The sequence below is a fragment of the Rhinopithecus roxellana genome, chromosome 16, assembly GCF_007565055.1.
Source record: "Rhinopithecus roxellana isolate Shanxi Qingling chromosome 16, ASM756505v1, whole genome shotgun sequence".
Lineage (NCBI taxonomy): Eukaryota > Metazoa > Chordata > Mammalia > Primates > Cercopithecidae > Rhinopithecus > Rhinopithecus roxellana.
The window spans coordinates 33,058,720-33,202,898 of record NC_044564.1 but is presented as its reverse complement, the minus strand read 5'-3'; the positions used below and the strand labels follow the sequence as shown (position 1 = coordinate 33,202,898).

The window sequence follows — 144,179 nt, the reverse complement described above, 5'->3', positions numbered from 1 at the left end:
GAAGGGAGGGAGGAAGGGAGGAAGGGAGGGAGGAAGGGAGAAAGAGAAGAAAGAGTAAAAGAAAAAGTTTGGCTGGGCACCTCAGCTCACGCCTATAATCCCAGCACCTTGGGAGGCCGAGGTGAGCACATCACTTGAAGTCAGGAGTTCGAGGCCAGCCTGGCCAACATGGTAAAACCCCATCTCTACTAAAAGTACAAAAATTAGCCAGGAATGGTGGTGGGTGCTATAGTCCCAGCTACTCATGAGGCTGAGGCAGGATAATCACTTGAACTTGGGAGGTGGAGGTTGCAGTGAACCACTGCACTCCAGCCTGGGTGACAGAGCGAGACTCTGTCTCAAATTAAAAAAAAAAAAAAAATTAATATATAATATCCTAGATAAGCGTCTTTAACACTTATCTAGGATATTATATAGGGACCACTGCAATGGGGTCTTGCAGCGGAGGAAAGAGACTGGGCTTGAAACCTGGCCATAACAAGGACAGGTGGGGATTTATAGCCAAAATACAAGTGGATGAAAAGTTAGTACCAAGAAACATCAAGGAAAGGGGATTTCTGGCTAAACTGTCTTCATAGGATTATTGCTGAAGGCAGTCCAGGGTGATAAGATATGGAGGGTAAGGGATAAGGACAGATACCAAGGGCAGGAGATTGTTGCTTAATTCACTTAGCAGGTTCTTGCTCAAACTGGATTCTACAAAGACAGAAAGGGAAGCTTGAAGTCGGCCTAGTCAGAAAGGACTCAAAAGGCTAAACAAAGTGTTGGTCAAAGGAGAGTCTTTGTCACCTCTCCTCAGGTTCTACCAGCCACACCTTTCTCCCAGGTTTGACCCACTGGCCCCACGTCCTGGGATTTTTGCTTAAATTGCCTATGGATAGTTGAAACCCTTAAGTGCCAGCTTTTACTAATCAGAGTCTGCGTCACATGGGTTAGGAAAGCAAATGGAAAAGACGAAACAGAATGCTTCAGAAGGAGCCCCCTCTCTGTCACCAGAGCCAAGGCTTCCCTGGGAAACTGGGAGCTAGAAGTGCTGAGTCCTCTCACCAAGGTCTGAATGGGCCCAGCACATCTACGACCCCACCCAAAGCAGGGAGCAGGTCCCCGCTGCCTGCAGACTTTCGTCATAAGTGGATGGACGGTTAGGAGGTGAGAAAAGGGAAGAAAAGTGTCCCACAGAGTATGAGCACACAGCACGGGGGAGCGGAAGTCCGCCACAGCCCCACTGCCCGGAAGGAAGCAACTTCTCTTCTGCTCCAAAGAGAGCTCGACTCCAAAGCCGCAGGAGCCAGGGCTGCAGCTGACCTTTCGAAATGTGTCTATCCAAAGGGACGCTGTCTCCCAAATGCACACGTGAAAGCCAGCAGGGCGCTGGCTCCCTGGTGCCCCGCCCGCCCCGACCCCCGCAGCCTCCCCGTGGGCGCCCCTGCGCTCCCTGCGCTCCCTGCGTCTCTGCCCCCTGCAGACCTTGCGGAGGTGGGGCCGCTCCTGCCCTTCTCGCAGGCACAGAACCAGGCGCAGGGAAGTGCCAAACAGTGACCTCAAAGCCCTGACCCTGGGAGGTGTCCCACAGCACACGGAGCCCCCACCCCTACCCCGGTTGACCACGAGGGCATCGCCGGTTTCTGAGAGGTGAGCCCCTTCCCAGGGCTTAAAGACCCGGAACTGGCCGTGCGCGGTGTCTCACTCCTGTAATCCCAGTACTTTGGGAGGCTAAGGTGTGCAGATCACAAGGTCAGGAGTTTGAGACCAACCCAGTCAACATGGTAAAACCCAGTCTCTACTAAAAATACAAAAATTGGCTGGGCGTGGTGGTGCATGCCTGTAATCCCAGCTACTTGGGTGACTGAGGCGGGAAAATAGCTTGAACCCGGGAGGCGGAGGTTGCAGTGAGCTGAGATTGTGCCATTGCACTCCAACCTGGGCAACAGAGCGAGACTCCATCTCAAAAAATAATAATAAATAAAATAAAATAAAAACTAAAAACCAGGAACGGACACGTCGCTAGGCTGCAAAGGCAGTTGGTGGCCTCAGTGGGACCTGAACTCCAGTACTCCACCTCCATACCTGCCTTTCCTGGTGCAATGTGATGCTCCAATGAGGGCTGTGAAATCTGCTTTGCAGGTAACAGGACGTAGGCTGAAAACGGGAGTGAGGCGCAGGTTTCTGCCTCCCTCCCCGTTCCCACCCCATCTGCAGGTTATGTTGGTCCTACCTTCCCACTAGTCCACCTCTTCCTGTTCTTTTGCTACCTCCACCACCACCAGGGTCCAAGCTACCAACATCTCTTGCTTGAAAGGACGTAGCGTCCTCTTCAGAAGCAAACATATATATAAACCAATACACGTGCTCTTTACCTCTCAGAGTCATTGTGAAGTTACATGAAATAGGTATGTGTGAAAATACCTATCCCAGTACCTGGCACATTGCAGGTGCTCAACAAACGTCCTTTTGCTATAAAAGAAAGATAATGCCAAGGATTCATTAAGTTGTGATATTAATGAAGGCAATACAAATAAAAGAAAAGGCTTGGCGAAGTGGTGCATGTCTGTAAACCCAGCACTTGGGGAGGCCAAGGCAGCAGGATTGCTTGAGGCCAAGAGTTCAAGACTAGCCTGGGCGTCACAGTGAGACTCCCGTATCTACAAATAAATTAATTAAATAAATAAAGAGGAAAGAGGCCGGGCGTGGCGGCTCACCCCTGTAATCCGAGCACTTTGGGAGGCTGAGGTGGGTGGATCACCTGAGGTCAGGAGTTCGAGACCAGCCTGGCCAACATGGTGAAACCCCATCTTTACTAAAAATACAAAAATTAGCTAGGCATAGTGGTGGATACCTGTAATCCCAGCTATTCAGGAAGCTGAGGCATGAGAATCACTTGAACCTGGGAGGCGTAGGTTGCAATGAGCCAAGATCGTGCCATTGCACTCTGGCCTGGGCGAAAGAGTGAAACTCCATCTCCAATATTTGTTTAAAAAAAGAATATTCTCCATTTGGAAGGGTGATCATCATTTGAAGTCCCCTAATTAAGAATCCACACTCCAGGGGTGTTTGCTCAGCAATAATCAGAAGAATGGCCATCATAAATCCATATTTCTCTTAAAGAAATCCTGTGCACCAGGCTTGAGGAAGTTAGACTGGTGATCTCCCCTTGTTCTGTGGTATGCTGGAGCACCCCGGAGAAGCCCCCCTACCCTCATGGGGCTCCCCCAAAGGCTGTCACTAACAATTCAGGAGAAAATTGCCAGTAGTAGTTTTTAGCCCTATAAGGTTAGAAGTTAACCTGCAGAAACTGACACATTGTTTTGACTTTGTGACATGGTAGAAAAGCAAACCTCAAAGCCATGGTGGCTTCCCTGCACCTTAGCAAGTTAAAGTCGTACATCTAACCTGACAATCAGATGGAACACGGAACACCTATTTCCCACGGACTACACAAATCCCTCTTCTTCCAATGCTCTCTGAACCAGTGCTTTGTTTCCCTGCTGGTTCCCTCATTAAAGAATTAAATCAAACCTTGATGCCTGGTTACTGTCTGTCTGTGGGAGAACTACGTTTCCAACACTCCTGAGGGAGCCCTGTCAAGAACTTCAAATGCTAGTAACTAAATGTGCACCAGGAGGTTCGAATTTTAAAACCGCCTTTGCAAATTTCTGACTGAGACAGTGAAAGAGATCTTAGTCAGCTCCATCTTGCTTCTAGCCTCCAAGCTGTCCTTGTTCATTCCTGGGCGTAGGCTGAAATGACTTTGGGAGAAACTTAGTTTACAGTTTATAGTTTAAAACAAAGATGATAACAGTCTTTTCCAAAGCAGACCTCCCTCTTGCCCAGGGACTAGATTGTCTTTGTAGGACTAAGATTAGATACAAGATTAGAAATTATGGTTTATGACCGGGCTCAATGGTTCATGCCTGTAATCCCAGCACTTTGGAAGACCAAGGCAGGCAGATGACCTGAGGTCAGGAGTTCGAGATGAGCCTAGCCAACATGGTGAAACCCTGTCTCTACTAAAAAAAAAAAAAAAAAAAAAAAAAAAAAAAAAAAAAATTGCCAGGCATGGTGCCATGTACCTGTAATCCCAGTTATTGGGCAGGCTGAGGCAGGAGAATCACTTGAACCCGGGAGGCAGAGGTTGCAGTGAGCCAAGATAACACCACTGCCCTCCAGCCTGGGCAACAAGAATGAAAACTCCTTCTAAAAAAAAAAAAAAAGTAAAGAAAAGAAAAGAAATTATGGTTTAGGAGTCATGCATCTGAGGCTACAAGATTCTGACCCTCCCTAAACTGCTCCTAAGATCAGTGCTTGAGATATTTTGCAGACCCTGCACTTGATGGATCAGCTGGCACCACCCATATTGATAAACTGGCTCATCTGATCTTATGGCCCCCACCCAGGAACTGACTCAATGCAAGAAGACAGCTCTGACTCCCTGTGATTTCATCCCTGACTAATCAGCACTCCTGGCTCACTGGCTTCCTCCCACCCACCAAATTGTTCTTAAAAATTCTGCTCCCCGAATGCTCAGGGAGACTGATTTGAGTAATAACACAACTCCATTCTCCCACACAGCCAGCTCTGTGTGAATTACTCCTTCCCTATTGCAATGCCCCTGTCTTGATGAATTGGCTCTGTCTAAGCAGCAGGCAAGGTCAACCCCTTGCGGGGTTACAGTTTCACATAGGAGATGTTTGAAATCATGTGTCCATGGATGAAAAAGTGCTGCCCAAGAAATGTGATTGGCAGCGTTTTTCAACCATTTTTAGCATTATTGCACCCTTTAAAGAGCCCTTTTAGACATTTCTTCCCCAACCACCCTCCTTCCCCTGAAATTTTAATACAACAGATGTACTATCATAACCAACCATCTCCTGTGGCCCCTTGCAGGGCTATGGCCCCATTGTCATAGCTAATACTTTTTCACACCTCATTCAAGATGCATGTGTTCTCCAAGGTCCAAGAGGGGATTTTAACTTCTACTCTACTACCCATTTGACTTTAGGGAAGTTACTTTTTTTCTCATAAGGCTGTTGTGGGATGCAAAAAGGGGGAGGAGTGTGTTTAGGTGTGAAGCTCACTCTTTCTTATACAGTACAGTTGTCCCTCAATATCTGTGGAGGATTGGTTCCAGGATCCCCTCAAAACCAAAATCTAAGAATGCTCAGGTCCCTGATATAAAATGGCCTAGTATTTGCATATAACTTAAGAACATCCTCCTGTATACTTTAAATCATCTCTACATTATTTATGACACCTGATATCATGTAAATGCTGTATAAAGAGTTGTTATACTGTATTATTTATTTGTATTATCTTTATTGTTGCATTAGAATTTTTGTTTTTAAAATAGTTTTGGTCTGAGGTTGGTTAGACCCATGGATGCGGAACCCACTAATACTGAGGGCTGACAGTAATTAGACTGTAACCCCACCCACATCCCACTCATCCTGACTTAGATTTTCTCTCTCTCTTTTTTTTTTTTTTTTTTTTTTGGCTTTTCAGGTCAGAATACCTTGACAATCTTTTCTAAATAATGCATTTTGCTAACTATAAATTGTTCATTTCAATGTAATGCTATGCACCTTACTGCCATTTAAAAGACCACCAGGATGGCTAAATAGTGGTAGGAGAGCTTTATTGGCGATGCCAGTTTGAAAACTGGGAAGAGGATGTCTCCAGCATGGACAAGGTTGCTCTCTCTTCAAAGAGGGGAAGCACAGCTTGCGTTTTATGCCTCACAGGGTCCATGTCACACAATAGAGTCATACATATTCAGCAGGTTTGCGGGGAAAGCTATACATATTTATGAGGGAGGCTGAGCACAAGCACAATGGGTTAACATATATGTAACATACATCCCATATTCACTTTGGGCTAGGGCTTTAGCTTTACAATGAGGTGGGGTTTGGCTCTTTATATCAAAAGAACTGTAGGACACAAACACAATTTGTGCCTGGCCTCTAGACGCTGGCTGAAACTGGCTTAAAGTCTGCAGTAGCTTATCAGAAAATAATGTTTGTAAGGCCTGTTCTTCGTCCAATCAGAACTGTAGTGGTCTGGATCGTCAATCAGAGTTAGGAGGGATCTGAAAGCTCCTATTGTTAGGGAGTTTAGAGCTATAGGAATTTAGAAATTTGCCATGCCAGCCAGGCCCCGTGCCCTTGAGCAATAGGTAACTTTGTTTCCATAAGCTCAGGGTCCATCTTAGTTGATAAAGGGGCATCTATCCTCTCCAAGTGCTAGCTTCTATATATGCACTCCCTTGGACTCTCTCTGTAAGTGACAACTTCTCTATGGAGATAATTCCTGTTCCACAATAAAACATACTGTAGAGGCTGGGTGCAGCGGCTCACACCTGTAATCCCAGCACTCTGGGGGGCCAAGGCTGGAGAAGTGTTTGAGGTCAGGAGTTCCAGACCAGTCTGGGCAACATAGCGAGACTCTGTCTCTACAAAAATTTTAAAAATTAGCTGGGCATGGTAGTACATGTCTGTAGCTCCAGCATCTCCTGAGGCTGAGGCAGGAGGATCACTTGGGCTCAGGAGGTTACAGTGAGCTATAATCTCACCATTACACTCCAACTTGAGCACAGAGTGAGAACTTGTCTCTCAATATAAATAAAATAAAATAACCCTCTGTAGAAAACAAGAAAATCTCCTACTAAGATAATCTACCAAATAATTCTACTAAAATAATAGTGGCCTTGTAGTGATTAAGTCAACCTCTTGAAAGATTTAGAAGGAGCAAGATTATACGGAAAAAAAAAAAAAAAAAAAAAACCAGCTTGAAAGATAAACCTCAGCTGGGCATTAATCTCAGCATTTGGGAGGCTGCATCAGGCTGATTGCTCAAGCCCAGGAGTTCAAGACTAGCTAGGTAACGTGGCAAAACCACATTTCTACTAAAAATACAAAAATAATTAGCCAGATGTGGTGGTGCACACCAGTAGTCCCAGCTACTCAGGAGGCTGAAGCAGGAGGATTGTTTGAGCCTCAGATGTGGAGGCCACAGTAAGCTGAGATCACACCACTGCACTTCAGCCTGCACAACAGTGAGACCTTGTCTCAAAACATAATAATAATAATAATAATAATAATAATAATAATAAAACTTAGGCCAGTCACAGTGGCTCATGCCACTTTGACTTTGGAGGCCAAGTTGGGCAGATCATTTGAGGTCAGGAGTTCAAGACCAGCCTGGAAAACATGCAAAACCCCATCTCTTTTAAAAATACAAAAATTAGCCAGGTGTGGTGGTGCATGCCTGTAATCCCAGCTTCTTTGGAGGCTGAGGCAGGAGAATTGCTTGAACTCAGGAGACAGAGGTTGCAGTAAGCCAAGATCGCACCACTGCACTCCAGCCTGGGTGACAGAGTAAGAATCCGTCTTGGAAAAAAAAAAAAACATAGTCAAAGTTACTTAAAAGTTTTGTGATTTTGTCCTGGAAATGTAAAATGTTTTCTAATTCCAGATTTACAGAGCCTTAAATTTACAGATTTACCCTTATTAGGGACAAGACTTAAAGGTGTGTCAAAGGACAAAATTACAACCAATTTACTTTAAAGATCTCAATTGGCTTGTTATTTATTTATTTATTTAAATAAATTTATGTATTTATCCTCCTGCCTCAGCTCCCCCAGTAGCTGGGGCTACCAGTGTGAGCCACCAAGCCTGGCTAATGGCTTTATTGTGATCGTAGAATCAGGCAAAACTTCATTCCACAAAATAGAAAAAGTGTTCAAATGAACTGAGTGAAAGAGATTTGCTTTAAAGACAGAGAAGGGCTGAAAAAAGCAGAAGTAAAAAAGCAGAGAGTGTATTCATTGTTTCAAAGCTACTTTTCTTATAAGGCAGAAGAGAGAAACAGAACAATAGAAAAATGACTAATTAGCTTACATCAGGTCACGCTAAACAACCTTTCCCATGTAAGGGTTAGGCAGAGGGAGCTTCATGATTATGCAACTGAAATTTTAAACTGGCCTATTTGGGAAATTGACTGTTATCTGTACTGATTTTATGGAAGCTCAGATAAATTAATTTAGGTTGGGTGATGTGCAACTTTAGCATGAATTACTCTGTTTTTATTTTTATTTTTTATTTTTTAAATTTTTTTAAGAGATGGGGTCTTTGCTATGTTGCCCAGACTGATCTTGAACTCCTGGGCTCCAGCAATCCTCCCACCTCAGCCTCCCAAAGTGCTGGGATTACAGGCATGAGCCACCATGCCTCATCCATTTTTATTTTTAATCTGGTCGTCTGGGGCCTAGTGCAGGAACTTAGCCCAAAACAATGGCCTCCTGTGATTTTTATCTAACAGATGATACCATTGCATATGAGGTGAAAACCTCCCCTTCGACCTCTGGTAGTTCACCAAAAAAATCAACTGACAGCAGATTAATAAGAGAAAAAGGCATACAAATGTATAAATGTGCACAGGAATATTACAAAATTTAAAAACTCAGAGAAATAGGTGGTTGATGCTTTTATTTATTTATTTATTTATCTATCCATCTATTTATTTATTTATTTATTTATTTATTTATTTATTTATTTATTTTGAGACCAAGTCTCCCTTTGTCACCCAGGCTGGAGTGCAATGGTGCGATCTCAGCTGGCCACAGCCTCTATCTCCTGGGTTCAAGTGATTCTCCTACCTCAGCCTCCCGAGTAGCTGGGGTTACAGGCACTGGCTACCACGCCCAGCTAATTTTTGTATTTTTAGTAGAGACAGAGTTTCACCATGTTGGCCAGGCTGGTATCAAACTCCTGACCTCAGGTGATCTGCCCACCTTGGCCTCCCAAAGTGCTGGGATTACAGGTGTGAGCCACAGTGCCCGGCCACTTTTATACCATCTTGAGCTCACAGAAAGAATGGGGGCTTGGTGCTTGGCAGAAGAGATTGTGGTGCCGAAAGAGATTAAGACAGGGGGAAAAGAAGAGGCCTGGTTACCGAAGGGGGTCTTACTATACAGATGAAACCTCCCAGGTAGCAGCCCTCAGAGAGAATAGATGGTAAATATTCCATTCAGACATTTAAAGGTGTCAAACTCTCAGCTGATCTTTCCTAGATCTGGACAAGGGGAAAAGGCCTAGATCTGGCCTCAGAGAAAGCCTGGCTGCCTCCATGTAGATTTTCTCTGCGGATGCAGATGAGCCTGTGGTGGTGTCTGCGGTAGGAAGAAAAGGATGCAGGAAAGTCTCTTCTTATCCTTCCTCATTCCCCTGGTTATCAAAGAGATGTTCTTTCCCTTACTAGAGATTAAACCTCAAAAGCTGGGTTTAAAAAAAAAAAAATCAAGGCAAAATTTCAAACACTCTGTGAATCAATGAATTATTCAAACAAAAAGTCATGAGAATGTGACCAGTCCCGTTACCTGAACGGTTTAAATGATCTGAAAGCACTTGGGGCAAGTATGCTTTCTTGAAGTTACAAATTAAACCAAGGAATAAAAGAAAAAAGAAGTCAATCCAGTCCTGGCTTTCTCAGAACAGACCTGTTTGGTTTTCTTCTCATGTCTTCAGTCCTGTACACTCAGGTGTCTCCCAAAAGGCTTTGTAATTCATTTGTGTCTTCTACAGGGTTTGGTCTAACTCAGATCACTTTAGGCCAGGCGTGGTGGCTCACACCTGTGATCCTAGAACTTTGGGAGGCCAAGGCAGGTGGATCACTTGAGGTCAGGAGTTCGAGACCAGCCTGGCCAACATGGCAAAACCCTGTCTCTACCAAAAATACAAAAAAAAAAAAAAAAAAAATAGCCAGACATGGTGGCATCCACCTGTAGTCCCAGTTACTCAAGAGGCTGAGGCCTGAGGCAGGAGAATTGCTTGAACCCACGAGGTGGAGGTTGCAGTCAGCCAAGATCATGCCACTGCACTCCAGCCTGGGCATCAAAGCGAGACTCCATCTCTAAAAAATAAAAATAAATAAATAAGATCACTTTAATATGGGGGATCTTCTTGAGTGGCTACTAAGCCCACCAGTAATCTACATGCATTTTCAGGACAAAGTGGATATTGAAATCGGATTTTCTGCAATCAGGAGAATGTCCCTTTTAAGGACAAGCAAAGGGAAATATGTAATGAGTGAAAAAGTACAGCTACTATCTGGAACCAATGATTATCTAATGTCCCTGGTGCCAAAGCTGAGAAAGTCTGGTTTCTCCTAAAAGTGCAGTTCACATGGATAGCTTGATTTTCCAAGGCTTTGGCATCCAGGAACGAAGGAGTAAATGTGGGACCTGCTTTCAAACATAGTTCAGGTCAGATGTATGGATTCCTGGCAACTCTAAACGTATGTGATCTGTAGCATTTTTGGCTACTTGAATCTACCACAAAGCTTAATCCTGCCCTAAACCATTGTTCCAATATCCTGATTTTTTTCCTAAAGTAAGATTTCAATTAAGTTTTTTGTTGTTGCTGTTTTGTTTGTTTTGAGTCGGAGTATCGCTCTGTTGCCCAGGCTAGAGTGCAGTGGCTCAGTCTCAGCTCACTACATTCTCTGCCTGCTGGGTTCAAGCGATTCTCCTGCCACAGCCTCCTGAGTAGCTGGGATTGCAGCCGCGGGCCACCACGCCTGGATAATTTTTGTACTTTTAGTACAGACGGGGTTTCGCCATGATGGCCAGGCTGGTCTCGTACTCTGGGCCTCAAGCAATCCGTGCGCCTCAGCCTCCCAAAGTGCTGGGATTACAGGCATGAGCCACCACGCCCAGCCCTAAGTTATTTTTGAAACTTAACTATAACCAATTATAACTGTAACTAAAACCTAGGAAAAATAATTGTGTATTTGGTTAAGTTACAGTCCTTCAACCTCAGTGGAAATAATCGAATGAGGTTACTTTCTCCTGATAAAGAATTAGCAGCTGTTAGGGTTGGGAATGTGAGTAACAAGAGGAGCTTTAATCTGTAAGTGACAGATTCTCACTCCTTAAAGAGCCACTATTGCACTTGTTATTTCTGGCACAACGTATCACCTAATGATGCTTTTAAAGTCCAAAACTCCTTCAGCTGATTGCCTTTTGTCTGCACCCTAATACTGCTACTTCTCGGAACATAATCAAAACCAGGACGTGCTCGAAAATTATTTCCCGGACTGTTTTTGACCAGTTTACAGTGAACACAGTCCCTTCACGCTCTGCACCAAATGAAAATAATAAGGCATGATTTGCTCTCAGACATCACCGACTGCTTCAATAAGGTGCTTAAGCCCTTCAGAGGGAGAGATTTGACCCCAGAGTTGTATAAAATACAATGCTTTCAGATGAGCTCTTCAGCTCCAGTCTGAGTGAACCCCATGTAATTAGAAGAGAGAGGGCCCAGTGTATCCCTGCACATTGTCGAATTCCATCGCCTTCCCTGGAGGGTATTACAACAGACACCTGCCGGAAGGCGCCACCAGGATTCCGCACTGCCCGCCCCTCTCACGCAAGGGCCTGCAGATAGCAGTCCCAGTATCGCAACTTTGAATCACCAGTTGGATTGTTTCCATTTTGCTTTGAGCATCTCATCAGCAGCAGCTGCAAAGGTTATTCCCTCCCATCTTACAGATAAGGAAGACCGAGCTAAAAATAGGTGAAGTGCCTTGTCCCAGCAGTCATGTGATTAGTGAATGTGCCCACTAGAAAAGTCTCCTTTCTCCTAGCTGGCTAGGGAGATCCTCTCACAGACTTCCAAGAAAGAATTGTACTTCCTAAGAAACATTTTGGTAATATCTACCTGAAATGTTCCTGCTAAAATGCATTTCCTTACCCTGTCTTCGGCAATATCCACCTAAATAACAAGTAGAGAAATACTCTCTTTTTTTTTTTTTTTTTTTGAGACAGAGTCTTGCTCTGTCGCCCAGGCTGGAGTGCAGTGGCCGGATCTCAGCTCACTGCAAGCTCCGCCTCCCGGGTTTACGCCATTCTCCTGCCTCAGCCTCCCAAGTAGCTGGGACTACAGGCGCCCGCCACCTCGCCCGGCTAGTTTTTTTTGTATTTTTTAGTAGAGACAGGGTTTCACCGTGTTAGCCAGGATGGTCTCGAACTCCTGACCTCGTGATCCGCCCGTCTCGGCCTCCCAAAGTGCTGGGATTACAGGCTTGAGCCACCGCGCCCGGCCAGAGAAACACTCTCTAAAAGAAAAGATGTTTACTTGCAACAGAGCGTTGCAATGGAGATACACTTGTCATACCAAATTGTGTGCATATTTAGGGAGGTAAGAAAAGACAAAGGGTTTTAAAGAAAAAAGGTGAGAAGGATTACATAATCGGCTTGAAATAATTATCCTTGGCTATAAAGATCAATAACAAGGGTGGCACCAGTCGGAGGTTGGACAGGCAGTTACCGCGCAGATGTCCTTGCAGAAGTACTTTTTGTGTAAAGTTGAGATGGCCTTTGTGCAATGTTTTGGTTTTTCAAAACCTTTTGTGATCATTGTTTCTATCAGGTATACAAGCATTGGAGCTCTGTTTTGGCCTTCCCCAGCTGTCTGTCAGGGTGTTTGTTTGTTTGTTTTTTGTTTGTTTGACAACTTCCACAGTAATAAAGTAGGCAAAGAATTGCCTTTACAGGTTACTGAATTTCTAATCCTAAAATTTGCTAAGCCTTACGCATAATCATAAGGCTAAAACTATAATACCCATTTTGTAAATGAGAAAACTGAGGTCTAGAGAAGGGACCTGGACATGTCATTTAGCTGTGGATTCAGGCCCAGACGTGCCTGAGTCCAGAGCCCAGGCAATCTGTACACTCTACTACCTCCCTCTATTATTTTTGTAATTGAGACATAACATCCACGTAGTATACAAATTTTTACACATCACTATCACCCAAATCCAGGGACAGAACATTTCCGTAGCCCTAGAAGCCCCCTGTGGGCTTCCTTCCAGGACAGCCACCCTCCTGCCTCCTGACGCTATTGTGTTCTTTCTCGTCCTTCAGCAGACTGCAAGGTGCTCGAGCAGGCACCAGTTAAAATGGGCTTTAAAACCACATGCTCAGCTGGGTACGGTGGCTCACGCCTGTAATCCCAGCACTTTGGGAGGCCAAGGCAGGTGGATCGCTTGAGGCCAAGAGTTCAAGACCAGCCCAGCCAACATGGTGAAACCCTGTCTCTCCTAAAAATACAAAAATCAGCCAGGCATGTTGGCATGTGCCTGTAGTCCCAGGTACTCGGGAAGCTGAGGCACGAGAATCTCTTGATCCCAGGATGCAGAGGTTGCAGTGAGCCAAGATTGTGCCACTGCACTCCAGCCTGGGCTCAGAGTGAGACTGTCTCACAAAACACACACACACACACACACACACACACTCAAGGAACCTCTGCAGGGATGCCTCGGCCTGGCCTCTTGGCAATAGTTAATAGTTGTGCCTGGCTGTGGTCAAAATAACACACACTTATTTATCAATGCCAGACACTGCGTTAGGTGCCAGGTAAGCAGTGATGACAAAGAAGTGGGTCCCTGTTCTAAAGTCACTGGGAGTTCAAAGATGAGCTGATATTAAACAGCCACACCAAAGTATATGTGCACAACACTGGTGAGCAGGGTGGCAGAGCACAGGCTGCTCTGAGATAAATTTGTGGAGGAGGTCAGGAATGGCCTTGCTGAGGCTGGAAAGGCCCATGGTTGACATTGACCAGGAGCAGGACGGGCGTCCCTTGGCCAGAAGAAGTGGAATGTGCAAAGGTCCTGAGGGGAGGAGGCATGAGCCAAATCACACGGGCCCTAAAAGGAGCTCATGAGGGCCTGAGAGTCCCTAAAAGCAAGGGAAAGTCATAGAAGATCCGTCACAAGAGGATGGGATTGGTGACACATCCCTGGGAAGTCACAGAAATGTCAAGAGGGGAGGCTGGAAGACCTGAAACAGCAAGTAGGAACAAGGTCAGCAAAACGTCACTGGGCAAAATGTCACCTGTGCCCTGGTGTGAGGTGGCCTGAATAGATGCAGGTTACATATGTGACCCACAGTCTCAGGTCTTATTTATAGAAAGACACTGTTCTGGAAACAAAGATCAAAGAAAGAGTTTACTCTCCAGGATTGTTTATTGGGAAGAATTTCTTATAACCACATCCAAGAAAGTGTCATGCATCTTGATGCTGGCATTTGCCACCATATTGTTTTTCCTATAAAACTAATGCTGCTAGGCCAGGCATGGTGGCTTATGCCTGTAATCCCAGCACTTTAGAAGGGTGAGGCAGATGGATCACCTGAGGTCAGGAGTTCGAGACCAGCCTGGCCAACATGGCGAAACCCCATGTCTACTAAAAGTACAAAATTAGCTGAGCATGGTGGTGCATGCCTGTAGTCCCAGCTACTCCAGAGGCTGAGTCAGGAGAATCGCCTGAACCCAGGAGGCAGAGGTTGCAGTGAGCCAAGATCATGCCATTGCACTCCAGCCTGGGTGACAAGAGCAAAACTCCGTCTCAGCAACAACAAAAACTAGTGCCGGTAAATGTTTAACAACTGATTCTCCCAAAATAAGTCCCTATGTGTATGCACACATAAACATATGTATATACCTAGGATTATTATAAACTCACTAATATGAAAGATATGTGGCACACAATTTACATAAAACAATAAAATATACATAATATTTATTTTTTAATTTTCTTCTTAAAATATGCATACTCTTTTTTTGTTTGTTTGTTTTTGAGATGGAGTCTCGCTCAGTCACCCAGGCTGGAGTGCAATGGCATGATCTCGGCTCGCTGCAACCTCTGCCTCCTGGGTTCAAGGGTTCAAGCAGTTCTCCTGCCTCAGAACTCCCAAGTAGCTGGGATTACAGGTGCCTGCCACAACACCAGACTGATTTTTGTATTTTTAGTAGAGACAGGCTTTCACTGTGTTGCCCAGGCTGGTCTCGAACTCCTGACCTCAGGTAATCCACCAGACCTGGCCTCAAAAAGTGCTGGGATTACAGGCGTGAGCCACTGCACCCAGGCATTAAAATATACATACTCTTTATTGCAATTGCTATATAGTCAATTGATTCTCACAAAAGGCTTTCATTTATTTTTGCCAAACTCCTCTCCATAGGCAACCTGTGGCTGTCAAATGACTCTGATTTGGCAAATGGCAGCTTAACAATCAGTTCATGAGATTCCTAAAAATTTACCAATCTGTTTGAAAGAATCTAGAAGCTACAACTAGCAGCTCCCCCAAGCCCTCAGTACTGGCTTCCAAATGTTCTTTTGGTGACAAAGACAGCAGAAAAGCAGGAAGAGTTGGAATGGGTTCAGGAATTCAGTAATGGTCAGAGGAAAACTCCTGATCCATAGTTCTTGTCAGTTTCCCGGATGAACAGGTCCTCAGAATCACCTGAATTACATGTCAAAAATACAGAAAAGAAAAAAGAAAGGAAGAAGGAAGGAAAGAGAGAGAAGGAGGGAAAGAAAGAGAGAGAAAAAGAAAGGAAAGAGAGATGGAGAGAAAGAAAGAGAATGAAAAATAGAGACAGAGAGAAAGAAAAGAATGGGAGAAAGAAGAAAAGAGGAGAGAAATATGCTTGTAAGTTGCCACTCCACCCCAGCTAGTAAAAAGCTGAACAAACTGAAATTAACAACTCTTCTTAGACCCTTAAGAGAAATGAGGTCACAAGGCAAATGTCTACCCCCAAAATTAAAGAGACAGGTGAATACAGAGGATCACAACTTACTAGAGCGGAAAAGAAATCTCCAGGTCCTGGGTCAGGATACCTAAACTGAAACTGACGAATTGCTAGAAGATCAGTGTGGACAAGTCCGAGAGATAAAAACTCCAGGGAGACCCAGTCTGGGGAAGTGGGGAACTTTTGTGAGTTTCACGTCCTGGAGCTCTACCAGGCTGTCTTAGTGAATACAGAAGAAAAATTCCCTGGTGCTTCCAGCAAAGCAAAGAAAAAAGAAAACATTTTGAAATACGCCAGAGCATTCTCTTCTTAACAAGAATACCTTGCTAAACTATCTTACCAGTGCCTAACCTGCTGGGGTTTTATCAGAGCCTAACCTACCTAGGGGAAGGGAAATACCCAACCTAGCCACCCTGTCCACCTAAGGGGATGGGGGGCTAGAGGGCACTGAGAAACACACATGAGGTTCACAGTCCAGAGACACAGACTCATTGAAAGACTACACGGGCCATATGCAGAAGGGCAAATGAGCACAAAAGACACAGAGAGAAAATTGGGCCATAATCGTCTTTTTTTCAGGAGCCCCATTCCCAAGATAACTAACCTACTTTCACAATAATGGCATTAACTTACTCATTATCTAATTACCTCTAAAAAGCCCCACCTCTTAATCCTATTACAATGTAGATTAAGTTTCCAACACATAAAATTTGGGGAATACATTCAAACCATAGCACTCACAAATTTGGTAACCTAGATGAAATGAACCAATTTCTTGAAAGACACAATCTGTCAACACTCACACAAGAAGAAATAGACTACCTGAATAGGCCTATATCTGTCAAAGAAATTTACTCAATAATTAATAACCTTCCAAAACAGAAAGTACCCGGCCCTAATGGGTTCACTGGTGAATTCTACCAAACACTTAAGGAAGAAAGTATACCAATTCTCGATAATCTCTTTCAGAATTAGAAGCAGAGAGAATGCTTTCTACCTCATTCTGTGAAGCCAGATTTACCCTAATATCAAAACTAAACAAAGACATGACAAAGAACACTACAGAACAACATATTTCTCGTGAACATATTTCTCATGAACATAGACGCAAAAATCTTCAACAAAATACACCACAACCACATGAGATTTATCCCAGGTATGCAAAACTGGTTAAACATGCAAAAATAAATTAATGTAATTAATCACATAAACAAGATAAAAGAGAAAAATCATATGACCATATCAATAGATGCAGAAAAATCATCTCATAAAATTCAATACCTATTCATAATAAAAACTCTCAGTAAACTAACAATAGAAAGGAACTTCCTCAACTTGATGAAGAATATCTATAAAAAACCCACTTAGTGGTGACAAACTTGAAGCTTTCCCACTAAAATTAAAAATAAGGCAAGGATTTCCCTTCTCACCACTGCTTTTCAGCACTGTATTGTAAGTCCTACCTAATGCAATAAGACAAGAAAAGGAAATAAAAGCTATGCAGATTTGGTAAGGAAGAAATCCATCTTTCTTTGTTCGTAGATGATTGTCTACATAGAAAATATGAAAGGATCAACCAAAAAACTCCTAGAACTAATAAGCAATCATAGCAAAGTTATAGGATACAAGGCTAATATACAAAAGTTAATCACTTTTCTATATATCAGTGATACAGTTTGGATGTTTTTCCCCTTCCAACTCTCATGTTCAGCCAGGTATGGGGGCTCATTCCTATAATCCCAGCACTTTGGGAGGCTGAGGCAGGAGGATCGCTTGAGCCCAGCAATTGAGCTCCTTCATATTTACCCAGAAGAGCTAAAAATGTATATCTACACAAAAAGCTGCACACAGATGTTTATAGCAGCTCTATTAATAATTGCCCAAACTTAGAAGCAACCAAGATGTCTTTCTGTAGGTGAATGAATAAAATGTGGTACATTCAGACAATGAAATATTACTTAGCACTAAGAAGAAATGAGCTATCAAGCCATGAAAAGACATTAACCTTCTTAATGTGCATTTTGGCTTCTTAAATGCACATTACTAAGTGAAAGAAACCAATCTGAAAAGCCTACACACTATTTGATTCCAATTATATGACACTCTGGACAAGGCAACACTGTGGAGATAGTACAGTCCATAGATTGTAACAAATGTACCACCCTGATGGGGGATGTTGATAATGAGCATGTGTTGGGGCAGAAAGCATATGGGTAGTCTCTACTTTCCACTCAATTTTCCTGAGAACCTAAAACTGCCTTAAAAAAACAAAGTCAGGCTCGGCATGGTGGGTCATGCCTATAATCTCAACATTTTGGGAGGCCAAGGTGGGTGTACATTTGAGCTCAGGAGTTTGAAACCAGCCTGGGCAGCATGGTGAAACTTCATCTCTCCAAAAAACAGAAAAATTAGTGAGGCGTAGTGTCGCACTCCTGTAGTTCCAGCTACTCGGGAGGCTGAGGTGGGAGGATTGCTTGAGCCCAGGAGTTGGAGGTTGCAATGAGCTGAGCTGGCGCTACTGTACTACAGCCTGGGTGACAGAGTGAGACTCTGACTCAAAAAATAAATAAGTAAAGTCAAGAAATTTAAAAAAAGAAAGAAGGGAGGGAGGGAGGGAAGGAGGGAGAGAGAGAATTAACTCAGGTCCCTCCCCAGGATATTCAGATATCATTGCCCTGGGGGGCCTTCTCGCCCCCAAGAAGGACCCTCTTGCACCCATGTTTGGGAACCACTGGCTTATGTGAACAGACCCCTAACATTTAATATCTCTGTGACCCTATGATGTTGGGAAAGTTCCTTCACTCTGGCCTCAGTTGTATTACCCATAAAACAAGGGTAATTGCTTCTTCATGGGATTCTAGGAGGGATTAAATGCGGATTTAAGGTATGTAAAGTACTTAACATTGTAATTCCTTTTCCTATCCCTGAGGAATAGGGTTTTGGTCCAAGGGCATTTAGGGACTCACCTAAGAATTTTACTGAAGAAAATGATGTGACTTGCTTTATCTAGAAAAATCATTGATTAGAAAAGTAATTTCATCAGCTATATGGAGATGGATGAAGGACCAGAGGGCCAGCTTGAGGCCCTGGGAAAAGTTCGCTGACAGCTTCTTGCAGTAGTCAAATGAGAGACAGTAAGACTTGAGGTAATGGAATGCAAAAAAGAAAGGACACATACATTTGAGAAAAACTTAAGAGGTAGATGGGACAAGTTTTGGGGACTCAGAGTCAGCCTTGATTCTTGTCTCTCCTTCACAGTCCACATCTGCTCTGATAGCAGGTCTTATCTCCCCTACCACAACACAACCAGCTCTGCACTGCTCAGCCCCAGGCTCTCAGACTGTTATGGTTGGCTTCTAATGTTCTTCTTGCTTTCAATCCTAATCCGTTCTCTACAGAGCAGCCAGAATGTTATTTAGAAATGTAAATAAAATAACATCTACTCTTAAAATCCTCACATTGAAAAAAATCAAATTCTTTAACCTGACTTTCAGAACTTAACTCTGATTTCCTCTCCCACCTCATTGCCAATGTTCCCCCACTTCTGTGCTCCAGCCTTTCTGTTTTTCACCAGCTAAGCTCAGGCCTGCCCAAGAATGCCTGCAACTACCACTTTTCTATGCCTAGAATTCTTTCCCTGCCCTCCCATCTACCAAGACCCTCCCTGGCCTCATTCCTTCCCCATGTCCCAAATACAGTGCTCCCTCCCTAATTGCCAGCAACCACGGTTCAACATCAGTGCAAAATAGTTGTGTGCTATCTTGAGAAATTGAACACTCATGTCAATATCAGGCTTAATTGTATACCCCAAGAATCATTGCACATGTGCACAAAAAACATATTCAAGAATGTTCTTAGCATTGTTCATGATAAAAAGAACTGGAACAGTTCAAGTATTCATCAATGGAAGATTGGATAAGTAAATGGCAGTATTGATACAATGGAATAATATACAGCAATAAAAATAAGTAAACCAGCAGGGCACAGTGGCTCACACCTGCAATCCCAGCACTTTGGGAGGCTGAGGCAGCGGGATCACCTGAGGTCAGAAGTTTGAGACCAGCCTGGTCAACATGGTGAAACCCTATCTCTACTAAAAATACAAAAATTAGCTGGGCATGGTGACACACACCTGTAATCCCAGCTATTCTGGAGGCTGAGGCAGGAGAATCACTTGAACCCGGGAGGCGGAGGTTGCAGTGAGCCAAGATCATGCCACTGCACTCCAGCCTGGGTAACAAGAGCGAAACTCCATCTCAGAAAAAAATAAAAAAAATAAAAATAAGTGAACCATAGCTACAAGCTTCAACATGGATGAACTGAATCTTAGGAAATAATGTGGAGGAAAAAAGTGAGTTAACAAGTTTCAGAACACACATAGTATGATACTATTTTTTTATAAAGTTCAAAAATAAGCAAAAAAAAAATATATTTTCTAAGCATACATATATAGGTGTCAAATCTATAAAGGAAAGCAGAGATAACTTTCTGACAAGTTTAGGAGGTCACCTTAAGGAATGGTACCCCAAGCACCCTAAGTTGATTACTTACAACTGTTCCTAAATGCATCATGCAAATGCCACTTGGATTGCCCCAGCCTTCTCCTAATTCTCAACGATCAGAAAGTCCTTCCTAGATTGGGTTTCAATAATGCCCGGCCCAGCGCGATACTGGATTAACAAAGTATTATCATCTCCAGGCAACCAATTTGCTGCAACTTGCCAGCATTAGCAGCATTTTAATCTATAAACAGAGATTTAGATCTCAACTGCATGGGAACAAGACTTTACAAGCAAAGAACTCTGCTTTGAATCAGACGTTAGAGAACCCCTTCCTGAGGTTCCTCCCCTACAGAACCATTTTCTTCTTCCCTTGCCATGTGACTTTCAGAACCAGTCTCAAAAAGGGGTTTTTCTTGGCAATGTTTTCTTTCTGTTCATTTCTCCCCCAAAGCTTATTAAAATATCCTTCTTTACTGGGAGACGGGAGATGTGAATAAGCTTGAAAATTCAAAGTACTAGTGTTAGGCATCTGAGTGCAATTCATTCACTCATCACAGTGTTATCGCCCCCCTACAATGTGTAAGGAGCTGTGTGGGGAACTATGGAGAACACAAAGACAAACGTGACATTGTCCAATTTTTCAAAGAGTTTTTAAGGAACAGACATGTAAATATTAATAAATTGCAATAGTATAAGGCATAATATAACCATTCACACAGGGGCTAGGAGTCTGGCTCATAGTCATTCTGTGTAAACTTGGCACATGACCTAATGTTTCTGGGCTTCTCCTCTTTTTAGAGCTGGAGTCTCACTTTGTTGCCCAGGCTGGAGTGTAATGGTGCAATCTCGGCTCACTGCAACCTCTGCCTCCCTGGTTCAAGCAATTCTCCTGCCTCAGCCTCCCAAGTAGCTGAGACTACAGGCACCCGTCACCACGCCTGGCTAATTTTTGTATTTTTAGTAGAGACAGGGTTTCACCAAGTTGGCCAGGCTGTTCTCAAACTCCTGACCTCAAGTGATCCACCAGCCTCAGCCTCCCAAAGAACTGGGATTACAGGCGTGAGCCACCACATCCAGCCTGGGCTTCACTTTTCTTTTTTTTTTTTTTTTTTTTGAGACGGAGTCTCGCTCTATCACCCAGGCTGGAGCACAGTGGCCTGATCTCAGCTCACTGCAAGCTCCGCCTCCCGGGTTCACGCCATTCTCCTGCCTCAGCCTCCCGGGTAGCTGGGACTACAGGCGCCCGCCACCTCGCCCGGCTAGTTTTTTGTAGTTTTTAGCAGAGACGGGGTTTCACCATGTTAGCCAGGATGGTCTCGATCTCATGACCTCTGATCCACCTGTCTCAGCCTCCCAAAGTGCTGGGATTACAGGCTTGAGCCACCGCGCCCGGCCTACTTTTCTTATCTAGAAAATGAAATAGGCCAAGTGCCGTAGCTCACACCTATAATCCCAGCACTTTGGGAAGCCTAGAAGGGTGGATGGTGGACCACCTAAGCCCAAGTTCAAGACCAGCCTGGGCAACACGGTGAAACTCCATCTCAACAAAAAATTTAAAAACTTAGCTGGGCATGGTGGCATGTACCTGTAGTCCCAGCTACTCCTGAGGCTGAGGTGGGAGGATCATCTGGGATGTTGAAGCTGCAATGAGCCAAAATTGTTTCTCTGCACTCCAGCCTGGGCAATGGAGAAAGACCCTGTCAAAAAGAAAAGAGAGAAAGAAAGAGAGAGAGAGGGAAAGAGAGAGAAAGGGAGAAAGAGAGGGAGAGAGAGAGGGAGAAAGGGAGAGAGAGAGAGAAAGAAAAAGAGGGAGGAAGGAAGAAGGAAGGAAGGAAGGAAGGAAGGAAGGAAGGAAGGAAGGAAGGAAGGAAGGAAGGAAGGAAGGAAGGAAGGGAGGGAGGGAAGGAAGGAGGGAAGGAAGGAAGGAAGTCTCATACCATTACTGAGAGGAATGAATGAAACATACATATAAGGAGTATACTACAGGATCTTACCACTCAGTGATGGACCATTTCTGTCACTACAAATACCCTGGAAATACACTGAAGGGGCCAATTCAGAACATCTTGTGCCTTTGAGGACAAAAGGTTTTACAACACTGGAGACTCGGGTAAAGGCAACCATTTGGAGACAGTACAAGGTGGGTTAAGAGAATTCTGAAGTGCTAAAGGGTCCACTGCAGCCCATGATCAATCTGTAAAGGCAGTAGAAGACTAGAGAGGACCAAGAAGGCTGTGGGTAGGAATTCAGCCACAATTCCATAGACAAGGCATTAGCTCAGCAAACAGTCTGCTGTGAGTAAATGTGAGCATTCTCTTCTTCTAATGTAATCCCTTCCCTCTGACACCGTATCCCTCGTATTTGAAATAAGAGCAGTCTCCAGGGCTCTGCCGGTCACTACCCCACCTGCTCAGGCCATGATGTTAACCAGGTTCTGATTATTAGACCATTTACCATCTTTACATTTTATTTCAATAAATATCAATATCCTCCTCCAGTCTGACATAAATAAATCACTGCTACCTTGTTCTTCCAGCCACATGAATTCTATTCGCTTTTTTTCTTTTTTTTTTTTTTTTTGAGTGACAGAGGTTAAGAAAATAGAATAAAATTATGCCTTAATTATGCTGTCAAAGTGCAGTTTTTCAACAACATTTATCAGGCCTACAGGGGTGGAAGAGAACCAACATGAGGCAAGGCTATGTTTTCAAAGATTTAAAGATGCATAAAATTCATCTTTCATAAGAAACAGATTACCGTAACTAATTAGAATGAAGAGTTTTCTGAAAACGACAAACCCTAACTATAACCCACCAGCAATGCTAAGTTGAAAGCTGAGAGTGTCATGGGCAAAAATAAAGATAAATTAGGGCTACTATGGGAAACTAAAGATCTGACATCACCTATAACCAGGCCAGACAGGGATTGTATTTAGAACTCATTAGTTTTGCTTAAGCTAATCCAAAGCAGAAGGTGGCCCAAGAAGACATGGGTTCAGTTAGTTTACTCTCAGTACAGCAGCTGAGTGCTGCTTTTAAAATGCAAATTTGGGGGCTGGGAGCAGTGGCTCATACCTGTAATCCCAGCACTTTGGGAGGCCAAGGCAGGCGGATCACTTGAGGTCAGGGATTTGAGACCAGCCTGGCCAATATGGCAAAACCCCGTCTCTACTAAAACTACAAAAATTAGCCAGACGTGATAGAGTGCGACTGTAATTCCAGCTACTTGGAAGACTGAGGCAGGAGAATCTCTGGAACCCAGGGGGCGGAGGTTGCAGTGAGCCGAGATCACAGCCACGTACTCTAGTCCCAGCAACAGAGTGGGACTCCGTCTCAAAAAACAAAAAAAAAAAAGGTAAATTTCATCATGCCATGCCCTACAGTGTCCATCTTCATCTGACTTCATCTTCTACTCCCTCTCCCCAGCTCCTCCACAGTGACCACGCTGCAGTTCTTCTGACACAGCTTCATGCTCCCGCGTTAGGGCATTTTAAATAGCTCTTGCCAGGACTTTGACCACAGATACCTAATTGCACAGCCTCAGTGAGTTCACTCTATGAATACTCAGAAATATGAGCTTTCCTGCCCCCTGGCATTTCAAAACCCCTTCCTCTACCCAGCTTTTTCCTTTTTTCCCATAGCACTTACCACTTTCAGCATAATACAGTGAACCCATTTATTATATTTGCTGTTTCTTTTTCTCTCTTAATAGGAATTTTTATAGTTTCTTTTATAAATTTTAATTTTTAAAAAAATCTATGAAGGAAGCAGAGCAAGATGGCAGAATAAAAGGCTCCACCAATCATCCGCCCCACTGCAAGGACACCAATTTAACAACTATCTACACAGAAAAAAAAAGCTCCTTAAATGGGAAAACATTCCATGCTTATTCATAGGAAGAATCAATATTGCTAAAATGGCCATACTGCTCATTGAATTTATAGATTTAGTGCTATTCCTGTCGAACGACCAATGACATTCTTTACAGAACTAGAAAAAACTATTTTAAAATTCATATGGGCTGGGCGCTCTGGGTCACACCTTTAATCCCAGCGCTTTGGGAGGCCAAGACAGGCGATTATCTGAAGTCAGGAGTTTGAGACCATCCTGGCCAACATAGTGAAATCCCATCTTTATTAAAAATACAAAAATTAGCTGGGAGTGGTGGCCGGCTCCTGTAATCCCAGCTACTCAGGAGGCTGAGGCAGGAGAATCGCTTGAACCCAGGAGGCAGAGGTTGCAGTGAGCCAAGATCACACCATTGTGCTCCAGCCTGGGCTACAAGAGTAAAACTCCATTTACAAAAAAAAAAAAAAAATCAAAGGGAACCAAAAAAAGAGCTCAAATAACCAAGACAATTCTAACCAAAAAGAATAAAGCAATTCTAAGCAAAAAGAATAAAGCTGGAGGCATCACGCTACCCAACTTCAAGCTATACTACTACAAACTATACATCAGTAACCAAATAGCATGGTACTTGTGCAAAGACAGACCAATGGGACAGAATATAGAGTTCAGAAATAAGGCAACACATCTACAACCATCTAATTTTCAACAAAGTCAACAAAAACAAGCATGGGGGAAATGACTCCCTGTTCAATAAATGGTGATAGAATAACTGGCTAGCCATGTGCAAACTATTGAAACTGGACCTCTTCCTTACACCACATACAAAAATTAACTCAAGATGAATTAAAGGCTTAAATGTAAAACTAAGAACTATAAAAACCCTGGAAGACAACCTAGACAATACCATTCTGGACATAGGAGCAGGCACAAATTTCATGATGAAAACGCCCAAAGCAATTGCAACAAAAGCAAAAATTGATAAACGAGATCTAATTAAACTAAAGAGCTTCTCCACAGCAAAATAAACTAGCAACAGAGTAAACAGACAACCTACAGAATGGGAGAAACATTTTGCAAACTATGCATCTGGCAAAAGTCTATTATCCAGCATCTGTAAGGTACTTAATTTTTACAAGAAAACAACCCCATTAAAGATTGGGCAAAGGACATGAACAGACAGACAGTTTTCAAAAGAAACGTATATGTGGCCAACAAGCATGTGAAAAAAAAAGCTCAACATCGCTGACCATTAGAGAAATGCAAATCAAAACCACAATGAGATACCTTCTCACACCAATCAGAATGGCTATTACTAAAACTCAAAAAGTAACAGGTGTTGGTGAAGTTGTAGAGAAAAAGGAATGCTTATACACTATTGGTGTGTATGTAATTAGTTCAGCCATTGTGGAAAACAGTGTGGCAATTCTTCAAAGATCTAAAAACAGAACTACCGTTTGATGCAGCAATCCCATTTCTGGGTATATACCCAAAGGAATATAAAGCTTCTATCATAAAGACACATGCACACATATGTTCATTGCAGCACTGTTAACAACAGCAAAGACATGGACTCAACCTAAATGCCCATGAATAGTAGACTGGATTTTAAAAAATACAATATCTATACCCTGTAGCATACTATGCATCCATAAAAAAGAATGACATCATATCCTTTGCAGGAACATGGATGGAGCTGGAGGTCATTATCGTTAGCAAACTATTGCAGGAACAGAAAACCAAATACTACATGTTCTCACTTATAAGTGGGGACTAAATGATGACAACATATGGACACAAAGAGGGGAACAACAGACACCGGGGCTTACCGGAGGGTGGAGGGTGGAGGGTGGAGGGTGGAGGGTGGAGGGTGGAGGGTGGAGGGTGGAGGCTGGAGGAAGGAGAGGAAGGAGAGGATCAGGAAAAATAACAAATGGATAATAGGCTTAATATTTGGGTGATGAAATAATCTATACAACAAACCGCAGTGACACAAGTTTACCTATATAACATACCTGCACATGTAACCCTGAACTTAAAAGTTAAAAAAAAAAAAAAAAGAACCAAAGAATCACATGAGCTTTCATAGTACCCCCACCCCTCCATTCCACCCTTGACTCCAGCAGCAGCATGGTGCAGAGCACGTCTCTGGGCACCGAGGGAGGGAGTACACAGCAGTTGTAAGGCACTGAACTCAGTGCTGTTCTGTTAGAGCAGAAAGGAAAACTAAACCAAACTCAGCTAACACCCACCTATTGGGGGAGCATTTAAACTAGCCCTAGCCAGAGGGGAATCGCCTATCCCAGCTGTCTGAGCTTGAGTTCCCACAAACCTCACCACTGAGGGCTACAGTGCTCTGGGACTCTAAAAATCCTTGAAACACAGTCTAGGCCATAAGGACTGCAACTCTTAGGCAAAAAAAAAAAAAGTAAATTTGATCATACCATGCCCTACAGAGTCCATCTTCATCTGACTTCATCTTCTTTTTTTTTTTTTTTGATTTGGAGTCTCGCTCTGTCCCCCAGGCTGGAGTGCAGTGGCCGAATCTCAGCTCACTGCAAGCTCCGCCTCCCGGGTTTACGCCATTTTACGCCATTCTCCTGCCTCAGCCTCCCGAGTAGCTGGGACTACAGGCGCCCGCCACCTCACCCGGCTAGTTTTTTGTATTTTTTAGTAGAGACGGGGTTTCACCGGGTTAGCCAGGATGGTCTCCATCTCCTGACCTCGTGATCCACCCGTCTCGGCCTCCCAAAGTGCTGGGATTACAGGCATGAGCCGCCGCGCCCGGCCCATCTTTTTTTTTTAAGATGGAGTTTTGCTCTGTCGCCCAGGCTGGAGTGCAGTGGCAGTGATCTTTGCTCACTACAACCTCCACCCCCCGGGTTCAAACAATTCTCCTTCCTCAGCTTCCCGAGTAGCTGGGATTATAGGCACCCACCACCACGCCCGGCTAATTTTTGTAATTTTAGTAGAGACAGGGTTTCATCATGTTGGACAGGCTGGTCTCAAACTCCTGACCTCAAGTGATCCACCTGCCTTGGCCTCTCAAAGTGCTAGGATTACAGGTGTGAGCCACCACGCCCGGCATGACTTCATCTTCTACCCACTCTCCCCAGCTCCTCAACCCTGATCAGCCTGTAGTTCTTCTGACACAACTTCATGTCCTAGGGCTGAACTGGGCCCAGAGACAGTGGACTTGGTGGGAGAGCATGTGACATACTGAGACACCCGCTGGGGCGTCCCTCCCCTAACTCCAGGCTGCAAAGCCCTTAGCTCCATAAGACACTCCTTCCTTCCTCTTGTGGGGAGGACCTTGTCTTGCATCTTGGATACCAGCTCAGCCACTGCAAGACAGGGCACTGGTCAGAGTTGTGAGGCCCCTATTCCAGGCCCCTATTCCAGGCCCCAGCTCCCAGACAACATTTCTAGATACACCCTGAGTCGGAAGCGAACCTGCCACCTTGAAGGGAAGGACCGTCTGGCCAGCATGCATCATCTGCTAGATGAAGAGTCTTTGGGGCCTGAACAACCAGCAGCGACACCCAGGTACTATATCGCGTGTGGGGGAAAGGAAGAAAGATCAGACTGTTACTGTGTCTATGTAGGTAGAAAAAGGAAGGCATAAGAAACTCCATTTTGATCTGTATTAAGAAGGATTGTTCTGCTTTGAGATGTTGTTAACCTGTAACTTTAGCCCCCACCCTGTGCTCACAGAAACATGTGCTGTACTGAATCAAAGTTTAATGGATTTAGGACTGTGCAGGATGTGCATTGTTAACAATATGTTTGCAGGCAGTATGCCTGGTAAAAGTCATCGCCCTTCTCCATTCTCCATGAACCAGGGGCACAATGCACTGCGGAAAGCTGCAGGGACCTCTGCCCGAGAAAGCCTGGGTATTGTCCAAGGTTTCCCCCCACTGAGATGGCCTGAGATATAACCTCGTGGGAAGGGAAAGATCTTACTGTCCCCCAGCCCAACACCCGTAAAGGGTCTGTGCTGAGGAGGATTAGTAAAAGAGGAAGGCCTCTTTGCGGTTGAGATAAGAGAAAGGCCTCTAGTTTTCCGCTTGATGGAATGTCTCCGTGTAAAGCCAATCATTCATTCTATTCTGAGATAGGAGAAAACCGCCCTATGGCTGGAGGCAAGATATGCTGGCGGCGATACTGCTCTGTTACTCTTTGCTACACTGAGATATTTGGGTAAAGAAACATAAATCTAGCCTACGTGCACATCCAGGCACAGTACCTTCCCTTGAACTTATTTATGACACAGATTACTTTGCTCATATGTTTTCCTGCTGACCTTCTCCCCCCCAACACTCTGTTCTCCTGCCACACTCCGCTTGCCGAGATAGTAAAAATAGTAATCAATAAATACTGAGGGAACTCGGAGACCAGCGCCAGTGCAGGTCCTCGCACGCTGAGTGTGCTGGTCCCCGGGGCCCACTGTTCTTTCTCTGTACTTTGTGTCTTATTTCTTTTCTCAGTCTCTTGTCTCCACCTGACAAGAAATACCCACAGGTGTGGAGGGGCAGGCCCCCTTCAATTGAGGGCTTAGGGTGAGCCTCTGGAACTTGCTAGCCTCAGATACCAGCACAGCCACAAATGAGCAAAGCACCAGGCAGGCTCTTGGGGTCACATATTTCAGGACCTGGCTCGTGGATGACATCTCTGGACCTGCCCTGGGCCAGAAGGGAGCCCATTGTCCTGAAGGGTGAGTCCCAGGCCAGGCAGCATTCACCACCCGCTGACTTCAGAGACTTTGGGCCTTAAGAGAACACTGGCGTTAGTATGGCGGTACTTCCTGTGGAGTACTGCCTGTGGCCTGTGGTGGTGGTGGCTATGAAGTGAGGCTCCTCTGCCTTTGCAAAGGGGAGGGAAACGTGGGAAGAACTGTGTCTTATGGTTTGAGTGCCAGCTCAGCCACAGTGCAATAGAACACCAGGTAAACTTCTAAGGTTTTCAATTCTACTCCCTGATGCCCAGACAGCACCTCTGGACCCACCAAAGGCCTAGGGGAGCTTGCTGACCTGAAGGGAAGGACACAGGCCTGACTGGCCTCGTCACCTGTTGATGGTAGAGCCCCAGGGCCTTGAGAGAACATAGGCAGTAGCCAGGAAGTGGTTACAGCAGGTCTTGGGTGAGAGCCAAGGCTGTGCTGGCTTCAGGTCTGACCCAACACAGTCACAGTGGTGGTGGCCACAGAGGTGCTTGTGTCACTCCACCCCCAGCTTTAGGTGGCTCAGAACAGAGAGACAGATTCTGTTTGTTTGGGAGAAAGTAAGGGAAGAGAACAAGAGTCTCTGCCTGGTAATTCAAAGAATTCTTCTAGATCTTGTCCAAGACCATCAAGGAAGTACCTCTACAAGTCTGCAAGAACCACAGTGTTGCTGAGCTTGGGGTATCCCCCAAAGCAGATAGCTTAGATTACAACACTCGAGACCTTTCAAATATCTGGAAACCCTTCCCGGGAAGGACAGGTACAAACAAGCCTAGACAGTGAAGACTACAATAAACACCTAACTTTTCCATGCCCAAACACCAAAGAACATCTACTAGCATCAACATCATCCAGGAAAACAAGACTTCACCAAACGAACTAAGTAAGCCGACATGGACCAATTCTGGAGAAACAGAGATATGTGACCTTTCAGACAGAGAAATCAAAATAGCTATGTTGAGGAAACTAAGAGAGATTCAGGATAACACAGAAGGAATTCAGAACTCTATCAGACAAATTTAACACAGTGATTGAAATAATTTAAAATAATCAAGCAGAAATTCTGGAGCTGAAAAATGCAATTGGCATATTGAAGAATGCATCAGAATCTTAATAGCAGAATTGATCAAGCAGAAGAAAGAATTAGTGAGCTTGAAGACAAGCTATTTGAAAATACAGTCAGTCACAGCCATACCACTGTGAATGCACCCAATCTTTTTATTGTTTGTTTGTTTTGAGATGGAGTTTCACTCTTATTGCCCAGGCTGGAGTGCAATGGCGTGATGTTGGTTCACCACAACCTCCGCCTCCCGGGTTCAAGCGATTCTCTCGCCTCAGCCTCCCAAGTAGCTGGGATTACAGGCATGTGCCACCATGCCCAGTTAATTTTGTTTTTTTTAGTAGAGACAGGGTTTCTCCATGTTGGTCAGGCTAATCTCGAACTCCCGACCTCAGGTGATCTTCCCACCTCAGCCTCCCAAAGTGCTGGGATTATAGGAGTGAGCCACCATGCCCAGCCTTCGAACACACCCAGTCTTGTCTGAAAATACACAGAGACAATAAAAGAATAAGAAACTGGATATCCATATGCAGAATAATGAAACTAGAACCCTATCTCTCCCCATATACAAAAATAAATCAAAATGGATTAGACTTAAATCCATGAAACTACTACAAGAAAACTTTGGGGAAAATCTCCAGGACATTGGTATGGGCAAAAATTTCTTGAGCAATACCCCACAAGCACAGGGAACCAAAGCAAAAGTGTACAAATGGAGTTATATCAAGTTAAAAAAAACTTCCTCACAGCAAAGGAAAAATATCAACAAAGTGAAGAGACAACCCATAGAATGGGAGAAAATAATTTGCAATCTACTCATTTGACAAAGGATTATAATCAGCATATATAAGGAGCTCAAACAACTCTATAGGAAAAAAGTCTAATAATCCAATTTAAAACTGGGCAAAAGATTTGAATAGACATTTCTCAAAAGATGACAAATGGCAAACAGGCATACGAAAAGGTTCTCAACATCATTGATCATCAGAGAAATGCAAACCAAAACTACAGTGAGATAGCATCTCACCCCAGTTATAATGGGATATATCCAAAGACAGGCAATAACAAATGCTGGTGAGAATGAAGAGAAAAGGGAACCCTCGTACACTGTTGTAGGAATGTAAATTAGTACAGCCACTCTGGAGAATAGTTTGGAGGTTCCTCAAAAAACTAAAAATAGAGCTACCATATGATCCCCCAATCCCACTGCTGGGTATATACCCAAAAGAAAGGAAGTCAGTATATTGAAGAGATATCGGCACTCCCATGTTTGTTGCAGCACTGTTCACAATAGCTAAGATTTGGAAGCAATCTAAGTGTCCATCAACAGATGAATGGATAAAGAAAATGTGGTACATATACACAACAGAATACTATTCAGTCTTAAAAAACAATGAGATTCAGTCATTTGCAACAGCAAAGATGGAACTGGAGATCATTACATTAAGTGAAATAAGCTAGGCACAGAAAGACAAACATCGCATGTTATCACTTATTTGTGGAATCTAAAAATTGAAACAATTGAATTCATGGACATGGAGAGTAGAGTATGGTGACCAGAGGCTGGGGAGGGTAGTGGGGGTCTGCAGGGGAGGTAGAGATGGTTAATGGGTACAAAAAAAAACAGAAAGAATTAATAAAACCTACTATTTGATCACACAACAGATTGACTATAGTCAATAATTACTTAATTGTTGTACCTTTCAAAATAACTAAAAAAGTGTAATTGGCCAGGCACAGTGGCTCACGACTGTAATCCCAACACTTTGGGAGGTGAAAACAGGAGGATCACTTGAGGCCGAGAGTTCAAGACCAGGCTGGGCAACATAGCAAGACCTTGTCTCTACAAAACAAAGGTCAGGCATGGTGGCTTACACGTGTAATCCCAGCACTTTGGGAGGCTGAGGCGAGTGGATCATCTGCCAACGGGGCGAAACCCTATCTCTACTGAAAAAATACAAAAATTAGCCGGCCATCATGGGTTCATGCCTATAATTCCAGCCACTCGGGAGGCTGAGGCAAGAGAATTGCCTGAACCCAGCAGGCAGAGGTTGAAGTGAGCCGAGATCGCACCATTGCACTCCAGCCTTGGTAACAGAGCGAGACTCCATCTCAAAAAAAAAAAAAAAAAAAGTGTAATTGGATTTTTTTTGTAACACAGAGGATAAATCCTTGAGGGGATGAACAGCCTATTCTCCATGATGTGATTATTACATATTGCATACCTGTATCAAAACAATCTCATGTACCCCATAAATATGTACACCTACTATGTACCCACAAAAATTAAAGATAAATTTTTTTAAATCTACAAAAAAAGATAATTTTAAAAATCAAAGACAAACTTTGGTCAGCATGGAAATCAGGCCAGTCTTGGTGGCTTACGCCTATAATCCCATTGCTTTGAGAAGCCAAACCAGGAGGCAACATAGTGAAACCCCATCTCTACAAAAATAAACAAATAAACAAATGTAAATCACCTATGCAATTTATTGGAAACACAGTGGGACATGGGCATCCCAACTTCCCATTCTGACTCAGAATGTCTGGGGTGGGCCACGGCCATCTTTTTTCTTTTCCTTTGTTAGCAAAACGCTTAGATGATTCTGATGATTTCACCTACTGGTGAAAGTAATAATAATATGGATGTGATAGGATTCAATTCTTGAATACTGAGTGCCTAGCACAGAGGAAGTGATCATTATTTCTGTATTCCCAGCCCTAGAACACCTTGCTTGCTATATTGTTTTGGTTGAAAAATAGTAGCTGAATGAACAATGGGAACAATCCAGTAAAGAGGAATCTAAATCATCCGTGTACACAATAAATCCCTGAAGGTCATGAAGAATACAGATCCTTGACTCCTTCCCATAGACATTTTCTTGTCTTGACTTACCGACTTCTCCCCTCTTGGTTCCTCTCCTACCTCACTGCCTGTGCCTTCTCAGTCTCTTTTAAGCTCCTCTACCTTCGTTCAATCTCCTGATATAAGAACATCCCAGATTAGTCCTAGGAACGCTTGTTCTTCTTTATCCACATACTAGTAGATTTCATCGTGTTCTATAGCTTTAAATATCATTTAAGGGATCCATGAAGTTGAATGGGAAAAAATATTCTATCTTCACTAATCTCTATCTGAAAGTTAATATTTCTTTCATTCATAAATAAAGCAGTGGTACTGCCATATCTGGGGCTCTGTCACCAAGCATGAACGTGTTCATGTTGTATTACAGTTCTTCCAGACATCTAAAACTATTTTTATCTTTTTTATACTACTTGCAATTATGTTAGTTATTAGATATATAAATCTGTTATTTAATGTATTAATACATTATATTACTTTATCACAATTTTTTAATACCTACTTATATTTTAATATAGTTTTCCTTTGCAATCTTATGTATTTTATTTTATGCATTTAAAAGCATCATTCTGAGAAGGGGGCTATAGGCTTCACCAGACTGCCAAAGGGGTCCATGGCATTTAAAAAGTTCATCACCTTTGATTTAAATGACAGTCAGTCCTAAATTTATTTATGTATTTATTTATTTTATTTTATTTTATTTTATTTTATGCAGAGTCTCACTCTGTCACCCAGGCTATAAGGGCAGTGGCCCAATCTCGGCTCACTGCACCTCCACCTCCTGAGCTCAAGCAATTCTCCCGCCTCAGCTTCCCAAGTAGCTGGGACTACAGGCATGCACCACCACACTCGGCTAATTTTTGTATTTTTAGCAGAGACAGGGTTTCACCATGTTGGTGAAGACCAACACCACCAGGCTGGTCTTGAACCCCTGACCTCAGGCAACCTGCCCACCTCAACTTCCCAAAGTGCTGGGATTACTGGCGTGAGCCACTGCGCCCGGCAAAGTCCTAAATTTCTATCTTTAGCTCTGACTTTATTCTAGCTGTAGCCTCCTTGGCATCTCCACTTGGGTGTCCAGTAGCATCTCAATATTAACAGATGCAGCCCTGGGGCTCTCCCCCAAACTTGTCCCTTTCCCAGTCTCTGCCTCATATCAGCCTCCCAATTGTTAAAGCTCAAACTCTAGATTCAAGTTACTGCACTCCACTTTCACTCACCTTCAGAACAGCGTCTGAAATTCTCTAGTCGACAAGCTTTAGTAACACAAAAACACTAATAAGTCAAGTTGTCCTGGGAAAAGTCAATTTGGTTCTTTTAATTAAAATAAGGGACACAAAGTACTGGAATCGCTAAGATGCATCTCCTCAGCAAACCTCCAAACCCTTTCCCTTAGTTGTTACTAGAAATTAATTTTATTTATTTATTTATTTATTTATTTATTTATTTATTTATTTATTATTTTTTAGAGACAGACTCTTGCTCTGTCACCCAGGCTGCAGTGCAATCGTGCAATTGCTCACTGCAACCTCAAATTCCTGCTCAAACGATCCTCTTGCCTCAGCTTTCTGAGTAGCTGGGACTACAGATGTCAGCCATTGTGCCCAGCTTCTCATTATTTTTTCCATAGCTGAAAACTCAAAAGTTTGTATTGCCTCTTTTGGGGGGACTCTACCCTAGGGTGGGACAGATCAGGGTGGGATAGGCAGATCCTCTAAGATGGGTTTATCACGCCCAGGCGGAAGGACTCACAAACATCCTCACAGGGGACAGAGCACTCTTGATGGAGAGCTGGACCTGAATCTGTCATCCCGGGAACCTTTCACCTGACAAAGCAGAGCAGAGCCACAAGGGAGCACAGAGATCGCCTATGGCTTCAACGGTAGGTACAGAGAACTGCATTTCTTTTTCTGAAAACAGGAAAGGCATTTTAAGTTGGCAATCCTGTTTGCTGTCTTCTTTGTGTAACTCAATAAGCATGTGATGGCTCATATTCTGAAACAGCCTGTAACCCTATGTAAGCATGTAAGAGGTTACTTACATGCTTAACCTCTTTTTGAGACGGAGTCTGGCTCTGTCACCAGGCCGGGGTGCAATGGCGCGATCTCGGTTCACTGCAACCTCTGCCTCCCGGGTTCAAGCGATTCTCTTGCTTCAGCCTCCTGAGTAGCTGGGACTACAGGCGCCCACCACCACACCCAGCTAATTTTTTGTATTTTAGTAGAGACGGGGTTTCACCATGTTGGCCAGGCTGGTCTCTATCTCCTGACCTCGTGATCCGCCCGCCTCAGCCTCCCAAAGTGCTGGGATTACAGGCCTGAGCCACCGCACCCGGCCTGCATGTTTAACCCTAAAAATCGTTCTGGTTTGGGATTAATTGTTGACAGTCACCTCATTTAGCAAGTGTTTCTTGAGGGGAAGAAAACTAGCATTTATGAAGTACCTACTATATTCCAGGCACTGTGTTGGTTTATTATTATATTTATTTTGAGACAAGGTCTTGCTCTGTCACCAAAGCTGGAGTGCAGTGAGGCCATCACAGCTCACTGCAGCCCTGACCTTCTGGGCTTAAGCGATCCTCCCACCTTAGCCTCTTGATTAACGAGACTACAGGTGCGCACCACCATGCCTGGCTAATTTTTTATTTTTAGTAGACACAAGGTCTCACTATGTTGCCCAGACCGGTCTCAAACTCCTGAGTTCAAGCAATCCTCCTGCCTCAACCTCCCAAAGTGCTGGGATTACAATTGTGAACTACCGCACCCAGCCTGTGTCGGTATTTTAAATGTCTTTTCTCATTAAATCCTTGTAATGAAATGTTGGAGCTCTTATTAATCCTGGACGTTTTTCTCTTATTGAGTCTATATATCTAGCTTCCTGCCAACTCACATTTTTATCTCCTGCTTGGCTTCTAATTCCAATTATCTTCTTAATGCTTGAATGACCCCATGAGAACCTCAAACATCTCCAGGGCTCCCTGTGGACACCCAACAGCCAATCTGTATGGTTGGTTATCTCAGTAAATGACAGCCAGGTTATCTTCAGTGGCTCTGTCTCTCCATCTGTCCCTATCTTCCTTTCCATGTTGCCACAACCCCTGGCCTAGTTATTAAAATCGTTGGTCTGGACTCCTGCAAAAATTCTTCTAACTGGCATCCCAACTTCCAATCTGACCCTTGACCATATCCGTTCTCCCCTGTTCAAAACCTCCCAGTGGCTTCCCACGGCTCCTAGAATGCAAATGCCTTAAGGGTCACCCCGGCACTTTTACTTTATTTTCTGCCGGTCTGTCTGGCCACAAAGCCTTATAGGTTCAAAGTTCCTTCCCACATCAGGGTCTCCTACACACCCACAGAGATTTAACAAGATTAGTCCTAAGATTTTTTTTTTTTTTTTTTTTTTTTTGAGACAGAGTTCCACTCTTGTTGCCCAGGCTGGAGTGTAGTGGCGCCATCTCGGCTCATTGCAAACCTCCACTCTCCTGGCTCAAGCAATTCTCTGGCTTCAGCTCCCAAGTAGCTGGGAATACAGGCACCTGCCACCATGCCCAGCTCATTTTCCTATTTTTTGTAGAAACAGGGTTTCACCACATTGCCCAGGCTGGTCTCGAACTCCTGGACTCAAAGCAACCTGCCAGCCTCAGCCTCCCAAAGTACTGGGATTACAGCCGTGAGCCACCACACAGCCTAGTCGTAAAACTTTCTTGATATTTAATACTTTATCTTTTCTCAGGCTCATACCTGTCTTGTAGCTTTCAGTTTAGTCCCAAAGATGTTTAAATTTCGTAATCCTTCTTTAAACTTTGATTTATATGTATGCGTGCTTTCCCCCTAATATGCCCACAAATGGGATAATAGTATAAATACTGTTCTGTACCTTTTATTGCCTCAATACTTTCCGAAATACTTTTGGGTCAATTCTTACAGATGTGCCTTATTCTGTTACTTATTCCCTCATGGTGTGAATATACCATAATTCAACATTTTCTCTATAAGCTATTCTAATGTTTTTCTTTTATTAATACTATAATGAACACCTTTGTAGCTGTGTGTTTAGGATTTGTGTATTTCTATAAGACAGATTTCTAGAAGTGAAATCTTAGATCGTACAAGTCGTGCATTTTTCTAAGATCATCGGTTTGTCAGGTGCGGTTGCCCTGAACCAAATCCTAGATTTGGGAGAGGTATTAGAGGGCTCATGGCCCAATGTGCTCCATAACAGGAGAGGAAAGCTTGGTGCAACAATGCCTAGATGGCAACCGGAGATCAAAACAGAGCAAGGAGGAGAGGACGGGGCTAGAGATGCTGACTTGGAAACAGAAGTTGCTGTCATTCCAGCACTTTGGGAGGCTGAGGCAGGCGGATCACTTGAAGTCAGGAGTTCGAGACCAACCTGGCCAATGTGACAAAACTCCATCTCTACCAAAAATACAAAAAATTAGCCAGGCGTGGTGGTGCTCACTTGTGGTCCCAGCTACTTGGGAGGCTGAGGTGGGAGGATCACTTGAGTCTGGGAGGCAGAGGTTGCAGTGAGCTGAGATCGCGCCACTGCACTCCAACCTGGGTGAGAGTGAGACCCTGTCTCAAAAATAACAACAAAAATAATTATTAGAAAATGTATTCTTTCTAGTTCAGTATTTCACTGAATCATTCAAAAAATTTATTCTTAACAACAAAAGTTGTTCTCCCTCATCGTGAGGGTGGACTTGTATAGTTTGCTGCATAGTGCTAGGCCCTGAGGAGAAAAATTTGAAGAGTATTTGCTTTCAAGAATTTCATAGACCATCAGAGGAAATTAAGTCTATGGTAAATGCACGGGATAGCAATAGCTTAGACATACCCTTAGAATGACCCTGTATGGCAGATGCACCCAAGTGTGTTCTGAGCTAGGGAATCTCAGAGTGGCCAACCTGAAGATTCATTCCTTGCCTATGAGGAACCACTCAGCCTTCAGCCCACCCCATGGAACACAGGTCATACAGGGGATTGAGGTCCTGAGTTTTGGGTTACATGAAGGCTGCCAGGTGGGGGTCGTTAGGAGGAGGCTGTTAAGTGAAAATACTGTATAAACTGCACGCTGTTTGCAAGCACTTGTGGCTCTCTTGTCCAGCTGCTTCCACTGGACTGTATGTAAGGCTGTGCAGTCCACGGCCACTGGACTCTCTCCCGTTTATGGAAGCCCCTAATAGAACCCCATGCCTCGTTTGCTGGCTCTGAGTCTCCTCTGGCCTCTGAACCTGGTGCCTTCTCTATTGAGGCTAATCAGGGTTCAACAAAACAGAAAGTAGATAATTGCCGTGAAGTGCATTTAGATCCAGGAACAATTCCACCTTGCTATCTGGTTTAATTCTCAAAGCTACAACTATATCTCAGCACGTGATAGTGGAATCGATGAGGGGATGAAAGGGAGTGAGCCCCCATGTGAGTTTTAGGATTCTCTGTACATCTGCCTCATTCCCCTTTAGCTTGGAAAGATTTGGATGCTCAGACCTCTGCATCTAGACCTGCCTTTTGTTCCTTCTGTTAATCTAGTTTTGGTTCTCTATACATCAAGTATACTGCCTTGCATAAGCCATTTCGGGTTTCAAGCCTCACTCCAGCATAAAATGAAAATGCAGCATAGGGCCGGGCGAGGTGGCTTACGCCTGTGATCCCAGCGCTTTGGGAGGCCAAGGCAGATGGATCATGAGGTCAAGAGTTCGAGACCAGCCTGGCTAACACAGTGAAACCCTGTCTCTACTAAGAATACAAAAATTAGCCGGGTGTGGTGGCCCATGCCTGTAATCCCAGCTACTTGGGAAGCTGAGGCAGGAGAATCACTTGAACTAGGGAGGCTGAGGTTGTAGTGAGCCAAGATCGCACCACTGCACTCCAGCCTGAGCAACAGAGCAAGACTCCATCTTAGGGAAAAAAGAAAAAAGAAAACACAGCATAAATGGGGGTGCGAAGGTTGGAGGTGTGTCTCTAGGTGGATGCTCCCAGTAAGTAGGCAGATTCCAACAACCTGGCCTCTGTCACCTGGGGCAACCAGGAAGACCTCAAAGAGGAGGCAGCCTTAGATGGATGAGGGGCTTTGCCTGGTGGGCTGCGTGTGGAGAATGAAGGAGGAGGAGGGAGTCGTGGAGGCAATGCCCCATGCAGAGAAACAGCATGTGCAAACCCTAGCATTATCTAGAGGCCACAAGGAGTTCTGTACACTGACCAAATCATGTTGAAGAATGAAGTAATGAGGTGGGTTTTTCTTCTGTGAGCAATAGGGAGCCGTTAAGCAATGCTGAGCAGGGGAATGGCGTGATCAAATGTCCATCATGTGTGACATACCTTTTGAGCAGTCATGGGAAGAAGAAATGGAAGTATAAGAACAATAGGCAAGAAGTTGGCAAGGAAACTATGACAATGGTTAAGGTGAGAGGAGGTGAGTGCCTGAATTGGGCAGGCACTAAAGGGATGGAGAGGAAGCCAGGGATGAAGAGGTATAAACTGGTGATCGGTTGGGTATAAGAGATGAGGGTAAATTAACAAGTGAGACTCTCCCCAGGGTTCTGACTTGGGAAGCAGAGTGAATGACAATACCACATACAGAAGAAACACAGGGATGGGAAACTGCTTGAAGAGTTTGTTTTCATTGTAGCCACATTGAATCAGAGGTGCCTGTGTGATATCCAGCTGGAGATGTCCAATGGGCAGTTCCCAAATACAGCTGCAGAGCATGTGCATCCTTTCCTCATCTCCTGCCTTCTCTCCACTGGTTCTTACGGGGTCGTGGATACTTAATGATCATGAAAACTCAGGACCCTGTCTCCAGAAAACATGGACAGGAATATGGAATGTTTGCATCATTTTAGGGGATTCCATTCATGGACCTATGTGAGAAACTCTCACAAACCCCTGTTAGAGCAAGAGGACACCCTCAGGGACACTAATACTTCACAGGTGGGCAAAGGAAAGGGAACCATGAGGGCAACTCAGAGGGAGTGGCCAGAGAGAGGAGGAGTGGCAGGAAAGGATGGGTAAGGGTGGGGTCACTGCAACCAAGGCAGAGTCAAGACTCAGGACCAGAATAAGGACTGCCGAGGGCTCATGGATTGGTGTGAAGTCGCTGGTGACTTTAATGGGTGGTGGCTCCACGGAGACATCAGGGTCCAGCAGGTGACTCTGCAAGTGAATCCTGATGAAGTGGATTTAGCAAGTGTCCGATTATAGGTTGGTGCAAAAGCAACTGAGATTTTTGCCGTTGAAAGTAATGGCAATACTTTTTGCACCAACCTAATAGATAGATCTGCAGTCATTATTCACAGCACCCTGCACTGTAACTGCTTCTGCCCATTATAAATAACCAGTCACTAATTTTAGACAGTTAAAGCCCCTTTAAAAGCGAAAATCAGGTTTCAGACTAGAACGTAGATATATACTGATAAACTCATTGTCAGTTGAAAACACTGTATGTTGAAAATGCACAGCTGGGAAAGGAGGCCACCTGTAATCCTGGCATTTTGGGAGGCTAAGGCAGGAGGATCACTTGGACCCAGCTATTTTAGACCAGCCTGAGCAACACAGTGAGATCCCATCTCTACCAAAAAAAAAAAAAAATTTAAGAAAGAAAATTTGCTTAAGACACCTAACCTACCGAACATCATAGCTTAGTCTAGCCTACCTGAAACATGGTCAGAACACTTATATTACCCTACAGTTGGGCAAAATAATAGATATATATATATATTTCCATAGAGACAGGATCTCTCTCTCTGTCTCCCAGGCTGCAGTGCAGTGACACAATTGTAACTCACTGCAGCCTTGAACTCCTGGGCTCAAGTTATCCTCTTGCTTCAGCCTCCTGAGTAGCTAGGACTACAGGTGTGCACCATGCCTAGCCAACAGTTGGGCAAAATCATCTAACACAAAGCCTACTTTCTAACTAAGTGTTGAATATTTCATGTCATTTATTGAATACTGTACTAACAATGAAAAACACAACGGTTGTGTGAATACTCACAGTATGGTTTCTACTGAATGTGTATGACTTTCACACCTTCGTAAAGCTGAAAAATTGTTAAATGGAACCATGGTGTGTCAGGGACTGTCTTGTACTTTGGATAAGGGGTTGAGGAAATCCAGGAAGGGAGTAGAGAAGAAAAACCAAAGGTTTAGATAGAGATGTGAATTACAAAGAGATTACTTCATCTGTGTGGACTCTTGAAATGTTTTCCTTTAACAACTAGAATCTGAGCTATTTGTTTTCCTATGCAAGTGAAATCAGAAATTAATCATCTTGGGGAGGGAAAAAGTCATCTCACTTAGAGGCCATATACAAATAAAGTATTTTCTCTCGGCAAAGATAGCAGAAAGCACGTGGTTTATAAACTAATTAAAGGAGAAAGTAACTGTTGCTCAACTTGAAAGATATGCATACATTTAAATAATCCACATTCACAATATGGCTAATCCATGGCACATGTAAGTAGATGATAAGGGCAGCAAATAAACCTTTCCTAAAAAACAAAATTTTGGGGCCAGGTGTGATGACTCTCGCCTGTAATCCAGCACTTTGGGAGACCAAGGTGGGAGAATCACCTGAGCTCAGGAGTTCAAGACCAGCCTGGCCAACATGGTAAAAACCCGTCTCTACTAAAAATACAAAAATCAGCTGAGTGTGGTGGCACACGCCTGTAATCCCAGCTACTCAGGAGACTGAGGCACGAGAATTGCTTGAATGCAGGAGGCCGAAGTTGCTGTGAGCCAAGATCACGCCATTGCACTCCAGCCTGGGTGACAGAGCAAGACTCCATCTCAAAAAAAAGTTTCTATTGTATGAAAGGGGATAAAAATGGCCTTGTGTCTTGCTTCTTGGAATTTGTGGTTCCTGAATATAAATAATTAATTCTTCCTGGAACCACAAGAAAGTGCCTTTTGTTCTGAGGTGTCCTGGTGAGTGGACTCAGGCAAATATCTTAGGGGTCCACATGGTAGGGCTTCCTCCTCTTCTCATGGTGCCTCCACATACAAGGCATGTTGAGGGAGTCCTGGGGCCTTAGCAGAACTTACGTGATTATACTTGATCTGACTGATCAGATTTCTATGCAGTTATCAAAATCCTCTGAATCTTTCTGTTGATGAATTTGTAACTAATTCCTTTTTTTTTTTTTTTCTTGAGATGGAGTCTCCCTCTGTCGCCCAGGCTGGAGTGCAGTGGCACGATCTCGGCTCACTGCAAGCTCCCACCTCCCAGGTTCACACCATTCTCCTGCCTCAGCCTCCCTAGTAGCTGGGACTACAGGCACCAGCCACTGTGCCTGGCTAATTTTTTTTGTATTTTTAGCAGAGACGGGGTTTCACCATGTTGGCCAGGATGGTCTCAATCTCCTGACCTCGTGATGCACCCTCCTCGGTCACAGCATCACAGGCTTGAGCCGCCTCGCCGGCCTACTGTAGGCCTGTAATCCCAGCACTTTGGGAGGCTGAGGCAGGCGGATCACAAGGTCAGGAGATCGAGACCATCCTGACCAACATGGTGAAACCCCGCCTCTACTAAAAATACAAAAATTGCACGTGCCTGTAATCCCAGCTACTTGGGAGGCTGAGGCAGGAGAATCCCTTGAACCAGGGAGTTGGAGGTTGCAGTGAGCTGAGATTGTGCCACTGCACTCCAGCCTGGGCAACAGAGCAATATACTGTCTCAAAAAAAAAAAAAGAAGGGAAGCAAAACAGTGCACACAGATAAACAACTCTATCAAGTAAGTACCCTTTGGCCACTGCCCCAGCCTTCCTTCAACAGTGAAATTCCATCTCAAAAAATAGTAGTTTTTAATTTTTGTAGGCACATATAAGGTGTATATATTTATGGAGTACATGATTTTTTTTTTTTTTTTTTTTGAAACAGTATCTCTCTCTGTCGCTCAGGTTGGAGTGCAGTGGTGCAATCTCGGCTCACTGCAACCTCCACCTCCCAGGTTCAAGCGATTCTCCTGCCTCAGCCTCCCTAGTAGCTGGGATTATAGGCACCCACCACCATACCAGCTGATTTTTGTATTTTCAGTAGAGACAGGGTTCCACCATGTTGGCCAGGCTAGTCTCAAACTCCTGAGCTCAAGGGATCCACACACCTCGGCCTCCCAAAGTGTTGGGACTACACCTACAGAGTTATGTGTCACATCACTGTTAACTGAATGTGACTCTCACCGACTGGGACAACTCTTTTGAGGAGGCAGTGCTGCCTGGGGCTCACCCCATCTCTTGCCGAGACTGTGCTAAGCATAGTCTCCACTTCCTGCCCACTTCCCCAGTCCACTCCCAAGGATTGAGGCTCTCAGCCTTGGTCGGCTCCTTTGTGATCAGCCATTCCCATTTAGACCAACAAGAGAGGCATGCCTGGGAATCCGCTGTGAGCTGCTGTGCCCGGCCATATGATGTTTTGATACAGGCGTGCAATGCATAATAATCACATCATGGAGAATGGGGCATCCATCCCTTCAAGTGTTTATCCTTTGAGTTACAAACAATCCAATTACACTCTTTTAGCTATTTCAAATTGTACAATTAAGTTACTATTGACTGTAGTCACCAATTGCGCTATCAAATAGTATGTCTGGCTGGGCATGGTGGTCGCACCTTTTATCCCAGCACTTTGGGAGGACAAGGTGGGTGGATAACTTGAGACCAGCCTGTCTCAAAAATAAAATCGAATTAAATTAAAACAAGTTCAGTAAGGTCACATACTGGTGATGAGAATTAATGTTGGTAAAACATCTTTGAAAATATCTATGACTAGCCTTGAAAAAAGAATAGTATGTCTTATTCATTTGAAATCCCATTCCTTGAACCAGGGATAGAGATAAAGATGTAAGGGCTAATAGGAATCTGTCTGGAGAACAGGTGTTAATGCTGAGGCAGGACTGTGTGGAAGAAAATAAGGTGGGCAGAAAAGGCAAAACGTGCTTCTACAAATATTTAAAGAGCAGGACTTCCCCTCTTCTCCTAAAGTTGCCCCATCCATAGATTCCCCATCTCACATGATGGCAGTTCCATCCCGGAGTTCAGGGCAAAACTCCTGGCATGACCTTCGGCTCTTTCTCTCGCATTCCACATCCCATCCATCAGGTCAGAAATCTTTGCTTTGTTCACTTATGACTTCCAGGCGCCTAGAATGGTGCTTGGCTCATAATCAGCTCTCTGTACATATTTGTTTGGGAGCTGGAGATGCCAAAGGCAGACAGGGCAGTGGGAAAAGTCCACATCTTCAAGGCAGAAAGCCCTAGATTGGGTTATCTCACTGCCATAGTTTCTAGCTGTGTGACCTACAGCTCGGTGTTCAACTTCTGAGTCTCATGGGCTATTCTACGCCCTGACAGAGTAGGTGTCACATTGCTGTTCACTGAATGTGACTCTCACTGAGTGGGACAACCCTTTTGAGGAGGCGGTAGTGCCTGGGGCTCACCCCATCTCTTGCTGAGACTGTGCTAAACATAGTCTCCACTTCCTGCCCACTTTCCCAGTACACTCCCAAGGATTGAGGCTCTCAGCTCCTTTGTGATCAGCCATGCTCATTTAGACCAACAAGAGAGGCATGCCTGGGAATCCAGATTCCACCTTACTTCCTGTAATTAACACAAGCAGAAGAATTATGGGAAAAACCCTGACCTTGCTGTGCCAAGTGACACATCACACATTATTACATCAGTCCTCTCACCCAAGCTTTTGACAGCTGTGACACTTCCCTGTCTCAAAACAGTCTTGGAAGGAGAACAATGGTATTCGTTTCACAGGCTGTGTACCTAAACCCCATATTTTTACTTCTTGTGGATCAAGATTGTGAAATCAAGCTTAGAGTAAATTTGCATTCAGTGAACAAATCAAAACCCAAGCTTGATTTTTGAACAATTAAACTGATATCTATCAACCCCCTGCCATGTACCAGGAATGCTATACATGCTTGAGCAGTGTTAAGGAACAAAACAAAGTTCCCGCCCTTCATGAAGCTGACAGTCTATCAGGGGAGACAGGAAACCAGTGGCATAAATGAATGCACTATAGTGTTTTACAGGGGGATATGTGCTATGGAATCTATTCTGGAAGAATTATAATAAAAAATGAAAACATTATATTTATCCTTTATAGGATTCAGTAAACAAACATTTGTTCACTAATTCCAGGAAATAGAATCAGGGCGGGTCTCAGTTTCATTCTGATAAATTTATTTTATTTTATTTTATTTCATTTATTGTTGTAACAGTCTCACTCTGTTGCCCAGGCTGGAGTGCAGTGGCGCAGTCTCGGCTCACTGCAACCTCCACTTCCCAGGTTCAAGCGATTCTCCTGCCTCAGCCTCCCGAGTAGCTGGGATTACAGGTGCACACCACTAGGCTCAGCTAATTTTTTGTATTTTTAGTAGAGACGGGGTTTCACCATATTGACCTGACTGGTCTCGAACTCCTGACCTTGTGATCCGCCCACCTTGGCCTCCCAAAGTGCTGGGATTACAGGCGTAAGCCACCTCGCCCAGCCTCATTTCTGTAAATTTAAGAAAAATAGGATTGGTATATTGTCTACTGAGAGTGGGAACCATCACATTTTATCTTAGCTGGATGGTGCCCCAGGGATTTAGCAGATAGTCACACTGAACAATACCTTCCTGCCCAAGTGTGTATCACTTTTCTCCCCGTAGGCCACAGATTTCAGGCCCTGCCCACTTTTCTTCCAGGTTCATGAGGAAGCCCAGGTTCAGAGCCCTTACCTGACTTCCTCAGGCCTTCAGGATGGGTTAATGATTCAGGCTTCAGGAGAGCCTGAAACTTGGGTCCTGATGCCTTGATGATTCTCAAATTATCCCATGCTGAAAGTCTAGAATCCCATGGGCTGAACTGGGTGGAAGGGGGAGGAGAGCTATATAGCTATCTATGGCTATTACGACAACAGTATGCATTTATTCAAGAAATAATAGGTGCTGGGTGAGGTGGCTCCCACCTATAATCCTAGCACTTTGGGAGGCCGAGGTGGGCAGATTGCTTGAGCCCAGGAGTTTGAGACCAGCTTGGACAATATGGTGAAACCCCATCTCTGCAATTTTTTTTTTAATTAGCTGGGTGTGGTGGGGTGCACCTGTAGTCCCAGCTACTTGGGAGGCTGAGGTGGAAGGATCGCCTGAGACCAGGGAGGTCAAGGCTGCAGTGAGCCATGATTGCACCACTGCAATCCAGCCTGGGTGACAGAGCAAGAACCTTTCTAAAATAAAACAAAATAAGAAAAGGAAGAATAGAGCACTTATAATGATAATAGCTAATGTATTGAGTATTGAGTGTTTTAAGTACCCAGCCCCATTCCAACAACTGCACAAATATTCTCGTTAGATCCTCACAAAATCCTAAGAGGCTCTGAGAGTTTGCATAAACTGCTCAAGATCCCAATCTAGAAATAGGGGAATTAAGATTAGAATCAGGCAGTCTGACTTCAGAGCTCTTACAAAAAAAAAGAAATCAAAATATATATAGACAAAACCAGAAATGACAATATGTACTTTATATTACCCCACATCAGAAGTTCATGATATCTGGTGGACCCATGTGTAGTAAATTGTTGATTTGGATTAGTATTGGCCTGATGTCTTTCCTTCCCCCACAGACATGGTCTCACCCCATCACCCAGGCTGCACTATAGTAGCACGATCATAGCTCATTGTAATCTTGAACTCCTGGGCTCAAGCAGTCCTCCCATCCCAGCCTCCCAGTTAGCTGGGACTACAGGCATGCACCACTGTGCCTGGCTATTTCTTTTTTCAGAGGCAGGGGTATTACCATGTTGCCCAGGCTGATCTCCAACTCCTGACCTCAAGTGATTCTCCTGCCTCAGCCGTGACATCTTTATGATGCTGTTTTCCTGTTTCCCCTGTGGCAATATGTCATCTGCACACTGTGAATTTGGCTCCATATGATGCCCAGCACCCCATAAGCTACCCAACCAGTGATTTAATTCCAACTGATTATCCCTGCTCAAAGGATCACAAAATCATGCTTTTCAAATTCTATCATTTTTATATTTGTTGCTGGCATCGATATATAAGGTATAGCTTCTTCTTAACAACTGGGGCTATTTAGTTACCCTGAATTCAATTCCTCATGAACAATATAAATGCTTATTTTCTCCCTTTTTAGGCTTTTTTCAGAGTTTCCTTTTTTCTTTCTTTTTTTTTTTCTTTTTTTCTCTTTTTGAGACAGGGTCTCAATCTATTGCCCAGGCTGGAGTGCAGTGGCATGATCTAGACTCACTGCAACCCCTACCTCCGGGGCTCAAGCCATCCTCCCACCTCAGCCTCTTGAGTAGCTGGGATTACAGGCACATGCCACCATACCCAGCTAATTTTTGTATTTTTAGTAGAGACGGGGTTTCGTCATGTTGCCCAGGCTGGTCTCGAACTGCTGGGCTCAAGCCATCTGCCTGCCACGACCTCCTAAAGTGCTGGGATTACTGGCATGAGCCGCAGTGTCTGGCCTAGAGATTCTGTTTTTAAGTATCATTATAGACTCATGAATTTTTGAAGGTTTTATGTGTTTCAATCGATTATAAATATTGTTCTTTCCCAGGCCACTCATACATCCTTTGGCTATAACCTTAGGTAAGTTTAAAAACTTCCTTGTTTCTAGCACAAGAAGTCCTAGGTGTAACCTGTGGGGTTCCTTTTAGAGGGGATGGTATTTACCAGCCAGGCTTTCAGAGCTCTTAGATACCTACCCTCTGTATTGCCTCCATGCCCAGCCCTATGCCCTATGCAGGAGAGCCCATGGTTCACAAAACAGTGTCCTCTATGAGGGTTGGCCTGGCAACAGGACAGTGTGGTCTGGGACAGCCTCACTGAGGAGCTAAGATTTGAACAAAGAGAAAGAGCCAGTCCAGGGGCCAGTCCAAATTCAAGTGAAAATGCCCTATGGCCAGAACAGGTCTGGAAGTCTTGGAAGATTTGTAAGCCAAGAAGAAAGAGAACAAGATGAGGTGAGAGCCAGGCATTGAGCCATATCCCTATGCTAACAAAGAACAATGATGCCAATATCTCAGTGTGTACAACCATCATAAGAGGAAGCCAAGAAGTTGGATTTTTTTCTTTCAGTAATTACAATTTATATTTTGAGTGAATGAATAGGATTTACCTGGAATGATTGGTTTTGATAATTTTTCAATCATGCTAATGAATGCTAACAAGGCAAATAAGTAAAACTAAAATTAACAGGAAAGCATATAAACTGAGGTTTTCTTACATAGGTTTACACAGTTTGGTGTATTTGTGATTGTGACTGTTACATTACATATGTAGGACATAGTCCTTTTCTGTTTATAATTTTTTTTTTTTTTGGAGACAGAGTCTTGCTCTGTCACCCAGGCTGGAGTACAGTGGCTCAATCTCAGCTCACTGCAACCTCCACCTCTCGAGTTCAAGCGATTCTCCTGCCTCAGCCTCCCAAGTAGCTGGGACTACAGGCGCTCATCACCACGCCTGGCTAATTTTTGTATTTTTAGCAGAGACAGGGTTTCACCATGTTGGCCAGGCTGGCCTCGAACTCCTGACCTCAAGTGATCAGCCCACCTCGGCCTCCTAAAGTGCTGGGATTACAGGAGTGAGCCACCATGCCCGGCCTAGAAATTGTTTTTAGTGCAGTAGATGGAATAGAATTCAATATCAGTATTTCCCTGTGTTCCCAAGTTACACTTCAACTTACAGATGTTTTACCATGTAGTTTAAGAGCCAAGACACCTCAAGCTTCCACCGGTATATGAAATAATTGAGTAGACATGAATGAGGCTTAAAATATGTAAACTTAAGATGCGATTTAAAACATTTACTTTTAGACTTACAGCAAATGTTAAGGACAACTTAAATTTGAGATACACATTTGGGGTACATACCTAAGTTCTTTTTTTTTTAATAATCTCAGACATTGACAATCTTTAAATTTAAATGTCACTAATAATTATTCAGCATTTTTATAATTCTGACCCAATAACTTGACCTAATAATGACAAATCTCATTGTTGTGTCAATAAATAAGAAACCCCTAAATACTAAAAAATCTTAATCCTAATAATCTTAATCCTCATCAATAGCAGAATTAAATATCTAAACCTTAATCTTCATACTAAAAATCTTAATAAACTAATAATCTTAATAAGCTTTTTTTTTTTTTTTTTGGAGATAGAATCTCACTCTGTCACCCAGGCTGCAGTGCAGTGGTGTGATCTTTTTGGCTCACTGCAACCTCCACTTGCCAGGTTCAAGCAATCATTATACCTAAGCCACCAGGGTAGCTGGGATTGCAGGATACTGCCACCATGTCCCGCTAATATTTTTCTTTCTTATTTTTTTTTCTTTCTTTTTTTTTTTTAGTAGAGACAGGGTTTCACCATGTTGACCAGACTGGTCTCAAACTCCTGGCCTCAAGTGATCTGCCCCCCTCGGCCTCCCAAAGTGCTGGGATTACAGGTGTCAACCACCACATCTGGCCATAATCTTAATAAATTTAATAATCTTAATATACCAAAACTTTTAATCCTTATCAATAGCAGAAGTGTGTGTGTGTGGTTAAATAAATCCACCTCAACTCTGAACTGAAATAGCAACATTTTGGCTGGGTGCAGTGGCTCACGCCGGTAATTCCAGCACTTTGGGAGGCTGAAGCAGGCAGATCATGAGGTCAGGAGTTCAAGACCAGCCTGGCCAACATAGTGAAACTCCGTCTCTACTAAAAATACAAAAATTTAGCCAGGCATGGTGGCAGGTGCCTGTAATCCCAGCTACTCGGGAGGCTGAGGCAGAAGAATCGCTTGAACCAGGAGGCAGAGGTTGCAGTGAGCCAAGATCACGCCATTGCACTCCAGCCTGGGCAATAAGAGTGAAAATAGGTCTCAAAAATAAATAAATAAATAATAACAATAAAGGTATAAAAAATAAATGAAAAACAATAAATAAATAAATAAATAATGGTACACCTCTGTAGGGCACTTACCATGAGTGGCACTTACAGGACTAGAGTCTAGGTGAGTCAGTGAGTTAGTGGTGAGTTAATGTTAAGGCCTAGGGCATTACTGTTCAATAATGTAGACTTTATATAAACATTGTACACTTAGGTTACACCAAATTTATTTAAAAATTTTCTCTATTCAATAATAAATTAATCTTAGCTCACCATAACTTTTTTTTTGAGACAGAGTCTCGCTCTGTCACCTAGGTTGGAGTACAGTTGTGCAATCTCGGTTCACTACAATCTCCACCTCCCGGGTTCAAGTGATTCTCAGGCCTCAGCCTCCCGGGTAGCTGGAACTACAGACGCACACCACCACGTCTGGCTGATTTTTGCATTTTTAGTAGAGGCAGTTTCACCCTCCTGGCCAGGCTGGTATATCCTGACCTCAAGTGATCCACCCACCTCGGCCTCCCAAAGTTGCCAGGATTACAGGCGTGAGCCACCGTGTCGGGTCTACCATATTTTTTCACTATACTTTTTCTATGTTTAGATACATTTAAATACACAAATACTTAACATTTTGTTATAATTGCCTACAGTATTCAGTACAGTAACTTGCTGTACATGTTTGTAGTCTAGGGGCAATGACTATACCATATAACCTAGGTGTGTTGTAGGCTATACCATCTGGATTTGTGTAGATACACTCTGTGATGTTTGCACAATGACAAAATTGCCTAAGGACACATTTCTCAGAATATATCCCCATTGTTAAGTAACACATGACTGTGTTATTAAAAAAGACTCTCATCTCTGGAAATCTTCTAGACTCAAGAATGCACTTCCTGGAAGATTCTTGTTTATCCATAAGTTGTATGTTGCCATTACTATAACCCATATCGATGTTTGTTCTTTGCTCCCTTAGTTAACCTCATTCAACCACATGTAATGGTAACATACTTACCCTACTAAACACTGACAGAGCCCTAGAGGCTCAACTCAAGGTTTTCAACTGACAGGTATCCCACAGACACGTGAGTGTATGGATGCTGTCTTAGTCTGTTTTCTGCCGTCATAACAGAATACTAAAGAGTGGGTAATTTATAAAAAACAAGTAAGCCGGGCATGGTGGCTCACACCTGTAATCCCAACATTTTGGGAGGCCAAGGCAGACAGATCACTTGAAGTCAGAAGTTCAAGATCAGCTTGGCCAATATGGTGAAACCCCATCTCTACCAAAAATACAAAAATTTGCCAGGTGTGGTAGCTGACACCTATAATCCCAGCTACTTAGGAGGCTAAAGCAGGAGGATCCCTTGAACCCAGGAGGCAGAGTTTGCAGTGAGCCGAGATTGTCCCATTGTATTTGAGCCTGGGCAACAAGAGTGAAACTCTGTCTCAAAAAAAAAAAAAAACAAGTTTATTTAGCTCACAGTTCTGGAGACTGGGAAGTCCAAGAGCATGGCACCAGCAACTGGAGAGGGCCTTTGTGCCTCTGAGCTGAGATGCAGTGATCTCAGCTCACTGCATCATAACATGGTGGAAAGGCAAGTGAGCACAGGAGAGAGAGCAAAATTCAGGAGAAACTCATCCTTTTATCAGGAACCCACTCCTCAGACAACCACATTAATCCATTTATGAGGGCAGAGCTGTCATGGCCTAATCACCTCTTAAAGATCCTACCTCTTTATACTGTCACATCAGTGATAAAGATTCTAACATATGGACTTTGGGGGACATATTCAATCCATAGCAGATGCTTACGACATGATGCTAGACACTCTCCTTGTGGCACCTCAGTTTATCCTCCTGGCAGACCCATGAGATAGCTATAAACACAAACCTCATTTTTCAGGCAGCAGTAGATGATTTCAGAGGTTACTGGTAACTAGCCCAAGCTTGCAGCTAGTGAGTGTAGAAGTAAAGCCTGACTTGGAAGCTGATCTGAGTTCAGAGCCTGCACTTTTTTTTTTTTTTTTTTGAGATGGAGTTTTGCTCTGTCGCTCAGGCTGGAGTGCAGTGGTGTGATCTCGGCTCACTGCAAGCTCCACCTCCCGGGTTCAAGTGATTCTCCTGCTTCAGCCTCCCAAGTAGCTGCGACTACAGGTGTGAGCCACCATGCCCGGCCTGAACCTGCACTCTTAACAGCTATGTTATACTCATCTAAAACAAGCCCATAGATTATTCTCGACCAGGCCAGGAGTAGGGTGAGCTAGGCAAGGTGCTTATGATGCAAAATTTAAGGAGGAATTTACTTTCAGGTGCCAATCCTGCACTTGGCCCAGAGAGTGCCCCCTTAAATTTTGCACCCTGGGCTCTTTACTTACCTTCCCCTGGTCCTAGTGTTGGCTCTTGGAGAGAGCTGACCAGTGCAAACTTGTGCTCCCTAGAAACTCATTTTTGAACTCACACATATTTACTGGGACATATGGGAATGTAGGGATTTCAGTTTTCTTCCTTTGTGTACCTTTGGTCAATGAACCTTCAGCCTTGAGCTGACGCTATTCCAAGCACTACACTAAGCAACGGGAGACAGCAGAGACTAACATGGGTAAAAGTCCTGCCCTTCTATAGCTTTCAGTTCTAAGCATTGATTTCCGGTGGAATCAATATGGCAGCCCAACACTAGTGCCTTCTCAGGAGTCCCCTCACCTAAGCACTGGCACACTTTTTGGGGATTTCAAAGTGCACAGATGGATTAAACTCTGTTTTCCTGACAACCCCATATTATTAGGCTTTTACCATTTTATTAGTCTTTTTTGTATATACATTGCTTGTGGTTTGTTTTCCTCACTAATGGAGTGAACATATTGGGGTATTAATTCAGTTGTGCTTCCCCTAGGTTTCATTTCTTTCCAGAACTGGGCTCTTGACAAGACTAGGTTTCAGAGGCACGGACTCAAATTATGGCTTTACCACTTATGAGTTGTGTTGCTAGAAAAGTCACTTTATCTCCCTGAGCTTCATGTGTTTCATCTGTGAAATGGGGATATTAATACCTCATGTGAAGACTTGTTGTGAGGATGAAATGGAAACAATATAAGTACCTTAAAGGTATGTTGCAGCATTCAACAGTCACTAGTTCTCTTCCCTTCTTTAATAGTCTATTTTTTTTTTTTTTTTTTTTTTTTTTTTTTAGACAGAATGTTGCTCTGTCGCCCAGGCTGGAGTGCAGTGGTGTGATCTCAGCTCACGGCAACCTCCACCTCCTGGGTTCAAGACATTCTGCAACCATGCTCCTGGGTTCAAGCTATTCTCTTGCCTCAGCCTCCTGAGTAAATGGGATTACAGGTGCCCACTACCACGTCCGGCTAGTTTTTTGTATTTTTAGTAGAGACAGTGTTTCACCATGTTGGCCAGGCTGGCTTGAACTCCTTACCTCAAGTAATCCACCCACCTCAACCTCCCAAAATGCTGGGATTATAGACATGAACCACTGTGTCCCACCCTTCCCAAGATTCTCACTAAAGTGATACAGACAGCCAAATCATCCTTTAATTGCAGACAGGTATGACCCATGTGGCAGATTCTATGGCCAGTCTTTGGCTGGGTTAAGTGCTCCGGCTGGCCATTCCTAGTACCTGGTATATAGTGTAAATGTCAGGGGAAGAAACCTAACTGCAAGGAGAATTTTCTTGAAAAACAAATCCTGAAGCATTTCCTATGTCAAATACACATTTTCATTGCTTTCCTTTTTCCCCTCTTGGATGATCTGAACAATTACAGTTAATTAGATTAAGCCTTGTAAACCTCCCAGGATTACATTTTTATTATTAACGTTAACATTATTTGATTTATTTAACTACTTCAAGTTGTATAGACAAAGGTTAATCTGCACTACATGAAATGTTCTTCAGGGAGGAAGACAGCAGGAGTCTGTAACACAGAACACATCATGCTCAGAATAGGACAAGCGTTATACACAATTTTAAAAATTTTTCACTTGATTCCTTTTGGAAATACCATCATCAAGAGTGACTTCACTATGGAACTGCATGCATAAGGCAAGAAAAACAATCTATTGCCATGTAATTACTTTTTTTTCCTTTCACATTTTAATAAAAATGGAGGGCTTTTATGTTTTGGTTTTCTTTAATGAGCTTGTGTATAGATAGTCCATCAGTTTACAAATTTTTATAAGCTGAGTTTTAGAGAACAGAATGGCATATAGGAATTATTTGACTGAAAAGTCTAGTGACTTGGTTGCTACACAATGGCTTCAAAGTTTAAAATTGAGTTTGAGTGAGAATGTGATGAAAATAATTCCGAGGAGTTAAGAGACAGATTTTTAGTTCTTGGTACAAGCTATTTCTCACAAATAATGACTCTGCATGACTGGGGAATTGTTTAAAATGTAGTCTTGTAAAACTGAAAAAGCCTTTCACCTCATTTTCTGATCACAATTTCTATTTCCTAATTGGACAAAATGAACCATAGCTTCTACCAAGGTATTACCACTTTAAATGATAGCCCCATAAATCAAACTAATTCTGGTGCTGCAAGGAGTCCGAACTTTTATCGGTTCTGAAACCTCTTTAAAGATAGGCTTCAGAAACATACAATTTTAAATGACAAGTTCTCTGGATATGACCATTGTTTTGGCATTTTAGTATCATGGTTGTATATACCATTTACTCTAATGAGGTGTCAATTTTTCCTGCTGGCAGGTACAGTTGGAGGATGGATGAGGGAGGTCACTGTATCTTTTAATCGTCACTGTATCTTTTAATCAACACTGTCTAGTACTGTGGCTTGCACAATGATATGCTCCCAAACGTTGTTGCATTCTTTTCACATTTTGTCTGTAGCCAAGGAGAAGAAAACACATCGTTGCATTTTTAAAAGTTCCTAAAGCAGTATCTGCAAGACTGTCAGGCACTGGAGTCACGTTTCTGCAATTAGAAGCTTTAAATGATAGGATGAAGATTTCTGTCTTTTGCTCCAGAAAGTAAGGATCGTCCATAACCTTCAACTAGATTGAGTCTTGAGTTGGTGAAGGTTTTAATATCAGGTTGCACCAACTGGTTTCTTCCAACTAACAATTTCTCAAGGAAAGTTTCCCAAATATTTGCTGTCTATTTATCTGTACTCCTCTTGCTCCCTTCCACTTGGATTTTTTTTTTTTTTTTTTTTTTTTTTTTTTGCCTTTGGTAACACAATGACTACTAATTATGGCACACTGCAATGATGGGGAAGAACTAATGAAAATCCTCAAGTCTCATCAATAAGAAGCACTAAAGAGCTAAATCATAAAATTTGGGTGATGCTGAATTATGTGTCAGGCACATAATATTCCCTGCATATATTAACTCATTTTATCATCTCAGCAGTGTTTCTAAATGGGTATGTTGGTGAAAAGAGTTGAACTCTGTTAAATATTTGAAGATATTTATTCTGAGCCAAATATGAGTGACCATGGCCCATGACACAACCCTTGGGAAGCCCTGAAAACACGTGCCCAAGACGGTCAGGGCACAGCCTGGTTTTATACATTTTAAAGAGGCATGAGACATCAAATACATTTAAGAAATACATTGGCTTGGTCCAGAAAGGCAGGACAACTCAAAGCAAGGGGAGGAGGGGGTTGGGCTTCCAGGCTATAGGTGAATTTAAACATTTTCCGGTTGACAATTGGTTGAGTTTGTCTAAAGACCTGGGATTAATAGAAAGGGAAGATTCAAGTTAAGATAAAGATTGTGAAAACCAAAGTTCTTTTGAAGTTTTATAGTGGCTGCCCTTAGAGACAAAGGATGACAATCTTTTCTTTTCAAAATATGGCAAAGAAACATGTTTTAGGGTAAAATATTTTTATTTTCTTCCTTGTCTCATAATGTTCTGCCAGAGTCAGGTTGGAAAGCAAGTCATGATATATACGGTTAAATAAAACCCATCTGGGCTGGATGTGGTGGCTCACGCCTGTAATCCCAGCACTTTGGGAGGCCAAGGCAGGTGGATCACTTGAGATCAGGAGTTCAAGACCAGCCTAGCCAACATGGTGAAACTTTGTTTCTACTAAAAATGTAAAAATTAGCCGGGCATGGTGGCATACGCCTGTAGTCCCAGCTACTTGGGAAGCTGAGACAGGAGAATCGCTTGAACCCGGAAGTCGGAGGTTGCAGTGAGCTGAGATCTGCCACTGCACTCCAGCCTAGGTGACAGAGGAAGACTCTGTCTGAAAAAAAAAAAAAAACAAAAAACAAAAAAAAACCCATCTCATGAGAATTTATGATTTGTAGGGCATGACTCCCCAGACCCCTTAGATAGTAATTTGAGCAAGATAAAAAAAAAAAAAAAATCAGAGCTTAGTCCTCAGGTGCTATTATCTCCATTTTATGGAAGAAGAATCTGAGATACAGAGAACAAAGTTACTTGCCCAAATTGCCATGGCCAGTAAGTCTTCCCACCTCAGCCTCCCAAGTAGCTGGAACTACAGGCACACACCACTACACCTGGCTAATTGTTGTATTTTTTGTAGAGACAGGGTCTCTCTACATTGCCCAGACTGATCTCAAACTCCTGGGCTCAAGCCATTCTCCTGCCTTGGCCTCCCAAAGTGCTGGGATTACAGGCATCAACAAGGTAGTGGATATTTTGTCTTTGAGCCGTGTGGTATTCGTCACATCTACTCAATTCTGGCTTTATGGGATGATAGTAGCCTTAGACAATACATAAATCAATGGCCATGTTTCTGTTCTGACAAAACTTTATTTACAGACACTGAATTTGAATTTCATATAACTTTAATGTGTCATGAAATATTCTTCCTTTTAATTTTTGTCAACCCTTTAAAAATCTGAAACCCATTCTTAGCTCTTGGGCCATATAAAAACACCAGAAGGCTAGGTGTGAGCCTCAAGCTGTGGTTGACTACAGTTATGAGGTAGAGTCCAGGATTTGAACCCAGACCACAGGTTCCTGCAAGCCTTTAATCATTATGTACACACTGTACAGTCTGTATCATGATAACAAGAAAAGAAAAATAACTCCCACAGTCTGAGCTGTGTGAGATACGCAAAATCTATTAGGCCCAGAGAGACTGAGCCTCAGTCACTGATAAAGAGAAAACAAAAATAACTCACACGGTCCCAGCTATGTGAGCAATGCAAAATCTATCAGGCCCAGAGAGACAGAAGGCTGGACTTTAGTCACCACCCAACCCTGTGCCCAGGGGCAATTTTTTTTTTTTTTTTTTTTTTTTTTTTTGAGATGGCATCTCGCTCTGTCACCCAGGCAGGAGTGCAGTGGCGTGATCTCGCCTCACCGCAACCTCTGCCTCCCGGGTTCAAGCATTTCTCCTGCCTCAGCCTCCTGAGTAGCTGGGACTACAGGCATGCGCCACCATGCCTGGCTAATTTTTGTAGTTTTTAGTAGAGACGGGGTTTCACTATGTTGGCCAGGCTGGTCTCAAATTCCTGACCTTGTGATCCGTCCACCTGGGCCTCCCAAAGTGCTGGGATTACATGTGAGAGCCACCACGCCCAGCCAGGGGCAATTGTTTTAAAGGCATTTTGTTTCTGACTGGCTGCCTTTCTGTTCCTAGAATGTGTGATACAAATAACGATGTATAGCCAATCAATAACTTATGTTATTTTAATGTAAATAATTGGTAAACAACTCAGAAACTCCTTCTTTTCCTTTAAAATTCACTTGTGGCCAGGCACAGTGCCTGTAATCCCAGCACTTTTGGAAGCCAAGGCAGGTGGGAAGATTGCTTAAGCCCAGGAGTTCAAGATAAGTCTGGGCAACATAGTGAGACCCCCATCTCTACCAAAAAAAAAAAAAAAATGTAGCCATGGGCGGTGGCACATGTCTGTAGTCCCAGCTACTCGGGAGGCTGTGACAGGAGGATAGCTTCAGCCCAGGAGGTCAAGGCTGTAGTGAGCCATGATTATGCCATTGCACTCCAGCCTGGGCAACAGGACACACACACACGCACACACACATGTACACACACACGCACACAAAAGAATCTACTTGTAACTGCTACTAAGTGTATATTCAGAGCAACTTGAATATGTGCTCCCAAGTTGCAATCTCAAACTCAGCCCAAATAAACTCTATACTTACATTAAGTTTGTCTCAGGTTTTTCCTTTAGGTTAACAATAATAAAAGTAAATCATTCTCTTTATAGAAAACTCAGTAGCATTTAAGGGAGAAACAAAACACCAACTTCCCATAAAATTAACAACCAAGAAATAACCACTCGTAATACTTGGTATTTTCTTACTTTTTCTTTTTCTTTTTTTTTTCTTTTTTTTGACAGGGTCTCACTCTGTCACCCAGATGGGAGTGCAGTGGTGTGTCTTCAGTTCACTGCAATCTGTGTCTCCTGAGTTCAAGCGATTCTCCTGCCTCAGCCTCCCGAGTAGCTGTGACTACAGGTGTGCGTTATCACTCCTGGCTAATGTTTGTATTTTTAGTAAAGATGGAGTTTCGCCATGTTGGCCGGGCTGGTCTCGAACTCCTGGCCTAAAGGGATCCACCCGCCTCGGGCTCCCAAAGTGCTGGGATTGATTACAGGCGTGAGCCACTACACTAGGCCCTTTCCATTCTTTTGTCCACAGTTTTGCGGTATTTTAAATTGTACTGGGGGGAAAATCCCTATTTTAAAAGACTTCTACAGCTAATATTTTTATAAAGCAAAGTGAATTGCTTTATGAAAACAAAGCACTTCTATTGACTTTTGGTAAGTGAATAGTTGGTCACCTTTCATTTACTTGTCACATATCTGCATTTCTGTAAGCTGGATTTTTGAAAGCAGCCCAGTCTGATGCAGGGATGTAATAAAGGTTTCAGAATGAACCAAACTTGAATTTGAATTCTCACTATCCCTTTATTAGCTAAATGACACTAAACAAATTGTTAACTTTTCTGTACTTCAGTATAGAATTTGGAGTTGTTCTGAAGAGCCAAGACCCTTACTTACCTACCTATCTGTCTATGTATCTATCTATCCATCCATCCCTGGTATACAGTAGGTGATCACCGAGGGCGGCATGACCTTATGTCCTGTATTCGCCCACCCTCCACCCCACCACCACTCCTAGTCTTCAACACCACCCACAGGAAAACAGAGGATTTCACTAAAGACTATAGAGAACATGTCCTTTTCTGGCTGGGCACGGTGGCTCATGCCTATAATCCCAGCACTTTAGGAGGTCAAGGCAGGTGGATCACTTGAGGTCAGGAGTTTGAGACCAGCCTGGCCAACATGGTGAAACCCTGTCTCTACTAAAAATACAAAAGTCAGCCAGGTGTGGTGGCATGCACCTGTAATCCCAGCTACTTGGGAGGCTGAGGCAGGAGAATTGCTTGAACCTAGGAGGCAGAGGTTGCAGTGAACCGAGATTGCATCACTGCACTCCAGCCTGGGCAACAGATCAAGACTCCATTTAAAAAAAAAAGAAGAAGAAGAAGAAGGAGAAGAAGAAGAAGCAGAAGCAGAAGCAGAAGCAGAAGCAGAAGCAGGAGGAGGAGGAGGAGGGGAGGAGGAGGGGAGGAGGAGGAGGAGGGGAGGAGGAGGAGGAGGAGGGAGGAGGAAGAGGAGGGGAGGAGGAGGAGGGAGAAGGGAGAAGAAGAAAGAAAGAAAGGAGGGAAGGAGGGAGGGTGGGAGGAAGGGCAAGGGAAGGGAAGGGAAGGGAAGGGGAAGGGTCCTTTTCTGTTTTGTGCACCACAAGAGTTTTCTCCCCAGGAGTGCAAATAGGATGCCAAAAATGGGGATAAAGGATTAATAAAGATTAATAAAGTGGGCGGGCCAGCACTAGATGCCTCCACCCCGCCAACCCGCCCGCCTCTCTGCCCCACCCCAACCAGGTATCAGCCCTAGTCATTCAGGAGGTTATTGCAGAAGTTTCCAAACTGAAGCAAGCAGTGCCAAAGTCCCTATAACAGCAGGTGGCTTTCTGACATCAGCAGAGACTGGTGCTTTTCCCCAGGTACAAAGGACCTCCAGACCAGAGCCAGCCAGAAGCAAAAACAGCATGGAGCTGAGGAGTACGGCAGCCCCCAGAGCTGAGGGCTACAGCAACACAGGTTTCCAGGTGAGCAGCGCTTTCCTCTTATGTTTAAGGCCAAGTCAGTGGAAATGCTGCCCTTTCCTTAGCGCCTTGGCAAGTTTCTTACCTAAGCAGGGAGATTATCAGGACAGTAAGACTTTTAACGGCACACTTTAAGCCCATTATTTTTTCTTCTTGGGCTCTTCTGGGTTGACAAACCTGAAAAGTCTCTTTTAATCGATGTGTTGTGATCCCTATGGTCACTTAGAAACAAGATAGCCTTCTTCTCCTGCCTTTTTTCCCTTCTGCCTCACAGCAAGGGTACATTATTTATCTTCAGGCACCTTTCCAAAGAACTGGTGAGAAGGGAAGAATGGGGGAATTTAGATCCTGGCTGGGGTAGTGCTTCAGGGTTCCTTTTATTCAAGCCAAGTCCCGGAGCCCCTGTCAGATGGCCCAGGTACCTGCCCCAAAGCAGCTGGATTACGCAAATCAGTCTTACTTCATCAACCAAAACTCACTGAGTGATTAATGCTGCTCAGCCCAAGGCTAGGTGCCCGCAGACACCCAGAAGGAGACCTGTCGGAAATACCTGGGATGGGGATTTCAAGGGCTGTTTTTAGGTGTGGTTCCTTTCCTGAGCTGACACTCAGCATGGGCGCTCTGGAGAAGATGGGAAGCCTGCACAAGCAAGTGTGAACAATCCCTCAGGCTTTATGAACTGCTAGATGGGCAAAAGGAAACTTTGAGGTGCTAACCAAGAAAGGAAAGAGGGAGGTAAAAGGACTTGGACAGGAGTCCGGACTCCAGCACCCACAAGTTCCTGTAACTTCCCAGAGCCCCAGGTTGATCGTCTGTCCCGTGGTCACAGTGATGCTCATCTCCATGAGTAGGCATTGGGTTACCACTTACAGGTCACAAGTGTAGGAGAGGAAACAACTTCCTCTACCCTTTTAGGCTGAGTGCCTGAGGCCTGCGAATTAAACCAACATAAAACAGATTAGCAGGAGAAAAGGCACGCAAATTTTATTCATATTTAAAATCTCACATGTGGCCGGCAACAGGGCCTCATGCCTGTAATTCTAGCACTTTGGGAGGCTGAGGCGGGCTGATCATTTGAGGTTAGGAATTTGAGACCAGCCTGGCCAACATAGTGAAACCCCATCTCTACTGAAAATACAAAAATTAGCCAGGTGTGGTGGCACACAGTCGGTAGTCCCAGCTACTCAGGAGGCTGAGGCAGGAGAATGGCTTGAAACTGGGAGGCGGAGGTTGTGGTGAGCCTAGATCATGCCACTGCACTCCAGCCTGGGCAACAGAGGGAGACTCAGTCTCAAAAAAATAAAATAAAATAAAAAATCTCACATGTATGAGAGCCTCACAGAAAAGAAGTGGAAAAACCTAATAGACTCAGGAGCTTATATGCCATTATAACAAAGGGCAGCAAATTGTGAAATGACTAGACAAAGGAAAGGAGGGTTAGGCTTTTAGGGGCAATAAACTGGGGGTGTGGGGTGGAACTAATGGAAGATAAGGGTTATTTTATCGAGATTTGTTTGTGCAGATTCATCTTAGTGGCATCTCTGTCTCTGGCGATAAGGGTCGCTCTCTTCCTTGCATGAGGGAGCGGGACACCTGTGCAAGGGAAATATCAATAAATATGCTGCTTTTAGGAAGATGGGGGATGGGGGAGGGCAGAGAGCTCTTTCTGTGTCTGCTTTCTTTTTCATAGCCTTCAGTTCAAAATATTCTTGTGCCAAAATGGGCATTTGGAGGGTGGCACATCCTGATCTCTTCTCTAAGGGGTAAGTGAGGGGGAAAAGCATAAAGCATGGGGCCCAGTCTGATTCCAGAGAATGGAAGGGATGGAAAGGGACAGAGTCAGAGGAAGTATGGCAGCAAGAAAAGATATCTGCAATAGAGAAGGTCCATGTCACAGCAACTGGCTGCTCCCAGGGAGGAAGGCACACAACAGTGGTGATCCCTCACTGTCTTCTAGCAAAACTGCTGTTTTGTGGGGGAAACATCCCCCTACACCTGCCCCAGTAAAAGGAAGGAAAAATGAAAGGAAGATTCCTCCTAGTCCTGTAAAATGTCCTGTCATCCTTACTCATTGGATTGATTTAAATTTGAATTTCTACATTTCAAAATCAACACAGTGAAGACAATTTGTCTTTCAAGAGAATCGGAGGCTTCATAACTCCTACCAAGTTAATAAGCATGAGTCCAGCCTTGTTTGACATTCAGCTCTCTGGCTACATTATCTTCTTTAAGGAAAATTAATTGATTGTAAAATATGTGCTACTTCACTCACATTATTAAATATGCATTCACATACCACCAGGGCTTCCAAAGAAGTTAGGATACTTACTTATTCATCTTGTCCTAGTCTGTGAATTGTTCTAGAAATTCATTTTTCTTCTTCAGATGTTAAGAGTGCCCTCGGTAGACCAAAGTTCTAATTTTACTAAGTAGAATTACCTTCACAGCTTGAAACGCTGATGTGGGTTCCCAAAAGGCCTGTGCCTGTCAGGCTCGGTGCAGGTACAATGATTACATCTGTCTATGGATTACCTGGACAGGCTCTCATCTGGACTGTTTCTTAGAGAAGTGAGCACCAATTGCTGTTTTCATGGAGCCAGTACTCCGGTGGGAAAGGTTAAACAGGAGCACAAAGTCAGTGATATGGGTTATAAGAGAGAAATGACCTCACATCCAAGAAAGGATTTCACAGCTAGAGCACATTTCGTACATGAGAGAGGATTTTGTAACCAACAGTAGAAAAGAATGTTTGGGGTTTGGTTTTGTTTTGTTTTGTTTCAGATCTCATTTTATTGTACCTCTAAATGTTTTCTACGAATGAGTAACTTATTTCTCATATGGCTGAGGATGGAAATGACTTCATTAAACAGCAGTTGCAAATAAGACATTTGCTATTTATGAAAGAAGTTCGGATGGGCATTTGAAGTATTGCGTGTATGTAGAATATCTAAGGATTTCTTATTTGATTTTGAAATATATTTTAAACCTTAAAACAGTCAACAAACTGGCTCTTGATTTTGTGCAAGATGTTCCCATCAGTCCAGGAAAAATAACTGCCTGAAAGGACAAAATACACACACGTGTGTGCACACACTCACACCCACATATGCACACACACATACACACACACACACAGGCTAGCATCCCCAGGCCTCAAGGTTCTAAGCAGGGCATCTCAAACACAGCAGAGTTTCATACCAACGACACCCACACCTAAAAACAGTGACTGGGTTATTTCTTCAATGCTCGCTTTTCAACAAGAATTTTTGGAGGCATGTATTTATTCAGCAGAATCATCAACTGCCCCCTAGATATGGCCGCCTCTAAGAAAGAATACCAACTTAAGAAAGAATAATATGCTCTTCTTGCCCTCAAGGAGAAGGACAGGCAGAAATAAACATACAATTACAATACAATTGATGTTAAGGAAAATGGTGGAGGTTTGCACCAAGTGCATTGTATTCTTATATTTATTATTTTTTATATTTTGTCTTGCTATCTTACCAGGGCTGGTCTCAAACCCTGGCCTCAAGCAATCCTCCTGCCTTGGACTTCCAAAGTGCTGGGATTACAGTCATGAGCCACAATACCCAGCCAGCACCAAGTGCGTTGTAAATAATATGTAGTTGGAGCTGAGCTAACTGAGGAGTCTGTGACAGCATCACCAAACGAGGGAGGATTTGATGAGGGTTTTAAGGATGATCAGGTCACAGTAGGAGCTGGGGTGGGTAGAGCACTGCAAGCAGAGAGAACTATCTGTACACAGATTCTGAGCCCTAAAGGAGAAGAGCACATGAGCCTGGGATGGAGGAAGGGAACACGGTATAGGGAAAGGGGGCAGGCTGGCTTCAGGTCAGGTGGCCTCTGTGTGTGCTAAGGCATTTTAGAAGGAATCGCTCAGAATTTACACAGTCAAATTGTGACTTTTTTTGAGACAGGGTCTCACTCTGTCACCCATGCTGGAGTGCTGTGGTATGATCTCAGCTCACTGCAGCCTCGACCTTCCAGGCTCAAGCAATCCTCCCACCTCAGTCTCCCGAGTAGCTAGGACTACAGACATGCACCACCACACTTGGCTAGCTTTCGTTTTGTTTTGTTTTGTGTTTTAGAGATGAAGTCTCACCCTGTCGCCCAGGCTGGAGTGTAGTGGCACGATCTTGGCTCACTGCAACCTCTACCTCCTGAGTTCAAGCAGTTCTACTGTCTCAGCCTCCCGAGTAGCTGAGACTACAGGCATGTGCCACCACACCTGGCTAATATTTTGTATTTTTAGTAGAAACAGGGTTTCACAATGTTGGTCGGGCTGGTCTCAAACTCCTGACCTCAAACGATCCACCCGCGTCAGCCTCCCAAAGTGCTGGGATTACAGGCGTGAGCCACGGTGCCTGATCTAATTTTTGTATTTTTTTGTAGAAATGGGGTTTCACCATGTTGCCCAGGCTGGTCTCAAACTCCTGAGCTCAAGTGATCTGCCTGCTTCAGGCTTCCAAAGTTCTGGGATTACAGGTGTGAGCCACCGTGCGAGGCTGATTTTTTCTTTTTTTAAATATTACTTTAGTGGTCCCATTGAAAGTGCTTGGAAATGGAGAAAGATTTGTGTGTGGCTGGGACATCCGTTGGGAGTTACTGTCCTAATGCAAACCAGGCTAAAGGCAGTGGATGCATACACTGGGGTGGAGGTACTAATACTGATGCGGTGGCCCCTCCACAATGAAATTCAGGAGTAAAGATGAGGGTGTAAATGCTGCTCTGGCTCTGAAGATTTCTGTTTTCTCCTCTGTAAAATAGCATAATAATGGTACCTATCTTGGGATTGTTGAAATAATTAAATAAGCTAATGTTATATATGTATAATGGACTTATATATATATATATACACACACACACACACATATGTATATACATACTTGTGAAAACAGTGCCTGGCACATAGCACGAACGTAACAATAGTAGCTTTTGATGCTGAGTAGTTTAAGGATAGTGTGGAGTCAATGCTTCCAGCTTGGGATGTCAACTTGGAAGTGATTCCCTGTATTTATTTATTGCTATTGTTTTAAATAGAGACAGACTTCACTCTGTCACCCACGCTGAAGTGCAGTGGCACAATTATAGCTTATTGCAGCCTCGAACTCCTGAGTTCAGGCAATCCTTCGACCTCAGCCTCCTGAGTAGCTGGAGCTACAGGCACACACCACCACAACTGGCTAAGTTTTTTTATTTTTTTATATTTGTAGAGACAGGGTTTGGCTATGTTGCCCAGGGTGGCCTCAAGTGATCCTCCCACCTCTTCCTGGACTTCCCAAAGTGCTGGGATTACAGGTGTGAGCCACCTCACCCAGCCTGCGCAAGGCTTTATTTAGGTAGAAAATCTTGGAATAAAGTTAGAGCAAAAAAGAGAGTGAGTTCTCTCTGGGGCCTGTTGGTTGAAATTAAGTTGACTCTAAGCATCTCCATGAAGGAGATGAAGTAGGAAGCTTGTAGCATACGTTCAACCTTCAACCGGAGCTCAGAAGAGGACACACATTTGGGAGATGTTAGCAAAGATATGAGCGTGGATAAGACCACTGTGAGGGAAGCCTGAGAAACAGTAGCGCTTAAGGAGTGGGGAAGTTAGAGATGTCAGAGAATGAAGCAGGGGGCTGCAGGGAGAGAAAGAGCAGCAGAACCAGGAGAGGGGCGATCTGGAGAAGTCAAGGAAAAGTAGAACCACAAGTCAACAGAAAAGACTCTGACAGGACAGAGGAGTCTATAGAATGAGGCCACGGGTTCACTTGACTTGCCAGCTACGAGGTTACTGGTGACGCTAGAGTTGGGGAAGGAGGAGAAGTTTTTGTTATGAGTGGGAGTTAAGTCTAGGAAAAATGGGAGCAGAATGAATGCTCTTCTGGTGCAGTGGTGGTGCCAGGGAGGGGCGGGGAAGGGGAGTACCTAGGGCAGGGCAGGCAAAGGCAGTTACAGGGAGGTGTTTTTATATAAAAAGAAAAAAAAATTCATTGTGAAATACAACATACAGAAAAACAAATATACAACTTGTAAGGCAAACTGTCACTCAGGTCAAGAAACAGGACATCGCCATCCCTCAGGGTCCAGTCCTACACATTTCATCACTGCTGCCTCCCTTCCCTGGGGTAAACCCAACCAGGGGTGACCACTGACCCAAATGTGGGGCAATTCCTTCCTTGCTTTTCTTTACACCTTAACTTCTAATTACGAATCCCCAAGCAGTACTTTTGCCTGGTTTTGAACTTTATATAATAGAAACACACAAAATGTATTCTTTGCTTATATTGAAACTTTTTTATTTATTTATTTATTTTTTTTTTTGAGACGGAGTCTCTCTCTGTTGCCCAGGCTGGAGTGGTGCAATCTTGTCTCACTGCAACCTCTGCCTCCCCAGTTCAAGCAATTCTCCTGCCTCAGCCTCCTGAGTAGCTGGGAATACAGGCATGAGCCACCAGGCTCTGCTTGTAGTTTTAGTAGAGACGGGGTTTCACCTTGTTAGCCAGGATGGTCTCAAACTCCTAACCTCACATGATCCACCCACCTTGGCCCCCAAAGTGTTGGGATTACAGGCATGAGCCACCATGCCTGGCCATCAGCTCTCTGAGATTCACATGGTGTTGCGTGTAACTGCAGCTCATCCCATTTCATTAATGCATAGGATTCTGTCATGTAAATATTCCACAACTGATACATTTTGCTGCTAGTGGACATTTGTGTTATTAAATTTGGGGATTTTGGAGCTTCTACAAACATTGCAGCTAGGGACACTGTTATCCATGCCAGGGGAAGTATCTGTCACAAATTTACTCTGGGGTTGTACTTAGGAGCGGAATCGCTAGGCCACTGGAATAAACATATGCTTTCAACTTTACTGATAGTGTCAAATTGGTTTCCTAAGTGATTTTACCAATTTACATGTCCATCAGCAGAGTGAGTATTCCCATTTCTTATCATTATTCAGCTGGCCTTTTAATGTCAACCATTCTGGTGGGTGTGTAGCAGTATGTCATTGAGTTTAATTAAAATTTTCCTCTTATTGGTTGTTAGATGCCAACTTTTTAAATACCTGCTCAACTTTCTTGCCCTTCTCTACTGGATTTTTTTTCCATTTTTATTTGAAAGAGTTCCTTAGATATTCTGGTTACAAGCCTATGAAAGGAAATTAAATTTTGGGACCCCAAACTCATTTAGCCAAAGAGAAAAGTCAAGCTGGGAACTGGGTCATGCAAACCTGTCTCCCCAACCTGTCTCCCCCTTTTGGTTCCTAAATAAGATGGCTACAGGATGAAAAGCTACACACTTCCCCATGTTTTGCCCGCAAGGAAATTCCTGGTGAGTTGTTAAAACTTCACCATGGCAATGTAAATTGATAACTTATCTTTACAGGTGCAGTCACCCCAGATACAAATGCATATCTGATTGCTCCCCTACCCCATTTTATCTGTATTATCTTACATAAAATGCAGATGCTCCACATTTTTCCTTTGCCCTCTTTGTTTACGTGAAAACTGTGTGCTTCTCAATATCCCTCCCTTTCTCCTCTAAATTTGGAGCCCTCAAAATCATCTTTGGAGAAAGGCATAGACCTGTCTCCCAGGCAGTTCCTTAACTTTGGCAAATAAATCTGCTAAAATGATTGAGACTTGTCATTTTCCTCAATTGACGAGCCCTTTGTCAGCTATGATTTGTAAATATCTTCTACCACTGTGAAGCCATCTTTTACTCTAACGGAATATTTTGAGGAACAAAAGTTAATTATATTGGTCCCATTTAGGAAACATTAGGACAAAAGTTAATTACATATGGTCCCATTTAGGAAACATTGCTTCTCTTTCCTGCATCTTGTCTAAAATATCTTTTCCAACCTGCAAAATCATGAAGTCTTTTTTCGAACAAGTGTAACTCTTTATTACGATAAAATTGCTTTTATTAAAGAAATAGATAAAAATGGTCAAGTACAATCAAATGGCTCCAAAAGCCTTACAATGAAAACAACAGTCCTGCCAGTTGTCCTTTCCAGAGGCAAGCACTTTTCATTCTCTTAGTTTTTCCTTCTGGTAGTTACCTTCATGGGTTTTTCCAAATTATTATATTTTTAGTTTTTCAAGTGAATGCATATATTAATACATGACATTTTTAAAAGCCTCTTCAGTTTATAATGCATCCTAACAGTCCCCTGTGCCATCCCTCCTAATCCTCCAGAGCAATGACTTTTAACTCTTTTAACAATGTCTTCTATTTTTTTCCTCACATAACTACTTAGTCATTTCTTGATCGTTTTATACATTATATAGTGACTTCTTGATATGACAGATGAGAATTTAGCTCTTACACCATCACTGTCTTCACTTTTCCTCCCATATTGTCCCAAAGTAGTTACCAGATTTAGGGGCTAAGCAGTCACCACATCATCATGGCAATGTACATATTGCTCATTGTTGAGAAAAACAGTATTATGCTGTAAAATCCCGAAGATATTTTCTAAAAGCTTACTCTTTCATTCACATTAAGGATCTCTATTCCCGCTGAAATTGAGTTTAATGTATAGCGTAAGGTAGGAGTCAAGTTTGCTTTCCACATGAACATCCACTTATTTTGGCATTATTATTATTATTATTTTACTTATTTATTTATTTTTTGAGACGGGGTCTCGCTGTGTTGCCCAGGCTGGAGTGCAGTGGCACGATCTCGGCTCACTGCAAGCTCCACCTCCCGGGTTCACGCCATTCTCCTGCCTCAGCCTCCCGAGTAGCTGGTACTATAGGCGCCCGCCACCACGCCTGGCTAATTTTTTTTTTTAATATATTTTTAGTAGAGACGGGGTTTCACCGTGTTAGTCAGGATGGTCTCGATCTCCTGACCTGACCTCGTGATCCACCCGCCTCGGCCTCCCAAAGTGCTGGGATTACAGGAGTGAGCCACCGCGCCCGGCCGGCATTATTATTTTTTTAATTTACTTTTAACACCACTCAGTGATCAACATTGCTTTAAAAAAATGTATTTCCCCCATTCCACAAATATTTTGCCACGTGTTCATATTTGGGAGAGGTTTTTTGGAACAGGGCAACTGAAAGATTTTTCCAAACTCAGAGGAGATGGGAAGGAATCCAAAGAGATGGAAGTTAACAGCAAGAGAGGTCAAATACAGTTGAGAATTTCTAAGAGGAAAATGCAGGAATTTGTTTTAACACATTTATTAAAGGGCATCTCTTGGAATCCCAGCTCAAGTTTCCTTCTCCCTGTGAAAGAAGCAACCAGCCTTGCCACAGGTGCTCTCAGAGGCACAGAGCTCACGATTGCTCTGAAGTCAGTTGGGTAGAACCCACTTACCAAAGTTCTGAAAGTCCTGGGAGAGGACTAGGCTGGGGAAATGGGCCTCACTCTGCACGAACACACAGGAAAGGCTGAGTTACTCCATGAGGAAGCCAGTTAAGCAGGTTTGGATTCTTTGTTAAATGGAGGTCATAATTTGGGAGATCACGTAAGTGCAAGCCCCATTACGGATCCAAACCTGCTGCAGTATGGGCATAGACTTCTTGTCAAGCAGGTACTTTGAATACAAAAGTTTTGAGGTGGGAAGTAACTATGTTACATAGGGAGGAAGAATATTGTTTCTCCTTAACCCACTAGCCTGGGAGGTCAACATGAATCACGTTGAGTACTTTTTCACATTGCTCAAGAGGTACTTGGCTGGAGCTTCCTAGATTCAATTAAAACACACACACACATACACACACAAATACATGACAATAATTTGCTTTGGGGAAGGAGGTTAAAAAAAAAAAGCATATTCTCTACTCTTTCTTCAAATTTGCATGATCACACCTAGACTTACTTTTAGGGCAAAACAGTGTAGGGGATTATAAACCAAATCACTTCCATGGCATCTCAGAGAGAGGATATAACGATTTATTTTTTCCTCATTCAAACATTCCTGAAGAGGTTCCCCTTAAAACCGAGGAGCCACTTACTCATCAGTGGTTGAGGCATTGGAAAGAAAACAGGAAATAATAAATAATGTAAAGATACATTTTTGCTGAGGGCTAAAGCAGAACTGTCTAATATACAGCACAAGCCAGATAAGTAATTTAAAACTTTTCTGCAAGCCCATTAAAAATCCAAAATAAAGTAGATACAACTCTTCACTATATTTTAACTATATTTTATGGAACCTCATATATTGAAATTAATGAAATAATTTAAATTTGTTTCATTCCAACTCTATGAACATCCAGTGTATATTTTAAACATATAGTACATGTCAACTCTAATGCCATATTTGTATCAGAAATACTTGATCTATTTTTAGATTCCATAAAATGTATAGTTGTAAAAAGTAGACTCATAAACAAGTTGTTCCAAACATGCTTAAGTGTTTTTCAATAAATGAATCTAATGTTCAGTTTTAAATTTAAATTTAAATTGGTTAAAATTAAATTCAGGTCCTTAGTCATATTAGTCCCATTTCAAGTACTCAGTAACTACTTATCGCTGGTGATTATTCTATTGGATCACTCACGTAAGCTGTGTGTTTTTGGTTTTGGAGTTCATACACACACACAAATCTGGTTATCCTTCCTCTTGAAGTACCTGACCACCAGATTTATGCCAAAAAATTAAAGTAACAACTTGACATTTATTTCTGTAATATCGGTAGTAACATCTCCTCTTTCATTCATGATTTTAGTTATTTGTCTTCTCTCTCTTTTTTTTTTTTTTTCTTCATTTCTTTTTTCCTGGATGTTTCCTTGTTGGGAAGTTTGTGGTTAGTAATTCAATTTCTTCACTTGTTATTAGTTTTTTGAGCTTTCTTTTTCCCCCTTTTTAAGTAAGTTAAGAACCAACTTTTGGTTTCATTGATTCTCTCTTTTGTTTTTCTAGTCTTTATTTCATTTGTCTCCACTATAATCTTCATTATTTCTTTCCTTCTGCTAACTTTGGGTTTCGTTTGTTGTTCTTTTCCTAGTTTGTTACAGTAACAGACTGGGTTATTGATTTGAGATCTTACTTCTTGATAATATAAACAATTACAATTATAAAATTCCCTTTAGGCACTACTTTAGCCATATTTATAAATTTTGGTATATTTTCATTTTTGTTATTTATTTATTTATTTGTGATGAGGATCATGCTATTTTGCCTAGGCTGGCCTCAAACTCCTGAGTGCAAGCAATTCACCCACCCCACCCTTCCAAGTAGCTGGGACTACAAGCATGCATCACTGTGCTCAGCTTCATTTTTCTTTCTTCTTCTATTTTTCATGAGACAGAGTCTCACCCTAAGCTTTATTTGTATTAATTTTTTTTTATAAGACAGACTCTCACTCTGTCACCCAGGCTGCATTTTAATTCTTGTCAAACTATTTTCTAACTTCCCTTATGATTTCTTCTTTAATCCATTGGTTATTTAGGAGTGTACTTAATTTCCACATAATTTCTAAGTTTCCCCCAAATTATGGTTGGGGAAGATACATTATCTTTCAATATTTTTAAATTTATAAAGATTTGTTTGGGCCTAACACGTGATCTAGCCTGGAGAATGTTCTATGTGCCCTTGTGAAGAATGTGTATTCTACTTTTGTTGGTGGAGTGTTCTGTATATGTCTATAAAGTCTAGTTGGTTTATATACCACTGTTCAATTCTTCTGTTTTCTTACTGACATCTCTCTAGTTCTATTCATTACTGAAGATTGGATAATGAAATAGCAGCTATTGATGAACTGTCTACTTCTCCCATGAATTCTGTCAGTTTTTGCTTCATGTGTTTTCGAGCTCTTTGATTATGTACATATATGTTAAAATAGCTCTTTGATAAATTTACCTGTTTGCCATTTTAAAATGTCTTTTGTCTCTAATAACAATTGTTGTCTTAAGACCTATTTCAGCTGATATTATTGCCACTCAAGCTCTCTTTGGTTACTATTCGCATGCTGTATCTTTCCCATCCTTTTCTTTCAACCTATTTAGGTCTTTGAATGCAAAGTATGTCTCCTTTAGACAGCATATATTTGGATCATGGGATTTTGTTTTATTTTGGTTGGTTGGTTGGTTGGACATAGGGTCTCGTTCTGTCACCCAGGCTAGAGTGCAGTACGGCAGTCGTGGCTCACTGAACCCTCAACCTCTGGAGCACAAGCAATCCTCTTACCTCAGCCTCCTGATTAGCTGGGACTACAGGCACATGTCACCATGGCTGGCTAATTTTTGTTTTTTTGTTTTTTATTTTTAGACAGAGTCTCGCTCTGTCACCCAGGCTAAAGTACAGTGGTGTGATCTTGGTTCACTGCAACCTCCACCTCCCAGGTTTAAACAATTCTCCTGCTTCAGCCTCACGAGAAGCTGGAATTACAGGTGCCTGCCACCACACCTGGCTAATTTTTGTATTTTTTATGAGGATGGAGTTTCACCATATTGGTCAGGCGAGTCTCAAACTCCTGACCTCAGGTGATTCACCTGCCTCAGCCTCCCAAAGTGCTGGGATTACAGGTGTGAGCTACCGTGCCCTGTCTAACTTTTGTATTTCTTATAGATAGGCTTTTGCTGTGTTGCCCAGGCTGGGATCAAGCAATTTGCCCACCGTGGCCTGGGATTACAGGCATGAGCTACCACACCTAGCCAGATAATGTTTTTTTTTTTTTCTTTTTTCTTTTGTTTTCAGATCATGGGTTTTTAAAATCCATTCTGCCAATCTCTGCCTTTTAATTAAAGGGTATAATCCATTTATAGTTAATGTAATTACTGATAAGATAGGATTTACATTTTTATTTTGAATATATATGTGTGTGTGTGTGTGTGTGTGTGTGTGTGTGTGTAGTCTTTTCTCCTTCTATTACTTTCTTCTTTTGTGTTAAATAGATATTTTCTAGTGTACCAGTTCAGTTCTTAGATTGGCTTGTTGTTTTTCCCAACTGTTACCACCACCTCAGGCAGCTACCTATGTTAAACAATTGCCACCAGAGAAACAGCACTGGGTTAACTCTGAGTCAGATCAACTAAAGACAGGGGATTTTCTTTCTTTTTTTTTTTTTTTTTGAGACAGAGTCTTGCTCTGTTGCCCAGGCTGGGCAGTGGCTGAAGAGTGCAGTGGCATGATCTCAGCTCACTGCAACCTCTGCCTCCCAGGTTCAAGCAATTCTCCTGACTTCCTGACTCAGCTTCCCTAGTAGCTGGGGATTACAGGTGCATGCCACAACACCCAGCTAATTTTTGTATTTTTTTGTACAGAAGGAGTTTCACCAGACTGGTCTCAAACTTCTGACCTCAGGTGATCCACCTGCCTCGGCCTCCCAATGTGCTGGGATTACCGGCATGAGCCACCACACCCAGCCAAGACGCAGAGGATTTTCTAAGGAACTTCAAAATAGATCAGATAATGGCAGTTATCTGAGAGTTGGACTTTGGGTAACTTCAATCTCGTTTTACCCCCTTCAAAATGGCTAGACTGCTAGTTTTCATGATTGCAGGGTTGTTGAGGCTATCATGAGTCTGTGGAGAGGGAAACAGAACTAGGATAATTTAAGACACCACAAAGCAAAGCGTGATGTTCTGAGATTCTGAGTCATTTTATTTGAAAAGCATTCTCTGGAGTGCTGCAAGTCTTTTTTTTTTTTTTTTTTTTTTTTTTTTTTTTTTTTTTTTTTCAGAGTTCTGAAAAAGTAATTTTGACAGTTTTGTCAGTGTGGTGAATAGTACCAGCCACATTTCTAGACTAGAATGCATTGGATGATCAGTCAGGAGTGGAACAAGGGCTGAGGTTTTCAAGATTACAGCCATCTCTACTGCCTTTTACCAAAACTGGGGAAAAACTTGAGGCACCTAATGGTCACAGAAAAAGGAAAGGAGAAAGAGATTGGACTCTATTATTTCTACCATAAGTGTCCCAAGAGAGATGCCTTCCTAATTTTATTTTATCTTATTTTATTTTTGCCCTCTTGATTTGAAGAGAGTTCTTTTGAGGTGCTATGTTTTTGGTGGGGGGGGGGGGGTTGTTTTTGTTTTTTAAGACAGAGTCTTGCTCTGTCACCCAGGCTGGAGTGCAGTGGCACAATCTATCTCGGCTCACTGCAACCTCCGCCTCCTGGGTTCAAGTGATTCTCCTGCCTGAGCTTCCTGAGTAGCTGGGATTACAGGCATGCACCACCATGTCCAGCTAAAATTTTTGGTATTTTTAGTAGAAATGGGGTTTCACCATGTTGGCCAGGCTGGTCTTGAACTCCTGACCTCAACTGATCTGCCCACATTGGCCTCCCAAAGGGCTGGGATTTCAGGTGTGAGCCACCACACCCAGCCTGAGGTGTTACGTTTTGATTGACTAGAGAGTAAGACTTGTTTTTTGTTTTTTGGTTTTTCTTTAATCCATCTGTAGGCCTAGACAGATTGCCACAAGGATGTCATGTCAGGAATGATTGGAAAAATCCCTGATTCAGCCATGAAGCCACAGGCTTTAATTGGCTTACAAGGCAATATGTCCTGCAAGCATATCCCCAACCTTCAGAGTAGGCTGCAGGGAGGTTTCAGAAAAATGCTCTTGCTTCAGTTAGGATAGAACCAAAACTAGTTTCCAAGCTCTAGGTTTTGTTTTTGTTTTTTTCTTTTGATAACCTTGGTACCAATAGGCTCCGGTTTTACTTTTTATTACTGATGATAAAACCTCCACTCCAGTTAATTACTTTAAAACAATGGTGGTGATCCCTGCCGAACCATCTCATTCAGACACTGTTGATGTTGAATGGAGAAGCTGGGCCAGGATACTTCCTGAGCTCTTATTTGTCAAATTAGAAAAAAAAAGTTCAAAGGTGAGGGTCTCTGGAATTTTACATAGAATAGAAATGATTAAGCATGAACTCCAAATCTGTATTATTCCACAGAAGTTTGGAACTTGATTGCAGATACAGGCAGACAAAAACACAACACAATTTCCACTCAAAGCCACAATTCTGGATCTTTGAATAGCTGCTACTTCTACCCCACACAAGGACTAGATATTTAACTGCGCCCAGCCGGAGATAGGGATTTCTTAGCAAAATGCTGAGTCATCTGCCTAAGGAGTCACCGGTCAGTTTTCAGTAATGAAGGGGATGATTACCAGGAATGGGTGAGTCAGGAAGCCAGGAAATGCACCTGAAGACTTCTCAATCTTCCTTCTAATATCCTGGTTCAAAACTTTGTTTTGTTTACATTTTCTCTGAAAGCCAAAACTCTTTGACATAAAGTATGGCAATTATTGATTCAACAAAAAATTTATTGAGCTCTGACCTTGTGCCAGGCATTATGCTAGGAGCTGGAAACAGAAAGCTAGTTTGGTTAAAATTAATTAAACAATGGTAAACCAGCATAGCACAGTCTGTGAAAAGTCCCATTCATGGCAAAAGGTGACCTCACCTACTTTGACAGTCAGGGAGTCACTCCATTTTCCAAATATTCCAAATGAACATTTATTTTGTATGCTTTTATTATTTCATTCATTCATTCAACAAAGTATATTGAGCAACTGCTCTGTGCTAGATGGAAGGAAAATACTAGGTGGGGCACAAAAGATATAATTCCCCAAGCTACCATGTCAAGCACTGTTTTTTTTTTTTTTTTTTCATGTTACATTATGTGGAGAAATCAAGGCCCAGAATGAGAAGGTAGGATTCCAAGTTAGGACTCCATTTAAAAAAAATAAAATAAAAGGTAGGAGAGGCATGAGCTGGGAGATAGAAGAGTAGTGAAGAAAGGCAAAAAGGAATAGACACCAGTTCTCCTGATTTACCTCAGGGATCCTCACTGACTGCAAAATCTTTGGTCCCTCAAATCCAAAAACAATGATAAGTTAAGCTTACAACTAAATCTGTAAATTATGTGGACTCAGCAACATTCCAGAATAAACTAGCCAGCAACCTCATAAGGGGTTGTAACTAAAGTGAATGGTAAACATTCCTCCATAAAACATGGCCCTAAAGCAAGCCATTGATGTGAGGCAAGGTTGCTTTACACCATGGGAGAGGGTCAGCTATCGTCCAAAAGGGGCCAAGACAGGCAAATCTGCTTATTTAATGATCCAGTTGCCTTACTCTCCTGACGCGCTCAACTCTGACAGAATACCAAAGATTCCGAACAGCACAACCTATGAAGTTGCACAGTCATTGAGTGATGGGTCCTAGTCCCCTGTCAGTATCCCTGCCTTTCAATCGCATCACTTTACAGTTTCACTAGCTTTTAAGACTGTTGTTTGTTTGTTTATTTGTTTGTTTGTTTTGAGACAGGGTCTCACTGTGTCACCTAGGCTGGAGATGGAGTGCAGTGGTGTGATCTCAGCTCACTGCAACCTCTGCCTCTGGAGCTCAAGCAATCCTCCCGCCTCAGCCTCCTGAGTCGCTGGGACTACAGGTGCATACCACCATGCCTGGTTAATTTTTGTATTTTTAGTAGAGACGGGGTCTCACCGCGTTACCCAGGCTGGTCTTGAACTCCTAAGTGCAAGCAATCCACCCACCTTGGCCTCCCAAAATGCTGGGATTACAGGTATGAGTCACCGCACTCAGCAAAAAGCTTTTTTATTTTTCTAATTTAATTTACTGAGCCCTGATTTTCACATCTACCAGGCTCCATTAGTTCAGAAACATTTGCAAGGAGGAAGTTGGTTAGAGAGTACTGGCCTAATTTGTGCAGCCAGGGAGGTTTGAAAGAAAAATTGCTTAATCAAGGATCTGACCCATACAGATAAAACAAGTGGCGAGCACAGGTCTATTTACATGATGTACTGGCTCCAGCAAGGAGGGGATAGAGAGACAAAGGTTCTCACAGTGACATGTTTAGGAGCCAGCAAATGTTAGGCTTCCTGTTGGCCCATATCATCACTTCCTTGTTCCCCTGCAATGAGGTCCTTAGGTCAGAGAAGAGGAAGAAAGAAGTAGGGGAGGAAGGATTGAGAAAGCACAGGAGTGGGTAGGAGAGGTAGCTTGTAATGCTTCTAGTACTGACTGTACTGTACATGGCCTACACCTTGGCGAGAGATCAATGGCCTGTCATTAAGGAGGACATGGGAGAGGGAGGAAAGTGATGAGCTTCTAAAAAAAGCCAGATTTGGAGGGGCGGGGGATGTCAGTGGGGAAGGTCAAGGGAGGGTGATAGATGAGGGATGTTAAAAATCAAGCACTGGGGCTGGGCACAGTGGCTCACGCCTGTAATCCCAGCACTTTGAGAGGCCGAAACGGGTGGATCACGAGGTCAGGAGTTCGAGACAAGCCTGGCCAACATGATGAAACCCCATCGCTACTAAAAATACAAAAATTAGCTGGACACAGTGGCACATGCCTGTAATCCCAGCTACTCGGGAGGCTGAGGCAGGAGAATTGCTTGAACCCAGGAGTTGGAGGTTGTGGTAAGCTGAGATCAGGCCACTGCACTCCAGCCTGGGTGACAGAGTAAGACTCTGTCTCAAAAAAAAAAAAAAAAAAAATTCACGTACTAAATCATAAAAATGACAAAACGTAGGTACTTCAGGTGAAGAGATGAGGCTTCAGTCAGTCGGCCTGGATTTTCCAGGTCCACCATTTAGGCAACTCATCTATTTCTCTATACCTGTTTGCTCATCTAAAAATAGGTATACTAATAATCCACATCATATAATTGCTGGGAAATTAAGGTAATATACTGGTGCCTAGCAAATGTTCAAATATCAGCTATTAATCAACTATTTAGTTGCGGATGCTGGTACAGGCCAAACCGTATCTTGAAACCTAGATGTAAAATCTGCCTCTTCCTATAGCAAATACTGCAGTTCATTCATGTGAGGCCCGTGGAAGTTGCCAGCGTGCCGCTCTGAGTTGTCATCATGTCAGTAAAATAAAAAAATAAAAATAAATTTTAAAAACTCAAATCCCTTAGGTCCCTGCCAGCCCAGGAGAGCTTGGCTCTCCTTGGCTTGTCTCATCAAAGGACTTTCTAAAGTTATTTTTGTAGCATCTTGAGTCATTCTGATCTGTTTCCTATTTAGTCAAATGCATTTCTTAAATGTTTTATATACTGTGAACTCATTCGGTTTTTTTCTTTTCTTTTTTTCTTGAGACAGAGTCTTGCTCTGTTGCCCAGGCTGGAGTGCAGTAGACAATCTTGGCTCACTGCAGTGTCCCCTTCCTGGGCCCAAGCAATTCTCATGTCTCCCAAGTAGCTGGGATTACAAGCGTGCACCACCACACTGGGCTAATTTTTGTATTTTTAATAAAAACAGGGTTTCTCCATGTTGGCCAGGCTGGTCTGGAACTCCTGACCTCAAATGATCCTCCCACCTCAGCCTCCCAAAGTGCTGGGATTACAGGCATCAATCAGCCACTGCGCTGGGCCTCATTCTCTGTGTTTCTGATTTGAGTAATTTACATTTATTTACTTAGCACACTTTGGAAAGAAGAGCTTGATGGCCAAGGTGATTTTAGAAATCACCAAAAAGTAACTTTTTTCCAAATGCAGACTTGAGTTCGATTTCATTGAACATGAAGGAAGATCCCAAGTTGTGATATGTGCTGCCTAAACCAATGATAGCAGAAGCAAAACATGTCTTTGAATTAGCTTAGGGACTATTCAAGATGTTCCAAGATGATGGTATCATTAATGAAGTCCAATGTCTCTTGACACTACCTTTATCTCTCCCTCTCTTTTTCTTCTTATTCTATCTTATTCTAACAATAGAATTTAATAAAGAGCTGAAGCCATATTTCCTGCTCTTGAATTTAGAAGTCAATCATTTCATGACCACTCTAACCAAATTGCTTCACAGACAGGTGTTGTTATCCTCTTCATATCTTTTTCTGTGCTGTAAATAATATGTAGTATATAATGTTTCTTTTGTTGTTGTTGTTGTTGTTGTTCAGACAGAGTCTTACTCTGTCTCTCAGGCTGGGGTGCAGTGGCGCAATCTCAACTCACTGCAACTTCCACCTCTTGGGGTCAAGCAATTCTCCTGCCTCAGCCTCCTGAGTAGCTGTGATTATAGGCGCTCACCACCACACCCGGTTAATTTTTGTATTTTTATTAGAAATGGGGTTTCACCATGTTTGCCAGGCTGGTCTCGAACTCCTGAACTCGTGACTCGGCCTCCCAAAGTGCTGGGATTATAGGCATGAGCCACCACGCCCAGAAGTGTATAATGTTTCTTAATCTCACAAATGTTGAGGATCAGGAACCCTAAAGGAAAAAGACTTCCCACTATTGGTCTAGTGTGCCCCTGGTGAAAGCATTTTTATAAACAAAAAACAATCTATAATCACCTTGCAGTCTGAATGTTGATCCCTTCAGACAGACTAGGAGTTTGCCTATTAAAAACAAATCAAAGAAGCAAATGAGAGTAAGAACAATCTTGGTTTCAACTGATAGATTCAACGAGATTATATCCTTGTTCATCTTCTTTCTCATCTACTGGAAGGTGTTGTGCTGGTGAGAAGATTTCCAGTTCACCGTCACTAAACAGGTCACACATCTTTAGAACTTCAAACACAGTGGACTTTGTTCCAATTAATTCCTAGAAGTAGTATCTTGAACTTTTTAGTAGTCTTTTATCACAACTATAATTAAGTAATCAATTGTGTAGCTCATGGTTGAAAGCTTTTCTTTCTTTCTTTCTTTTTTTTTTTTTCTTTTGAGGTGGAGTCTTGCTCTTGTCTCCCAGGCTGAAGTGCAGTGGCACGATATCAGCTCATTGCAACCTCCGCCTCCTGGGTTCAAGCGATTCTCCTTCCTCAGCCTCCCTAGTCGCTGGGATACAGGCATGAGCCAGCACGCCTGGATAATTTTTGTATTTCGAGTAGAGACGGGATTTCGCCATGTTGGCCAGGCTGGTCTCAAACTCCTGACCTCAAGTGTTCCACCCTCCTTGGCCTCCTAAAGTGCTAGGATTACAGGTGTGAGCCCCCGCACCCAGCCGACAGCTTTTCTTCGAAACTCCCTGAGAATAGCGACCATGTATGCAATCCCCCACACCCAAAGCAGTGTCTGTCCCATAGTAAGTGCGCAATAAATATTTGTCGGACAGAGCCCCAGGGAAGCACATGTAACATGCAGAGTTAAGTATAAAAGGCTGATACAGCACAGGAAAGGGAGGAGGAACAGTTTAAGTGGAAGGAGAAAACTAGTAAAGTGTGATATCACGAAAGTCAGGGGCAGATCATTTTAAAGAGGAAGTTGTCTATGGTACATGATGAAAACTGAATTTAGGGACGTGGAAATCATTGTCTTTGGCAAGCGCGATTTCCATGGAGTAGTAAATATGCAGGCCAGACCAGACACGGTGGCTCATGCCTATAATCCCAGCACTTTGGGAGGCCAAGGCAGGTGGATTATTTGAGGCCAGGGGTTCGAGACCAGCCTGACCAATATGGCAGAATCCTGTCTCTACTAAAAATACAAAAAAAAAAAAATGAGCAGGGTGTGGTGGCGTGTGCCTGTAGTCCCAGCTACTCAGGAGACTGAGGCACAAGAATCGCTTGAACCCGGGAGGTTGAGGTTGCAGTGAGCCAAGATCATGCCACTGCACTCCAGCCTGGGCAACAGAGCGAGACTCTGTCTCAAAAAAGTGCAAGCCAGGCTGGAATGAGTTCCAGAGTAAACATAAGTAAAAAGTACAGCTAGAAGATGGAGAAAGGACACTTATCTATGAATTACTGGCTGCAGGGTAATAAAAAACTAATAAAGGTACAAATATTAGCGTTCAAGGGGGTCAGGGGTTAAGTCATGTCGTATGTGGGAAAGCACAGCACCGTGGCTGGCAGAGTTGGGAGTGAAGGCGTGGTCACACTGCTCTCAGGACCAGCTTCTCCACGGGTGACTTTAGACTTCTCTGGTCAACCTCCCCAATGCATAGGAAGTTCTTATGGCAGTGTCTTTCTCTGTGCAAACAAATCAGCCTAAGTCAGTAAAAGGCAAGGAACAGTAACGGGAAACTAGAGCCAGTGTGAAATAGTCACACATTAACAAACACAAACGATCAACACAAATATCAAAGCAACAATAAGAGCGAAAGATCACCCAGCAGCCGCAAGGGTAATGGTGTCTTGGAGTGGACAATTCTGCATTTGTGACCTTTTACAAAATAATTTTTATATTTTTATTTGAAAAAATAGAGCGACAAAGCTTCACCATGTTGCCCAAGCTGGTCTCAAACTCCTGAGTCCAAGTGATCCGCCTGCCTCAGCCCCCCAAAGTGCTGGGATTACAGGTGTGAGTCACGCACGCCCAGTTCATGATGACTTTTAACTAGCCCCCAGCTCTGGAGACACTGTATTTAAGGAAGAAATAAAAATATACATCAATGCATTTGGAACAATTTAACTCAGGCCTTTTGGTCTTATTCTTGATATGGTTAATGTCATAGATAAATAAAGCTGAACACTCGTTAAAGTGGTGAAGACGGATTTCAGTGAGTAATAAACTATTGCAGTAGGGAAGAGGGTCCAGCGTGACCTGAAGTAGGAAATTGGCCTACTTATCCTACCTCCTACCTTTTCTTTTCCTTCCCCTTCAAGTAGCCTTCTAATGATTTTTTCTACATTGGCAGAGGATACAATGTTTATAATTTGTTCCAGAATCATAATCCCTGGAATCATCTTAGATTTTATTATCAAATAGATTCAAAATGTACTAACCCTCTTTTTGTCATAATTTCTCCATTTATCATTTGTATGGCTTCTTCCTCTAGCAATTACTTCAAGAAAGCTCATGGAAACCATATTCTTTTTTCTTCTTCTTTTTTTTTTTCTTTTCTGAGACGGAGTTTCACTTTTGTTGCCCAGGCTGGAGCGCAATGGCACAATCTCAGCTCACTGCAACCTCCACCTCCTGGGTTCAAGAGATTCTCCTGTCTCAGCCTGCCGAGTAACTGGGATTATAGGCGCCCGCCACCACGCCTGGCTAGTTTTTGTATTTTTAGTAGAGACAGGGTTTCATCATATTGGTCAGGCTGGTCTCGAACTCCTGACCTCAGGTGATCCACCCTCCTCAGCCTCCCAAAGTGCTGGGATTACAGGGGTGAGTCACCCGCCCGGCCTGGAAACCATATTCTATGAGTACTCACATGTTTAAACTTTCTTAAAACTCTTATTATAAATCTTCCGTTAAGTTTTCTCCTTCGGGTACAGCGCTCTCTCTGTCTTTCCCCTTTCCCTGACATTCTCATACATAGGGGTTTCCTCTGCCTCCTGGCTCACAAAGTTCCCAAGGGGAGTTTGTTAACAGTATTCTGAAGCCATAGACGTTGCTAGTGTTACAGCCACTCACAGCAACATACAGACTTGACTTCTTGCACCCAATCCAAAGATCCCTCAGCATTAAGAGGTAACAGTGAGCCCCAGGCTGCCCACGTGTGTCTCTTGCCACAGGTACTGCTTGCTCCTTACCTGGCCTCTAAATCCACACAGGCAGGCAGGTGAAACAAGAACATCGCTGGGGAATGCTCTAGCTAGTGCCCATTAACTCACAATAAGGATTTTGCACACCCAAGACTTCAGCCAGAAAGTTACATGAACCAAGTGAGTCAAGACCAGTAAAGATCAAAGACTTCTAAAATACAATCTTTGAAAATGCAATCATTCCTAGGCAAAATCCATGCAGTCAAAGAATAACATTTAGAGAAAGGGACTTAAAACATTTGACATTGGTAGATGGTAAGAGTAAAAAAAGAGTTGAGGTGGGGGATGACCCCAAACAATTTTGAGAGATCAGATTCACCAAACAGATGTTGATTTTGATAAGTCTAAGTTCAAATACAGAGGACAACATGACTGTAAACGCCCCAGAACAAGCGAGAAGCAAACTAAACCATGAAATTAACTTAATAGGCAACGAGTACTTACTATGTGTGCCATTGGACGGAGCCACTCAACTTTGTTAGGTAGGTCCTGCCTCCATTCCCACAAGAAGCAAGACCACTGAATGAGTGCAAGACCACTCATGCAGTCAGAGCAACCAGGCCAGAGCAAATTCTGTAGTGAAGAAAGGCTCTCCTAGCACAATGGTGGTGCCTCTGCAGCAGAAAATCCCCTGCCACAAGAACTGAGAAATGGAAGCCAGGCTGTGTGATTACAGCACAGTGCAAGGGAGAGGCTGAAGAATGTGAAACCAGCCATGATGACAAGATGTGTCCACAGAGGCAGGAGTCCCCACCCATGTTACTCAAAAGAGATATTCCACTTAAAACCAGCGTACAGGGCAGGAGGGCCACTATTGTGGCTTGAGAAATGACCACAGAGCCTAGGTGTAGCTAAAAGTGGCCACAAGCTTCTCTAATTCAACATTTCTATAATTTCTACCTTTGCCTTTTAATATCTGGAGGTCAAATCAGGCTTTCTAATCCTAATTTCCAATAGGAATTTAATTCCTAGGCAGACTACTATGTCTTTTGATCTTCGCCAGGCCCAAAGAATTACCCCTCTAGAGGCACAAGATGATCCGGGGAGGGACAGTCTGGGTTGAGATCCTACCCCAGCCATTTCTGGCTATACAACCTAAGTCAAGTGATTTACTTATCTTTGCCTCAGTTTCCTCGTCTGTGAAAATGTGGATCATGGTACCCACCTCACAGGCTTCTTGGAGATTTCGTTGTTGTTGTTGTTGTTTTGAGACGGAGTCTCACTCTTTCACCCAGGCTGGAGTGCAGTGGCAGGATCTTGGCTCACTGTAACCTCCGCCTCCCCAGTTCAAACGATTCTTCTGCCTCAGCCTCCCAAGTAGCTGGGACTACAGGCGTACACCACCACGCCTGGCTAATTCTTGTATTTTTAGTAGAGACGAGGTGTCACCATATTGGCCAGGCTGGTCTTGAACTCCTGACCTCATGATCCGCCTGCCTCAGCATCCCAAAGTGCTGGGATTACAGGTGTGAGCCACCAGGCCCAGACAAGAGTTTTACACAGGGTCACCTATCTGCTAAATACTGTATCATTTGGTGCAAAATAAAAGCAAAAACCAAAAGTAACAAGGGAGAAGTTAGTTTCATCCCACTAAAGATGAGGTGGGTGGTACAGAGCTGGGGTGAGCCTCCTGCTCAAGGCTTCCAGGGACCCACGTTCCTCCCAACTCAGCACCTTGACATCATGAGGATGTGGGCCTTGTATCCATGGTTCAGTTGGAATCAGCCTCACACTGGGCAGCAAGACAGAGGAAAGGACAAAAAGGACCAAGTGCACCTGCCAGCCATCCCTGGCAGGACATTCCCCGAGCTGACCCCCACAGGGCACCCTTTCTACTTTCATTTCATTGCCAGAACCTAGTTGCAAGGGAAGCTTGGAAATGTAGCCTTTTGCCTAGGTGACCATGTGTCAACTAACATTCTTTGAAAAGGAATACCACAAATAGAAAGGGGAGTAATTTTAGAAATCTCCAGTGTTCTAGAAGTTATCAGGTTTAGAAAGTGAATGAAAGGAAGACAATAAAAATGCCTCTGTCCATCTGTGCCTCCCTGTAATAGCCACATAGGAAGTGCAAGATCAAAGAGATGGTGGGAAACAAACCCCAGGCACAATGTATTCCTGGTTACTAGGCTGTCCCTTCAAAGGGGGCTCAATCAGGACCCTCATCGTTTAGCACACCTAACAACTAAAGTTAACTAGAGAAATTAAACGTGGTAAGCTGTAAACGGCCTAGACATACTCACAACACAATTCCCTCACCTTTCTTACACTTTCAACAGAGGGATAGATTTTACCATGAGAACGCAGTCATGGTTGTAGGGTGTTAAGTGTGCAAAGGTATTTAGTAATGTGAGTTGCTAAATAAATGGAAATAAACAACGGGCTAAGACATTATCTGGGGCCCCATATCACAGCCCCATGACTCTAATTTGAAAAGAAGTAGAAAGACAGTTGTCTTAATGGTCATTTTCCAGGTACCAGTAAATATCCACAATAACCCCATTCATTCTGCTGGGAATCTTCAAGTGGGGGACATTGTTCTTCCAGAAAATACTAAAAGGCCAAGGCGTATACTCTGCTAGCGGCAAAAATAAGACTATTACACAGTGAAAAACAAAACCACAGGCGCCCTTGTTGCCACTTAAAGAAGTGCCCACTGTATCCCTCAACACACACACACACCTTCCACTTTTATTAACTTTAAAAACGAAGGATCCATCCCTGTGTTCCACCAGTAATTTTCAGATCCTGCCACCAGGGGGCAGGAGGAATCAACGTCAAGAAGCTGAATCTCGGAAAATGTCAGGATTCTGGAAGGACCCACAAGAGCTCCAAATCCAAACTGTGTTGTATGAATGAGGGAGTTGAGACTTGAGAGAGTGTGACCTGCTCAGTAGGGACCCTAAGGACTAGCCCCTTAGTGACCTGTGTCCTGTTACTCCACCAACTTATGCTTGGTTTTATTTTTAACTTATTACTAAGGAAAATTTTAGCATCCACCAAAGTAGGAGAATAATAAAATGATTCTCTAGGTACCTGTCAGCCAACTTCAGCAATTAGTAACATTCTGTCATCTTCCCATACTATGTATATTTTTTCCTTTCATGCTTTTTTGTTTGTTTGTTTGTTTGTTTGTTGACTGAGTCTCGCTCTGTCGCCCAGGCTGGAGTGCAGAGTGGTGGGATCTCAGCTCACTGCAATCTCTACCTCCCAGGTTCAAGCAATTCTCTGGCCTCAGCTTCTCAAGTAGTTGGGATTACAAGCACATGCCACCACGCCCAGCTAATTTTTGTGTTTTTAGTAGAGATGGGGTTTCACCGTGTTAGCCAGGATGGTCTCAATCTCCTGACCTCGTGATCTGCCCGCCTTGGCCTCCCAAAGTTCTGGGATTACAGGCATGAGCCACGATGCTCAGCCCATGCCGTATTTTTATATCAAGAACCCAGGGGTACTACACTCCTGTGCTAATGCAACATTAAAATCACTGTAGGTCATTAATTTAAAAAATTGTTAGTGTCCGCTATATGCAAAGAACTGTAGAATATAAGCAACTGTAACAAAAGAGGAAATATGGCACAATACTTTGATGCATGAATCTTGTGCTGTAAGGTTTTTGTCTTTTTTTCATGTTTATTCATTCTTGTGTTTTTGTAAGTGGAAAATGCAGTACAACTCAGAATTGCAATATTTGCTGGATTCCTGGGGCCAGTCAGAGATCTGAGTTAAAATCAAAGTCATGCACTTGGTCTTTGAAGACGCAGTCATAGCATTTGGGCTAACAGAAGGCATTTCCTGACACCGTTTATCCATTACCTCACTCTGGAAAAGGGCAAGTTGAAATGAGATGGGAGAAATACTAGATACCCCAAAAAGATAAAAGAGACAGGAGACAGGTCCGGTGTCTGTCACTTCTGGAAACAGCAGCTGAGGGGTCCCGACAGCCCTACGAGAGCAAATCTCATTCAGTTCCTTAAAGTAAAATCAAGACAGCCTCACACACACACAAAAGGGCATTTTTCTTGTGATCATTACTCCCAGAGATTGCTTTAAACCAAATAAAACCTGTTTCAACATTTCATAAATCTAACGTCTAAGAATAAGGTTATCCAGCCTATGGTTTACCACATTATATTTCATTTTATAAGGTGAAAATTAGTGTGATGTGATAGAAAGGAGAGTGGAAACCTGCCCCCAGTCCCAGCTCTGCCTACTGGAAAGTTATCTGGCCTAGATAAGGGCAATTGTCCTCACTCCTCTCTTCCACCGGACCACCTTTGTATCAGAACAAAACAAAGCAAAAGTCATCTGTTTCTTTACTTTCTTTCTTTTTTTTTTTTTTTTTTTTCAAGTGGAGTCTTGCTCTGTGGCCTAAGCTGGAGTGCAGTGGCATGATCTCGGCTCACTGCAACCTCTACCTCCGGGGCTCAAGTGATTCTCCCACCTCAGCCTCCCAAGTAGCTGGGATTACAGGTGCACAACACCATGCCCAGCTAATTTTTATATTTTTAGTAGACTGCGAGATTTTGCCCAGGCTGGTCTCCCCTCCCACTTCAGCCTCCCATAGTGCTGGGATTACAGACATGGACCACTGTGCCCAGCCGATCATCTGTTTCTTTACAAGCCCAGGATTTATCAGCTGTTTGTTGAATCAGATGCTTCACCTGAACACCTATTCTTTGCTTGTCTCATCCTCCAAATTCTTCTAGGTATTATTCATGAAAGAACATCTATCTTTTGGCTGTAACTTTTATTTTTTCAATCTGTACTTTTTTCTTAGAATGAAGAAAACTTTCTTGAGAACGAGAACACATCAGGAAACAACTCAGTAAGGAGCAGAGCTGTGCAAAGCAGGGAGCACACAAACACCAAACAGGTACAGCAAGACTGTGGTGCGTGACTCTAGTGCCATGGCAACCGCTGCGCAACAGGCACCTGAGAACAGTGGGCACAGAAAGCATGGCGCCCCGCTGGCACGCAGAGGAACAGATTAAGTGGTAATTAAAGTGTGTGGGGCACGGTCGTAAAGAAAACACACACGCCCAAACAAAGAGATTTTGTTTTTATCCACCTGTCCTCAGAGTTCCCTGATGGGAAGCGTACACAGGTTTTCACTGACGCTTCGCTATTAGGAGTTCCAAGCTCCATTTCAAGGAAAAAGGCATTGGCTTAGACAAAAGCACCTGAGCTTTAAAGTAAATGACAGAAACAAGAGGAACACTCTACTGTGGTTCTAAATCTGTGTCCACCATGCCCTAGCATTCCTTAGTAGCTTTATACCAGTCCAAGGGACTCTTGCTTCATTTCACTTACATGTGGAATTCTGGACAGGAGTTTATTTAAAGATGGCTTCCTGTTGCAAAAAAGGTGAACAAATTACCCACGTAGGTCATCCCTTAAAAAGTAATTCAGGGCTGGGCACAGTGGCTCATGCCTATAATCCCAGCACTTTGGGAGGCTGAGGGGGGTGGATCACTTGAGGTCAGGAGTTCGAGACCAGCCTGGCCAACATGGTGAAACCCCATCTCTACTAAAAATACAAAAATTATCTGGGCATGGCGGCGTGTGCCTGTAATCCCAGCTACTCGGGAGCCTGAGGCAGGAGAATCGCTTGAACCCGGTAGGTGGAGGTTGCAGTGAGCCAAGATCGCACCATTGCTCTCCAGCCTGGGCAACAAAGCGAGACTCTCAAAAAAGAAAAAAAGGAATTCAGGGTGCCTACTAGTGTGTCATTTTGTGAGGAGTTTTCTCGTGGTAAAAGAATCACTTTTTAAAAAGCAGACAATTTGGAAAACTTATTGTAGCAAAATTTGGAAGACCAAAAAAGGCTCATAATTCAAGAAAAAAAGTTAGTGCCTAACATTTTGGAACACAGCCTTTTTTAATGCAAACATACGCCCACATGCATATGTCATCTGTATTGGAATCACACCATGCATAGTACAGTGTTTGGTAACTGTCTATTTTGCTTAATTGATTGTAAAAAAAAATGTTCACGCCACTAAGTATTCTTCAACAAAAAAAGAAAACAATACTTATGTCCACATAAAACCCCACACATGGATGTTGAGAGCAGCTTTATTTGTAATTGCCAACACTTGGAAGCAACCTAAATGTCCTTCAGTAGGTGAATGAATAAATAAATGTGGTACATTCAGACATGCAGCGTTTTTCAGCACTAAAAAGAAATGAACTATCAGGCCATGAAAAGACACGAAGTAACCTTAAATGTACATTACTGGGTGAAAGAAACCAATCTAAACTGGCTACATATTGTGCGATCCCAACTGTACGACATTCTGGAAAATGCAAAACTATGGAGACAGTAAATAGCGGTTTCAAGGCATCGGGGGAGGTGGACAAATAAGAAGTGTGGGCCTTATTTGTTTTTTGAGACAGAGTCTCACTCTTTCACCGAGGCAGTGGCACAATCTCCGCTCACTGCAGTCTCCACCTCCCAGGTTCAGGCGATTCTCCTGCCTCAGCCTCCGGCGTAGCTGGGATTACAGGCACCCACCACCACGCCCGGCTAATTTTTTTGGTATTTTCAGTAGAGATGGGGTTCCACCATGTTGGCCAGGATGGTCTTGATCTCCTGACCTCATGATCCACCCACCTCAGCCTCCCAAAGTGCTGGGATTACAGGCGTGAGCCACCGCCCCCGGCTATAAGAAGATTTTTAGGGCCATGAAACTAGTATGCCTGATACTGCAGTGGTGGATACATGTCATCATACATGTGTCCAAATCCATAGAATGTACCAGACCAAGGGAGTCTCGCTGCAGACTTTGGGTGATGATGGTGTGTCCATGGAGGCTCCTCAGTTGTAACAAATGTACTTCTCCGGGTTCATTTGATAGTAGAGAAGATGAGGGTGGTAGAAAAAAATTTTTAAATATTTTTTCATAAAAACAAAAATTTAGATATTTTACAGTTATAAACGGGGATGTGAAGGCTGAGGAGTAGCTACTGGATTTGATAGCAATGGGCCTTGGGTGACACTGGCAGGACGCATTCAGCAGAAGCGCTATCACAGGGGCTGGAGAAGTGGGCAGGGTGTGAGGAAGTGACCTCCAAAGAGTAAACGCCACTCTCTCCAGTGGCCTGACTGTGAAAGGAAAAAGGGGCAGTTGTCCCATGATTGTGGGAGCCAAGGGGAGATTTGTAGTTGTTGATTTTAAAACATGAGAAAAGACGGAAAAATAAAAGACAACAGTAGTAATGCTAGACATACCATAGATAGGAGGCAATTTGGGGTACTTTCACCACAACACAATAATAATGATGATCATTTCAATCAAATGTTTACCAAACATTGACAATTGGCTAAGCTGGGAATTAAATAGAAATAAATGAATAAGACTCAACCCCAGCCTCTCCAAAGAAGCTGCAGCTTGGACTCAGCTGGTCTCTCTTACAATTATCCTCACACCTTCCTAGTTCCTGGGGTCCAGCCCAGAAAATAAAGGTAATCTGAATCAGGAGAAAAATTGAGTTTGGCCTTGTGGAATTATAGGATTTTTGAGAATCCTTTCAGCTCAGACACACACTAATGATTTATTTCTATGATTTCTGTTAAAGAGAATCAAAGGCCACATTGGATATGACAGAAGACAAGTGCTGAGATTTGACATTATACTTCTTAGAGCACACTCAAACTGCTCCACCTCCATCTATTTCCTCCCCCACCAGCTTCTGTACCATTGGTTACAAGAGCCAGGCTTATTATTTGAGACATTCTTGGAGACTGAAGACAGGTAGGAGATCCTCTGCCATCCTGGAAATAGGATGGGTCATGGATATTTGAGAGCTCAAACTGTACCTAGAAAGATTGGGTCCCTGAAAAAATGGACCAGAGATATCCTACACTCAATTAATTAGAGCAAGGGCTAGCTGAGTAAGGGAAATAGTCCTTGTTCGCCCAACTGATAAAAGGATCCTCGTTCCCAAGGGGAGGTTTAGCGGCTCTTGAAGGTGCCAAGCTAGTGTTCATATTCGCAGACCAAGCCCTGGGCTGCCAGGGAAATAAATCCAGCTTTGGTCTCAGTCCTTTGGAAACCGGGGCTGGCAGAGTACTAGGGGAGATTTATGCAGCTCCTGGTATTAACTTCATTTAGCACTTGGCTGAAAACAGAGCTGGAGCTGAATGATTACAGGAGAGACAGGAGTGAAAAGCACAAATATGAGCCTGTTCCCTTAAGAAAAGGAGAAAATACCAACCGCTCGTTTGGAAGGAAAGGAAGAGTTCAATGTGATCCTGCCTTTTTTTGTGTGAGATTATAAGCGGGGAAAAAAATGTCTGTGCAGTAGATAATATGAGCCATCTTCTTGCATAATAATTTAAAAGAACCTATTGAAAGTTCTTTGCCTGAGTTCTGAGCAATGAAACCAGGGTCCATTATGCCCAGGATGCTCATTATTCCATCTCTGCTCCAATGTTTGATTTCCAGGATGAAGAACAGGGCACAGTTGAGCAGGATTCTCCAAGAAACAAAGAAGACATGGAGGATGATGAAGAGGAGATGCAACAAAAAGGGTACAGTCTTTGAAACAGGGAAATAACCAAGCCTACCTCCCATTTGGTTCTATTACTTTGATTTTTTTTTTTTTTTTTTTTTTTTCCAGACAGAGTCTTACTTTGTTGCCCAGGCTGGAGTGCAGTGACTCACTCTAGGCTCATTGCAACCTCCGCCTCCCAAGTTCAAGTGATTCTCCTGTTTCAGCCTCCCGAGTAGCTGGGACTACAGGCGCAGGCCACTATGCCTGGCTAATTTTTGTATTTTTAGTAGAGGCGGGGTTTCACCATGTTGGCCAGTCTGGTCTCGAACTCCGGACCTCAAATGATCCACCCACCTCGACCTCCCAAAGTGTTGGGATTACAAGCATGAGCCACAGCACGGACCTCCCATTTGAATTTTAACATTTATTGTAATTTATTAGAGATTGTCACCACTCATCCATCTACCCTCCCTACCCGACATCCTTTCCAGAAAAATTAATGAAGCTCTAAGATGATCAATGTGGCCAATTCAAACTGCTGATGTTCTGGGAACCCAATATGCAGATTTAAATTCACCCAGGACAGTCTTCTAATTAAAAGTGTAAATCACCAACTAATTGCTCCAGTCCATATGAATGCAGTTAATTCATCTTCTCAATGTCAATCAATAGCAATTGATTGCTCAAAACCCAATCCACTTTAAATCCCAGCAAACTGTTACTCTTACCTTGTAATAGCCTTAAAGTATTCCAAGTTCTTACAACTCCATAAGGTAGGAGACACAAGATTAGTATCTTTATTTTTTGGACCTGAAAAATGAACCTCAGAGAATTGACTTCCCTAAGTGAGCTAGGAGAGGAAGAGAGCTGGGTCACAATTTCAGCTGATTCCTAGTCCAGGATTGTCTGCTACTCTGTCATAACACTACAGTATTTGTCCATCTTCTCTATTCCTAATTAAATTTGATTTGCATTCCTATGTCTCTGAGGAAATTTTTCTTCTTTTTTTTAGAGGCAGGGGCTCACTCTGTTGCACAGGCTGGAGTTCAGTGGTGCTCATTTTAAATCTAGAAATAGATTTTAATTTTTTTTTTTTTTTTTTGAGGCAGAGTCTCGCTCTGTTGCCCAGGCTGGAGCACAGTGGCACAATCTCAGCTGAATGAAACCTCCATCTCCCTGCCTCAGCCTCCCGAGTAGCTGGGATTACAGGCATGCGCCATCGTGCCCACTTAATTTTTGCATTTTTAGTAGAGACAGGGTTTCACCATGTTGGCCAGGCTGGTCTTGAACTCCTGACCTCAGGTGGTCTGCTCGCCTCAGCCTCCCAAAGTGCTGGGATTACAGGTGTGAGCCACCATGCCTGGCCAGAAATATATTTTAATTTAAATCTATTCTGTCCAGCCTGGACAACAGAGCAAGACCCTGTCATGAGATCTGTCAAGCTCACTGCAGCCTCCACCTCCTGGGCTCAGGTGATCCTCCCACCTCAGCCTCACAAGTAGCTGGGACTATGGGAGGAACTTTGTTTTTATGTATCAGACGATACCTCTGGAGTTGGCCAGAATTAGGGTTGGCAGGTCTTGTCACATATACATCATCCCAAATATTTACCATATCAGAGACATAGCAAAGTTTTATCCTTCATTTTACTTTATGAGTCTCTGACCCGGAGGTACTGAGAAATTCTCTTGGGTGGTCAGAGGTACTCAGGTTTCACTAATGTTAATGAGACTGAAACAGCCATCAGGAGGTTGGGAATTACTCAGCCTAGATAACCAAATGACCAAAGTGTCTACTTGCAGGTACTCTGCTTTATGCGGAAGTCAGATTGCTGTAATGGACTACACACATTCCCTGCAATTAAAGAACCTGATAGAGTCAACCTGCAGTATGTGAATGTACCCTATTAAATGTCACCCTCTGCTGCTGCTTTTTAACATATATTCAACTGAGAATAATACATCATTAGCCTTTCCTAAATCAGACCATGAAAAAATGTCTTCACTACACTTTTATTCACCCAATGTTTTCTAGAGCACTGTTTCTAATTCTCAGTACACATATTCACACACATACATAATGATGAACGTTTCATGAAGTGATACCTATCATTCTTATGTATGAATGATACACTATGATACTTTTAATACTTTTATTCTTTCTTGTCTTTTTTTTTTTCTTTTTCTTTTTTGTGATGAATTCTCGCTCTGACTCCTGGCTGGAATCCAATGGCGCAATTTTGACTCACTGCAACCTCTGCCTCCCAGGTTCAAGTGATTCTCCTGCCTCAGCCTCCCGAGTAGCTGGGATTACAGGCATGTGCCACCACACTTGGCTAATTTTTGTATTTTTAGTAGAGATGGGGTTTCACCATGTTGGCCAGGCTGGTCTCAAACTCCTGACCTCAATGGATCCACCCGCCTTGGCCTCCCAATATGCTGAGATTACAGGCTTGAACCACTGCACCTGGCCTTTTTTTTTTTTTTTGATACAGGGGTGCAGTGGCACAATCACAGCTCACTGCAGCCTTGACCTCCCAGGTTCAAGTGATTTTCCCATGCAGCTGGGACCACAGGTTTGTGCCATCACACTGAGCTTTTTTTTTTTTTTTTGGAGAGACAAGGTCTCACTGTGTTTCCCAGGCTGGTCTTAAACTCCTGGGCTCAAATAATTCTTCTACTTTGTCCTCTCAAAGTGCTAGGATTACAGGCATAAGCCACCATACCTGGCCTCCTTCTATTTTAATACTGGTTACTATGTGGACTTTATAACCCACGAATGGATCTCCAACTCAGAGCCATAAAATACTGTTTCAGATAAGCAATATTTACTCCCATTTCATTCATCTATCAACCAATACATGTCTGTTGAACATCCTTAATATCCAAGGTTCTACTCATGGTGCTGTATGGCTCACAGGCATCTGTTCTCCAGGGTCTCTGGCCCTGGGGGACTGAGAAATTCTCCGGTGTGGTCAGAGGCACTCAGGTTTCACTAGGGTTAATGGGTTGGAAATTATTCAGCTGAGATAACCAAATGACTGGTTATTAACCAAATAACCAATATTTCCTGCTACTTGAAATAAACACAATCAAAGAAGACAGTAAGAATAAAGTTCAGAGGCATGTATCTGTCTGAGAAGATGCAAGAAGACTTTTTAGAAGCCAAAAGCTTGAGCTGTGCCCCAAAGCTTGAGAAGTGGCTCACCTGGAGGTGCAGGCGAGACTGTTGGAAGGCAGGAAAGTGAAGGCACTGGCCAAGGGGAGTGCAGGTCTCCCAGCTCGGGGCCACGTCCTTTGAGGTCCTGGTGTTTGGAAATCATCTATATGGGATGAGAAATGGTCATTTTTAGAAGTGCTGTCCCGTGACCTGGAGGGGACAATGGGGAAATGTGCAAGAAGTTCCTTCCACCCAGACTCAAGTGGGAGAAGGAGAGGCCTCCAAACAAAGAGGCATCTACATGGGAACAAGAAGATTCCCAGATAAGGAGAAGAGAGCCATGTGACTATCACCCTGGCCTCCCAGCTCACTCCTGGGGAACTGCTGGACACGATCCTCCTCCGAAGACATGACCCAACCTACACATTGCTCACACACTACCTACCCACCCCATAACAAAGCCCTGGATGGAAATAAAGACAGTCCAACACCTCCAGAGCTTTCTGAGAAAGCTGTGACAACCCTTTTTTTTTTTTTTTTTTTTTTTTTGAGACAGAGTCTCGCTCTGCCACCCAGGCTGGAGTGCAGTGGCCGGATCTCAGCTCACTGCAAGCTCCCCCTCCCGGGTTTACGCCATTCTCCTGCCTCAGCCTCCCGAGTAGCTGGGACTACAGGCGCCCGCCTTGTCGCCCGGCTAGTTTTTTTTTTTTTTTTTGTATTTTTAAGTAGAGACAGGGTTTCACCGTATTAGCCAGGATGGTCTCGATCTCCTGACCTCGTGATCCGCCCGTCTCGGCCTCCCAAAGTGCTGGGATTACAGGCTTGAGCCACCGCGCCCGGTCCCCGACAACCCATTGGTTAATAGCCCTAACATCTAGGAAATCCTGCTTTGCATTTTAAGCACACCCCATGAAGCCCATCAGTCTTGGACTAATGGGGATGGTGATGGGGGACAGAGCGCCACCAACTTGCTCAGACTTTGCCAAACCAAGAGGGATGACAGAGTTCCTTGGCTTTTTATTTTCTAACAACAAACACATAATAACCATTGGTTAGAAGCTAACAGAGGATCTCGTAGTGTGCCAGAAACACTCTCTTCCTGTGACTATTTCAGCTTTGGTTAGTTATCCATCTCCCTTGCTCTGTTCCCAGGAGCATGTTGTCTGCACCTCTCTAATCCCTCAGGGGTTGGCACACTTATTCAGTGATGGTGATCAATGAATGGTCACGATCATGGCTGACTCTAGTCTAAAATGAAATGAGTTTCCCCTTTCTATTTTGTAAGACATATGCCTCACACATGTGTTTGTTTGCTTTCTTGGTTTACAAAGCCTAATCTAGCCTCAGCATACAATTTATTTCATGTTTTTGGTATTTACTTCTCCCTGCCTTTTTGCTTTTGTGTTGCAGGTGTTTGGAAAGGAGATATGACACAGTATGTGGTTTCTGTAGGAAACACAAAACCACTCTTCGGCACATCATCTGGGGCATTTTATTAGCAGGTAAATAACAAAAAGGGATAGAGATACCACAGTCTTTTTTTTGCAGGGGTTCTCACAAATATTAACTTTAGGTGGGAAGAGATTAAACCTTTACTGAATCATCCAGGGAGGCAGAGAAGTAAATCAAGAAGCCCTTAATAGGTGAAGCCTTTGCAAATTGTTTCCCTACCCCATTTATGAGGCCAGAAGCTCCTTCCTTCCTTCTTTCTTCCCTTCCCTCCCCTCCCCTCCCCTCCCCTCCCTCCCTCCCTCCCTTCCTTCCTTCCTTCCTTTTTTTGAGATGGAGCCTAGCTCTGTTACCCAGGCTGCAGAGCAGTGGCACGATCTCGGCTCACTGCAACCTCCGCCTCCCAGGTTCAAGTGATTCTCCTGCCTCAGCCTCCGAAGTAGCTGGGATTACAGGCACCTGCCACCATGCCTGGCTAATTTTTGTATTTTTAGTAGAGACGGGGTTTCACTGTGTTGGCAAGGCTGGTCTCGAACTCCTGACCTCATGATCTGCCCACCTCAGTCTCCCAAAGTGCTGGGATTACAGGTGTGAGCTACTGTGCCCGGCCGGGAAGCTAATTTTCGGAGTCAGTTACTCTCCTCATTCTTATAGCCTTTGTTACTGTCATGTGGATTTGAGGGGTGCATTGGTTCACACAAATCCAGAAAACACAAGTGATTAATTCTTTATATGAATACGACATGAGTAGTCTAGGGCCATCTAGCCCATTCCGCTTGCCTGAAGGCAGGACAAAAATGTCTCCTGTTTTTACTCCCTCCAAAACAAAGAACTCCTTGGCTCACTTTATTTGTTTTTTGTTTTGGTTTGTTTTTGTTTTTGTTTTTGTCTTGTTATTTTTTTTCTTGAAGCTCAGCACACTGAACTTGGCCCATTTTAAAGAACACTCCTGTCTATAAAACATAAGCACCCCCATCCAAGCCCACAGACATCAATCCAAGGCTGCTGCACCGCCAAGGTCAGTGGTTTTGCGGTGCTCAGACAGTTGGAATAGGAAACAGTAGGGTTGGTGAGCTTTCTGAATACTGGGCCAGATAATATTTTAGGCTTTTCAGTATTTCATACGTAAGGGCAAAACCATGCCATTCTGCCACTGTAGTAACAAAAGCAACCATAAACAATACGTAAGTAGACAGACATGGCTGTATTCCAACACAACTTTATTTCTAGAACACACATACAAACTGTCAACTGAAGAATCAATCATGAGGTTCAAACATTTGGAAAGGAAAGTTCTGTTTCTCATAAAGGGTTGCAGCCTGCAAGGTGGCCACTCTGACAGGCTGGGAAGTGTAGTCTCCAATAGAAGCCAGAAACAAGTACTTTGAGGGAGAGAAGAATAAGACAAGAATTTATGCTGAAAGGATTGGCTAAGCATAAATATTCAATAAGCTATAGGGGGAGTCATGAATATTTATGCAAGGAGACACATGTACATGCACAATTGAGATCTATGCCTCTTTATGGAGCATGTGTATAAAAAATAGCAGTGTGGCCGGGCGCGGTGGCTCAAGCCTGTAATCCCAGCACTTTGGGAGGCCGAGACGGGCGGATCACGAGGTCAGGAGATCGAAACCATCCTGGCTAACACGGTGAAACCCCATCTCTACTAAAAATACAAAAAACTAGCCGGGCGACGTGGCGGTGCCTGTAGTCCCAGCTACTCGGGAGGCTGAGGCAGGAGAATGGCGTGAACCCGGGAGGCGGAGCTTGCAGTGAGCTGAGATCTGGCCACTGCACTGCAGCCTGGGTGACAGAGCGAGACTCCGTCTCAAAAAAAAAAAAAAAAAAATAGCAGTGTTACCATGATCTGAGGGTGGAGTTATCAGCCCTGTGAAGTCAAAAGGTAAAGCAAAGGACACAGAAACCCTCACTGTGCATCCTCCAAGACTGGCCAGAACCACTCCATGGTCAGCAGCCTCTTATCAGGAAGAAATGCCTTGTGAAACTGGTGAGCTGTCACATCAAAATTCTAAAGAGGCCAGGCACAGTGGCTCACGTCTATAATCCCAGCACTTTTGGAGGCCGAGGCAGGTGGATCACTTGAGGTCAGGAGTTCGAGACCAGCCTGACCAATATAGTGAAACCCCATCTCTACTAAAAATACAAAATTAGCCAGGCGTGGTAGCGCATACCTGCAATCCCAGCTACTTGGGAGGCTGAGGTAGGAGAATCGCTTGAACCTGGGAGGCAGAGGTTGAAGTGAGCCGAGATCGCACCATTGCACTCCATCCTGTGCAACAGGAGCAAAACTCCGTATCAAACAAACAAAAACTCTAAGAGGGAGGGGGAATTTGGTTACCACCTCAGATGATTGGCTAAAGGCGATAGAGAAATGAGTCTTCCTTTCTTGTTTTCCAGAGCTGGTTTCTGCTTACTCCTTAGGAAGGAATTCTGGTTAAAGGGTCAGTTCAGTTGGTTGAGTGAGTTAGGACTTTATTTTTATTTCTCAAAACACACAAATACAAATGTACTTGCCACCTGCAAAAACAAGTAGCAGGCCAGATTTAACCTGCAGACCACCTTTGCAGACCTTTAGGAATAGGAAACCTTATTCTTATCCCAGAATCTGCTCTTCGAAAGCAGCCACCTTGGTAATTGCCCCTACCTCTCTTCCTTAGAGACTCTGTCACTTAGAGAAGTTGTCTGTTGTTGGTAGGTCTGTGCCTTCCCTCAAGTTTAGACCGAATCTGAACTGCAAACCACAAGAATCAGACCTCTTTGCCAGTGGTCGCTTCAACACTCAGCCTTTCTCTGATAGTAGCTCACCTGCCGAGACTGAATGCCAGGGATAAAAATGGCCAGTACTTAGAGGCCCAATGATCGAGCATCAAGATTCAAGAACTCAGAAGGTCCTGTAAGAATAAAAAGACCTAGCACCCTGTCCTCCTAGCATTCATGGCGATAATTTTCCAGACTTGCTTTGAAAAATATCAAAAGCCCCCCATCAAAGAAGCCAGCAGCCATATCAAGAGCACTCCTGCATTCAATAATATCTTGATTAAACCTCCTCTCACCTGAGCCAAATCAAGGCTGGAGGCTGGAGGCGTGTCCCAGTAGTTAGCGATGTTCAATGTCTGTTTTTGCTTCCTGGACAGGTTATCTGGTTATGGTGATTGCGGCCTGTGTGCTGAACTTTCACAGAGCCCTTCCTCTTTTTGTGATCACCGTGGCTGCCATCTTCTTTGTTGTCTGGGATCACCTGATGGCCAAATACGAACATCGAATTTATGAGATGCTGTCTCCTAGCAGAAGGCTTCTAAACGGCCATTGGTTCTGGCTGAAGTGGTAAATGCAATCGGTTCTCTTACTTCAGTTAAGAGAGGAGTCTTTTCCAACACCATTTCAAAAATTTGTTCTGAAATTACTTCCTCGTTTATGGGATATGGAAGCTAGAAACACCCTAGGGAGTAATCTGTTACAATGTCTTCAGTTTACAAACGGGAAATCAAAGCCTAGATGAGGCAATGGCTCATGAAATGTGTGCAAATGTCCTCACAAACTGCCTTCATGTCAAGTGTATTAAATGATAAAATGTTGTCCAAAAGATGATGAGCATATTACATTCCATGTGCTATATTAGGGAGAGACACCTCTGTGCCTACGTATTAGGAAGTAGTTAGAAAAATAGAAAAGAGTGAAAGTTTTGTCCTAACAGGATGGCTTTCGCTCTCCCTCTGACCTGTCAGTGGAAGGGCACCATGATCAATCAGTAATGTCTGTCCTGGCACTAGATAGGGAACAGCACAAATGCCATCTAATCTCAGTACCTGTAAATAAAGAATTGGGTTATAAGTACAAACTGATGGAGATTGCTGATGACGTGTCTTCAAAGAGCTTTCATTTTTACCACCGTTTTTTCTTTTACGAGTTATACCTATTCTCTTTGCAATTTATTTACAAAATGAGGATCATAGAACATATTCAATCTTGAATTTGATTATAGTTCCTGTATGGTTGACCATTTATTTTACCTACAAAATCTTTGCTATTTTAATTATTATGATGAACACAAATCTTTATATCTATTTATGACTTATTTATTTATTTATTTATTTATTGAGAAGGAGTCTCATTTTTGTCGCCCAGGGTGGAGTGCAGTGACGCAATCTCCTCTCACTGCATCCTCCATCTCCCGGGTTCAAGCGATTCTCCTGCCTCAGAGTCCTGAATAGCTGGGACTACAGGTGCCCACCACCATGCCCGGCTAATTCTTTTATTTTTAGTAGAGATAGGGTTTCACCTTGTTGGCCAGGATGGTCTCAAACTCCTGACTTCGGATGATCCACCTGCCTTGGCCTCCCAAAGTGCTGGGATTACAGGCATAAGCCACCACGCCTGGCCTATTTATGATTAATTTAAGTCAACTGGTATTTCATCCTTTCCATTTCTTTATTGACTAGTGAATCCAAAAAAAATTTTTTTTTTTTTGAGACGGGTTCTCGCTCTGTCACCCAGATTGGAATGCATTGTTGCAACCTCGGCTCACTACAACCTCTGCCTCCCGGGTTTAAGTGATTCTCCTGCCTCAGCCTCCTGAGTAGCTGGGATTACAGGCACCCACCACCATGCCTGGCTAATTTTTGTGTTTTTAGTAGATACATGGTTTCACCATGTGGGCCAGGCTGGTCTTGAACTCCTGACCTCAGGTTATCCACTGCCTCTGCCTCCCAAAGTGCTGAGATTTACAGGCATGAGCCACCACGCCTGGCCCCAGATAATTTTTCTATCAGGTTTTCTTTTCCTCGAATTTCTTCCCATGACTTTTACTCATTAAAAATGTAGGGCTTTTAAAATTGTTTAGGGATGTTGAAGACTGCTAGCACTTTTTTCATGACCCATGGGGCTATGGTCAAAATAAAACTTAATTTTTTTCATTCATCATTCTTTCAATTTTATTCAATGGGAGATATCTACCCTATATTTTACAAAAATGCCAAAAGCCCATGACCCTTCTGAACACTCTTAGTAACCTTTTCTTTTTTTTTTTTGAGACAGAGTCTTGCTCTGTCACCCAGGCTGGAGTGCAGAGGCGCCATCTTGGCTCACTGTAACCTCTGCCTCCTGGGTTCAAATGATTCTCATGCCTCAGCCTCCCAAGTAGCTCAGCCTCCCATGTGCTGCCATACCCAGCTAATTTTTTTGTATTTTTAGTAGAGGCAGGGGTTTCACCATATTGCTCAGGCTGGTCTTGAACTCCTGGCCTCCAGTGATCCTCCTGCCTTGGCCTCTCAAAGTGCTGGGATTATAGGTGTCAGCCACTGTGCCCAGCCTATTTTTTAAATTTTTAATTGTTGTGGGTATGTTGTAGGTGTATATATATTTATAAGGTATATGAGATATTTTGATACAGGCATCATGGACATTTTTTAACATCAGAATATGCTGTCCCCTCCAGTAATGAGAACTGTGAACTTGACCCAGTGCCCTAGCTTTCCTCCCTAGCCTGGGCCTGAGTGTCCCCTTTCTCCTTGTTACTTGCTCCCCTGCCAGTCTCAAAGCCAGGATCAGCCTGGCTACCTGCTCTGGATATGAAGCTGGCCTTCTTGGGAGGAAGGGCCTGTGAAGTGTTAGAGTGACCCTTTCCCATAGGACCCTGCAGCAACTGCTCAGAGCTTTTCCCTCAGCCTCTCTCTGAGGGACCTCCTCTCCCTTCAGGTGGCCCCCTGAGCAGGACCCCAGACCAGTTCTCTTCCTCAAGGCTAACATGGGATCTACCAGGAAACTTCACACATCCTTGGCCTAATAAACTGGGCTTGTGCAATCCCAACACAGCAGGCCTTCTGGCTCTGCTGTGCAAGCCGTGAGTCCTAAATCAGACTTGTCAGGCTTGCTGGGCTCCCCAGGGGAACCAGAACTCGCCCTAATGTCTGATCTCCCTCTCGGCGGCTGGTGAGGTCCCCTAAGGGCAGATAACATATTCCAAGTTATTCCTTAAAGGGAAGCAGGTAACACCTCACCCACCCCACAAAACGAAGGTGAAGAATCCCAGTAGCTCTCTCAAAGAAATCACCAGACGTGCCTCTCCAAACATGCTTTCTCCTCTCTGGCCCCTTCATGTATCCTTGAACAGGTGAAGGGCCCAAGAGTTGTAGAGTAAGGAGACCCAGTACTTAATTTTTTAGCTATTTGCCTTGATAGCCACAACCAAAAAGATTCTGTTGCAGTTTCCAAAAGCACAACCTACTGGTGCCAGAGTGTATTCATCTTGTTTCTATGTTTCTTTGTTAATTTAAGCCTGATGGCTGGGAGTGGCGGCTCACACCTGTAATCCTAGCACTTTGGGAGGCCGAGGCAGGCAGATCACCTGAGCTCAGGAGTTCAAGACCAGCCTGGCCAACATAGTGAAACCCCATCTCTACTAAAAATACAAAAATTAGCCGGGGGGGTGGCAGATGCCTATAATCCCAGCTACTGGGGAGGCTGAGGCAGGAGAATTGTTTGAACATGGGAAGTGGAGGTTGCAGTAAGCCAAGATCACTTCAGTCTACTCCAGCCTAGGCAACAGAGCAAGACTTCATCTCGCAAAAAAAAAAAAAAAAAAAAAAAAAAAAAAAAATTTAAGCCTGATTATGATTCTCAAGTTAGCACAACAAATGATGCCAATGCCTCCCTTCCCCTTCTCTTAGGGTGATCTGGAGCTCCCTGGTCCTAGCAGTTATTTTCTGGCTGGCCTTTGACACTGCCAAATTGGGTCAACAGCAGCTGGTGTCCTTCGGTGGGCTCATGATGTACATTGTCCTGTTATTTCTATTTTCCAAGTACCCAACTAGAGTAAGTATCCAGCTGATCTTTTAGATTCTTTTTTTATTTTTCTCCCCATGTGTAAATTGCTCAAAATACTGATTGTGAGAGAATTTAACTATTGTTCAGTACTTTTCTTACCTTGATGGGATTATTTAATGTGGCCAGGGTGCCCTATCTTCCTGAACTTTCATGATACTGTTTGTTACTATCTCATGCTCCATTCTCAGTAATTTTCCAGTTACACAACCAGTGAGATGTTCTCTCCCTGTCAAGTCTAATTTCTTCTCGCATACCCTCCATCAAACACACAGAGAAAACTCATGCATTTTGATCCAGATTTCCCCAGACGAAGTCTCATGCAGTTTGGGCATTTATGCTCCAAAAATTTGTCCTTATACAATTTTCTTTTTAATATTGAACTCAACTCTCATCCTAGTTCTGTCCACTGGTAACCCATGAAATGGGCAAGAATTCTGAAACATCAACGCTCTCATATGTAACTCACAATGGAAAACTCTGGAAGACTTTACCATTAAAAGCTTGACCCAAGGAAAAAAACATTAATCAGAGACCAAGTTCAGCTAATATGATCTAAGTTCTTTGCCCTGCTGAGGGGAACATCTCCATTGTCTGTGCTTCTGATGCCATAGTCCTTTTGAAGCCACTCAACCCTGCACCACCGATGAAAGCAAATGACTGTCCATTCCTACTGCACATCCTGGGTCTGCATTAGAGTTTATTGGGCTCTTTTACAATCAAATGAGAGCCTCTTGACAGGGCAATATTTTACTTAATTCACTTGCAGGTTGTCAGATCAACAAACCCTAGACACACAGAGAAATCATGTTCTGCCTTTCCATTTTCCAGACAGGGGAAATAATTACAAGTATCCAGTACTTACAGCTTGACTAGGATGGCCAGATCCTGCCTCCTTTAATGGTCCTTCTTAGACTACTGTTTCTATCGAAGTAATTTATCAGGACATAATTGTTACTTACATACTTTCCTGGACTGAAGACTTGAAACTCACTTTTAGGGAGAAGGAATACAATCCTGAGTTTGTCTTTGTTTTTTTCTTGAGACAGAGTCTCGCTCTGTTGCCCAGGCTGGAGTGAAGTGGTGCGATCTCAGCTCACTGCAATCTTTGCCTCCTGGGTTCAAGCGATTCTCTTGCCTCAGCCTCCCGAGTAGCTGGGATTATAGGCGTTCACCACCATGCCTGGCTTCTTTTTGTATTTTTAGTAGAGATGAGGTTTTGCCATGTTGGCCAGGCAGGTCTTGAACTCCTGTGCTCAGGTGATCTGCCCACTTTGGCCTCCCAAAGTGCTAGAATTACAGGTATGAGCCGCTGTGCCCGGCCTGAGTTTTTTGAGGTATGGTTCTATCAAAGGGTTCTCTGCTTATGGCAGCTTTAGCCTCCCAAAGAAGGTGGGTGACAGACCACATCTGAGAATGTGTCCAAGGAAATAGTGATCCATTAAATATTTATGCTGAGGCCTGCATTAATTTTCCTTCTAAGATATATCACTTAATCTTTCTGTATAGGTTTACTGGAGACCTGTCTTATGGGGAATCGGGCTACAGTTTCTTCTTGGGCTCTTGATTCTAAGGACTGACCCTGGATATATAGCTTTTGATTGGTTGGGCAGGCAAGTTCAGGTAAGTTTAATTCAAAAGAACATCTTGCTTTCATGGTGCTTTTAACATTGGAGGTAATCCTCAAGATGTGTCAGAAATGGGTTTATCTGTCTGCATGAGTTGTCTCAAATTTTTTTTTTTTTTTGAGACGGAGTCTTGCTCTGTCGCCCGGGCTGGAGTGCAGTGGCCGGATCTCAGCTCACTGCAAGCTCTGCCTCCCAGGTTTACGCCATTCTCCTGCCTCAGCCTCCGAGTAGCTGGGACTACAGGCGGCCGCCACCTCGCCCGGCTAGTTTTTTGTATTTTTCAGTAGAGACGGGGTTTCACCGTGTTAGCCAGGATGGTCTCAAACTCCTGACCTCGTGATCCGCCCGTCTCGGCCTCCCAAAGTGCTGGGATTACAGGCTTGAGCCACCGTGCCCGGCCGAGTTGTCTCAAATTTTAATTCTGCATCAGGTTAGACAGATAGTTTTGCTTATACTGAATATGTTAGTCTGTCTGGTTTGTTAACATTACTGCTGTTCCGTACCTATATCAGTCCCTAATTCATTGCCCACATCCTCCTCCCCAAGGACTATCATACTTCTTAGATGTTTCCACAGACAGAGAAACAGCCTTCCTTTGCATCCAGTGCTAACTAATGCCACCTACAATCTATGTATGACTCCCAACACATTGCCATGGTCAACTCATTCTGTAGCATTCTGGAGTCAGACTGAATGTCAGAAATGTCAGAAAATTTGTATACAGGAATACTTCAAAAATATGCTTCTACTACGCCATTCATTAGAGGGGGCAAAGCTGAGAACATTAACTTCCCAAGTCTATCCAACACATTTCCTGGGTCCATCCTCTGAGAGCCTAGCGTTCCTGTGCACTAATTTCCACTCATGTGGTTGGAATGAAATCTCTTTTTCTTTCTTTAACTCAGACTTTTCTGGAGTACACAGATGCTGGTGCTTCATTTGTGTTTGGTGAGAAATACAAAGACCACTTCTTTGCATTTAAGGTAAAGTCAAACCTTTTTTCTATGTAGTCACTGCTATTTCAGTAGCTTCTCAGTCTTTGTAGATATTCAGATAGAACTTAACTGACCAAAAACCAGGTATATACCTACTGGGCTGGTCAGAGGTGTGTAATACATCACCACCCTTTTCCACTGACAATGTTATCTGAAGTTAGTGGACTGCACACATGTTACCTTGTTACTATGGCGTTAAGGGAAACATCCAGAGGAAGTTAGAAATATTCAAATACCAGGGGGTGGGGCTTGTAGCTTTATCTGCGATACTTAGGAAGAATCAAAAGGTAATAACATTTTGGGCCTTCAGGGAAGAGAATATTATGCTCCCAGCAACAAGTAGACATGTGGCAGTGAATGGCTGATGGGTCCCGGATCAATGACAGCTCTGTATTCAGAAAGCCTCTCAGTCCCAGTCCCTGGGGCAGCCGGTCAACCACAGCAACCCCTGTTTTAGAGCCATCCCCGCGCTAAACCTTTCTCATCTCTCCTTCAGCACAGCCTTTGCCTAGGCAGGACTAGAGGATAGGCCTTCTCCTAACTAAAGAAGGAACATTATTTTACAGGGGAAAGGCAGCTTGGCCCCAGGGCTGGCCACAGTCAATTCCTTCTTGAGGCTCCCACAGGCCCCAGGAAGCCCATCCTCCCCTGGGAAGTCCCTGCAAACGCTTGTCAGTGAGTCAGAAGCATGCATTCGGGTTTTCCTTCAGCTTTTCTTGTGGTGTATTGTTATTCATACACTTCTAAATTGTTTTCTCACCTAGAGACTCCAAATTTACCTCCAAATTACCCCAGCTTCAGTTAGGCCAACTTTTAGGCTGAATCTTTTTTCAGCCTAAAACACCAAACCAGCAGTTTAGCGGCAGGCTGGAGAAGAGAACCGTTACCGTTTGTAAAAAGCCTGCAGTTTATACAGCGTTTCACTTAGCACCCTCCCCCACCCCCAGCAGCCTCCACCCGGCAGTTTAGCTGGTTTGATATTTTAGGGCTGAGATAACTCAGCCATCTCTGAAGGGTCAAATGTTTATAGAGTGAGATAGAATATGCTCATATCATGAAATGAATTCAGAATTGGAAAAAATAAAGTCATAAAGAAGGAATAACTTGCTACCCAGACTACACAGGGGTTTTCAGGCCCTCCCCCTACCCTCTTCCAGGGCAGTGGCCCCTATTCTTTCCTGCCAACACAGAATCCTCTGCTAACATTCCAGAGATGAGACTGTTTAACTCCCTCAAGCTTTCAGGAAGGCACTGCCTACCCTTTAAAGCCAATAAAAGGCTCATAGTGAGTGAGCTCTGAATACTGGCACAAAATGTCTTTTAATATATATTATTAATAGATTTCTTCTAAATTAGATCCTGTACAAATTGTCCTCGGACATTCTGTGCCTCTGGTAGCAGCTTTCTCTGGCCAGTTAGCTGGGGAACAATGGGGAAGGGGTGCAGTAAGATGAGGCCGAGGAAAGACCCAGCCCACAGCTCTGTGTGGTCTATGCAGGGTAGAAACTGCTCTCTGTGGAAACACTGGCTACATTGAAGGCACCCAAAGAGCATCAGGAACATAGGATCTAGGAAAATACAATTTTTTTTTTTTTTGAGATGGAGTCTTGCTCTGTCATGCAGGCTAGAGTGCAATGGTACAATCTCGGCTCTGCAACTTCCGCCTCCCAGGTTCAAGCGATCTTCCTGCCTCAGCCTCCCCAGTAGCTGGGATTACATGCGTGCGCCACCACACCTGGCTAATTTTTGTATTTTTAGTAGAGACAGGGTTTCACCACGTTGTCTAGGCTGGTCTTGAACTCCTGACCTCAGGTGATCCACCTGCCTCAGCATCCCAAGGTGCTGGGATTACAGGTGTGAGCCACCGAGCCCGCCCAGAAAATGCAATGGCCTTCAACACAGAACTAAAGTAGCTTCCAAAATGCAGTCATTTTTTAGTAATGAAAAACTATAGGTAAAATCACTATTATCTTAAAAGCTAGAAGAATGAATGTTTACTGCATAGAGGTCATGACAGATCCCTGTTGACTTCAGTAGGGGGGCACCATGTTTGACAGGCCAAAGAAAAGACCTGGAGCCAGCAAATGAGAAACAGGGTTTATTGAGGGGACTCACATGCAGGGCAGTCCAGTGGCCGCAGGCTAGACAGGAGAACAGCTATCGTTTGTAAAAGGCAGTTTATATAGCATTCTCACTTAGCACCCTACCTCAGCAACCTCCACCTCCCAACCTTCTTTTTTTTTTTTTTTTTTTTGAGATGGAGTCTCGCTCTGTCACCCAGGCTGGAGTGCAGTGGCCTGATCTCGGCTCACTGCAAGCTCCGCCTCCCGGGTTCATGGCATTCTCCTGCCTCAGCTTCCCAAGTAGCTGGGACTACAGGTGCCCGCCGCCACGCCTGGCTAATTTTCTGCATTTTTAGTAGAGACGGGGTTTCACCGTGTTAGCCAGGATGGTCTCGATCTCCTGACCTCGTGATCCACCCGCCTCAGCCTCCCAAAGTGCTGGGATTACAGGCGTGAGCCACCGCGCCCGACCCCAACCTTCATTTAACCCAAAACCAAGGGCCTGGATCCCCTGTATGGCCTGCTTTCCACGGGATGGGCCAAGGGTTCAGATATTCCTTATAGATAAGGAATGAATCTTTGGGTTGGCCACTCCTAGTTTCCTTAGTTCAGAACTCCAAACGTACATGCTTAGACCATAGGGTCATTCTCAGGACATGCTGAAGTTATTGCTGTCGGGTGTGTCTGCCATCCAGTAGGAGGCACTGTGTATCAGCACCCACATGCCTTACCTGACCCCTACAGACACTCAGAATAAGGCTCTGAGGTTGCTCACAATTTATCTTGACTTCGGTTACTCTGCTAACTAGTGGTGAAGCCCATGTCTTTTTAGCATCAGAACAACAAGACTATTTTCTGGCAGCCTTTAGTGTGTTGATCTAGTTATTACAAATCCCCCCAGACTTCATTCCTTGAGCAAAAAAAGCCCACCGTAGAAGAGAGGGGAAAAAAGTCAAGTCCTGTGACAAATTAGAAGAAAAGACTGTAGATAGGGAAGCTGCCTGATTAAAGTTCAAGAGGAGTTTCCCGTATTTTTATGATGTTTCAGAGGGAGAAAAGGAGACAGAGAGGAGGCCTGATATAAAACCTGCTGGTGCAACTGGACCCATCATTAATCCATGATTGTTTCTGTCCTCACAGATCCTGCCAATCGTGGTTTTCTTCAGCACAGTGATGTCCATGCTGTACTACCTGGGACTGATGCAGTGGATTATTAGAAAGGTACTGGGGCTGGGAGGGACTGGGTTACAGGTGTAGAGCTGATTATCTCAGACGCAAGTCCTCAAGGCCTTTTATGCAGGTATTTACGAAGTGCCTTTCTCTTCCTACCATTATCCACCACCACCACCTAAGTGATTAGATTCAAAACCCCCAATCCTAAATGTGTCCATAGAGGGAATTTTATCTCAGCAGCTTCTAATAGGGCTTTGATTTGCAAACCACTGGATATCTTCATGAAACTATAGCAATTACTTGTTTAGCTGAGGAATTGAGGTCAGACACTGCTGGGGGAAACGATTTGGTTCCTTCATCTTGGTTATCCACCCTGTGCTTACCTTTTTTTCTTGTTTAAGCTACTCCTTAATTATATGCCACCTTGCTTAAGGAGGTTACAAAAGTAGACCCTTCTTGTTTTGGAGGTGCTCGAGAAATTGAAGCAAAAAGGAGAAACAGCTTTTCACTCCTGAGAGTTTCGTTAGCAGAAGCGCGCGTGCACACACACAGAGCCGAAGAGCTCATGTCCTTCCTGCTGCCCTCGCCTCTGGGAGTCCTATGTTCATGTGTTAGATCAGAGGATGAGGAGATCTGTCAGCCAATTTGGATGCACCTCACCAAAGCACAGAGCAGTGCAGGCAGTGCTTGGGGCACAGCCACAGCCCTCCTTGATCCCAATAAATAAATCAAAATGTATAAAAAGAAAGAGAAAAGAGAGAAGAGAGAGAGGGAACCAGAATACAGGTAGCAGCAGAGTTCAGAATGACAGCAAGAACTCCAGGGCCCGTAATTTTCTGTTTAAACCTCAAAACATTCAGAATTGCTACGCTCTTGTCTAAACTAAAAAGCAAGGAGAGAGAATGCAACAGGAAGTCCTCATCCACCATCTCTAGTTGAAAGGCCAGTACAAAAGTGGAACCAAAAACCATGTTCATTTCAATTAAGTAAAAAAGACCAAACCTCAAATACATCCCGCTACATTTGGGTGACCTTTGACAAAACAACTAAACTGTTCTGTGCTTTGGTTTCCTATTTAATAAAATGAGTATAATTATATAGGACCTCTCTCAAAGAGTTATTATAAGAATTAATTGCATTTTCTGGATCAAGGGCTTAACACAGTGCCTGGAATGCAGTAAAGCCTTCCATGACCATGTTAGCAATTGTCATTTATTACTTGTATACAATAGACCTATAGAAATTGATTTGTATAATGTTCAAAGTATATGCAATGACTCAGACTTACTACTCCAATAAGAGGATTTGCTTGGCCTGCTCTAGGGGCTCAATAAGTTAAACTTACCTTTGGCACCATCATTAGCCTGCTGACAATTGTTGAAGCCCTCAACATTTTACTCCAGTTTAAGGATTTTAATCCCTACTTTGAAGTTTTGGGTATACAAAAAGTTCTTTGTCAACTTTGTCCCTTTCTTCCTTTTAGGTTGGATGGATCATGCTAGTTACTACAGGATCATCTCCTATTGAATCTGTAGTTGCTTCTGGCAATATATTTGTTGGACAAGTAAGTTGTAATATCAACAAAACAAAACATCTGTTGAAATGGATCGTCTCTTTCCAAAAAGTCAAATTAGAAAATAACACAATGTTATTTTAGTGTAGAGAGAAGGGTGTCAAAATAAGAAAGCCCCAGTATTGGCAATGTCCAGATTTCAGAGGGAGAAGGCAGAGAGCGAGAGAAAGAGAGAGAAATTCCTTTTAACAATCTGGGTATGGTATTGTGGAATTGGGTTCTTGAGAATGTTTATGAAGAGAATAGAAGGTTGTCATTTTATTAAAGCATAGACATAGAGCTTCTCATATAGATTCTCAATAAATCTGAATTTAGTGATTGTGAGGTTTCTGGTCAACTCTTCAGAGGCTGTTAGCTCTTCCACTTGAATGGATTTCACTATTTCCAAATCTCGAAGCTGCAAACATGGAACAGGCAGCCTCCCATTCTAAACTATAATGGCTGTGGCAATGGAGGAGACCAAAAAGCCTTTCCACCAACAACCATGCAACTGTGTAAACACTTGAGCGTATTCTCAACTTGTCTGAACTGGTCAATATTCTGTCTTTGCTGAGCCTGAAAAAAATGCTTTTAGGTTTTTCTCTTCTCATCAAAATTAAGCTTTTAGGCTGCAATTTTCACCTCCCTGTTCCATCACATGGAGAAATGCTCTTTTGCCTGAAGCCCATTTAAGCAAATAACTATAATGCCAAGGAGTGTCCCTCAAAATAGCAGCATTGCTAATGGGTGGATCAGTAAGAAATTGTAATAAGTCCCTCATCACTCCAGATATGCAGCTTCAGGTAGAATGGAGTCACACGCCACGAAAACCAGGTGTGAATGCTTGCCAGCACCACTGGCAAGGAAATTGAATTTGAAGCAAAAATCAAGTCACTCAGAAAAACACATAGCCCCAAATCCCAGGCTTACAACTGCTCCAGGCAGGCTGAACCTTCTTGTTGGTAAGCCAACAAGAAGCATGGGCCTCTACTCTAAAGACTATGCTTATGGACGAGCGCAGTGGCTCATGCCTGTAATCCCAGCACTTTGGGAGGCCAAGGCAGGCAGATCATCTGAGGTCGGGAGTTCGAGACCAGCCTGACCAACATGGAGAAACCCCGTCTCTACTAAAAATACAAAATTAGCTGGGCATGGTGGCGTATGCCTGTAATCCCAGCTACTCAGGAGGCTGAGCCAGGAGAATCGCTTGAACCCAGGAGGTACAGTATGCAGTGAGCCGAGATCATGCCACTGCACTCCAGCCTGGGCAACAAGAGCAAAACTGTATCAAAAAAAAAAAAAATCTATGCTTACTAGCCTGGAGCATAGTCTTTAGAGTGGGGGCCCACACTTCCTTCCCTAGGAGTTGAAATAATTATAATTACAGTCATAAAATCTCCCAGGACAAATTAGGGCACCATCTTGAGTTGATTGCTCCTACCTGCGGGATAAGAGGGCTCATGCACAGGGTTCCTAGTTGATAGATCGAGGCACCACACATTCAATCTTATAGAACAATTAGAAATAATGAGGAGAAAATTGTAAAATTGCACACAAGCTTCTGTGATGTTCAATTTGATACTTAATATGCTAAAAGTGCAGCTATTATCTATGGAGAGCCCCACGCCGCAGGCTGCCTGTCCTCCTTAATGGGTTTCAAGCCTTTCCAACTATAGTCCGTCTGCTTCTTCCTTTCCACCCATCAGAGAGGGCTCTCTGACTCCCAGTTACAGAAGGGCCTGCAGGCACCTGTCCTTGTTATTGCTGAGGTTGTTTGTTTGTTTTTAATGCTTGTGTCTCTATTTCCCTGATGTATCAGGAAATAGGTTTAGGGTCTGTCAAGGTGAAGTTGGAAGATTGGAAGCCACAGTGGCTTAGAAATCACCCATCTAGAAGTTCAGGCCACAGGGTAGAGTCAGTTGACCCTTAGAGAAGGGCACCAAGTCATCACAGCATCCATTCCTAGGCTGGGTGGAGGCTTTCTGTGTCTAGCCTCACAAATTTTGCAAACTTTACACATGACCACATATGGAAACTGACCTAGAGTTCAAATAACTCAGAGGTCGATGGTGTGGGTTCTCAAATTTGAGCATGCATTGGAATCACCCGGAAAGCTTGTGAAAATACAGATTGCTAGCTCCCGCCCTTGGAGTTTCTAATTTAGTAAATCGAAATAATTTGCATTTCTAACGAGTTTCCAGGTGACGCTGATGAAGCTGGTCTGAGGTTCACTCTTAGAAACTCTCTGCTTTAAAGAATAAAATTATAAGTAGATTGGCACCCCTTCCCCCACCCCCGCACAGATTTAAAAAGCAACCTGGTCACCCTTCTTTGTCTCCAGACGGAGTCTCCACTGCTGGTCCGACCATATTTACCATACATCACCAAGTCTGAACTCCACGCCATCATGACCGCCGGGTTCTCTACAATTGCTGGAAGCGTCTTAGGTGCATACATTTCTTTTGGGGTAAGAATATTTTGGAATTAACTTATGAAAACGTCAACCTCTTCTTTCTTTGCTCTTGTTATTTTTTTCTTTTCCATTGCTGGTGGGAAAAGGAGGCCAAGAGAGTGTTTTTTTGTTTTGTTTTGCCATATGGCAAAAGTTGGTCACAGTTGCTTTGGCGTTTGAACATAGGGACCCCAAGGAGTTTTGGGGCTTCATATCCCTGCTGTCTAACTGTGAGTTCTATCTGCAGAATAAAAATAGAAAAATGCAATCGTATGATGAAGTTGCTTTGGTTGAAAATTTAAATCTGTTAAAAAAAAAAAAAAAACTGTTACCTCAGTCAAGGTGATCTGGACTGGGAGTCAATGAACTATGGCCCATGGGCCAAATCCCAATTGCTCCTGTTTTTGGAAATGAATTATTGGAAAGCAACTACTTTTATTCATTTGTCTATGGCAGCTTTCGTGCTACAGAGTTGAGTCGTTGTGATCCAAAAAGCCAACAACATTTGTTCTCTGGAGCTTTACAGAAAAACTTTTCTGACCCCTGGTCTAGAGCAGTGATTCTCAAACCTTTCTGCACATTAGAATCACGTGGGAGCTTTTAATTCTCTAATGCCCAGGTCCATATCTGAGTAATTAAACCACAATTCCTTGGGATGAGACCCAGGCATCAATATTTTTTTAAAATTCCTCAGATTCTAACGTACAGCCAAGTTTGAGAGTTGGTAGTCTGTAGTATAAGGCTAGGGAATGTTATAACTGGTGCATGCACCCCGACCCATAGAGTTTACAAGCCACACAGAGGCACAATCCCCGATACTGAAACGGAATAACACAGCCCAGTCACTGTGTGACTCAGGAGGCTAGGATTTCTTACAAGATAAGTGGGCTTCATTCTAGGTCTTCATCCAGGCCTTGGAGTGCCAATTAGTAGGAAGAGACAAGAAGAAAGGGGCAAAGGACACCTGTGGAATGGGCAGCTTGAGTGGATCATCTGGGGAATGCCATCCCCACTGTAGAAATGCTGCCTCAAAAATGTTCCGGGGGGGAACAGGAACAGGCAGGGAGCTGCTGATCCTGGAATTCTGAACATATGTGGAAGAGAATCCAGAAACCATGTGAGGGCGGGCGGGAAGGGGAACGAGTGGACCTGCGATAAAGAAAACAGAAGTCATGTACAAATTAAAGGGCCTCCAGATCAATGAAGATTGTGTAAAGGCACCGAGGATCTCAGGAAAGCAAAAGGAAGATGGAGAGAGGAGAATATACACATCTGCAAGTGAATCATGAGTCCCTTCTCCACTCCCCATCCCCTATCTAAAATGATGTAATGAGGCTGGGTGTGGTGGCTCATGCCTGCAATCCCAGCACTTTGAGAGAACGAGGCGGGCAGATCACCTGAGGTTAGGAATTCAAGACCAGCCTGGCCAACATAGCGAAACCCCATCTCTACTAAAAAATACAAAACTTAGCTGGGTGTGGTGGTGGGCTCCTGTAATCCCAGCTACTCAAGAAGCTGAAGCAGGAGAATCACTTGACTGGGGAGGCGGAGGTTGCAGTGAGCCAAGATCGCACCACTGCACTCCAGCCTGGATGATGGAGCAAGACTCCATCTCAAAGAAAAAAAAAAGTTGTAATGACATACATTCTTTAGGGGCTGTCTGAGCGTTCAAAAGGGCAACAGAGAGGTTGAGGAATCTTCCTTGAAAGTTTCCACAACATAGGATTAATTCTTTTCTGAAACAATCAGATTTCATTTTTATGCTTCTCCCAAGGGATGTGGTCAGTTAGCACAAATGTCTCCCTTATCCCTCAGCATCTCAAGGCGATGCCCGCAACTTGGCTCACTGAGCGAGAGTGGCTCTTCCAGACCTCCAAAGAAACATTGTCTTCTGTCATAGAAGCAACCCCCTGCCCTGTTTCTTCCCTTGCAGAGCTCTTGGACCCTTCCTCTGAACACAAGGAAAAAGCTAACCCTGGGTTTGCCTTCTTTCTTCTGAAATTGCAGGTTCCATCCTCCCACTTGTTAACAGCCTCGGTTATGTCGGCACCTGCGTCATTGGCTGCTGCTAAACTCTTTTGGCCTGAGACAGAAAAACCTAAAATAACCCTCAAGAATGCCATGAAAATGGAAAGTGGGTAAGTGTGACACATTCACCTAATTAATGACTACCCAAGCTGGGGTGGGGGACTCCAAATTCAATGTACAGCAAAAATTCGATAACCGGAAAGCACAGTGAATTACGATATTTAAGTAAGTCCAAAGACTATTTAGACTTCACCAAAAAGAGTCTTATTTCCTTTTTTTGAGACTTGCTCCAAAAAGCCTTTTGTCAAAGTTTTACCCTGTCTCCCAAGCTGGAGTGCAGTGGTATGAACACAGCTCACTGCAGCCTCGACCTCCCAGGCTCAAGTTATCCTCCCACCTCAGCCTCTTAAGTAACTGATACTACAAGCATGAGCCACCACACTCAGCTAATTTTTTAAGTTTTTTAGAAACGGGGTCTCACTATGTTGCCCAGGCTGATCTCCAGCTCCTGGGCTCAAGGGATCCTCCTGCCTCAGCCTCCCAAAGCGCCAGGACCTGGCCAAAATCTTGTTTAATACTTGACATCAACCTCTCTAAATACCTAATGTCAATACATTTCCATATCTGTTTGTTGTAAAGATATTTCTTTGTAAATATAGCAGAGTGTTTATGGAGCCTTGGTTTAGACAGTCATAGGATGACCATTTCTGGAGGTTCCTCTTATAAGAAAGCTGGTTCCTTTTCTTTTGCTCTATGAAAAAGAAAGAAAAACAGAGTGGAAAAGACTAAGGAATTTAGGATGTTCAAGAGTATTTCCTTAAATAACAGAATTCATCAGCAACCAATATGTGTCTGAAATTCACCCTTACTTGTTGTAGATAAAGTCAACCATGAGTGAAAAAGTAAGCTGCCAAAGAATATAGCATAATTCCACTTATAAAGTTACTCAGTGTGCAGACTTGCACAATTTTTGTATGTGTGTTTCTTTTGTTGTTGTTGTTTTTGTTTGTTTTTTTGACAGGGTCTCACTCTGTCACCCAGGCTGAGCTCAAATGATCCTCCCACCTCAGCCCCTTGAGTAGCAGGGACTACAGGCATGTACCACCACACCCAGCTAATTTTGGTACTTTTTGTAGAGACAGCATTTTGCCATGTTGCCCAGACTGGTCTCAAACTCCTGGGCTCAAGAAATTCACCTGCATCGGCCTCCCAAAATGCTGGGATTATAGGGTGTGAGCCACTGCACCCGGACACACAATATATTTTTTAGGGATACAGACATGTAGGAAAACGGTAAAGAAAGGGGATGATGAGTGAAGTTTAGGAAGACAGGTACCTCTGAGATTAGAGGGGAGGATGGGATCAAAGAAGAGTACACAGGGGGATTCAAAGGGATGGTGGCACTCCATTTCTAAATGAGGTGATGGATTTACAGCCTTCCTTGAATCATTGGTTTGTTATTGTTTTTGAATCATTAGTTTTTATAGCATTTATATTTTATAACTATTCTCTGGCAGCTACTTGTAATAAAAATCATTTTTAAACTTGTAATATTTTTATCATTTTCCAAGTTTTTATTATAAATGTTCCCAAATTTAAAAAGTAATGTAAGCTACCCAGACTCTGGAGGCTAAGGTAAGAGGATCGCTTAAGCCCAGCAGTTTAAGACCAGCCCATGCCATGTAGCATGACCCTGTCTCTTTTTTTTTTTTTTTTTTTTTTTTTGAGACGGAGTCTCGCTCTGTCGCCCGGGCTGGAGTGCAGTGGCCGGATCTCAGCTCACTGCAAGCTCCGCCTTTCGGGTTTACGCCATTCTCCTGCCTCAGCCTCCCGAGTAGCTAGGACTACAGGCGCCCGCCACCTCGCCTGGATAGATTTTTGTATTTTTTAGTAGAGACGGGGTTTCACAGTGTTAGCCAGGATGGTCTCGATCTCCTGACCTCGTGATCCGCCCGTCTCGGTCTCCCAAAGTGCTGGGATTGACCCCATCTCTTAAAAAAAAAAAAAAAAGCCAAGCATGGTGGCACACACCTGTAGTCCCAGCTATTCGGGAGGCTGAGGAAGGAGGATCACTTGAGCCCAGGAGTTGGAGGCTCCAATGAGCTATGATCGCACCACTTTACTCCAGCCTGAGACACAGAACAAGACCCTATCTCTTTAAAAACAAGAACAAACATGGTTAAATACCCATATGCCTACTTCATGAAGTCATGTGATTCAGGTGAGTATTCTGAGCAAGGCAGGGGCCTGATAGTTTGTCTCTTGTCTAAGCTCTGATTCTGCTACTTCTGCACCAATGGTGTCCATCCCCTAACAACCCTTTGGTAATTCTAGAATTGCTATTTCTTGATAAAGCGATTCAGGGAATCTTCTAGAAGCTGCAACACAAGGAGCTTCCTCCTCCATCTCCCTGGTGGCCAACATTGCTGTGAATCTGATTGCCTTCCTGGCCCTGCTGTCTTTTATGAATTCAGCCCTGTCCTGGTTTGGAAACATGTTTGACTACCCACAGCTGAGTTTTGAGGTATAATCATATCACACCCCTGCCCTCTGTTTTGTTTCTGCCTATCTTTGTTTAAAAATAAAATAGGTTTGTAAACAGCCCACCCTAACAACCTAGTGGACTCTTCCATGCTGTAGAAGCTTCTCATGCATCCCCCAACTTCCCACCCACCTTTTCTCTGTCTCCTATCACCCTCCTTCCCCGCAACGACCGTCAGTCTCTCCTGGCCCCTTCCCCAAGAATCCAGCTTATTTCAAATGACCGATTTCTAGCTCTGATTCCTGATGGGTAAAAATGGGCAAGGGAAGAAGGAATTTCTGTGCCTAAAGGAGACAGAGGGATCAGAAACAGTGTTATCACTGAGGAGGCAGAACTGAAAGCAAATCACTATTCTAATCAAGTGTCTACTTTTGGTTTCTATAGCTAATCTGCTCCTACATCTTCATGCCCTTTTCCTTCATAATGGGAGTGGAATGGCAAGACAGCTTTATGGTTGCCAGACTCATAGGTTATAAGACCTTCTTCAATGAATTTGTGGCTTACGAGCACCTCTCAAAATGGATCCACTTGAGGAAAGAAGGTGGACCCAAATTTGTGAATGGTGTGCAGCAATATATATCAGTGAGTAACTATTTTAATTCCTCGGTACATTTCTTCATCACATACCTGCATTCATCTATTACTTATGCCTCTGTGCGTCAAGCACTATGCCAGGCACCTGGGATAGATCAGAGGGCAAAACAACCTAAAATCTATGGCTCATGGAGCTCATAACGTACATAGAACTTCCTAATTTTCAGTTATGTTGAATTAATCAGAGAGAGTGTGTGTGTATGAGTGTGTAGACACAGCTAATCATTGCCATTGTGATCATTTACTTTTGAGGACTGTGGACACAGACCCAGAGTCACATGAGCTGGGACTGCAATCAATCAACCAAAATTTGTTGAATGCCTTTTATGTGCAATGTGCTGAGTACCGAGGCCATAGCCTTCAGCAAGTCATGGGGCCCCTGCCCTCATAGTCTAGTGGCTGACAGTCTAGTGATCATAAAGACCTCTCCCTTTGAACTTAGTGGATTCTGTGAGCTCTGAGAAACCGTCTAAAAGTAACATCATGCCTGGACATCCTTGAGAGAGAGTGTAGCATCATCACTGCTCTCCACGTGGATCAGGGAGAGAAAAGACTCAGAGTCTGTGATCTGAAAGCCTTGAGACAAGCACCCATAATTACGTCAGGACTTCAGGTCAATAGCCTGCAAGGAGACATTCACATCTGCCTGGCCTTTGGTGGGATGAGGACCTCAGGTGAGGTCATGTTTGTAGTTGAGTTTGCAACTTTCTCCCCTGGAGAACAGAACTGTCACTCATGGAAACTCTTAAGGAAATGGTTAACATTCCTGAGCACCCCTAGTACTCATTGAAACAATCCATTTGGAATTAATGTTCCAGGCATGTACTTGGTTTAAAAATGAAAGGGGAGGAAAAGTAGCCTGCCTAAGGTTCTGAGTCTGCTCACCCACAAACAACACTACCATCCTTCCCGGCCTGCCAAAGAACAAGCCTGCAGATTTACTCCCACATAGCACACCAGCGTAAAAGCCCACTCCTGGGGGAGCACTGATTTATATTTTACAGCTAGGGCATTTTGACCCACACCTCTGACACGAGCAGGGGCTCTGCAGATTTTCCCGTTCTCGGATGTTCATTCTTCAACTAACCTCCCAGTACAGCTTGGCCAATTATTCTCATTGTTTAGATGCCACCAAAACCAGTTTGTTTCCCTGCCAAAAGTAAACAATAGGCTAAATTAAGTGAAATGTTTTCTATCCCCAATTGCCAGTTGCCAGGAAAGAATCGTTTTGTTAAGGAGCAGGCCGGGCTCTGCGCTCTGGCAGCACGAAGCAGTTGTGTGGAAAGGTTATTGTGAGGATAGTGATAGAACAGTAGAGCTGATTGAGTTTAGGGGTGAGCCCAACCAAAGGCAGGCACAGAGAGAACATTTGGAAACAGGAGCTCAGTGGCCTCTGCTATTGTGGAGTCACGATGGGAAAGGCATTTTGTTTCTCCAAATTTCTGATTTGCAATCAACAAAATGCAGATGAGTTTCAGCAATTTTTGCTCACAACCTAGAAGTGGAGGAGGGCGTCCCAACAGTCTCCTCGAAAAGGTGCCACAGAACAGAACGTACATGTGGGTCCGTGAGGCAAAACACCAGTGATATCCACTGAATTATGCCCATGCTGACCTCCATCTGAGATAAGAGGGAGAATACTATGCCCCATGCCCCTAGGAGGAGCCCTTTATTCCATCACTTTCTCTTTCCTAAAGATAATACTTTGTCTGTTTTTATTCATCTGTTTACATGTAACACATACCATAGTATAGAATTCAAAAGGTCCAAAAAAAGATAAAGGAAAAAGTAAGGCAATCTTCTTCTTTCTCTGGAGCTCTTCTCCCTGTAACATATACTCACTTTTTAACCTTTCCTTTGCACTTAATAACGTGTCTCAGGTGCCTTTCCATATCAGCACCTGTGACATAGTATTCTATTGTATTGCACGCCATAATTCATCTCAACTAGTCCCATTCTGATAAGCAGTTATCTGTTTTTTCACTATCAGAGATAGTGCTATAATGACCATCCTGTACGTATGGCATCCCGTGCAGACACAAGGAGAGTTGTAAGGTGTGTTATTAATATTTTCCTAGTACGGTGCATCTCTTTTCATCACATCATCTTGCACATTTATGGGCAAAGTCAGCGTGGAATTGTCCCAGCCTCCTTTTCCTCTTCTAAAACCCATCATGGCCACATCTGTGTGCCCCCTTCCCACTTATCCCAGGAAAGGGGAAAGAGGAGTTTCAAGCCCCTTATCTTTCTCCCCACAATCTCTTAATAAGTATGCCTGGTTTTGAAGCCAGCTGAACTAAATGAAAAAGCACTAGAAAAAAGTGGGGAACAAGGACAGCTTTTCCAGGAACGGTGGACTGCATACCTACTTGAAATTTTTTTTTTTCCTGCTGGCTATATGCACGCTGATGGAAAATATCAACAAAGGAGAGCTCTCAGAAACCATGAGAGAGAAGAGAGGCCTTGGAATCAACAAAAATCTTACCATGGTCACTTGAGTCTTGAATGAGTGTAGTATTGCTCGGTTTATTCTTTGAACAAAATCATAGAGTTTTGAGGATATTGGAAAATTATTGCTTTAGTCACGTGGGTACCTTTGTCAGACTGGGTGTGCCTCTGGGAACAATAGAGTAGACGGGATCTTCTGAGCCTCAGTTTCAATCAGTCCTCAAACTGAGAAAAAATTGTCTGGCCTGGCCGGGCGCGGTGGCTCAAGCCTGTAATCCCAGCACTTTGGGAGGCCGAGACAGGCGGATCACGAGGTCAGGAGATCGAGAACATCCTGGCTAACACGGTGAAACCCCGTCTCTACTAAAAAATACAAAAAACTAGCTGGGCGAGGTGGCGGGTGCCTGTAGTCCCAGCTACTCGGGAGGCTGCGGCAGGAGAATGGCGTCAACCCGGAAGGCGGAGCTTGCAGTGAGCTGAGATCCGGCCACTGCACTCCAGCCCGGGCGACAGAGCGAGACTCCGTCTCAAAAAAAAAAAAAAAAAAAAAAATTGTCTGGCCTAAGCAGTATCTCTTGAGTCACAGGGCCACACCCATGCTTTCATGAATTCATCTTCCATCCTCTGACTGCCCCGTGAAAGGGATGTTCCTTCTCCTACTTCCAGCTGGGCGTCCTGACATTCCCATGGAGTGGTCAGAGCTGCAGTACACACACCATGGCCAGACTATCAGGAAGCTCCTGTGATAGCTGAGAATTTCCTTTTTATTAACATAATTATTCTTAAATTATATCCTTTTCACTGAATTATAACTTAAATACCAAATTAAGGGCTCAGTTTTGATGTCACCTGTGTAACCACAACCATATTCAACATATAGAGTATCTCCATCACGCCTTTAAAAAAAAAAAAGTTTTCCTCATGGCCATTTGTAGTCAACAACTCCACTCCCATCCCCACCCAAAGACCTAGTCCCAGGCAACCAATATCCATTCTTTCACTGTAAATTATTTTTGCATATTCTAGGATTTATTCTTCTTCTTATTATTATTATTATTATTATTGAGATGGAGTCTCACTCTGTCGCCCAGGCTATAGTGCAATGGTGCAATCTCAGCTCACTGCAACCTCTGCCTCCTGGATTCAAGCGATTCTCCTGGCTCAGCCTCCCAAGTAGCTGGGATTACAGGCACACACCATCATACCTGGCTAATTATTTATTTATTTATTTTTTTATTTTTAGTAGAGGCAGAGTTTCACCATGTTGGCCAGGATGGTCTTGAACTCCTGACCTTAAGTGATCTACCCACATCAACCTCCCAAAGTGCTGGGATTACAGGCGTCAGCCACTGTACCTGGCCCTAGAATTTCATATACATGTGCTCACTTGGCTTTCATGTTGTTGGATGTATTTCCTTTTTATTGCAAAGCAGCATTTCATTTTATGGGTATCCACAATTGTTTATCCATTTGCCTACTGAATGACATTAAAGTTGTTGCCAGCATGAGGCTATTTAATAAAGCTGCCATAAGTATTTATGTACAGTCTTTTTGTGGTGTTTTTGTTTCTCCTAGAAAAACTGCTGGGTCATTCAGGCACTGCATGTTAAGAAGAAACTTCCACACTGTTTCACAGACTATGTCATTTTACATTCCCACCAGCTATATCTAAGAGTTCTAGTCACTTCACATCCTTGTCAACACTTTGTATTGTCAGTTTTTTTACTTTAGGGGAGGTATAGTAGTATCTCATTGTGGCTTTATTTTACATTTCCCTGGTGATCAATGATGTTGAACATCTTTTCATGTACTTTTTGGTTATTTGCAGAGCTTTTGTCAAGTATCCAAATCTCTATTCATTTTTCCTTGGCTATTTATCATCTTATTGAGTTATAACAGTTCTTTATATAGTCTGAATAAGTTTTTTGTCAAGTAAATGTAATGTGAATATTTTCTGGGACCAATTTTGTATCTCCAGCACACTGTAGCAGATGGCCAGGTCATATGGAATATTAGAAGGCATTATTGACCAGGAAGCAGCATTTGTAGAAGCCAAGGCTACCAATTGTAAGCCTTTTGTAGAGAGTCACTGAGTCCACACAGTCCCCTTCCATTTTCCCACAAAATTCAAGTGGAGATGGTAAAAGGGGTCTAGGAAGTAATGGGCATTTGATACCATGGACTGTGCATTTATTTGTCAATATTGAATTTATGGTCAAAATGAAGCCCAGTTGGATGTCAGATTTATTGAGCAAGATCAGATTGTGTATACATATGTGTTTATGCTTGCTTACAGATTCGTTCTGAGATAATCGCCACTTATGCTCTCTGTGGTTTTGCCAATATCGGGTCCCTAGGAATTGTGATCGGCGGACTCAGTAAGTGAAAAGAACATTCTTCAACAACACAGATGTGACATAGACATACTTGGATCTCCATTTTGCTCTGTAATGTTATTCATGTCAGGAAAAGAAAAAGGCCTTTTCAACAGTCATGAGTCCTCTGGTGCTTCTCCCAGCCCAGGGGTGACCTGTAGGCTTCACCTTGCATGCCGATGCCAATAGATTTATGATGGGCACCTGGAGAAGGATTCTGAGAGCCATTGGAAGTCCAGTAGGAGAAGGCTGTGATTTCTTAGTGGTGTCTGCCATGGGCATAGAAGTAGATGGTGACAGTTGAGTTTTACATCATCTTAGTCATCCCTCCTGCCACTCATTTGCCTTGCCATGCCTTCAATGAACAGCCCTTTGGATGAAACATAGGAGGTGTTTCTTCTGTGGAGAATGAAAGCCTTTGAGCCTTTTGGCAAACAAGCCTCTTCCCTTCTTCCCACAGCAGAGAATTTCTCTGTATGTGGAGTTTATTACTAAGTTCTTGAATCTTAAATTTCCCAGTTAAGTTAAAAAAAAAAAAAAAAAGGCAGCTGACCTGAGCCCAGCCCCAGAACAATGTTCAGAGGCTAAGGGTTTTAATCAATACTTCAACCATGATCTCACATCCCTCCTTCCATGTTTCCCAGCATCCATGGCCCCTTCCAGAAAGCGTGACATCGCCTCGGGAGCAGTGAGAGCTCTGATCGCGGGGACCGTGGCCTGCTTCATGACAGCCTGCATCGCAGGTATACACCCTGTCCTTTGTGTCCTGGTGCCCACAGGATGAATGGCAGCTTTCAGGACAGGCAGTGCCTCTAGCTTGCACGTGCAGCACACATCGCCACAGAAAGCTGAGAGTCAGAGCTGTCCTTCGGCATATTGTAAAGTTAAAGGTGTGCAGTGTGGTAGAGAAGCTAAGAACAGAATGAGGGTTCAGGGACTTCTTTAATTAATAAAATTAATGGGGCCAGGTGCAGTGGCTCACACCTATAATCCCAGCACACTGGGAGACCAAGGTGGGTGGGTCACCTGATGTAAGGAGTTTGAGTCCAGCCTGACCAACATGGTGAAACCGCCTCTCTACTAAAAATACAAAAAGTAGCTGGGCACACACCTGTAATCCCAGCTACTTTGGAGGCTGAAGCATTAGAATCGCTTGAACCCGGGAAGCGGAGGTTGCAGTGAGTTGAGATCATGCCACTGCACTCTAGCCTAGGCAAAAGAACAAGGCTGTGTCTCAAAATAAATAAATAAATATACAAATACATAAATAAAACTAAAAAATAAACAAATAATAAAATAAATGGGACTCTGTTCTGCTCCTAGGCATACTCTCCAGCACTCCTGTGGACATCAGCTGCCATCACGTTGTAGAGAATGCCTTCAACTCCAGTTTCCCTGGAAACACAACCAAGGTGATATCTTGTTGCCAAAGTCTGTTGAACAGGTATTGTATTCTTGATTATAATTTCTTTATACTTCATTATTAATAATCAAATCAGACCTAAATACCCCATCCACTTAATTTTATAACTTTATGACTCTATTTCAAAGTGGCCGGGCGCAGTGGCTGACACCTGTAATCCCAGCACTTTGGGAGGCCGAGGCGGGCGGATCATGAGGTCTGGAGTTTCAGACCTCCTGGCCAACACGGTGAAACCCCGTCTCTACTAAAAATACAAAACATTAGCCAGGCGTGGTGGTGGGCGCCTGTAGTCCCAGCTACTCGGGAGGCTGAGGTAGGAGAATCGCTTGAACCCAGGAGGCGGAGGTTGCAGTGGGCCCAGATCGTGCCATTGCACTCCAACCTGGCGACAGAGCGAGACTCCATCTCAACAAAAAAAAAAAAAAAAAAAAAAAAAAAGTAAGAACTTTTGCAGTGATTCTAACTACCTTTCACTTTGACTTTCCTCAGATAAGACCAGCAACTATAACACTAGCTAGTGCTACTCAAGCATTTAATATGCACCCAGCTGTGTGTTAGGCACTTTGTATGAATTAGCTCACTTAAACTTTGCAACCACTGTGTACGTTGGGAACTATCTCTCTCCGGTTTCTTTTTTTTTTTTTTTTTTTTTTTTTTTTTTTGCATTCCTTAAAATTAAGGCTTAGAGAAGCTATGCCTACTCCAGCAAAATTAGCACAAGCACAAGTGAGATACAGAATTCAGGTCTATCTGCCTGCTAAGCCTATGCCCTTAACTGCCGCCTTCTGCTGCCTCCCCTTCAAGGGGATCCAAACTGTCCAGACAACATGATGATTGTCTATGGTGAACAAGAAACCACCAGTGACCCATGGCAGCCACCCCTACCCCATACAGTTTGTTTGCAAAATCAATGTTCCCACCCAAGATACCATCCTTAATGTACAAGTGTTTTATAACGATTGATTCTATCCTATCTTTGCTTGTTATGGAGCAAACAGGGAAAGTTCTTGAGGACACCCAGAATTTAGGAGCCAAAATGAATTCCCCAGTGCCTCTGTCCTTTAGTCCACCCTAACAGAATGTGAGCGAGAAAATCAGCTTCCTGCCCTGAACTATTTTTAATGTCATTGTCTGCTCACCTACTGTTTCTGCCATCTATGGCTCATGTAACTGTTCGTTTCCACTTTCCACCAGCACTGTTGCCAAGGGTCCTGGTGAAGTCATCCCAGGAGGAAACCACAGCCTGTATTCTTTGAAGGGCTGCTGCACATTGTTGAATCCATCAACCTTTAACTGCAGTTGGATCCCTAATACATTTTGAGGTCAGCCACTTCTCCAGTGGAACTCTTAAGTACAGATGCTGAATTTTCTACTTTGGAGAGAAAAAAAAAACTACTGCCCACAGATTGATATTTCCATCATGGAATCAGCTTTAATGGCAAGGAATGAAGAAAAACAAGAGTGGACCTTCAGAGCTACAACATCTTCCTCCTCCCCTTCCCTCCCCACCAGCCCCTTCCCCACGGAGAACTTCTATGATGTCCCAAAGTGAGGTGGTGTGGTTTCCAGTCTCAATGGTATTTTCTGACTTTCATGTTTCCAAGGCATTTCACCAGAATACAGCTATCAATGGCAGCTCCCAACAACTGGGCTGTGACTCACCCACACCCACTTAGTGTCCACAAACTAGTTCAGGGTGACTCAGCTTAAGCACATCTCAGGTGATGTCACTCTGCATACACCTTGGCTTACCTGAAATAGGCTGAACTTGAATCTCACATAAGGGAAAACTAGTCATCAATCACCAACTCATTGACTACCCTCAGGAAGTCCTCCAGAAATCAAGAATCCTTGAGGAGAACACGTGGACCATACCAAAACCAGGGTTTAAATCCATTCTGCTTAAGAGTTCTATCAGTCAGTTTAAGCATAAGTTACGCTGCACTAGCAAACAACCCTAAAAACCTCAGTGGCTTACAGATTTATTTTTCACTCACATGTTTGTAACGATCCATGTTGGTTGTAATGCATATTGCTTCAGGACCCAGTCTAAAGGAGCAGCCTTTAAGCGGGGGCATTTTGGTCTTAAGAGGGAAAAGAAAGGTGGGAACCACATGATGGCTCTTTCATCTTCTGCTAGGAAATTATACCCTTTATTTCTATGACATTCCATTAGCCAAAATAAGTCCTGTGACAGGCACGATGTCAGTCACCACAGTTAAATTATTCTGTCATAGGGAGGGATAGTGAATATTTTGCAGAAGTAATATGATACACCACAAGGGTATATGACATCCTTGTCTCCCTTCAAGGAGCCATCCTGTTGTAGGCCATAATGGTAGGCCTATTCATGTGCACATTTGGTAATGTATTCCTGGTGACAAAGCAGTTACTCTTCAGTCAAAAGCCGTGTAAGAAGCAGTTGAGGAAAAAAAGTCCTGGTTGAGCTCTGAAAACCTTGCATTGATAATTTCACTGACCAGGAAGGCATCAGTATCAAACTTGAAGAATGGGGGTCAGAAATTCCAGAGACAATGGTAGTGTGCTCTTTAATGAAATGCCCGTCACCACTGCTCTTAATAGCAAAAAGACCACATGCTGTGAGAAAACACAAACGTCAATTACCAAGTCAAGAAACAGACACTGAATGTGAAAAAGGTTTTGAAATACCTTAAGTAATTTATTTTGTTTCTATTTTTCTTTCTGTTTGTGTACAAGAGTAACTTAAAAGAAAAATCTATGTGTAAATAGTTGTGGTTTTTTGTGTGTTTTGTTTTTTGTGGTGGTGAAGGAGGAGCCTAAATGTCCAGAGGACTGTTTATCCCTGAAGTGTGATATACTAAAATATTTATCATTATTTGTATCAATTTTCCTTGGAGTTCAATGTGCCCTTGCAGTCTTCAGACTTAATTTTAGGAAAACATATTTGCATGTTTTCCCCCCATTCTCAATGTTTGGTGTCCTAGTTCATCATACCCTACAGAATGTTATGTATATGTATTATACCATTCCTCTGTGGACATTCGTTTACTTTGTTTACAGGTTTTGGTTTGGGGGTTCTCCTTTTCCTACTTTGGACACTGCATGTACATTTACTTTGCATGCTGGTGCTTTTTTTTCTATAGCAATGGTGTCTGATAGACATATGCAAGTCACATGTAATTTAAGATCTCATAGCCACACTAAAAAACAGGTAAAATTAATTTTAATATATTTAACCCAATACATTGGAGATATTATTTCAGTGAGATATTTTTCATTCTTATCAAACTAAGTCTCAGTCTGGTTTGCATATCTCAGTTGAGACACTAAAGTTTTACTGATAATACTTAACCCATGTTTAGATTTCATAAAATCTAAATTTGCAAAGTAAATTTACATACCCATGTTGGTCTAAATGTGCTTAAAAGTTTTCCAATAACTGAAATGATTAGCAGTTTAAAATTTAAAATTTTGTTACTCCATTACTCCATATTTCAAGTATTAGTGGCTACCATATTGGTCAGAGCAGCTTCATAGGATGATTTCCTAGGTTTGAAGTGTGTGTATATTTCTGGTATGATAAGATGTCAGATTAGTTTTTGGATAAATATCTTGTCTTAATTTTTACCTGCTTTGATGTGCCCTTTCTGATGTGTTTTTTCATCTACCTCTGTGTATATGTGTGACATTCCTTTATAAATGCAATATGTTCGCATAGGTCATACGCTGGTTCCTTATTAATACTGTGCATCCTTGAACTGAGAAGGCGGGTGTTATTCCCGAGCTATATTATGGAGGATAGTAAAGGCCAACGACCAGCAGAATGAGCTGGTTAAGTCTCTTGAGCTTGTTGCCTCCAGAAACCTCACAAATACCCTGTGAAAGTTATAGGTGGCCCCTCTCCCAGTGAAACAACCTAATGGAGGGTTTTGGTGCATGGTGATTTTCTTTTTCTTTTTTTTTTCTTTTGAGACGGAGTCTCGCTCTGCCGCCCAGGCTGGAGTGCAGTGGCACAATCTTGGCTCACTGCAAGCTCCGCCTCCCAGGCTCAGGCCATTCTCCTGCCTCAGCCTCCCGAGTAGCTGGGACTACAGGCGCCCGCCACCGCGCCAGGCTAATGTTTTGTATTTTTAGTAGAGACGGGGTTTCACCGTGTTATCCAGGATGGTCTCGATCTCCTGACCTCGTGATCCGCCCGCCTCGGCCTCCCAAAGTGCTGGGATTACAGGGATTACAGGCGTGAGCAACTGCGCCCGGCCGGTGCATGGTGATGTTTTTGTTTCCCTTTAGCAGACATAGAAGCAGAAGGCTGCTTGTTTTCCCCAGTTTCTCCTTCACCCACATCCCTATAGTGGGCAAAGATGGCATGCCTATGTTTTTCAGCTGTTTGAGCCCACTCGCTGCTGACAGATTGTTGCTCTTGGTCTGTGCTCCCCAACCTTGCTTCAAGCCAGGGCTGGAACATCTCCTTGGGAGAACTTCCTACGTTATGCAGTCCACCCATGAAATCCAAAGCCCCTAGCCGCCTCTGTGTCTTCCCACTGGTAGTCTTCCCTAACCTGAAAGCCCCTTTTGTATACAGTATTATGGTTCCAGATATCAGTGTTTCCTCGTTTCAGTGAAGATGGAAGTTTACTTTACTGCAGCTTATTCTTCATGTTGTTCTCTATTGGTTTGCAAAAAAGGGGAGGGGGCAGAAGTGATATTTCTCTTCACAATCCAGAAACTGGTTATAAACAAATTTTCTGACCCTGGAGAGGCCTTTGGGTCTCAGTCAAAAATAGATTGGAGTCATGGGATATGGAACATTGATTTTTTTTTTCTCCCCATTGGTAAAGTCAACATATCCCAGCAGTTAGGTCTAAGTGACAGTCTCTGTAACTATGCAGATTACTAACAGGCATTCATTTTGCAAATGTTCCCACTTGATTACTTTCATATTTCTGTAGTTTAATTAGGCTGGTAGGGCACTGCGACGAGCTTAAGACGTGCACTTGTCCAATGAGACTTATTTCCAGTTACAGAACAATTCCAAAAATCAAGTATGCTTATAAAGAAGGTATTATAAGCCAACAAGGACACAGTGTGCCAGGAAGGATTAAGCTACCCTGACTGTACTGGTGTGGGGCAAGGGGAGGCAACCATTCACATGTTAAACAGGCAGGAGCACAGGACTCAATAACTATCTCTGGTACAGGTACACCATGTGGTGCTAATGAACCATATGGTCCTAAGAAAGGCTGCTCTTTACAGCCTGTTACTTAATTTTGTTTTAAGCTCAAGCAGGAAGAAAAGCGTAGACTTTTCTTTTTCTGGCACTAAAAACCACGCAACCTTGTTATAACAATGATATTTTCCTTTATATCACAAAGGCAATGTGACTGCCCATTGGTTATAGAATGAGTAGTTTCAACCTGGTTATTAGTGGGCTACTTTGCATTTTCATTCCAGGAAACTCTGGAGATTAAACAGTGAACCTACATCAAGTCAGCCCTTCTTAACCATTATGCATTCTGCAAAATGGAAGGACAGTGGCTGGTATTAGGAATATAGCCTATAGCCACAGAACAGAGAAAAGTACTCAAATGACAACCTTTAAATTTAGTCCTCTGGCCACTGACAACCAACAACTTTGCCATGAGAAACTAGAATTAGGAAAAAACTGAAGTCTTACAAGCCATATTAACATGAAGAATTAAAGCCTACCTCTTCCAAGTACTGGCCATGCTTCCAATAATATTCATAAAATAAGAGGATAGGAAAACCTTAGGTCATTCAGAAATGCTTCATCTCTCCTTCCATCTTCTGGTCATGCAGAACTGGCAAACCCACAGATCACTATGGACAAGAACAGAGTTGGGACAGTATTCCTTGGTCTAAACTAAATCCTTTCAACTGCAGGGTGCCTATCTCTTATTTGTCCATATGTCTAACCTCTAGAATACTAGTTCTTATGTCTCTTCAGTCCCTAGTACCTGGCATTCAGTAGACATTCAGTAAATATTTGTTTAACAAATGAATGAGTGAATGAATGAGGACTATAAAATAGCTAACCTTCACACAAGCAAGAACAGTTGACTGTCTAAGTTACAGAATCTCATTAAAAATGCATACTTGTCTTAAACATTGCAAACTGAGAAACTGAAAATCTTTCTCTCATCTTAATCTCATTTCCTATAGTCGGTCACAGTTCATATTTTGATGTCCCTGTGAATTTTTCTCTCTATATGATAAACAATACAGTAAGTTATAATACCAAAATGGAGTGGATGAATCTTCTTTCTAGCCCAATGCCTGAATCACTTTCACATTTCCCAGTTCCTCTTAGCAAAATCAGGTAAATAATTTTGCTTGTGTTATAACATCAACTGTGTTATACAATGATTAGCAAACAAAGTTCAGGAGATTGGCCTTCTTGATCATGTGCAATGCAAGCCTACAGTTTAGTAGTGTTGACTATGTTGAAGCTAAATGGAATTATTAGAAGTATCCCAATACCCAACATAAATAAATGCAAAAATAAGGGTAGCTGGATTCTCTCTGTGTATATGAGTAATTGTTCTGCTATCATATTTGGAAAAGCTCTTCTAGGAAACAGAGAACAAGCTGGTTGCTACTTCTAGCAGGTATGGAAATGTGATCCAGCAGCCAAAAGCCCAGCTCTGGAGCTGGACTGCCAGGTCTCAAATCTTGGCCCCACCAGTCACTAGATCCATTACCTTGGAAATTTATGTAACCACTCTGTCTCAGTTTCCTCATGTGTAAAATGCAAATAAATATACTTCTCCCTCATATTTTTGCGAGGATTAAATATATTTGCATGTAAAGCACTTAAAAGAATACCCCACAGAGAAAGGCTATAAGATACATTCTTTTTATTCATTGAGATATAATTTATGTATGTAAATGCACAGATTTTATGTAAACAGTTTGATGCATCTTGACAAATGTGTACACTCACATGACAATCACCCCAGTCAAATGTAGCTCATTGACTTTCTCAGAAAGTTCCCTAGTATCCCAAACTCACCCCTATCCCTCCAGGCAAGCCTGATTACTTTTCTTTCCCCTATAGATTAGAAAGAATTTCATGTAGATGGAATTATACAACGCATGTTCTTTTGTTCCTTGTTTTCCTCACCCAACATAATGTATACGTTTTATCCAGTAGGTCGTTCTATCTTTATTGCTAAGTCGTAGTTCACTGTAGACCACAATTTTTATATCCATTCTACTCTTGATGGACATTTAGGTTGCTTTTAGTTTTTGCAGAATATTTGTTTTTGAAGAACTTTTATTTTCCACACATTCTTTAGGTGTTTCAGAATATTTTACACTCTGAAAATATGAATTAGGATGTGCAGGTGTGATTTACCCACACGGTAGTGTTTCCTACGGCCCTTTCTCTCCCTCCTAATCTTCAGAGCCTCTTTACTTATCTGTTGTTCTTCACAGGGATTTAGAAAATTGTTGGCTTCAAGCCACAAAATGGGGGACCAGTGATGAGTTTCAAAAGGGAATAACAGGGCAACCAGAGCACCATGAGGTCATTGGTGGTTGAATAGGATTTGATTAGCCGGGCCCTGTGCCACGTAACAGCCCGTTGCTGCATTTTGAGAAGAATCACTTGGCTTTTCTTAGACCCCAATAAAAGCAAGAGTTACATTCACATTTGACTTCATATGTTTAAAGTACAGGAACGTGAATGAAAACATAAGAAACAAGAAATGTGACAAACACTTGGAAGTTTGAAAGTAGTCCAATAAAGCCTGACGTACGTGAGCGTTGCGCGCTGCTCGCTCTGAAACCGATTTTGCCTCAAGCAGCGTGCAAGTTACAGAAGCGTCTGTCGGCTGAAAATTTCGTTATTCAGTGGCTACAATAAATGTAATCCCATTTATGGCAAAGGCTGGCCGGTTCTTGAAAGCACTTGTGCGAAACAAAGACCCTAATTCTCATTAGAATTCACCCATCAAAACTCAATCCCGCCGCCCGTTCTGACAAGGACATCTAGAGTTGAGGATTATTTGCTGTCTTTAACCGTCTATTTATCAGTGTCCGGCCCAGGAAAATAGTTTATCCAGAAAGCTAGGGTCTCCGCCGCTGCTTAAACCAAATGGAACCAAACAGAAGGAAACAATTTGTTCTCGGGGACTCGGGAGAGTCCTACGTCGCAGTCTAATTTGACTACTCTGTTTCTATAGCAACAGACGAGGCGTCCTCGAACCAGCGAGACGTGCGGAACATGATGTGCTCGCAGGAGGCTGCAGCTGGACGCTCAGGAACGCTGTTTTGTTTTGTTTCTCAAAAGCTACTGAAGTATTCAGAAAGAATCCAATCAAAATTGCATTTAAAATGGGTGGGGGAGTTGCTCTTTTTTGGTCTTTCAGATGACATGAGGATGAAATTAATTTCTGAAATGCATTCTCCTTCCTCTTACCAGCAATACCAGGAATATGCTTGAGGGGAATTTTAATCAGATTAAAGGTTTTTACCTGTGCCTCTGCTGAGGTGTATAAGCACAACAGCGGCCAGAAATGAATAGCAAGGAAACGCTCAGATCCGGATAGTCTCCCCAGCAACTGGCTGGGAGTCTGCATGGGCCTGAGAGGACAAAGGCAGAGATTTGGAATCTGGAGGTGACTCAGTAATATCCTGTGTTGTCCCGCGAACTAGATTAGGAGAGGCACTCAGGAAGGCATTTTATCTCTTCTTTTTATAATAGCTTTTGCAAAATGCTTCATTGCAAACGTAATCATATTTTTGTAGAAAAATTCATAATCTTAAGAAGAAAATCAGAACTTTACCCATGTCCCATTACAAAAATATGTCGAGTGCTAATAATCCATGATGTATCGCCATTTCAATGTCTGTGTGTGTGCGCGCGCGTGTATGTGTAACACTTTTTAAATGAGATCACACTATTGTGATTTATTTTGAGGAAGCTTTTCCCCTCTCCCCCTTAATATGTTAAGAACATTTTCCCACATTAAATATTCTTTTACATCATCATTTTAAAATCACTGAAGGGCATTCCATTATATGAGGTACTATAATTTAACTTATCCCCTATGATTGGCCATCATGGATATTTCCTATATTTTATGATTATTAACAAATGGGCAATAAATGTTGTAGTCAAATATTTGCACAAAATTATGACTAGCAATTTTTTTTTCTTGCAAGACATACAGAAAGTGCAGACACACATAGAGATTTGTCTGCCAACAGCATGTTTCATATCTTATGCCAGGCCTCTGGACAAAACCAAATGATCAATCATGGAATAGATAACATATTTCCAATATAAAGTCAGTCTACTTCCAGTAATCAAAAGCTCAAATTCTGTTAGCAAGGAAGCTGTACACAACAAAGACATCCAGTTATATCTGTCCACTTAAACCAAATCAAATAAAAAGAAGGTAGTTGAAACAAGTCAGCAAGCCTGGGCTTATGTGTGATTTCATACACTAACCACTGACAACCACTTTGTATTAGGAACAACCTTTGGCAAATGACATACCAGGTTATCTTCATTGGATTAAAGATGAATTTTCTAGTTTCAGTGTTGGAACTATAAACAATTTATGTCTTCAGTGGACTTTTACACTGACAACACAGATGCATCGGGTATGAATAAGACACAAGTAAGTTTGCCCAACCATCCTTGCCCTGAGTCCAGGAAGAAAAGGGAAGTCCCAGCTCTCAGAGAATCAAAAATTATGGTACCAGTACAGTTGGATACAAGGCTGACAGCTGGGGAGGGGTGAGCACTGTGTAGATCTCTGAGGAACTGAGTTTGTTTACCCAGTCAGAGGATAGCCAGCAATTTTACCAGCAAAAGCAGAATCCAGAACTGTGTGTCCTATACCATCAGCTTACCCACAGGGGCAACCACAGATTCTCCTTTGTGGGGAGGAGGGTAAACTCGCTATACTCATGGTTCACAGCAGCATACTCTATACATGGTTCTGTTCCTTGCTCTTTTTTTTCTTTTATGTTTGTTTTTGTTTGTTTGTTTGTTTTTGCTTAACATATCCTAGGGCTTTTTCCAAATCACTACATAGAAACTTTCTTCATTCTTTTGTATACATCACATGCCTCTATTATAATTTATTTAATAGTCTTCTATTTATTTAGTGTCTCATATTTTACAAAACAACAACAACAACAAAATGCTGCAGTGAATAGCCTCTACCTATGTCGCTTCCCACAGGTGTGACTATACGAGAATATTGCATGAGAGTGAAGTAGGCAAAATTTTCTCCTATAAGGGAGAAACTGCTAGAAATGGAACTTCTGAAACTTAGTGCATGTACATTTGTAATTTTGAAATAGATTGACAACTTGTCCTCCATGAAGATTTGACTAATTGATATTTCCACCAACCATACACAGTGCAGTATTTAACTCAACTTTTAGTTTATAAAATGCGAAGGAAATGGTACCTCAGTGTTGTTTTAATTTACATTTCTCTTGTTTAATAGGGTTGGGCATCTTTTTGTACGTTTAAGAGCCATTTGCATGTCCTCTTCTTTGAACAGTCTATTCCTACCCTTATTCATTTCTGTACTGGTAAGGTTGTCTTTTCCTCAGACATTCATAGGTGCTATTTATCTGTTAGGAAGCATAACACTGTATCTGTGGCATGAATTGCAAATATTTCCTCCATATTGCCATCTGTACTTTTACTTTTTTGTGGTTCTTTTTTGCCATGAAGAAGTTTCCACATGTAAAGTAAATTTATATACTTAGGCCAGGAGCAGTGGCTCACACCTGTAATCCTAGCACTTTGGGAGGCAGAGGAGGGAGGATCGCCTGAGCCCAGGAGTTTGAGACCATCCATCTCTACAAAAAAAAATAGCCAGGTGTGGTGGCATGCGCCTGTAGTGCCAGCTACTCAGGAGGCTGAGATGGGAGGATGGCTAGAGACTGGGAGGTGGAGGTTGCAGTGAGCCATGACCCCACCACTGCACTCTAGCCTGGGAGACACAGCAAGACTCTGACTCAAACAAAAAAAATTCCATACTTAAATATATCAATCTCTTTTATTATGGCTTCTAGAGTTTGTGTCATAGGAAAGCCATCCCCACTCTAAAGTCATGAAGAAATTTTCTCATCTTTTCTAGTAGAACTTTTGTGGCTTCACTTGTCATATTTGTCTTTGATTCATTTGGGATTTGTCCTCCTAAATGGTGTGAGATATGGCTTCAGATTTTTTTTTTTTTTTTTTTTTTTTTTTACATTATTTCCTAGATGGTTGTCCCAATATCACTCATTGAATACTGGTACAGCTGGCCTCAGTATCCATAGATTATGCATCCTTGGATCCAACCTTGAATAGAAAATGTAGCTAGGCCTGCAATGGTTATGTCTGTACTGAACATGTACAGACTTTTTTCTTGTCATTGTTCCCTAAATGATATACTACAACAACTATTTACATAGCATTTACATTGTATTAGGTATTATAAGTAATCTAGAGATGATTTACAGGAGGATGTGCCTACATTATATGCAAATACTATCCCATTTTATGGCATCCTGGGGTTTTGGTATCTGAGGGGATCCTGGAACCAATCCCCAGGAATACCAAGGGATGACTGTCATCCCTTTTATCATAAAGTCCCCTGTATTGGGATTATGCGGACTTTCTGCTCTGTTCTATTGGTCTGTTTGTTTGCTCCAGTGAACAGTAACTGTTTGATCTTTAAAATGAAGATTATAATATCTGCCTCAGAGAACTGGCCTTAAGAATTAAATGAGGCTGGGCATGGCAGCTCATGCCTGTAATCCCAGGACTTTGGGAGGCCAAGGCGGACAGATCACCTGAGGTCGGGAGTTCAAGACCAGCCTGATCAACATGGAGAAACCCTGTCTCTACCAAAAATACAAAAGTTAGCCAGCCGTGGTGGCACATGCCTATAATCCCAGCTATTCAGGAGGCTGAAGCAGGAGAATCGCTGAAACCCAGAAGGCAGACGTTGTGGTGAACTGAGATCGTGCCATTGCACTCCAGCCTGGGCAAAAAGAGAGAAACTCCATCTCCAAAAAAAAAAAAAGAAAGAGAGAGAGAGAGAAAGAGAGAGAGAGAGAAGGAAGGAAGGAAGGAAGGAAGGAAGGAAGGAAGGAAGGAAGGAAGGAAGGAAGGAAGGAAGGAAGGAAGGAGGAAAGGAAAGAAAGATAAAGGAAAGAAAGGACAGCAAGAAAGAAAGAAAGAGAGAGAATTAAATGAATGTGTAATGTTTGGCCCATAGAAGAGTTCAGTAAGTTTCTGCAACGACAACAAAGAGGAGGAAATTTTTGCCTACTTCACTCTCGTACAAAGAAACGCAGATACCCAGAGTGTTCACAGATAATCATGGTTCAAAGATTAGCCTTTTCATTCCACTCTGAACTAAAGGCTCCTTTACATAAACTAAAGGGAGAAAATGATTTTATCAATGATCTCCATAATAGGTTTGAGGTGGTTTTAGTGAGTTTTTCACTAACCTACTTTGAAATGAAATTCCTAGGGCCATTAATCCCCTGAAATTTGTTTGCCAAAGCAAATTACCAGACAAGACTGGGTTTGAATCCTGGTTTAGTCACTCATCTCTGAGATTCTGCTTCCTTATTATCAAAAGAGGGATAATTATATCTCCTATTCTGACACATATTGAGATAATAATATAAGTAGCTAGTACTGTGCTTGTCATATAGTATATGTTCAGCAAATGTAGCTTTAACAAATTTTTGTTAGCACTGTCATGTTCTTTGTTGTAATCATTAAAGATGATGGCTTTGGGTGGATGAAGACAAAAGGAGGGTAATAAACACTAAAACAGGAAAGAGAAAGAAAGAAAGAAAGAAAGAAAGAAAGAAAGAAAGAAAGAAAGAAAGAAAGAAGGAAGGAAGGAAGGAAGGAAGGAAGGAAGGAAGGAAGGAAGGAAGGAAGGAAGGAAGGAAGGAAGGAAGGAAGGAAGGAAGGAAGGAAGGAAGGAAGGAAGGAAGGAAAGAGAGAGAGAGAGAGGGAAGGGAGGGAGGGAGGGAAAGAAAGAAAGAAAGAATAATCAGAATATTAAAATCAAAGCTACTTCCAAAACTAAGGTGTATTGATAGAAGGATAGAGGAATATACAACAACGATAAACAATAAGTGATAAATCAGGTAAAATGTTAATGACAGAGTCTAAATTTACACTATAAAACGCCTTCAAATTTGCTGTATGTTTGAAATTTGTTACAGTAAAATATTAGGAAAAATTAAAGTCTTCCATTGCTTACTCCCTCCAGTCCTAATTTTGTCATAACCCCCAAAATGCCTAAAGGTAAAGGATGATTGATTTTCCTTGAATCTTGATATTTCATATAGAGTGGAGAACTTGTCATTTGCCTCCTCGCCAATTTTTCAAGCTGTCTTTGTGAATGTGATTCACTCCCTTCCCCTAAGATTCATACTTCTTATTTCCTGCTGGTCCAACTGACAGCTCCAATTTACGCACACCTGCCATCAATATACTAATGTCCCAGAATCTCCCCTCCCTCCTGTTTCTCTCAAGCCACCAACTCCCAGAGTCCAAACAGCTTCGTACCAAGGAAACCACAGAGAGGAAGTTAGGGTTTAGAATTGAAAGCCCTGTTTCCAAGACATTTGGAAAGCGAAAGTCAACTGCAGTTTTCTCCTGTTGCTATGACACAGGTGACCATAGAGTCGCTAGCCTGGAAACTGACAGACAGGGATCAGGATGCACTGGTTGCCATGGTGAGGAGGAAACTAAGGATGTTTTCTCCATGCCCATTGGTGCCTGGCATATCAGGTGACCAGAGCTGCCAGAGAGTGCTAAAAGCCCCTCATCAAATCATTAACCTGTAAGTTCACATTCAATTGTGTGCAATGGGTCTGCAGGCCCAGCTTCATAAGAGATTGTTGGGGGAGAACAGAAATGCATTTCAGCATCCTAGACAAATAAAGTATCTAAACCAAGCCCTGTATTTTTTAATGACTTGTTCATATTCTTTTTTCAAAGGAAGGTTTACTCTGTTTTGAAATGTTGTTCAACTTTGGGCAATCAGCATCCGCTAGTTCAATATTTGTCAAAATGCTGTTCCCAAGCCATCTGTTGAATCAGAATATCTGGGGGGTGGAGCCCAGGCATCTGCAGTTTTAACTACATTCCTAGGCAAACTGATGTGTGACAAGTACTGCTCTAGTCTAGCTATCTAACTTTAAAATCTCAGAGCAAAATAACTCTAGCCAGTAGCACCCAAACTTTTCACTGCCCCATATCTTTTGTCATGTCCCTCCATCCCCAAGGCACGTCAAGAGTCCCATTCTTTGAGAGGTGTTTGTCTGCCAAACAAAATGTGTATACTGAAGAGATCGGCCAGGCACGGTGGCTCATGCCTGTAATCCCAGCACTTTGGGAGGCCAAGACAGGCAGATCACCTGAGGTCGGGAGTTCAAGACCAACCTGACTAACATGGTGAAACCCTGTCTCTACTAAAAATACAAAATTAGCCAGGTGTGGTGGCACATGCCTGTAATCCCAGCTACTCGGTAGGCTGAGGCAGGAGAATCGCTTGAACCCAGGAGGCAAAGGTTGCAGTGAGCCGAGATCGTGCCATTGCACTCCAGCCTGGGCAACAAGAGTGAAACTCTGTCTCAAAAAAAAAAAAGAAAGAAAGAAAGAAAAAGAAATAATTTCCCCCCTTTTTAAATCAAAGACTTACATAACTGCCAGCCTGATTGGATGAGAGAGGCAGTATTAAAATATTATATTGACAAAAATTTACTTCAAACCAAGGAACGTTTATCTTCTGCTGCAGATTCAGCTCAGGTGGATGTATATTGCTCATTAGAGTTTCAGAGCTAAAGAAAGCAGCTCAAGCTCAACGCCACTGTCTTTTTGGAGACCAAGTGATCTGGGAATCTCAAATTGTGATCTACAAAAACTGTTAAATAACTCCATTGCATCAGAGAGCCTGTTCTGAGATTCTGCAGACTCACGTAAACAGAAGCAGTAACAGGATCCATCCTCCTCCTAAGGAATTTAAACTTATTTATTCATTCATTTACTTATAACCACCCTTCCCCCAGTGTGGACAGAATTTAAAGTGATTTGCAAAGATCCATAAAATAATCTGAATTACCAATTGATACAGCACAGCCCGCTACTTGTCTTCTAATAGCCCATCTCCATTTCCTCTACGGTATTGAGACTGCTCATTTTCAGCCAAAATACATGGTTGACCATCTTTCCCAGCTGTTCTCATAGCTAGGTGTACTCAGGTGACTAAGGTCTGGTCAATGGGATGTAAAAGTCAGTTGCATGTGCAACTTCTAGACAGCATCCCTTAAAAGGAGGATTAATTGTGACCCTCTTCTCTCCCATTCTCCTTCCTACTGGCTGGATGATGGACATGATAGCTGGAGCCACAGCAGCCCATCTTGTACCATGAGTTGAAAGCTGGGTGTTGAGGATGGCAGTGCAACACATAAGAGGTCTGGGTTCCTAATAATCCTGGAGCTGCCATTCTAAACTTGGACCCCTACTCAGAATCTTACCCGAGAGAAAAAGAAACTTCTCTCTTATTTAAGCTACTGGTATTTTGCGTTTTCCATTCCCCACAGCCAAGCTTAATCCTCACTACTAATGCAAGTGAGACAAAAAAAGAAAATGGCAACATATAATAGAATAAGAAATAAACAACACAAGAATATATACCATAAAAACCATATATATTTGCTATTAATGAGTTGCAAATTTAGATTCGAGCTTTCCAGAGGTTGACATGGCTGTAAAACTTTTTAAGAACACAGCTCTTGGGATCATATGCTTATGTTTTAAATTTCTCAAAAGAAATACTACTGTTCCTGATGTTAAAAACAAACAAATTTATTCTGAATCTTTATAAAGAGGGCATCTATCATTTGCTGTAGTTAACAACAACTGAAACTACTTCCTTATATTAGAAACAACGTGTTTCATGATGTTCTTCAGTACAGGTCAGGAGAATCAAAGTGTAGATGATTTGAAATTGCCCCGTGTAGCTGTCCATATGCTACACTAAATTGAATGCTTGCTTTCTTCATCCCTTGCAAACACTAGCTAGGCAGTGACTTTCAGAGGTAACTGGTGGGAGGATAAGAAAGTGACTACAGAAGCCAAATTATTATAGAATCAACCCACATCAGTGTTGTCTACCACCAGCTCCAGCACCAGTATCACCAATGAGAAAAGGATAGAATAGCCATGTCCTCCCTTGCACAAAGGATACCCCATTCAACCTTTCCATTTTTGGCTTATTTTCTCCTTTAATACATTCAATGTTACTTACGTTTAAATTTTCTAGGTTATTTTAAATGTATTAAAAGCCATGTAGGCTAGGCACGGTGGCTCATGCCTGTAATCCCAGCACTTTGGGAGGCTGAGGTGGGCAGATCACCTGAAGTTGGGAGTTCGAGACCAGCCTGGCTAACATGGTGAAACCTCTTCTCTACTAAAAATAAAATAATTAGCTGGGCATGGTGGTGGGCGCCTGTAATCCCAGCAACTCAGGAGGCTGAGGCAGGAGAATTGCTTGAACTCAGAAGGTGGAGGTTGGAGTGAGCTGAGATCCTGCCACTGCACTCCAGCCTAGGCAAGAGAGTGAGATTTTGTCTTAAAAAAAAAAAATGAATAAAAATAAAAGCATGTGTCTTTGCATGCACATGCATGTACTAGGAGGAGAAACTCAATGTGTGATATTTTACTTCTGCTCTCTGCATATTTCTAAATACAAAATACAGATAGATATGAACAAAACTCAGATACATAAGGCATAGGAAATAAAAAATATAAATATTTAACTTAGGAGTCATGCACCTCAACTGTGAATACAAAGTGGCAACATTGGCAATTTATGTCTCATAAAGGAAAACAGAATGGATTCCAACCCAGAGGCAGTGACAGGCATCCCTGAAGCCACAGGATACATTTTCAGCAAATTTAAGCACTTAAGTGAGACGCTTGCTGATATAGATCCTCATATTTGCTCCATCGATTCTAGGGCATTTCAAGCAGGATCCTGCCACAAAGATTCGCTGGTTAAACCTGGGTCTCTTTCTTACCTTAACCTGTTGGAGGGATGATTCACGAACACGCTGTGTGGGGAATGAGTGGGGAATTTGTACCACCTATGGCCGACAATTACACACTCTGCATCCAACATGGTTCCTTTATAACTTATGACTAGGTTTTGCTAACATATTCTTTCCTATAACCCAACACTGGCTTTGAGGAAAGAAGTCTATGCCAATTTTTGTTTGTTTTTTACCTTGAGCATTACTTATTTTCATGATGCAAATACCGGACTTACATTGGTGAAGTAGAGGGATGCGTGGATATCTTCAGGAGAGCCAGTCATTCTGAATAATTCTAGTCTCACCCAAACAGAACACAAAATGAAGTCTTCTTTATCCCCCAGTAAGAATGCCTGAGCATCTTTTCTCACCTTTAATCTAAATTAACTGCTCAATTCACCTGGGCAGCCACAGGCTAAAATCTCAGAAGTTTATCACACTGGTTTAGTTATTATCTCCCTTACTATTAAAAGCCACCTTTTAATTTACATACTGAATGCACACACAAGTTATTTTTCCTACAAATGGAATCTCTAATGAGGATCAACTTCATCTGAAACTGGGCAACAAATGGGAAAATGAGAGTATTAGAGAACATCATTAATAGCAACTGCAAATAACCTTTTAATCAATTTTGAATATTTCCCTCTGAGGACTCACTCTTCCATTTATGAAATAGAAAATTTTGGCCTGCCATTAACAATCACCTCAGCAGCATGCATAACAATAGTAATAACGGGCATTTTAAAAGTTAACCAACACGTGGATAGATATTTTTCATCACGAAATGCTTTCACTTGCATTTTTATCTCCTTCAATCTTACACCTGCCTTGTGTGTGTAGTAAAGTGTTTTTACTTGATTTCGCAGACAAAGGGCAAAGGGGTTAAGAGTGTGTCAGGTTACTTAGGTTTGGGTCTCAGTTCTCCTGTTTATCATCTGCATGGCTTTGGACAAGTTACTCAGTGTCTCTGAACCTCAGTAAACTTATAAGATGAAGACAAAAATGTCTACCACAGACAGACGCTGTGAAATGCAGTCACACTAGTAAAATGCTCCATTAGTGGAGGATGGGTTCAGTGCTCTTCCCAGGGATGAATAGTTTAATCTGCAGAACCAGGAAGAGCCTGGGATCCAGATCTGGGGCTTGCCTGAAGCAAGAATTGATTTCAGAGCAGAACAAAGATTGACATTTCCAACACTTAACCTTTTTCCAGTTCTGCTGTCCCATCAGCTACGCGAGCGCTCTTAAAGAATAAAAGGAGTATGGACACTCCTTTGGGACAGGGGCGCAACGCAAATATTTTATGATCAATGGAAGAATCTATAAATAATGAATAGAACCCATAGAATTGTGTTGTCAGTTCAGAAGCCTGGAAATGGTTGTCACAGATTGCTTTTGCAGCTTGGACACAGCGGAAAGCAGCCTGGCCACTTAGGGAACGAGGCCTAATGCTGAAGTCCAGAGCTGGCCACAAGGTGGCAGGATGTCACCAGCGAGCATGATCAAGCCCAAACTTCTGGAGCAATCTCCTTGTTCCCGCCCAGGCTAGGGTACTGATTGACGCCTGAAGCTCAAGATGACAACCTGAAATATTCTATTCCAATCAATATCAGCCTGAAATCTAATGCCAAAAATCCCATAAATGCCATTTTTCTGCCTAATTGCTCAGCTCTTAGACAAGACAGCAAAACAGGCACATCATCCTCCACGTACAAAAAGAAACTTCAAGGTGACCGTGAACTTATTCCAATATAAATGATTAACTCTTTTTTTTATGAATTCCAATTTTCAAATGCACTAAAAAAAGTGAGAAGCTTTAGGTGTCGGAAGCAACGCTCCAGAATTCCTGGAGTTCTCCTATTATAATGTTTTCTTATAAAGATGAATATATCCGGCCAGGCAGTGGTTCATGCCTATAATCTCAGCACTTTGGGAGGCCAAGACAGGAGGATCACTTGAGCCCAGGAGTTCGAGACCAGCCTGGGCAACACAGTGAGACCTCATCTCTACAAAAAATAAAAAAAAAAAAATAGCCGGGCATAGTGGCATGTGCCTATAGTCCTAGTTACTCAGGAGGCTGGGGCAGGAGGATCACTTGAGCCTAGGAGGTTAAGGCTGCGGTGAGCCATGAGCTCACCACTGCTTTCCAGCCTGCGTGACACAGTGAGACCTTGTCTTAAAAAAAATGACTATATATTCAAAAAATAGTCAAATCTAAATTATTTCTATATAACTCAAATGCCACCAACCATTTTCAAAACCTGAATTTTCCTACCAACCTATTTCTGAGCCATCTTCTCTCTTTTCCTCTCCACAAAAGTGAATGCTTAAGGATGATGCAATAATTTAAATAACAGCCTAACTTTAAACAAGGTTTTATATAGACTTGTTTCAGAATCAGACAATAACTGGGAGATTATCTATGTTAATGCTTTCATTTTCTTAAGAAAGAAACTGATGTTGCCAGAGGTTAATAAATTTGCCAAATATGACACAGCAAGTTAGGTCAGAACTGAGAAACTTTGGTCATCTCTCAAGACACTTTGGACTAACTATGACCATTTATTTAACCGTGCCTGGAAAGTCACTACTTTCCTTCAGCCTATGGAACAGCAAGCCAGTAACAAGGAAGAAAATACCCGTTCAGTATTTTGCTCCATAATTCCAGCAGTTCAACTTGGACTCTGTACTAGAAGCCATGATTAGGACAAACACTATATGAGGAGCATCAAGATGAATACAAATAGTAAAGCCCGAAAAATCAAATAAAATCCCTAACAGGTCACAACCATTCAAACGGGATAGAAGATGATTGAGGAAAATGCAAGCAGAAGGAAGAAGATGGCTCTCCAGGGATGCTGGAGACCCTGAGCCCTCTCTTACAAGGTGTGACTATAAAGTAATGCGATTGATTTTAAAAGAAACACAACCAGAGCTTACACACCTAAGTGAGCCCTGTGTCCTCTGGCGCAGTCACTTGGGGAGCTGCATTTTTGTGGCAAGGATGTTGCAGCGGCTCAGATATTAACTCTTGTTTGAGAATTGTCTTCAGTGTCTTCTTTAGCACGTTCTTCTAAATGTTGATCATGCACACAAATCTTGGTCGTGCGAGGGTGGAGTTTTTTCTAGAAAACCTCCGGTGTCAACTCTTGGAAAAAGGTGGCTGGTCTAGGTAGATCATCATATTTTGGGATAAATCTAAGTTGCATGTACTAAATAGTAACTGGGTTCATTTTCCCTTGTGGCTTAAACATTGGACAGTGTGGTTCATTTAGAGAAAAAGATTCACCCACATGGAGTCAGTCAAAGAAAAACCTTAAGGAGCATGAACAAATCTGTGTATTATTGACTTCAAAGCAAGGCCTCTTAATTCTAGTTCTTAATCATTTTGTGTCTGTTGATAAGTTACTTATGTCTCTCAACTCACATCTAAGCTCTTCTAAAGGAAAGGTCAATTATTAGATCAAATAGTATGCAATTACTGCTACATGACCATATTTAATGTATAAAAATCACATCATTCAAGGTAATCACTTTAACAGCTTAATATCTTAGTAGAGGCCAGGTGTGGAGGCTCATGCCTGTAATCCCAGCACTTTGGGAGGCCAAGGCAAGTGGACCACGAGGTCAGTAGTTCGAGATCAGCCTGGCCACCATGCTGAAACCCTGTCTCTACTAAAAATAAAAAAAATTAGCCAGGCATAGTGGCAGGCACCTGTAATCCCAGCTACTCAGGAGGCTGAGGCGGGAGAATCGCTTGAATCTGGGAGGCAGAGGTTGCAGTGAGCCAAGATCGCGCCATTGCCCTCCAACCTGGGCAACAGGAATGAAACTGTCTCAAAAAAAAAAAAAAAAAAAAATCTTAGTAGAGTGGTAAAAAGGAGTTTAAACGTGTTAGCTAACATCACCCTGCTGCGATGGACAAGACTGAACATG

The 144,179-nt window shown here is 43.0% G+C and overlaps 1 protein-coding gene across 2 annotated transcripts; it reads left to right on the top strand.

Annotated features, from left to right (window-relative positions):
- Positions 1–59,178: 59,178 nt before the first annotated feature.
- On the top strand, positions 59,179–126,856 carry SLC28A3 (solute carrier family 28 member 3). 2 transcript variants are annotated; one of them, XM_030919812.1, is made up of 19 exons: positions 59,179–59,330; positions 59,453–59,557; positions 86,713–86,808; positions 90,383–90,468; positions 95,001–95,092; positions 98,198–98,387; positions 101,729–101,873; positions 103,392–103,505; positions 104,416–104,493; positions 107,709–107,789; positions 109,225–109,305; positions 111,635–111,760; positions 113,753–113,883; positions 116,129–116,297; positions 116,700–116,897; positions 121,654–121,735; positions 122,377–122,475; positions 123,056–123,176; positions 124,350–126,856. In XM_030919812.1, the coding sequence occupies exons 2-19, from the start codon at positions 59,498–59,500 to the stop codon at positions 124,474–124,476; spliced, it is 2,076 nt and encodes a 691-aa protein (XP_030775672.1). In that variant the 5' UTR covers positions 59,179–59,330; positions 59,453–59,497; the 3' UTR covers positions 124,477–126,856. The 2 variants fall into 2 exon arrangements, with proteins under 2 accessions (XP_030775672.1, XP_010382311.1); XM_010384009.2 differs by lacking the exon at positions 59,179–59,330 and adding an exon at positions 89,514–89,689 and having other exon boundaries at positions 59,353–59,557.
- Positions 126,857–144,179: the final 17,323 nt, after the last annotated feature.

What these genes read in the sequence shown, in the direction of transcription:
- SLC28A3 (XM_030919812.1), top strand. Translation starts at nt 59,498, where the DNA reads ATGGAGCTGAGGAGTACGGCAGCCCCCAGAGCTGAGGGCTACAGCAAC. An exon ending in GAGGAGATGCAACAAAAAGG is followed by an intron (nt 90,469 to 95,000) that starts GTACAGTCTTTG and finishes TTTGTGTTGCAG; the next exon opens with GTGTTTGGAAAGGAGATATG. An exon ending in GGTTGGGCAGGCAAGTTCAG is followed by an intron (nt 103,506 to 104,415) that starts GTAAGTTTAATT and finishes TCTTTAACTCAG; the next exon opens with ACTTTTCTGGAGTACACAGA.